At 43.3% G+C, this 101,470-nt stretch overlaps 4 protein-coding genes across 8 annotated transcripts; 2 read left to right on the top strand and 2 right to left on the bottom strand.

Annotated features, from left to right (window-relative positions):
* Positions 1-14,204: 14,204 nt before the first annotated feature.
* On the bottom strand, positions 14,205-26,204 carry ATPAF1 (ATP synthase mitochondrial F1 complex assembly factor 1). Of its 2 annotated transcripts, XM_084852598.1 has the most exons (9): positions 25,686-25,951; positions 24,945-25,053; positions 23,361-23,396; positions 22,465-22,527; positions 21,509-21,559; positions 20,325-20,372; positions 18,200-18,295; positions 16,940-17,047; positions 14,205-15,928 (listed from the first exon to the last, which is right to left on the bottom strand). In XM_084852598.1, the coding sequence occupies exons 1-9, from the start codon at positions 25,925-25,927 to the stop codon at positions 15,728-15,730; spliced, it is 954 nt and encodes a 317-aa protein (XP_084708724.1). In that variant the 5' UTR covers positions 25,928-25,951; the 3' UTR covers positions 14,205-15,727. The 2 variants fall into 2 exon arrangements, with proteins under 2 accessions (XP_084708724.1, XP_084708723.1); XM_084852597.1 differs by lacking the exon at positions 24,945-25,053 and having other exon boundaries at positions 25,686-26,204.
* Positions 26,205-28,359: 2,155 nt separating this feature from the next.
* TEX38 (testis expressed 38) lies at positions 28,360-30,742 on the top strand. The gene is made up of 2 exons (XM_084852600.1): positions 28,360-28,375; positions 29,426-30,742. Exons 1-2 carry the CDS (start codon positions 28,360-28,362, stop codon positions 29,926-29,928), a joined length of 519 nt encoding a protein of 172 aa, XP_084708726.1. The 3' UTR covers positions 29,929-30,742.
* A 6,756-nt stretch (positions 30,743-37,498) lies between these two features.
* On the bottom strand, positions 37,499-62,141 carry EFCAB14 (EF-hand calcium binding domain 14). 4 transcript variants are annotated; one of them, XM_084852595.1, is made up of 12 exons: positions 61,673-62,141; positions 58,737-58,885; positions 53,723-53,868; positions 49,656-49,754; positions 47,977-48,087; positions 47,134-47,235; positions 45,785-45,976; positions 44,559-44,639; positions 41,368-41,476; positions 39,927-40,055; positions 38,286-38,328; positions 37,499-37,757 (listed from the first exon to the last, which is right to left on the bottom strand). In XM_084852595.1, the coding sequence occupies exons 1-11, from the start codon at positions 61,903-61,905 to the stop codon at positions 38,300-38,302; spliced, it is 1,380 nt and encodes a 459-aa protein (XP_084708721.1). In that variant the 5' UTR covers positions 61,906-62,141; the 3' UTR covers positions 37,499-37,757; positions 38,286-38,299. The 4 variants fall into 4 exon arrangements, with proteins under 4 accessions (XP_084708721.1, XP_084708719.1, XP_084708722.1 ...); XM_084852593.1 differs by lacking the exon at positions 38,286-38,328; XM_084852596.1 differs by lacking the exon at positions 44,559-44,639.
* A 5,312-nt stretch (positions 62,142-67,453) lies between these two features.
* LOC146348207 (cytochrome P450 4B1-like) lies at positions 67,454-100,890 on the top strand (the record flags this gene model as incomplete). The annotated part of the gene is made up of 10 exons (XM_084851646.1): positions 67,454-67,792; positions 70,864-71,008; positions 79,632-79,676; positions 80,144-80,271; positions 80,761-80,885; positions 81,546-81,697; positions 84,546-84,652; positions 85,666-85,856; positions 96,442-96,575; positions 100,747-100,890. Coding segments are annotated over 10 exons (1,437 nt in total), but the record flags the coding sequence as incomplete, so codon positions are not given.
* Between the last annotated feature and the right edge of the window lie 580 nt (positions 100,891-101,470).

Genomic DNA, 101,470 nt, shown 5'->3' with positions numbered 1-101,470 from the left:
CTTAAACCTGTTATGGGTTGCCTTTCAGCCAATCTCATGGATGAACCTATAGTGAAATAAATACACATTTGATATCAGCACAGGCTTTAAATGTCTGTGTAGCAGCGATGTCTTCTCATTTTTACTCTAGATGTCTCCCTGTGACATCGAGATGAGGTGAGGCTGTGCAAGTCCTGGATCAGTTCCTAGACTCAGTGACGGGCTGGATGAGGGCCAATAAGCTGAATCCTCACAAGATGGAAGCCCTGTGAGTGGTTCCCGAGTCCAGGAGATAGGCTCATTGCCTGTTCTGGATGGGGTTGCACTCCCTCTGAAAGATCAGGTTCAGAGTCTGGGGGTACTTCTAAATCCATCATTGTCGCTGGAGGCCCAAGTGGTTGCAGCAGCTCGGAGTGCCTTTTACCAGCTTTGGCTGGTTCGCCAGCTATGGCCTCCCATGGACAGGGATAGCTTGGCCACAGTGGTACAGGTGCTAGTAACCTCAAGACTGGATTAATGCAATGCACTCTATGTGGGGCTGCCCTTAAGGCTGGTCCGGAGGTTGGAGCTAGTGCAGAATGCTGCATGCAGCAGCTCAGCTGTTGTCAGGAGCTGCTCCTTTTCAGCATGCAAGTCCTTTACTGAAGGAACTGCACTGGCTGCCTATTTGCTACCAGGCCAGGTTTAAAGTTTTGGTACTAGTGTACAAAGCCCTAAACAACTTGGGACCAGGATGCCTGAGAGAGCGCCTTCTCCTTATCAACCTGCCTGGTCACTAGATGGCACACTTCTGGTGGTTCCGCATGGACCTACAACCTAATTGGAACCCACCTGGAGAAGAGCCTTTAGTGTGGTGGCCCCCTTTCTGTGGAACTCTCTGCCTCTGGAGGTCAGGCAGGTGCCAACATTGTGTTGTTTTTGGCATCTCCTGAAAACATCTTTATTTCAAGAAGCCTTCCTTGATTGACCAGCCATGGTTTTTATTGGTACCCTGTTTTTAAAAAACAGAGAGTTTAATACAGTGGTTTTTTATCTTTTTATTTTGTATTGTTCAACTGCTTCGGAATCTGTCTAGTGTGGAGCAGTATATACGTCAGGATTGATTCTGAGTGTATCGAGATAGTTAGCAGTTCAGTTTCAGAAGGGGAACAGCCAGAACCGGGGGAGGCATCTTCCTGAGTGAGTTCAGATAGGCGTACTTCTCAGGATGCTAACACCCAGATGGCTGGGCCTGAGGTCCTTGAGAACCCAGGAAGAGGAGGAGGAGGAGGAGAGCGCAGGGTGTGACATGAGGGATGCTAAACTGCGGTGCAGAGTAAAGCGGGAAAAGTTAGAGGTGGAGCTCAGATGGTCGACCTGGTTGGTGATGCGTGAGGGTTGACATAGGGAACGTGCCAATATAAATGCTATAAATAAATAAATAAATAAATAGGGTTGGCACAGGAGGCCTAATCCAGGTCTTTAAAAGTCCTCCTATCCCACATGCTAGAGAACCCATTTGGATCAGGAGCCCTGTGCCTTCTCTAGAGTAAAAATGGGGGTGCAGAAGACATAGTTGCTAGACACACATTTAAAGTAGTGTTTATTTTGGCCCACAGTATAGCGACGGCTATACAGTATTTGCTGACGGCTCTTCAGCAAAGGAGATCGTTACCTTGTCATGGTGCTGGAGCTTGAGCACCTCAATGACGTCATGAGTAGGGATGGACGAAAGGGACTTACCTTGTCCCGCAGCTTGCTTCGCGGTGGGGGGGAGGCGCTTCGGTTCTCCCCCCGAAGTTCAGGCGAGGGGGGGAGGCGCCTCGCCTCGCCCGGCCGAAATTCAGGCCGGGGGGGGAGGCGCCCCATCCCTCGCCGGCGAAATTCAGGCCGGGGAGGAGCACCCCGTCTCCCCGGCCGCAAAAAAAAAAAGTAAAAACACACACACACACACACCCGTGATAGGCTACGTAACGATTTGCGTAGCCTATCACGGCTAGATTTCCAAAGTCAGCCGTGATAGGCTACGTAAATCGTCATTTGGCCTATCACGGGTGACTTTGGGAAAAAAAAAAAAGCGCGTATGCAAATGGCGGCGACCCATGGGCGCCGCCATTTGCGTTCCTTATTTTGGTATGTCTAGTCTACATAAAGATTTACGTAGACTACGGCGAAAATAAGGGCAACGCAAATAGCATTCCCTTATTTTCGCCGTAGTCTATGTAAATCTTTACGTAGACTACCCCTGTCCAAATAAGGAACGCAAATGGCAGCTGCCATTTGTGTACGCGCTTCCCCCCCCCCAAAGTCACCCGTGATAGGCTACGTGACGATTTACGTAGCCTATCATGGCTGACTTTGGAAATCTAGCCGTGATAGGCTACGTAAATCGTCACATAGCCTATCACGGGCATGTTTGTTTTTTTTTTTACTGTACTTTTTTATTTTGTAATGGTGGTGGCGGCAGCCGGTCGGGAGACCGGCTGCCACCCCCGCCCCTGCCGAAATGCCGCCGAAACGCCGCCGGGAACCACCACTGAGAGAGACATTCGCCGAAGGTAAGTCCCATCCCGGGGGGGGGCAGGGGGCCGGCAGAGAATTTCCCCAACACTTTCGGGGGGCCGAATGCGTCGGCACTCGGCCTCCCGAAGATTCGTGGAGAAATTCTCCGCCATCCCTAGCATGAGCTAAACCGTGAGGGGACACCCAAGATGGGAAGTTCATGGCAGAGAGGTTAGACTAAATACGATCCCTGGGGAAGGAAACGGCAACCCACACCAGTATTCTTGCCATGAAAACTAAATGGATCAGTACAACCAGAGGTATGTCAGTATACCATCGGAAGATGGGACTCCCAGGTCAGAAGACGGTCGAAATGCTACTGGGGAGGAACAGAGGATAAGTTCAACTAGCCCCAGATGTGATGACGCAGCTAGCTCAAAGCTGAAAGGACAGCTAGCAGCCAATGGTGCTGGTGGTGAAGATCAACACACCATAGGAACCTGGAATGTAAGATCTATGAGCCAGGGAAAATTGGATGTGGTTATTGGGGAGATGTCAAGATTAAATATAGACATTTTGGGTGTCAGTGAACTGAAATGGACTGGAATGGGCCACTTCACATCAGATGACCACCAGATCTACTACTGTGGACAAGAGGACCACAGAAGAAATGGAGTAGCCTTCATAATTCATAATAAAGTGGCTAAAGCAGTGCTTGGATACAATCCAGAAAATGACAGAATGATCCCAATTCGAATTCAGGGTAAGCCATTTAACATCACAGTGATCCAAATATACGCCCCAACCACAGATGCTGAAGAAGCAGAATTAGATCAGTTCTATGAGGATCTGCAGCACCTACTGGATAGTACGCCAAAAAAAGATGTTATTTTCATTACAGGAGACTGGAATGCTAAGGTGGGTAATCAAACGACACCTGGAATTACAGGCAAGCATGGTCTGGGAGAACAAAATGAAGCAGGACATAGGCTGATAGAATTTTGCCAAGACAACTCACTGTGCATAACAAGCACTCTCTTCCAACAACCGAAGAGACGACTTTATACATGGACTTCAGCAGACGGTAGACACCGAAATCAGATTGACTATATCCTTTGTAGCCAAAGGTGGCGGACATCTATGCAGTCGGTAAAAAACAAGACCTGGAGCTGATGGTAGTTCAGATCACAAACTTCTTATTGCACAATTTAGAATCAGACTAAAGAGAATAGGGAAGACCCATAGATCAGTTAGATATGAGCTCACTAATATTCCTCATGAATATGCAGTGGAGGTGAAGAATAGATTTAAGGGACTAGATTTAGTAGATAGGGTCCCAGAAGAACTATGGACAGAAGTTTGCAACATTGTTCAGGAGGCGGCAACAAAAAACATCCCAAAGAAAAAGAAAACCAAGAAGGCAAGATGGCTGTCTGCTGAGACACCGGAAGCAGCCCAAGAAAGAAGGAAAGCAAAAGGCAACAGTGATAGGGGGAGATATGCCCAATTAAATGCAAAATTCCAGAGGTTAGCCAGAAGAGATAGGGAATTATTTTTAAACAAGCAATGTGTGGAAGCGGAAGAAGATAACAGAATAGGAAGGACAAGAGACCTCTTCCAGAAAATTAGAAACATCGGAGGTAAATTCCAGGCAAAAATGGGTATGATCAAAAACAAAGATGGCAAGGACCTAACAGAAGCAGAAGAGATCAAGAAAAGGTGGCAAGAATATACGGAAGATCTGTATAGGAAGGATAATAATATTGGGGATAGATTTGATGGTGTGGTCAGTGAGCTAGAGCCAGACATCCTGAAGAGTGAGATTGAATGGGCCTTAAGAAGCATTGCTAATAACAAGGCAGCAGGAGATGACGGTATCCCAGCTGAACTGTTTAAAATCTTGCAAGATGATGGTGTCAAGGTGATGCATGCCATATGCCAGCAAATTTGGAAAACACAAGAATGGCCAACAGATTGGAAAAAATCAACCTATATCCCCATACCAAAAAAGGGAAGCACCAAAGAATGTTCAAACTATCGAACAGTGGCACTTATTTCACATGCCAGTAAGGTAATGCTCAAGATCTCGCAAGGTAGACTCCAGCAATTCATGGAACGAGAATTGCCAGATGTACAAGCTGGGTTTAGAAAAGGCAGAGGAACTAGAGAACAAATTGCCAATATCTGCTGGATAATGTGGAGAAAGCCAGGGAGTTTCAGAAAAAATCTATTTCTGTTTTATTGACTATTCTAAAGCCTTTGACTGTGTGGATCATAACAAACTGTGGAAAGTTCTTGGTGGTATGGGGATACCAAGTCATCTTGTCTGCCTCCTGAGGAATCTGTATAATGACCAAGTAGCAACAGTAAGAACAGACCACGGAACAATGGACTGGTTTAAGACTGGGAAAGGAGTACGGCAGGGTTGTATACTCTCACCCTACCTATTCAACCTGTACGCAGAACACATCATTTGACGTGCTGGGCTTGATGAAGCCAAGGCTGGAGTTAAAATCTCTGGAAGAAACATTAATGATCTCCGATATGCAGATGATACCACTTTGATGGCTGAAAGTGAGGATGAGCAGAGGAACCTCATGACGAAGGTGAAAGAAGAAAGTGCAAAAGCTGGGTTGCAGTTAAACCTCAAAAAAACCAAGATTATGGCAACCAGCTTGATTGATAACTGGCAAATAGAGGGAGAAAACGTGAAGGCAGTGACAGGCTTTGTCTTTCTAGGCGCAAAGATTACTGCAGACGCTGACTGCAGTCAGGAAATCAGAAGACGTTTACTTCTTGGGAGGACAGCAATGACAAATCTTGATAAAATAGTGAAGAGCAGAGACATCACACTGACAACAAAGGTCCGCATAGTTAAAGCAATGGTATTCCCCGTAGTCACCTATGGCTGTGAGAGCTGGACCATAAGGAAGGCTGAGCGAAGGAAGATCGATGCTTTTGAACTGTGGTGTTGGAGGAAAATTCTGAGAGTGCCTTGGACTGCAAGAAGATCAAACCAGTCCATACTCCAGGAAAGAAAGCCAGACTGCTCACTTGAGGGAATGATAATAAAGGCAAAACTGAAGTACTTTGGCCATAAGAAGACAGGATACCCTGGAGAAGATGCTGATGCTAGGTAAAGTGGAAGGCCAAAGGAACAGGGGCCGACCAAGGGCAAGGTGGATGGATGATATTCTGGAGGTGACGGACTCGACCTTGGGGGAGCTGGGGGTGGCAATGGCCGACAGGAAGCTCTGGCGTGGGCTGGTCCATGAAGTCACAAAGAGTCGGAAGCAACTGACCGAATAAACAACAGTAGCGACGGCACAGCATAACTGCATGAATGAGATTTGATAGTCCATTTGCCTGTGCTGGGTAGGAGGTTAGCTGCAGTTTCTCCAGCTTCAATGTAATTCTGTCTCTGCCACATGTTTGGACGGGCCCACTGAAGGACCTCAAAGTGGAGACTTCCAATCACTCTGACTCCAGGAGAGTGTGTACATCATGACAGTCTGCCCCGGAGGCTCCTGGAAAAGTTTCTGCTTGCTACACAAGCTGCCGGGAGCAAGATTTGTAAAGCCACTCAATCTCTGTTAATGACATTGCTCTCACACTTGGCACAGATTGAGCAAATAGTGAGAATTACTCATAGGTTCCTGTAACAAGATGCTTCTGGGAAATACTACAGAAGACAGCAGTGAAGCTTAAAAAAGACCTGAGAGTAAAGCCCACCAGGTTTGCCTGGATTTTAGAAATAAAATACCTGGATTCAAAGCAGGAAAAGTTGGACTGCTTCCATCCTTTTGGTCATGTGAACGTGAGGTGCATTATAATGATTTATTTTCCATCACTCAAACTGTGGGAATTTTCTGAAGGAGGGGGGAAGGGGTGAAGCTGCACAGTAGTATGTGATAGTGATTCATGTGCATAGTACATGCTGCAACAGCGCCCCTGTGGCACTTTCTTGTGCGCGCGCTTGATTGTGTAGAGCCACATTCTCTAAAATAAGTGAGAAGGGAGGAAGGGGGCTGCCCAAACCCCCTGCCATGCTGCCCAAACTCCCTGCACTTTTGAGGTCCTCAGCACAGACTTTCCTCTCAAATAAACCTGTATGTCTATGGAACTAACACATTCAGTCTGAAAGAAGGAAACAGGAATGTGCTGACAAAATACACAAAAGGCATCAAGGACATTATGCTGAATTAACTCAACATTCTTGTGGCCTGGAGTATATTCAGTTTCTACAGTCACTTCAGTTGCTATTCTTGGAAGTTGCTCCTACTTGAATTTAGCCAGAGCCTACTTCGTAGGAAGTAAACCCCATTGAATTCATCAGAAGCACGTTTCTGAGAAAACATGCAGAGGGTTGGACTGTTGGGTTAGCATTTATCTTCCTCAAGGCTGGTCACATTTGTGGCTTCTAGTCATCTTGTGGTTGATCCAAACCCTCCTCTCTCTTTCCTTGTAGCTTTGTAATTTCTTGGAGAACAATGCTTATTGGTTTCCAAGGGGGTGTGATCTTGTGTAACTTAAGATCTATTTTATATAGAGAGGTGGCCAGAAGAGCTGGGTCTGGATGGTCACCCACAAAATGGCCAGAGAGATAATAAAATTGTATTCCAAAAATAAAGGTTGATCCTATACACAGGGCAAAATTATACAAGTTATATGACAACAAACAAGAGTATATAAATGATTAGGCCTTGATTTGCACCAGGGCCTAGAATTTGCTTTCAATACCAATGCTAAAACCTTTTTTTTCAATTTTTTCAATTGTGAATTTTAACAAAGCAAAACAAACTGAAAACATAACAATCCCCCCTCAAAAATACAACAACATATTCTAAAATCCTCAGTTTCAAATATTACAATATTCGAGAAGAAAAAAAAGGGGGGGAAAGGTTACACAGAAACTTCAGTAAAAGCAGACCAGTTATCCACATATAAGTCCATTTGCAAGTTACGCCTACATACCACTGTTTCAAATGTTGCTAGTGTTGTTAAGTCATCAATCCATTGCATTATAGGCAGTGAGCTTTTATCCTTCCAGTATCGTAGTATCAGTCTTTTAACAACCAAAAGGGCACGAAAAATCCATTTACACTGACCATGTGTTACATTCCAAGAAGCAGGTAAGTAATTTAAAAGAACATTTACATCAGCAAATATTAAAGAGGTTTCTAATACAAAATTTATCCATATAATAACTTCCTCCCAAAAGGAGGCAACCATTGGGCATTTCCAAAACATATGAATAAGAGAAGCATTGACTGCATTACACCTCCAACAATTAGCCGAATTTGACAAACCTTTATTAAAAAGACGTTGTGGTGTCCAACAGACTTGAAATAAAGTTTTTGCTGAATAAGGTGTAACCGAAGATCTATTGAAATGTCCGATACAGATGCCAAAATGGCAGTCCATTGAGTAAACAAAATAAGATGTTCCAATTCCCTGTTCCATTCCTGCTGTAAACCACTTCTATCAGAGATGCTCCAGGCAAGAAGATTCCAACACTGACCAAGGTGGAAAATCTAATCTGAGTGGAAAAGACCAAAATTTAGTAGAGGTCAGCAAATAGGCCCGATGGTACATAGCTAGATCCGGAAAACCGAACCCGCCTTCATTAACTGGAAGTTGCATCCTCTTCAAAGATATTCTTGGTGGAAAGGAACCCCAAAAGAATTTACGAAACAAAGCATTACGTTTTTGGAAATATTTGCCAGGTATAAGTACAGGGGTCCCACGTATAACATAAATAATTCGAGGTATGGTATTCATCTTAAGGGTATTCACCTTACACCATAAACTCAATTTTAAAGATGCCCATCTATCCAGATCTCGTGAAATATCATTAATCAACTTGTTTAAATTTAACCTAATCATTTGAGATATATCTCTAGAGATAGTTATTCCCAAGTAATGAACTCTGGGCACCGTCAAAATTGCCAGTTGGCTAATATACTAGAGTGTACCCTATCTCCAATCGGCATTATTTCCAACTTTGACCAATTAATTGAATAGCTGGACTATTCATCAAAGGTATTAATTAATTTCATCAAGGCTGGGACCGACGACTGGGGTCTCGAGATAAAAGACAAAAGATCATACCAGTGCTAAGACTTGGAATAAGTAAAGCAGGGTTGGGCAACCTTTTTTTCTCTTGAGCCTCACATTTCCTGTGGGTAATCTGTCAGGGGCCACATGTCAGCAGTGGACAGGCCAAAAGTGCGGTTACATCTCTCCTGTTTGGTAAACCCCTGGCAATGCAGACAGGAATTGACAATGTGTCCCTCACCCAGGCAGGATCATCAAAGGGAGCAACCGTCCGTAGGTGGCAACTTAATACCCTAGTCCATACGCTTAAGAAACAGGGCCTGAACAGCAGCTGGGGAGAACACTGTGCCAGAAGGAGAGCACATGAGGAAAATTAAAACACCAAATGAAAGGGAAGAATGTAACAAAATTAAAGAGGAAAGATGGGGAAGAAAAAATAAGAACTCAGCTCAATCTCCTCAGAAAAGGAGATAACAGTGAAGAAAGCTCTCTATGATGCTGTGGTTGAAGCGAAACTGAGGCGAACAGCGGGAGCCTCACTCTCTCAGCATGCATAGGAGGGGGCGGAGGGGGGGGCTTTCCCACCTAAACTACTCAGCTCTAGAACATTTCCAGATGAAGGCTCTGTGCAGGCACAGCGCATGTGATGCACAGGGACCAAAAAGGAGGGACAGATCACCCTTGCCAACAGTCTGAACTGATCACACGGAGAAGCCTTTTGAAACGAAGCTGTAGGGTTGCCCACCCCAAAGTAATATGACAAGTGCATCTGAGTTTGCTCCCCTTCCAGAATAACATTTCTAAGATTGTAAAAGAAAGAGCCTTTTGTAGCCTCCCTCATCCATCACCGATTCATTCCCATCGTTCATGTACTTGAGTCCAAAAAGCAGTGGTGCAATTCACTCATTTCACCCAGTTGTAACACAGATTTGCTGGAACCTCGTTCTCCCAAGCAACAAAGGAGATGATCCTCCTGGTTCTATGTTGCACCACCTCAGCCTGCAGACAGAGGTTCATATGCCTGAGTGCCCCACACAGAAAAGCAAAGGCAAACAAACAAAAAAATCCCCGCACATAGCAAACTAGATGTCAGGCAGAAAAGATTCTAGCCTAGCTCTCACACTGGCCATGCTCGTTTTTTTTAAAAAAAATATTTATGTGCAGGGAATGTTTTGTGCGGAGGAGCAAGCATGCGAGCCCCCACCAGAAACATGTTTACAACCTCCTCAGCTGTTTAGGGGGAAGGAGGCCTGCTGAAAGATCAGCTTTGCATTGAAGCAGAAGGGGGGTTCCTGTTTAATGAGAGGTTGTGGGATTCGGTGGGGGGGGTAAAATGGTTACTTGCGAATCATCAAAAAAAAAAGAAGACATTCATCACCAAAAAAAGAAGACATTCATCACCAAAAAAAGAACAAAAAGGACACCAATTTGCATAAAGTTTGCATATGCTACTTTATATGTAAAATGCAAATTTAGAAAGAATTATTTAATTTAAACAGAAATACATCTGTGGAAGATAGTGACCAGCTGACCCGCATGCCTTGCTCCGTCTGCTAAGTGTTCTTGATGGGCAACTTCAAGGCCCAACTCTTCCATCGGATGGTTCTTCATCTTCATAGTGGACTTGGGCTGGACACCCATTCAAATAAAGCCTTCAGAACAGTCTTCCAGCAGCCTCTCAAACAGAGGACTGTCCTCTGTAAAAGAGGACACGCAACCACTCCAGTCTGACGTGGGGTGGGGGATATCTTGGAAATTGGATGTGTTTATATAAGGAGGGAAAGATTTGTAATCCATGTTTGCTCTTTTAACTAACACATTTGTTAGTTCCAGGTTTCAGTAACACACATGAACTGGCTGGATTAGAAAGATGTAGGGCTGGACTCTGGAATCCACATGCCCAACCCCAAGACAATTTGGTCTGCTTGAAAACCCAAATGTGGTGGCTTTTAATGACTTAGTCCCACAGGTCTCACCACTGCAAGATTAAGCCCATTTGCTTTTTTTTTTTTTTGGCTTCAATAGGATCACGTTGCCCTTTGAGAACCATCAAAGTGAGTGAGCCTCTTTCATCTGGCAGCATTTTCTTTCAGTTCTGAAATTAGCCAAGACTTTGCTCCATTCATTTCCATCCAAATGAGAAGACTGTTTTATTTATTTGCTTGCCCCAGGGAGGAAGAAACATGTCATCTCTTCAGTTCAGTACAGTGAGCCGAGTCAAGAATTGTGACCAGGAAAGCTGATGGAAAACGAAAGCTACTGGATGTGATATCAGTTGGGATATTTTTAATCCCCCTAAATATTTTCAGCATTAACATGGAGCAAAATGTAGTACTTGATTTCTCCAGAAATTCTAAGCCATTTTGCCATACGGACATGGTGGCTTGCAAACAATTGAAGATAAATCATCACATTTCATAAGAACATCATCCCATTATACACATTAAGATAAAATAAATTAAACGTTGAATGATTAAAAAAAAAAGCTTAGCTAGTTCAGAAAAGGACTTGCCAGCCGTCTTCACTCAACCAATGGAAAAATGTTGAAGGTTGTTAGATAAATATGGTTATCGCATCACAAATTTTCATAGTTCTTCTGAGTCTTCTACCCTGCAATGAGATGTGATTTCCATATACCTGCCTAGCTTACACATATCTCAGCACAGAGCAGGATGTGAAAATCATTATGCTATCGAGGTACCAATTGCCCTACAATGTTTATTGTGATGCCAAGCAGGAAACTGAGGCACCAACTTCTGTGTATCTTACAGGGTGGTCCTCATTGCATCTCTTGTCCCTTTTTATTCCAAAGCTGATGTATGTGTATTTGCAGTGGAAAATAAAGTAGCACTAGAACATAATAAAAGACAGGGAACAACTTCAAGTCAGAACAAAAAGGGAATTGCAGTGGGCAATTCTGCCCTCTAGTGGCTGTTCCTGTGTTGTGCATTTGTTTGACATTTCTACTTCCAAAGGATTACAATGGAGGATATGCATTTTCCAATATGGCTGAACCACGGCTAGAGAACACAAGTTTCTTATTCAGTAATTAACCCTACTGTGAAAAGTTATTGAAGTCTGACCTTAAAGTCATGAGAGCAGCTTAAAATTATGCACACAGAAATGGGAAAGTGGGATCCTTCGTTGTTGTTGTTTTTAATGTTAATCACTGAATCATACAGACTGAAGCTGATCAGGAGAAATCTAGTATTAACCAGAAATGAAAACTAAAGTTTGCAATAATGTAAGAATTTTAAGTTGCAGGCTATATATTCTTAACCACTTGCTTTTAGCTGCTTAGACATTTTATAACAAGAGCAACTAATTGCCATAACCCTGGGAGGTGGGGATGGATTTATTAGCATTGTTGAATATAATTTAAATACCCTACAACTTCAATCTACTAGGATGCTCAGAGCAGTTCACAGTATAAATGCAATAAAAGCATCACCACCAAACACTAAGACATAGTGAGCAGTATGGTGCCCTCCAGAAGTTTTAGACTCCCATCAGACCCTGCCAGCATGGCTAATGGTCAGGAATGCAGGCAGCTGTAGTCCAAAGCATTGGGAGGGCCCAGGTTGGGGAAAGCTGGCATAGGGTAAAAATACAATTAAAAGCTAAAAAGCCTTGAAAAATAGAAAGGGTTTCACTTGGTGCAGAAAAGGTATCAGGCTCAGCACCAGGTGAATCTGCCCAGGAAGATAATTCCAAATTCAAGGTGCCACCACTGGAAAGGCCCAATTTCTGGTCACCACCTGCCTCACTTCTGAAGGTAGCAGAACCCAGAAAAGGGCCTCTGAAGATCTCAGTTCAAAGGCACGCTCATCTGGGAGATGGCCCAAGGACATGTATAATGAGAACTGGTATCATGTAGTGGTTAAGAATGTGAGTTGTGGTCACCAATTCAAACCTTGTCTCAGCCACGAACTCAGCCAACCAGCTCTCTCTGAGCCTTGTCTGCAATCTGAGGATAAAATGCCAACCTATTTGACAGCATTGTTTTAAGGCAGCCTACCCCAACCTGGTTCCCTCCAGATGCTTTAGACTTCTGGAGGGCACCAGGTTAAGGAAGGCTGTTTTAAGGACTACCAAAATAATGTGTGTGAAGTGCTATGAACACTTGAAAGTACTAAAACAGAAGTGGGGAACTTGCAGGCATCCAGATGTTCTTGGACTGCAACTCTCATCAGTCATGACCACTGGTTGTGCTGGCTGGGGCATATGAGAATTGGAGTCTGGCAACATCTGGAGGGGCACAGGTTCCCCACCCCTGCAATAAAAAGTGCTAACTGGTATAATTACAAGCCTCAGATGCCACCACCGCAGTTTATGTCCTCAGCCCTACATAAACCATTCACCGAGTATGAAGACTGGTCTGTACACTAAGCACTAAAAAAACTTGAAAAGCAAAACAAGGTCATTAGATTATCAATTTAACTAAACTATTTAAAGGGGTTGTTTTAAATATAAGATGGTAGTTCTTTCATAGTTTAAAGGCTGGTGAACAGCCTGTAGCAAACTACTTGTAAGAACTGTGCTTCCCACATCCAATCCAGCGCCACTCTGAGTAAAGAAAAGGTGAAGGAAGGAAGGTAAAAGCTGCCCACCCACAGGGTGTTACTTGTGTTTTCCACTCAGCTGGTCTAGGCCACTCCAAAGCACTGAGATTCACTGTTCCCATGACAACATGTGGAGCAACAGAACTGGGGAAGAGGAATGGGAGCAGCCGAATACACAAGATCTAACACTCTTCCTCGCGAGTGCCTGATTTTCTCACACCTCCAGTGGAGCCAAAGCCAGGAAAGCCTAGTGAGACATTCCGGTCTGTGCACAAGCTACTCAAAATAACAGCTCCTCAGCCTCTTGTCCAGACCGAGAGCAAAAGCAAAACGTCAGTTCAGAGGATAACATGAGATCTGAATTATGTATGTGTATAAATGGCAGAGAATCAGTATCTTACAGATCCAGATATTTGTGGAAATGTGTACTGGTAAAGTTTTGGAAACAAGAGTGACCCTTGCTCTTCTGTGTTTCTGTGGATGAAGGATACCCTAAAACCTTGGCTTGGATTCTGAGTTCTTGCTCCTGCTGGTGGAAGGCAGAACAAGGCAATTTTTGAAGGTTTGCCTTTCCCATACCGGCCCCTGTACCACACAAAAATCTTTCCCAGAGGATTGATGGACTCTCCAGAACACTGTGGAAGGTAGAAATGGAGGCAGCAGGAGGAAATCAGCCAACATTCTCTCCCCCTTCTCCCAGCAAGAGCTGGATTGGAGTTCCTCCTATTCATGGAAGGGCAATTCAGGATCCAAGAAAGACCCTGTCTCTAGGGTTGCAATGTTTAGGGCACAGTCATATGCATTTTAGACAGGGAAAAGTCCTAACACAGGAAGGAATGCATTCTGCTGGGAGCTGTAGGCCTTTTCTCTGTCTAAACATGCATAGGATTGCACCCTTAGTCAAGTAGTTGGATTCATCTTTTTTGGTCAATTAAAAGGATAGCCCTTGTTAATTGGGCAGATTAAAAAAAAACATTAATTGTCTTTAATACTTTCATAAACTACCAGTGGCAGGTGCCACTGGAAGAGGCATCTCCCCATATTGTTAACACAGGAAGGAATGCTTCTTTCTCAAGATGGCAGCCATTGTGAAACATGTGCATCATATAAAGACAAAGGAAGTTTGCTGTTTCTTCAGAACAACTGCTTTTTATTCATATGCAAATGAATACAGATTTAAAAACCAAACACCACACATGATCAATCAACCCATTTCTTTAAGTGGCAACCGTACTCGCCTCCTTCCTTTCTTGCCCCCTTCCCATCCCAGGTTTTATCAAGGTATTGTAATATTTTGGTTTTCAGAGAAGGAGGCATTATGCAAGTCAGCACAGTGGATGCAAGGATCATGTTTTCAATCACTTCGCTTGAGCAGAAAATAAAATCTGGGATTTTCCTTGGCAGAGTATGCACAACACAACGCATAAAGACAGGCTTGGACATGGAGCATGTGATTCAAATTCATTTCTCTTTTGGGAAATATTGTCAATATTGCAAGGTCTCTCCCTGCTCCCTTTATCATAATAACTGGTACTTCCCCATTTCTGTAGACCGAAGGGACGGATAGTCATTCCTAAATCCCACCTGAGGAAGGAAGCAATAGGCCCCTATACATTGTCAGCTGCCTTCCTTCCTGCTCTTTATGGATAGAAAATAATGTCTGGCCTATGGAATTCAAGGTTATCTGTAGCTGGGATATCAGATTCAGAAATAAACACATAGGCCTAAGGAGAAGGATTTGAGTCATTACACAAAAGCAGCAAGGGAGGTAGAAAGTGAGATAACAGAAAGGTATCTCTAGTTTTGAAAATGAATGACTGAAGATTGTGCAGGATCCAGTTCTAATGTCTGTGGAGCAAAGGATATTTTATGATCCTTCTTGTTTCTAAAATAATAATAATAATGATAGTATCTCCATCTTTAGAGAATAAAGGCAACATCTGCCAGCTATATGACAGACTAGTAAGTTGGTGAAATTACCATACCAAGAACGGCACACAAACTGCCAGCAACATTCTGGTGAACACTGAGCACCCTTTTATGGAGGGCAGCCTGAACCCAATAGATTTTTTTTTAAAGACCAGCTCATGTTTGGGGATTTACATGTAAGATAGCGTTACGCTGGGTCGTGCTTAAGAGATTTCCAAAGATGTGCCTTCTGTGCTTGTTCTCTTAAAATTTTCAATGTTTAGGCTCCATGGGGTAGGAGTCTCTATGACTCATGGTGGAAAAGCTTCATGTGCACTGATGATGCACAGTTCAAAAAATATTTAGTCTCAGAACTCACCACACGCACCGATAGGCTCTTGGCTCACCCCTTTCATTCTCTTTCCTTGCTGAATGAACAAGAGGTACTTAGAATCTTCCTAAATGTTAATGTTCTATGAGCTGTGTGTAAATCCGAAGGGCCACGTGGCAAACATGGATGCTTATTCTTTCCTCATTTCCTCTATCATTCAGAAAGAAATGAGATTGTGCAAGTGCCTCCATGCGACCACAGTGGCCACCTTTGTAAGCTGTTCTTCCCCCCATCAGATTCTCATGTTACTCTTTTCCATCAGGATTATCTCTGTAGGAAGCAGCAAGTCTGGCACCAAGGGAAGGTTGCTTTCCACGTCTGCTGTCTCTGCTCGAGGCTGCTGCGCCGCTCAAGCAGTAGGTGATGGCGGGTCCTGCTGAGGCCTCAGGTCTTCCCCGAGTCTGTTCACTTCAAGCTCACTTACTACGGACATGTACTTAAACTCATCTGGACGATGGTTGAAGGCTTCCACTAAACGGAACGTCTCCTTGCGGTCTGTGGCATAAAAAAGCTGCACCTGGCTGGCTAGGCACTGAGCTTCCGCCACACTCTGTGAAATTAAAACACACACACACACACAATGCGAGTTGTCAGGAGAGTTACAGACCTTCTGCAGTTCTAATATGATCCTGTTTGCATCAAGTGTCTTAAAATCTAAGCTCAGGAATGTGCTACAGATCTGTTTCAGGTTTCTGTTTGTGTTTGACAGACTACTGATCCAGCTGTGTGAAAATCAAAGTCTTGTTAATCAGGTTCCTGCCCCACCACAGCATCAGTCATGAAACTTAAATGTCCACTGCTGTGATACAGCTCTCCTAACACTGTAACACAGCTTTCCCCAACCTGGTGGGTAATAGAGTTGTAGTACAATGCATGTGAAGGGTACCAAGTTGGGGGATGCTGCTCTAACACCAGAATGCATTCATGACTGAATGTTCCATCTTAAAACAACAACAGCCAATTCCTGGCATACAGAAAACTACTGTCAGGGTCAAGGGTTCCAACCTCTAAGCTGCAGATAAAACACTTTGGAATGGAATTCTTACCATATATTGCCCGCTCGCCTATCCATCCATCCATCCATCTATCCTTGTGAGATCCGATGGCCTTGTAGGCCCCTTCCAACCCTACTATTCTATGATCTATCTATCTATGGAAGGGGCAAGAACATACATACTGAGTAATGTGAGGCGCAAGGGCTTAACTGCAGCATATGAACTGCACCCATTTGGCACTAACTCTTTGTCTCGTTCACATGCCACAACAACCCAGGGTTCTTATATACAGGGTTTTGTGAACAAGTGGGCATACTGGTGCACGCTGCCTGATTGCTCCTGCTGCATGAGTTATTTCTCTGTGGGTTATTTCTCTGGCTTGTCAGAGGAGAGACAAGCCAGAGTTCCTGGTTCAAATGCACGACAAACAACCTAGGGGCAGAACATCCTTGGGTTGTCCTTCTTGCAGTGGCTAAACAACTCACAAACAGTTACAAGAACTACTTCATTAGTACCACTTGTGGCAAAAAGAAAGAAAGTATCCTTTCTCACTAAGCTTCCCTTACCAGAAATTCAGAATCCATTTCTGCTGTCATCAGTACAATTCCCTTTTCCTCTTGAAGCTCAGGATAATGATACAAGATCAGCTGGCTGGGAGCAGCTTCAGCTTTAGTCTGCAGCAAACAGAAATGACATTATTTATCAGTATACACAGTGTGGTCCCTCAATGAAGATCAAAAGCTTGAATTTTAAATTAATGAACCAATCATTTCAAGGCTTTAGTCAATGTACAGACACAAAGAGGCACCCACAAAATATAAGAAATAAAAAGACAAATAACCCTAAGAAGTGGATCCTGCAACAAAATGTTGCAGCACAGAATGCTCCCTGCTTAGGATCTGAGGCACTCCATTCCATTCCTCCTTCCTCGCCTCAGTTTTCCATCCCTCTCAAAAGAAAGGGAGTCAGCATTCTGTGCCCACTGAGCTTGCTCAGTCATCACTGGGCTATTTTAGAGGTTTCTCTCCCTCAGAGTTTTTCTCTAAGGAAATCTCGGGCTTCCCCACTCCAAGTCTGCTGATACCTCCATCTTGTGTGTAAGTGGTGCTGTTTTGCCTATGTAAGGAATGGCACTCAGAGAATTGAGATGCTTTCTTTCTTTATGCCGCCCCAAACAAAGTTTTTTATTTTGTTAAATACAAAATAAAACATAAAGCCATACAATTAAAAGCACATACGACAGCATGTGCCTCTCTTGAGACAAGACTGGAGGACTGACAGCTTTAGAAGTGTGATGGTAAGGGCAAATGTATGATCTGATCAGTAAATAAAATGCAACTTTTGCTTTGCCTTAGCAACCATCTTAGAGGAATGTAGCTACTTGAAGTCCTGCACCACAAATAATATTGCATTATCGGTGTCCACACAAACAATGAATTGTCATGTGTTTTATGGAATGATTTAAAACAGCCACAAACCTAACATGAAGAACACCCCTAGTCTGTCCTCCCAACCCCAACCCTGGGTAGTCAAATTTCCCTACAGGTCTCTTAGGAAACGTTTCTCCTGTGCAAGCACTGGGTCATTACTGACTCCTAGAGGGACGCCGCTTGCGCTGGCGTTTTCATGGCAGACTATAGCGGGGTGGTTTGCCATTGCCTTCCCCAGTCGTGACAACTTTTCCCCCAGCAAGCTGGGTACTCATTTTACCGACCTCGGAAGGATGGAGGGCTGAGTCGACCTGAGCCGGCTACCTGAGACCCGACTTCTGCTGGGATCGAACTCAGGTCATGGGGAGAGTTTCGGTTGCAATACTGCCGCCTTACCTGAATGTTTATCAGAGAAGTGAAGTGGAGTTCTGCTCCTGACCACTGTCCCACAAAAAACTCGTAGCCTTCCCTCCTTGGCAACGCATATAGAAACTGGGGGGAGGGGGTTGAAATCAATTAGGTTTATTTAGTCCCAGCTCAGGATGAAATCAGAAAAACACAGCCAGAGGAAGACAAATTTGCAGCCACAATAACTGAGTGAGATGGAATCGATTAAATTACAGAGACCGATTCTTTGTGTCTTTCAGAGTGGATCTCTCTGTCCCAAATGGCTTCATCTGAGACCAGTTTTGCCCATGGCCTTTACTGCAAAGGCATTGCCGTTAGGACAGGAAAAACCTAACATCAGAATTCCAAGGTTTTAAAAGCAGTCATTTGGCTTTATGTCTCACTGAAACTTCTGAACTGCACCTTATATAGCTTGTCCTATTGTCATTTAAAGGCTTAAGATTTTCTGGATGTATTCAGAGATTTATAGCATGGGTACTTAGGCCAAGGAGCTCAGGAAGATGTACATGCTGGTACCCTCCCAAACAGCCCTATTAGGTGAGTTAGGCTAAAACATAGTGTCTGGCCCATAGCTTCATGGCCCAGTGGTACTTTATGGGGTCCTAATCCAAAACCAATATATTACACACAATACCAAGCATGGGGAACCTCCCAAGCCAGATACAGCCTACAAGGATTCCCCATCTGGCCTGCCAGCTTCTTTCCCCAGTCCCCGCCCCAGGAGAGAAAAGTTCTCATCTTTGATCAGCAGCTGATTGGAGGTTAAGAGTTTTTCTCTGTTGCGTAGTGGGAAAGGGACTCCCTTTGTCACCCTGCAGCAGGGAAACACAGCAAACTCACCCTGGAGGAAGAGAGCAATTATACCATACTGGCAAATCGGTGTGGGTGGGAAGCATGAGCTGCTAGATGAAAAGTTCAAAAATTCAAGCATGCTTACTTTGGGTATCCTAATAAGGGGTTGCAAGGTAAATATAACACAACAGAGAAAAATGAAGATTTTTGTCCCATGTTGACATACCTCCATTACCTTTGCGCTCAAGATTAGTTTTATCTAGTCAAGGTCAGGTTCTTCAACATTTCTCCTCCTGCCACTCACAACCCCCCGTTCCCCCACAAGACAATTTTTTAAAGTAAGTATTTTCCCTCATACCATTTCCCAGGTTAACCCCCTCCCCTGCTGCTACTGGCCCTGCAAGCAAAACATACAGAAACATATAATTAAAAGGGTTAAACTCTCCTTGGGACAGCAGTACTGGATAATCTGCTGTATTGGATAATTGCCACTGTGGGAGCAGAATGCTGATAGGCCTTTGGTCTGATCCTGCATGGCTCTGCTTGTGTTCTTAATCCAACATCACGACATTCCTTGGCTATTAACTTTTTTAAAAATCATGGGAGATTCTATTCATGGATCTCCCACCTCCAGAAACATCTCAATGAAGGGATAACTTTCATTAAACTGCGCAGCTAAAAGCTTCTCCCACGGGGTTCTGTTTTCTGCCCAGATTCCCCAAAAACAATCAAGAGAGCCCTGTAAATAATTACATGCCATGCTGCAGTAATCAAGTGGCAAGCATTCCAATATAGCAACTGGAGGAAGGAGGCAATCACACCAGATTTTTGGAGAGCAACTGTCCATAGCCATCCACCAGTGCCGTTAATCTCACACAGGATCAAGCAGAACAGAATTATGTGGATTTTATCCAGGCCATTATTCTGCCTCTTAATTGTTGCCTAGAAAAGTTGCCTTCACAAGTGTAGTTTTCTCAACATTGGTTTACAGCTGTGGGAAACCTAATCTGTTCTTGACGAATTTCTCCTAGATTGTTCTATGCAACAGTTAAGTGTGCATGAACCTGTCCCAGAAAGGATCTATTCCCTGGAGTGCTATGTGCTGAGCTGAAGTATTCTTAATATAAAAGTATAAAAATGCTTGATTTGCAAGTATAGTAGCAGAATTTCGTAACTGTTACATTCAGGTCAAAGTATTTTATGGACAGTTCACCCAAACTCCAACACAATTTGCACACTAAACTATCAACAGGCAAATTTCTACAGTTAGAAGAGTACAAGAAACAAAACAGATGCAACAAGATACATGCACCATACTTACAGATGGGCAGTCCTGAACTCGCTTCCACATCAAATCAAAAGTCTTTCCCTTTGGAAAGAAAGTGGGGAGGGGGGAAGGTTTATTTATTTAGCATTATTTTTTGGTCATCCTCAAGGGATGAACCCACAAGGCTTAAGTATCTGTCCTCACTGGGATATAAAGGCTAGAATCTTGGGGTTTGCCTTTCCAATCACTTGTGCTGGCTTCCAAAACTATACATCAAAATGGTTACACTTCTGAAAATCCAATATAAAAATGGAACAGACAATAAATCACATTCTCAATCCACATCAATATCAGAAGAGAGCCAGCAACAAACATCCTAGGTTGGATCCAAACTTGGTCATTCTTAGAATAGACCAGCTGAAATCAATGGGACTTTCGACCATGTGGATCCAACCTCCTTGTTTTAACTTCTGAAGGTCCATAAAATCAAATACGACTGATTTGGGGGGCACAAACATTCAGCAAGAAAAGTATCATGCCATACTTCTTCCAGAAGGCAATTCCAGAGCCTACTTGACAAGGCTCAATTTTTCTAAAGTTTAATATCTATCCATAGGAAGGCCTTAAATGCTCATGTATGAATAACTACATGCTGCTTACCTATCTATACCAGAGGTGGGGGTGTCTCTAAATTGTATAAATGTAACATTTACCTATTTTACAATTAATATAATATAAAGTAAGAGAGAGTGAGATAGAATCTCCCTCATACACACCCACACATCTGGAATATATACCTGTATATGTAAACTTATACTGGGTGTCGCGTATATATGAAGACACTATTCACTGAATTTGAGGGATCTAGGTCATAAATATATGTATGCCTGTGAGAGTACACCCACACAGATTAGATCCTTCCGCTGGAGTGAATGGCAAAGCTCTGGCACCCATAGTAACTAACAGGGGTTAAGTTTTGCCTTTGAATACAATACTGAAGAAACAAAGAACTTGTTGCCTGATTGTAGGACATTGCATATTGAGCTACGCCCGTTTCTTCCCAATTTAGATCACTCCTATTATCAGTTTCACTTAAAGAACTAAGAGCAAGAAGAACCGTGCTTAGCAGACTTTCATGCCTCAATTACAACAGCACTCGCACTATTGTAAATTAATAACTCTTACTCGGAAGCTCAGCCAAACAATGCCCCTCCCTCTTGTGTATTAATTGTACTTACAGGAATAACTGCATAAACTGTGTCTTCACCAGAAAAATACTGCTTCCATATCTGGAAGAAAGAAGTGACTATACTGACCTTATACATAATCACTGAAATTTAAAGTAACCTCAAATAAAGGCAATAATCATACATTCACAACATTACAAATAGGACTAGTGAGCAGTAATGATTATTCAAGCAAGAAAACGTGACCTTGGTCTATGTATCCTGCAGCCTGATGGTTTCCATATGCCAGTCACTTTGTAAAATTGAGGGTCACATCATACATTATTTTATTGCATTTATTAAGTGAATTTCTATCCTTTCAGCAGCACTCTCAGGGGAGCAAACAATAACACTAAAGCAACAACACACTACAAACACAATAAAAGTAAATGACAATAAAACAGATGAAACAGCATAGTAGGAGGATAACACATACCAAAGCATATTAAAATTGCATCAAGAGATGCCTTAAAGGTCCTACGGAAACAAAAAGGACTTCACCTGGTACCAAAAAGATATCAAGGTGAGCCCAGTTTCCACTTTGATCTCTCTACAGTCACCAGGCATCTCACTTCAGAAGGCAGGGGCATCCAAACGCCCTGTGATGAAGATCTCAATCCACAGACACAAGGTATATGTGGGAACAGACTTCTATCAATTACTGTTTCTCCCATGGAAATAATAATTATGAGTCAATCATCATGCATGAAGTGTGATGCAAGTGTTTGTTTCAGACAATTATACAGATTAGACAATATGTAGAGCACAAAAGACTTTACACATGCCATTAAACTCCTATTTTTATTTGTGGTGAGTATCTCCATGTAAGAAACAGTAATGCATGAAATGTAGCATATTAACTTTATGAAGCTTTGGCCATATAAGCTTTCACAAGTGTATGCAGAACAACAGGCTCTATACAGTTAAGGATTTACAAACTATACAGAAGTCATTTCTGTTTTTGTCACCTGTTTTATTTCTTCAGGCTTCTTCCGTTTCATCATCTCAACATTCAGTATAGAATCAAGTGTCTGAAACAAATTACAAACAATAAAGCTTGTATGTTAGACCACTGTAAAAGGAAAAGAAATAAAACAAAAGTCTGAATTCTTGCATGTGTAAACAAACATATACATGAACTTTAACAGGAAACAATAAGTTCACCAATCTCCACTAATAAAGTCAGCAAGATTTCTGTCAAGACCAATGAGCTGGGTATGAGGCAGAGGAAACTGAGTGCAAATACTGACAGCTCACAGGGGGCAGTTTGGCTGTGCCAGTTCTTCACATGACTTTCAGTAGTGGATCGCATGAAAAAACACCTCTCTGGCTGCATCCTAACAGGTGCTTCTCTGAAGACCACATCAAAGTCAATGGATCTGTTTGCACATAACAGTGGAGTTCAGTGGCAAACTGTGGGTTAATTAACTAACCCACAATTTGTGGGGATGTGTGCTGTGAGAAAGCCACTTTCAGTTGGCCTAAGAACAAACCATGGGCTAACTTCGAGTTGTTTAATCCACAAACCAACCAAGCGTTCAGGTTCAGATGTCACATTAACAACCTAAGAACTAGCAGATCATAGGTTGCTGTTTGAAAGCAAAGTGGTGAGCATGCAGGAGTTAGCACACCTACGCTCTCCCATTTGTGCACGACAACCCATGGGTTGTTTAAACCATGGGGTGTCGTTACAGGCAAACCAGGTCATTGGTCAAAAATGAACTGAAATTCATGTCCCTCAGATTCAGTGCCAATAGTCTATTAATTGGACCATGCTGGCTCCCATAGCATCTCATAAGCAAACTAGGATAAAGAAGAGTAAAGAAAAAAACAGAATAGCTGTTTAATGAAAATTCCATCTTACCTTATTTTTTGTGAATACGTGTTTTGTTCCTTTGGCCTAAAATTAAACATTAAAAGATTAATTTTTAAATTGTTATCCTCTATGTTGCCACAAACCTACCTGGTAACAAAACTGTCAAGCTATTTGTCCTGTGTCTGAAAGATAAAAAGTCATATATAGATACATACCTAGTCAGAAACAACTTGCAAGCCATGGAATTATGTGAAACACTACAAGTTCACCTAAATGCATGCCATCAGCAGAACTTAGCATAGAAGCTGGTTCTTTCTCAGTAGAAAGCAAGGCTGGGCTTTTGTTGGAACTTACTGGCTGAGATTTATATTCTTAGAAGATACTTCTAATTTCTTATATGTAGTGAATGAAGATTCTTATAGCAGTAACTGGAACAATTTTCTGGAAAACAAATGTTTGTACTTATGGTTTATCAGCGCCTTATTTTTTTCCCTTAGGCTACAGCAAGGCAAAATCAGTTTTATTCCAGTGGGCCAATGACACTGGGCCAAAGATATTGATTTATCAGAGCTCTGTAACATCTGCCATAAAGATTTGTTTTCCATTATATTTGGGGTGGCTATGGTTCCACAAGGAGGCTGTGCTAATTATTTGAGGTTATTATTTGTCCCAAATATAGGAAAGCGTTTACACTAATTTGCTTTAGAGTTATGCCCTCAGGCTGTGTGTGTGTGGGGTGTGTGTGTGTGTAGGGAAGAGTTAGAAACTGTATTATAAGTGTTACTATTGTGTACATTTTATAGAGATGAAAGAAATAGATTTGTCCTTTGATTGTTCCCTTCCTAGGAAGGCCTTTAGAGTGGTATACAGCCTTCATCTTCATGGATACACAATCTTATGTAACTGAATCAGTTGCAAACTTTGTATTCGAAGCTAAAGATTCATAGGTAACTTCTGCAGAAATGTTAAGGGTACTATTTTTCTGTCTAAACATGCGTAGGATTGTGCCCTTAATCTATCAAAAACCATACTGATTAATTTGCTAGCAGTTTTTTTAAAATGTTAATTGTTAAACAAGCACTTACAAAAACTCCAAGTGTCTGCTATAATACATTTGCACATCATCAGAAAACAAGAAAAGTATACATTTTTCTTTCAGAAATAACAACTTAGTCCATGCAATGTATGTAGATTTATCCACGTGTGTCAACTGATATACAAGACAGCAAGAAGCTGTCAACCTGCACAAGTTATATTTGTATTCACGTAAAAAGTGTATACATGCAAAAACCTAGTGAGCAAAATAGCTCTGAAATATCTTTGGTGTTCCTGAATCTCAGCCTGATAACTGATCCTCAGTGTAAAACAAAACCACCTTTTGGGAACTACTGTTTTAAACAAACTGGGACACAGGCGACGGTGGTCACAAATACTTCTACTACATACAAAAAACTATTTAGCATAAAAACAAACAACTGGACAGGAAACTACCTTTTCATAGCTTAAACATACACAAACACATTGTAAAAACAACAGCCAGGATGTTTTCCATCCACTAGACAGCATTTTCTAACCCAGACTTCTAATGGTTAATAAAATATCAAACAAATTAGGTTTGAACATTGGCCTTGCCTTTTCCTCCACGCATCTGACAAACTCTGCTTGCTTCGAGTATCCCACTGGCTGCTTTTTCACATCATTCCTTTGTTCCATTCGGGATTCAAAAATATCTGGATTGGATCTGATTCAAAGTTAGAACAGTTTATAGCTACTAGACAACCAGTGTAATTTATTTCCACCCTATTCCAAAAGTTCATGGCTGGCTATAATAGGATCTTACTACAGTTTAACTTTAGAACTCATACTGGAAAGCAGCTTAGGATAATAAAGCAGGTTAGGATAATAAAACAGCGATCTTATCTTGTTTATCTAGTAAGCACATAGTCAACAGTTAACCGTAGAAGTCTTGCAAGAGCAAAACTACAACAAACACTTTTCTTATTTGTGGCAGTGCTCAAATCATGCAAATACATTTTGAGCTGTGGATTAACAGTCATATGTGGAAGTATGACAAAACTAAGTTGTAAAATGCGTGGGGCAGCCCAATCCTATGCATGTTTACTCAGAAGCAAATCCCATTGAGTTCAATGGCGCTTATTCTTTGTAAAGGCTCACAGAATTGCAGCCCTAGCCCCGTTAGACTGCAAAGCGAGAGCTTGCCCAATTACAGGGGGCGGGGGAGGAGAGAGGTCATTACTTTATAAGATCTTATATTTTAAGGTTACTGTCAAATCCTAGAAACGACTTAACTAGAACAAACGGGCAGATTCACCTGCTCCCTGCCCCTTTGTGCAGGGATTCCCTCCATGTTACCTGCGAAGTTCTTGGATCTTGCTTTGGTATTTCTCGAAGAAGGGATTTGCTTCCAGGCCCCCTTCGTCTCCAGCCCCGCGAGCCGCCAACACCAGCGGCCGAGGCTGCGGAGGGAGCAACAGGCCAAGAGGCCGAAGAGCGGCGAAGCGACCCACCAGCGCTCCTCGGGACAGCCCGAGCCCCGCCGCTCCCCACAGCTGCTGCAGATACCCCGTTGCCATCCTGTCCCTTTCTGTCCGCATCGACCGAGAGCAACACGTAACACCGCCCTCCCTCTCTGCGAGGCCCAGCACAAGGGTTCCGGCCCCTAAATAAATAAACAAACCAACCCGGGGGGAAGTGAGGAGTCAATGCCTTACAGCGACGTACAGCAGCCGAAGTTCCACAGACGCTATGCGTAATAATCGGGGGCCCACGGGAAGTGTAACGAGCACCCAAGAAGTCCAGTAATTTCAGAGGATGTGAAATATTCCACCCAATGCTGCACCGTTTGATCCTATGCATGTTTAATACGGAAGGAAGGTCCAATGCAAATTAACGGCAATCCCAAATGAGGCTGCAATCCTATGCACGGGCTGAAATCCTATGCACACTTACCTGGGAGAAAATCCCATTTAACGGAGCGGGCTTACTTGTATGGAGACATACGTAGGATTAATTCTGAGCAAAAATGCATAGGATTGGCGCTATAATCTAAATCTAAATCTAGGAAAGTATAATGGCTCCCACTAGGCAGTGGAAGCTGGTGGCTCCGATGTCACTGGGGCGGTGCATCCGCTCCAGGTTTCAGTAGAAACAGCAGTCAGAACTCTAAAGGAGCTATCTAAGGTGCAAAACCTCAGAACTGCCTCTTAGAAGCCATTATGCCATTTTGGGCATACATTTATATTATAGCGTCAATCTATGCATTTCTACCCAGGAATAATAGTGCAATCCTTTGCATTTCTACTCAGAAGCAATCCTACTCTTCGCACCTTGGATAGCTCCTTTAGAGTTCTGACTGCTTCTGAATGAAACCCGAAGAGGATTCACCACGACACCCCACTGACAACAGAGCTACCAGCCTCCACAGCTAATAGGAAGGCACGTACATCACTTGAAATGCCATTAAAATGAGATATGGTTAGGATTGATTAGGTTTTCTTTTATGTAGAATCCCAGCTGTTTATAGAGTAAACCATTCCAGCAGGCTGTACGGAGGTTGCTGAGAGAGGGAAGCAGGGCCATGCTGAAAGACTTTTCCCCCTCTTCCACCCCCACTCGATTCTTTTTTCCTTGTGAGTTGTGTCTTTTTAGACTGTAAGCCTGCAGGCAGGGACTGTCTTGCTTTACTGATTATATTTAAGCCACTCTGGGAGATGCTTTGGCTGAGGAGCCAGATAAAAAATACTTTACATAAATAATAAGATTATAGTATAGGCTAAAACCATTCAAATCCAAAACAATGATCAGCAAACACAAGGAGAACAGCCTAGAGCAACCCTCCTTGGGCATCCCTACACGCTGCCCTAGACAATTCTAAGCGGATAGGCTTTCATGTAATTGGGGTCAAACTTTGCAGAAATGCCCTATGCAATGACAGAAATGTCTGTATCGGGCTACAGCTTGCCTGACTTCTGATTTTTGATTTATTTTTTAAAAAAATTAGATTGTTTCTGTCTCTGTTTTTCTCAACTGCCACCAGTATCCTGTTCATCTTGAAAGTTCACAGGTTCTTGTCAGCCCGTTTTTGGTTTGTTTGTTTTTAAAAACAATTTTTCTTACGAATGTAGATACATCTCATTGCCTAGGCTAGTGCTTTTTATTGGTATTGAAGTGCACTGATAACTCTTGGGGTACATTACACATTCCTTATACCACTCCTCTAGTGTTATTTCCTGCCTTTTATTCCATTTTGTCCAAAATACTGCAACAGATATCATTGTGTGCACTACAAGGTATAAATGCGTGAAAGGGATATAGTGTCACCATGATGGGATTATATCGATATGGCACGAGGTGTAGATCAGGCCCTAGAGAAGGTCATCAACTATGTAGAAACTGCTATATTGGTTTTGGGTGACTTTGCTTCTTTTTTATACCGATAGGCACTTGACCATCTGAGATTGCTATTAAAAGGAATGATGACACCTGGGTAGACTATGGTCAGGGGAAAGTCTGTGTTCTGTTTACAGCTCCATCCCACAGAAAAACAAAGGATTATACAGAGACAGACAGACAGACAGAGGCAGACAGACAGACAGACAGACAGACAGAGAGAACGAAGTCTGAGCTTTTCCAGTTGAATGTGAAATAAAGTCTTTGATTTTTTAGACTGCCAAGAATGGCAACGGTACCTAGGAAAATTCCCTCCCTTGAGTATTTTGCTGGCTGCAAAGACTTGTCTGCTGTGAACTTGGTTACCCATTCTTGTACAAGAGAGCTTTCAGTCAGGTGCTGAAGGCAGTGCATTTCAGGGGGGAGTGTTGTGTTCTCGAGCCTTCAAGGAGTGGTATCCTAGCTGCCATTATCTCATTGTAAGCTTTGGAATGTTCATCTCTTTGCCATTCTGTCCCTAACTGTGAAGTGAGACTAAGTTTGACCATCTGCTGTTTTCCTTCAGCTTTCCTTTCCTCCCTAGAAGAGGCCTAAGATACAGATCTGACACATTCCAAAGGGTTTGTGTGTATAAATAATGATTATATCGAGTGGTAAGTAGCATAGTCTCCTCTGAATTATTAGCAAGTGTTTATTATTTGAAAGGTTTCTTTAGATGTTTTAACAAGTTGATGTGTGAGTGACGTCATGTGGGTTATATGAATGGGGATATATGTGGGCTATACTTTCATTTGGGAGTAATAATCTTAAACACGTCCTAAGTGAAACTACAGTCCACAGCTAGGAGCATTTACGAAGGGAGATAGCATGCCTCAAGGCCATTTCATCTTTTGTACAGTAGTATTCCACACAATTGGATTCAGTCCCAATGCCACAATATCCCACCCCCTCTAATATATGTTTGATGCATAGTTTAGAATACTATTATAACTTAAGGATAAGAAGATTTGGGGTTGGGGGAGCAGGCAGTCTCTCCAGTCCTCAGGGAAGATAGCAAAAAGGACAACGTTGTTGAAGTCCTGAGCCATTGCCTGGATGCTGTGGTGGACTGAGACTTACTCCAGACAAGAGAGTGATTCAGCTGATTAGTAAACAAGCTAATCCAGGACTAGGAGTACAGTCTGTTCTGGATGGGTTGCACTCCCACAGTTTTACAGTTTGGGAGTATTTCTTAAGCCAATGTTGCTCCTGGGAAGTTAGATGTCTGTGGATGCAAGGAACACTTTTGCCCATCTTTGGCTGGTGCACCAATTATGCCCTTTCCTGGTGAAGGATGATCTGGCCACAGTGATCCTTGCCTTAATCACTCCCATTTAGATCATTACAACACACTCTGCATGAGACTGCCCCTGAAAAGTGTTTGACAACTGCAGCTAGTGCAAAATGTAGTGGGCACATTGCTTTCTGGCCCTTTAAACTTGCAAGCACACACACTTCTTTTCCAAGTTAAAAAAATGATTGAGTCCCTCAATCAAAATAGAAGTCAAGTATATTAGAGCACATTAAAATATTACATAACAGAATTAGAACAAATTTCAGACCCAAATGCTTATGTGTTGGTAGTCTTTTTACTCGACTGAAATATGTAACAGATACAGCCCTTCTGCTGAAGCATTACTCTTACTATCTGACCTTATTTGCAGGTTTGTTGCCCGTCTATTTTGGAAGTCTAGGATTTTGTTACATCTTGGTATTCAGTTGTATGCTATTCCTTCAATGGAGGAAACGAATCCACCAGAAGCAGCGTGCAAGAGCCTGGGTGAAACAGATGAAAACGGAATCGTATTTCCAGTGTGCTTTGGCTCAGAGGGCTGATAAGGAAGCCGAGTCTGGATCTAAAGCAGAAGTCTGTAGTCCCGAGTTCGATAGCATCGCAAAGCAACAAGGCAGCTTCTTGTCCAGTGAGATTACTAATAACAGCCAGGGTGACTCCATCCCTTCATTTCCAGATTCAGATCCATTCAAACCAGTGTTTCAGGAAATACCTTGTGTGTGTGCTCTCGCTCACTTGCCACCACTGCTTGAGCACTCAGCTTCTTACCCTTGCTCTAGTATTCCAGCCAAAAGCATGCCGTTCAACTCACCTCTGAAATCCGCCATGTCAAAGAATGAGTCATACAATATTGGTAGCAGCATCTCTGCTTAGCAATAAATTTAATGGATAGGGCAAGTCTAAGTGATTTTAATTGCACTCTAATTAAAAGCTAGTTTCAAAATGCTTTCAAAATTCCTTATGTTTTATTTTCATTATAGGGAGGACAGAGGGTCTACACCAAGTATAAATTAAAAATTGAATTCTCAACTTGAATTGCATATAACATCTAACTGAAGCACACATGCATTCTCCAAGAGACTTACAAAGTATTTGACCTGCATTTCATTTCATTCCATTTGGCAGAAGGTCGAAAATATCACATAATCATAATTTATGGCGCACATGGAATACTAGAAGTATCACCTTTCATTTTAAAGTCTAGTCCTGGTTGCAAAGTAAAGGTTGACTTTTATATGAGCAGTGTCATCTAATGGTTGAAGCAAGAAAGCAGCTTTAAAATCCACAGAACTTGTGTGGTCCCGAGTAGCTTGCTCCTAGGCACCTACCCTCCTGGCTCTAGTACTTGTCTGATTATCTCCATCACCACCCTAATCCCTACTACCAATTTCCAGGTTTTACAAGAATACACTGGGAAAAATTGTATTTAGATATCATTTGTTCCCTCATTCATTTAGAGTCCAGAGAACAGACATCTAGATTTCCCTAATTATAATGTTTTATTCCTATGTACAGACCTAGAGCAAAAGGTGGCAAGACAGGCAAGGAAAGTAGCCTAACACTCTCATCTAGATATGGATCACATCCCAGGATGATTAAGATTATACAAACTGGAGTCTGGCTGACCTCTAACTTTTTTGCTGAAACCTACTTAAAAAAACTTTTTAAAAATAGAAATGTATTATAACATCACAAAAATAGAAAATCAAATAAGAAACAAATTCCTTCTGAAATAAACCCAATATATAATTTAATATTAATGAAAAGAGAATGGACAAACATCTTTAAAACAAAAACAATATTCTGGTTCAGACCCCGATATCATATGAAGATTTTGTCCAAGCTTTAACAAGCTAGGCAGGTGGGATAACAATTTTAAACATTTAACTTTGGGATATTTGTCCTATATATTCTCTTAAAAACACATTGCTTCATGAAGAGAGAAAGCAATTTCTGTGTCCATTGTCTCAAATGGTTAATGTTTCACTCTGTAGAACAATGATAAACAAGAACCAGTACTCTCAATACATTTTTGAGGTGGTGGTATGACTGTGAATATACACATTCTCATGCTGCAATTCTTATTTTCTCCTTGCGTGATCTGGCATTATCTGTGGTGTTTTGTTGGTCACTGTGAATTTGTATGCATGATTAACATGTGCATCATGTTACATGTGATTTGTCTGCCCAGCAATCAAGTTCTTGTTATAGATGGCAATGTCTGCTCATCCAGCAGCATCTAAAACATTTTAAATAATGTTAATTAGCAATATGTATTTAACATGCTAATACACTACTGTTCTACAAAATATCCACACTGGCTTACAAATAGTCATTAAAACAAGTACAGTGTAATAACAAAATAAAATTAAATTAAATTAAAGCAGCGGATACACACAAACCACTCAGCAAAGAAAGTTATTTAACCTGATGTCTAAATGACACCAATATTGGTGTCTCTTTGATCTACCTTGGAAGAATATTCCTTGGAAACACCACCACTGAAGTGGTCCTCTCCCCTGTCACCAGCTATCTGATTTCCAAAAGGAGGAGAACCCAAAGAGAGACGATGAAGCAGATCATTTGAGACTGGGCAGATTCATATGGGAGAAGGTAGTCCATGGTTCCATGCCATTGAGGGCTTTAAAGATCAACACTCTCACCTTGAATTGTGCAGACACACACTTGTAATCAGTGATGTTCTGACACTGTTGAAATGTTCCAGTTAGTGAAACATGCATTAAATGCTCTGATTCTGAACCAACTAAAGTTTCCAAAGTCTTCAAGGACAGCCCCACATATATTGCATTGTGGTAGTTTAATCTGGATATTATGAGACCGTGAGCTGTAGCAACTCTTATCTATTTTGCATCTATATTCGACACAGCCCAACCATGTACATCTTTACTCAAAACTAAGTCTCACCAATTTCAGTAAGACTTTCTGGATAGGGGAAGAGGAGGGACATGGGGACACGGACACACACACACACACAGAGTGTGCGTGTGAAGCTATGCATTATGGACCAAAGCCTGTCTATAAGGGAGAATCAGCAGGTGGAATGGGATTATTTTAAGTCATTCCTTAGCTTCCAGAGACCCTTCCCATCACTCAGGCTGATCTTCAGTCAAAATGATCTTTATTTTCCTCACCTCCAGGCCTGACTAGGAAGATGAGATTGTCCTTGAAGTGTAGAATATGCAGGAAAAGATTAAGTTATGCATCCTTACTCAAGATTGACAGCACAATCTTATACATATCCACTCAAAAGTAAGTCCCATTGAGTTCAGTGGGAATGACTCCCAGGCAAATGGCTAAGGATTACAGCCTAATATGGGCAAAAAGGGGAGCACTTCAATCCACACCACAGGCCACTGCACATCAAATCAATATGCCACTTAATGAAGAAAATACAGAGTAACTACATAACCAAAGCTATGATTACGAAATAGGACCATCAGGCCTAATTTAACAGGGAAAACAGTAGAGTAGGATTAAAGTTGTAGTAGGTACACTTTCCACTCTAGCTGGATACACCCCTGGATATGTCAGAGAGCTTTCCCATGTCTCCCATAAAGCGGTACACTAATATGAGTAATTAGCAAGCAGGGAATATGGGATGCACTTATACAGAAGTGTATTGGCAATAGGGGCCAAGAGTGCAGGTGGCCTCCACCTCTACTGGCTGAAAATTTGGCTTCTACTGGACTACACTGAATTATCATTGTTGATTCTCGGCTAGCTTTGAAATTCATCAAGGCTCAGGAAGTTGCTTTTGTAGCCCCTCCTTCAGTTGAATGATGCCTGCCAGAAAGAAAAACACACTCACCAGACAAGAATGTGCATTTTTATCCATGAAGGTCAACACTCAATACATTGAGAGTCTATTACTTAAAAGAGACTGTTTTGGACCAATCCATTTTTTTCTACTACAAGAAGAAATTTAGGAATGAAAGCCGTTCTTGCAAGTCAATTCATCATGTGCTGCTTTGCCCAATGATGTGTGCGATAGGATCATGAAAACATATGTGAAGTTTGTGAACTGAACTAGTTGCAAGTTTTGACCAGCAGGATAAAATTTTTTTAGCTTGTAAACCATTTTCTAACTATAAAACCCATTCTAAAATAAATGGCAGCTACACCCAAAACAAAGTATTTTATTTAAATTTGGCATTCACAATGCATGATAGGTGCAAAATTCAGTAGCTAAAACCAGCTTTAGTTCACTTCATACAAGCTTTTGTACATTTCTAGAAGAGGTCCAATTTGTTTGTTTTTTTTAAGGTTTGTAATTCAGAGATGATATATTGAAGGTCAGCTTAAAGAAAATGTATACAATGTACAACTAAATAACTTTTAGTGCAGTAGTTTTTAACACAAATTATAAGGAATAAATATAATAGATCAAAACTATGATTCACAGCAGATAATTCTGTCTTAAAACCTGATTGGCTATCCCTAGGCCATGGAACTAGTTCAGTACTACTGTGGAACAGCTTCTCCTTAAACAAAGTAGTCACAACTTTTGCTCTTGGGATGTAAATGCAGAGTAGCTCAACTTTTTCTACATATTTTGTTGCAGAACAAGGTCCTTTCAGCTACTACAGCACAAAGGGCAGTATCACCATAAGTGCAGCCAACACCCCCAAGCAAAAGAAACAGGTTTAAATACCTCAAAACCCATTAAGAATGTGCTCTTTCATGATGTTTCATGGCTCTTCATAGAGAAAAATAAGCTCCTTCTAGCTCTTAGTTCAGTACAGTCTTTATTATATCTGTTATATGATTAGTCTGAACAAAAAAGTGCATTCAAGACACTTGCTTTGTAAACGCACATCATTTTCACTTGTTCTACCAACCAGCAACCGAATCAAAGCCACCATAGTTGCTTTTGAGTACCCACATAGCATGGAGCCTCCCTATGTATTTGATGCAATGTGTAGTTTGACCCTTAATGCTACGTTGCTCCTGTTCAGGGCTCAATGTGCTGCATGACCTATCTCAAACCTCAGCGCTCTAGTGATTATGCTACAAAACATATGTTTTATTACAGGTCCCCATTTCTGTATTTTGTAAAACCCAAACAGTACACTGTGAGCAATCTGCCCTGAAACTGTAGCTCCCCTAGAGTGCATAACTTAGGCCAGCTTAATGCATTATGGGCAGTTATTGGTTGCTGTATGGTCCCGTGTCTGTTCCTGGTAACATGTGCACTTTCTGCCCTAACCACACGTAGGTATGTACAACCTAGCAAGCACATCCCAGAAGAGCAGAAATGAGATGGTGGAAATCACATCACTCCCAGTAGTGTGAACTGGGCCTAAGGAAGACCACATTAAATGCTATACATACTGAGGCTATCAATTACATACTTTGCAACTGAACATCTGATATATGTCCCATATGACTGTACCATTTCAGGTTTTTACATGGGAGCCACTGGTCTGAGAGGCCTCCCCAAGTGAAAAGCATGCCCCACATTGTAAGTTGCCATTGGTTAACTATGTTTGGCCCAGCTCATGTTACTACAGTGGCGTTGGGACCTCTTTTCTATGGGCTAGTTCGATAACACCCCAGTAACATTAGCAGGTTTGACCCATGTGGCTCTGCTGATTGATGTGGTTCTTTCCTGGGTGCAAGTCAAACACTCCAGAGGCGCTGGAGAAATACTTGTGTGGGAAGGAACCTTATAATTTAACCAGCCCATAAGATTCTTTACAGCTCCCTTGCTGCTCCAGTAACATATGAATTGGGCTAAGGTAAACCTTCTCCATAGGGGGTATGCTTTGATTAGGAATGGTTTTAAAACTATTGTTTCTCCTCCATGACAACTGAGATGGTCAACTTTTAGGACTATGACCTCTGTAGCTGAGCTTCTAAATTAGTCATGAGCCATCACAATTTTTAATGAGATTCTCTATTGTGGAAGACATAGATCTCAAAAGTGCTGAGACTTTAGCTTAATAGTGGGATTAGAAATGAGCTCCCTTCCATATTAACTAATCTTACACGCCAACCACCCAAAAATATATTTAATATTTTGACATACGTTCATATTACATAGGTACAAATACTGGTATAGTTATTTTTATTGCTTCATTTGGTCAACAGTTTGATAGAGAAAGCATATAAAAGTAACTGATGCTTATCTGAAAGAGCACTGTTTTCACTTATCTTGAAATATTTTGTTTTTCAACTTCATTGGGCAAAAATAACATATGTAAGTCAGGAAACTAGTAAAACAACAACTAGACAGCTTATGAAAAGAATTTAGTTTTTCAATACTTTTCATCGTCACTATCATCACAGTTTTGGAGGATTCTATCTATTCCAGAGTAACACTCTACATTATATCAGACTTCCTGGAACCCTAGTTTCTGACAATGAGTGTTGTCCCATGGCACCCATATTCAAAAAGTCTGCCTTTTTTGTGGACAGTGTTATTTGCTGAGAACTTAATCTATCGGACTAAAAGCTCTGAGAAGGTTAAGATCTTCGCAAAAATGTTCTAGAATGCTTTGGATATCACTTCAAATTTAGATTCACAATATTTATAGCATATTAGAAGACATTGCTGGGATTTGTTCTATAGTCAGTATCTACAGATCAAGCAGCTTTATTTGCCATTTACTTAAATTCTTACCCTTCATCTGTCCCTGCCTGTTTTTTCCAGTGGCAAAACCACACAGTAGCTTAAAACGTCAAGAACTCCAAATTTACAACAGCAAGGGAGTTATAGAAAGTGCCAAGCCACACATTTTATTAAATGTGTTTTTACATTTGACATGCATGTGTTTTTAAAAACATAACTATGGGGGCCCCAATCTTCACTGTAGGGGATCACAGTGCAATTGGAGGGAGATTATCTCTTTCTTCCATGCCATGGTTCTGATGAAAATCTCCCCCCTCCCCCAGGGGGTTTCCATTGAGGCCACAGCACAGGGGGAACGGGGTTAACCTCCCTTCCTTTACTGCACTGTGGTCTCCTTTATTGCACTGTGGTCTCCCCCCATTACTGCACAGGGAATGGGTTTTAAAAAATGTTTTTAACTACTTTTAAAAATCATGTTTTTAAAATATAGCTTTACCTCAGAACTATTGCAGAAGTGAAAGGGTTAACCTTTCCTCCACCTATGCCACAATCCCAACCTGGATCAGGGCCATTATAACTGCTATTGTGACTGCTATTTAAAAAAAAATCACACCAGTGTACAAATGTTACAAATTACAACTTGTTACATGTAATTTGGCCCGTCACCCCATCCTGCTGCTGACACAAACAAACACTAAAATAACAGTAATTATAGCGGATGTTTTTAACACCACTTTTGATCCTATGAGATGTGTAATGAAGTGGGGAAGATTAATTCAATTAAGTGACAGCCAAATAAGGAGAAAAACTGCATGGAATACTTAGTTTACATTGCAGTGTGCCCAGTAACTGCCCTTCTCCCTAAATTATAATATCAGACAGAAGCTGTATTAAATTTAAAAGCGAAAGGAAATAATTATTCCTACATTCTGGTATTCAGGGTACTAAAAGAAATTCAAATTCATTTTATCACAACTTTTAAGAATGAAAGTCTTCATTAGAGTCTGGCATAAGCAGGTCTTGAACATCTGCAAGCTATGCATGGATTCCCAGACAACTCTGACAATACCATGTCCTGAAAGTAGAATTTATAGTAGAAATGTACGTCTTCTCAGCCTCCAACCTTCACATGATGCAGATTGGGATGTTCATTACCTTCACTGCCAAGTCCCAAATGTGTATAATTTATCCTATTTTAAATATTTACAAGCAGAAGAGATCTACCCCGTAAAGACAGATTTTCATATTTTTATTCTAAAGTGCAGCTAATTTAAGGCAAATTCGAAATATAAAATACATGTTTTGTCAATATATACACACATATTCTAATTTGAAGACAAGAGCTTCCCTTATAAGGGAAATAAAAACTTTGAGCTAAAATTCTTAGCGTAGTTTAAGGTGCAATTACCCTATAGTTCCCACAGTTATTCAATTCAGCGGCAGGATGTCATCCTTTGGCTCTTATCTAGAGAAACTTAGATGCACTTATGTCAATGCCAACAAGTTATTTGCAACTAATGTGCCCCACTTGTGTGAACAGGACTTAAGCATGACTAATGATCTCTGGATTACAGCCTCAGAGCTGAAAATCAGGAGTTAACAACTCTTAAATCAGCGGTGGGCAGAAGGTAAATCTCCAGAAGTTTGGGATTTCTACTCCCAGAAGCCCCTGGTAGGATGGCCAATGGTCAGGAATGCTGGAGATCCACTTTATGCCCATCTCTGCCTTAAATTACAGATAACAGTATCAAAGCTTTTCAACATTTTCCAAAGAGCACAAAATTTTAAAGGTGTCAACATGTACACTAAGTTAGCTGCAAAGATTAGTATATCACTGGGAAAAGTGCTGGATGTAGCTTTCACTTATCAGGTTGTTTGTTTTTTTTTGTAGTAGCTACTGTAGTCCTTCAATACTGTTTTTATAAGCAGAGGTATTATACACCCAAAGCTACTCTCAGTTCTGGCAGGGAATACATTTCATCCCCATCTGCATCAAATTCCTTAAAGTTCTGTGAATCATGTACTGTAGACCTAACCAGATTTTGCAGGTCTTCATATGATAGCTTGCCATCAGTGCCATGGTTGGTAGTCCTGAATAAATCCTGAAGATCTGCAAGAAAAAACAGCTTCAGAAAGCACACAAAAAAATCCTTCCTGATTTTTAGCATTTCATCCACAGCAGCTTGTTACAGCAGGCATACAACATACACTATAGGATCTGCAATAAACACTTGGGTAGATAAGGGCCAGTTCATACATAATAATCTGTTTAATAAACTATGGTATATTATGAGTAGAATTACTGTCATACTCCCAACTCTCTTTCCTTATATGCCAGCACTGACACTTCTATTGTGGCTTGTTTAAACCACAATTGCCTGTGTGTGACTAGGCATTGCATTTTGTGTATTACATTTGATTTTATGTGTTATCATGAATGTATCAGCATTTATATATCTATAGTTCATGTTAGATTTTAGGTGAATGGGTTCCTGTAGTATGAATGATGTTGGGCTCCAGCAAGGGCCATGAGCTATGGCATATTAGTGATCGCAGAAATCATGCCATAAGCACTTCTGAAAACTGGGTGAAGAGGCCCTTATAGCGTGAGATCAGCAACTGCCGTGTCAGCACTTACAGCATCCTGTAGAACTACAGCTCGAAATAGCCATTGTAACATCCTGTGGAAGAACAAGTAGGCATGTGATCAACTCACCCCACAGCACTGCACCCTCAGCAATTAGACAGTCTCTTGGCTTGTGAGTCAAAGGCTAAATGTTTGTGAAATAATACAGCAACTATGAGCCAATGGCCAAACAGTTGGTGAAGTAATGCAGTGACTGTGGACTAATGAACATAAAAGTAGGCATGGGAAGAGGGCAGATCTGAGTTACCATAACATCAAGGAGGTGCACACCTGGAGCCCCCATAATCTCTGGAGCAAAGCTGCACTGAGCAGGGTTGGCCTACCACTGTAGTGAGTGATGAATATGATTGGATAGGGACCAATTTTCATTTATATATGATATCCAGTATCTGTGATTTGAAGTGCAACTTCTGTATATGCTATTAGTACAATCAGTAAAGCAATATAAAGGTAGAAGAGCTCTTGTGTGTAGCCTTATTACTCCAATTCTTTTTAGATCCCAGGTCTGATTGGAACTGGTCACCCTATACAGTATCAGACAGATTTAGTCGCACCTGTTACATCCGAACTAGAAACTGTAGTTTCCTTTTATCTTACTAACCAGAAACAGATCCTGTTTCATATCCAGGTTAGTAAGCAGCGATTAAACCCATTTCCTAGTTCAAATGCAACAGGAAACTGATTTAACAAACCATCATTTAAGTGCCAATGCTGCACAGAAGGGACGGAGGGGACGGGTGAGAATGAGGCACAATACTCATTCTCAACATTTGAACTGCCCCAAAGGCAATAATAATCTGTGGACATTCAACAAACAAAAACAGCATTACAAATGTGGGGATGTTTATTGCTAAATGTCAGTAAAACATATCCCAACAAACTGAACCAGCGACCACTGATTGTTTGCTTCAAAGTATGCACAGTTAACTGTGATTTTGCCAAATATATCCACTCTCTATTGCTTTTACAAAGATTCACCCATGTTTAGATTCTTAGTTCCCCTTCTTCTGAACACTTAGGACCAGACAACATATGATGATAGACACAATACTTGCAGTGGCACGAATCTAAATAGCAGCTGCTGGGTGTGTGTGTACGTACTGATCAAGAATGGCACAGGGGGGTTAATTTTTTTTTCTGCCTGTGCCACCTTTCAGATGAGAATTCCACTCCATCTGAAAACTACTATTTGTCATGGAATGGAATCCCTCCCAAAGCTACTATTTGTCATGGAATGGAATCCCTCCCAAAGCTACTATTTGTCATGGAATGGAATCCCTCCCATGACAAATAGTAGCTGGGGGGGGGGTGTGTCAGGACCATGGTGTAGGAGGATTAAATGTATCTCTCGACGGTCCCAATTCTGTTGGGTCCAACCCCACGCAGCAGCTGCTATTTATACTGTTTGTTTTTTTTAACATCTGCACAACTACAAGTGTCACATGCACTTAAGCGTTCATTCCCATCGTCAATTTGTCCTTCCGAACTTCATTTGCTGGACTTTTGTTTGTAAAGATAAACAGCTGACACTTATTAACTCAACTGTGTTAGGTTCCTAATTGGGCGAACTGTTATTTCTATTATATTAGAAAAAAGAGTTTATTCATTTCCAACAAAAGCAAATGGAGTTACCTTCTATGTTGGATATTCCAGGTAACGACAAGCCTCTTGGGTGTCTACTCCCCTCAAAACCGTTGCCAACTGATCTTGAAGAAAGCCTTGGAAGTTTTGTAGGCTTCGATGTGATGCTCTGGAGTTTTCCTACCATCAAATAATTTTACAGTAGTTATAGCTTTCTCTATTGTTAGTATTAAAATGGCTGGAAAATGTATGCTTGAAAGGGGACTACATTTAGATGGTATACAGCCGAACAGGGTACTTTTAATACAGTAACAAGCCAGAGATCTCATTAATGGAAAATTGTGTGCATGCATGTTAGTCGGACACGACTGAACAACATCAACAAAATGTTTTAACACTTTCATATATAGTAACTTTGAAGAATTTTGTGGCTTTCCCCTTTTGAATATGGGAAAGTAAAGGCCTAATTTTTCTGTACTTGCTGCTTTTTGTGTAAAGGAAAAAGCACAGTTTGTGCATATCCCTCCTTAACCGATATAGTATGCATGTATCCATGCCACAGTACAACCTCAAATTAAAATATATATTTAAACTGACAATTTGTTGGTGGCTTAAAAGAGACCAAAGCTACCAATTGTTTTTTCCATCAGATAAAAATGTAAAAATCAGCTCCAAATTAACAAATGGCCCAGTGTTGGAATATCAACAATTTTCATTTGAACAGCTTTGACATTCAAATAAGCCAGCTGTCCCCAACCTGGTACCCTGCAGATGTTTGGAATACACCTTCCAGGATTCCTGACCACTGGCCATGCTGGCTGGGGCCAATGGAAGTTGAAATCCAAAGCATCCGGAGGGTGATAGCTGGCTTATTTGAACATTCAAAGCTGTTCAAATGAATATTGACAAATGGCCCCATGTTACAATATAAACAATTTGGAACTGATTTTTACAAGTTCAAATTGCTTCTGTTAAGAATATATCTCTAATAATAAAGTCTTGTCCTTCTTGGGTATGCACTTACGTTTGCAGGCTCCTTGACTGTTACGTCTCTCCATGAAGGATGAACCCTAAAAGGCTTAGGTCAGAACCTCTAAACTAAAGCCAGCTGCCAAACATGTTCTCATGCCTTCTGGCAGCACATTTGCCAAAAAAGGGTAATTATAGTGCAAACAATTCAGTGTTTAAGTTAATAGCTAAAAAGTAATGTAGCAAAAGTGAAAGTATCACAGGGCAGTATCCAATGCTGTTGCTCCAGTTACACAATTGATGTAGTGCTAGCGTAAGAAACCTCTAGTACAACACCAATCGTGTGAGCTGGTACAACAGGTTTCTCCAGAAAACCCATCATGCCAACTTACACTATTGGCATAGCACTAGAGGTCCCTTACGCTAGCGCTACATCAACTGCATAAGCGGAGTGACAGTGTTAAGATACTGCCCACAGTAATCTAGTATAGCAAGTGAAACTACAGTTTTATGGAATACTCACCTTTCTTCGGTGCTTCAGATCGGTCACTTTCTGGCTTGCCTGACAGAGCATTGATCAGTTGTAGTTTCTCTCTTAGTTTGGATACCTGAGACTCTCCATTTTCTGTTTTCTGTACAACACCAACAGACAAAAGTCACTAAAGAAGCTCTACTTCTTTCACTCTAAGTTGCAGTGATAAACACTTAAGATACTAAGGGAGCAATCCTATGGCCGCTAGACAGTGGCTAGACGGCCATAGGATATGGTGTTTTCTGGGAACCGACCTCAGAACCTGAACTCCAAGGTCGGTTCCTGAAGAACTGACCTCCCTGCACTTCTGTGCAGCCCTGGAAGCAGCACGGAACAGCCCTGTCCTCTGCACTCACAAGAGGAGTGTGGAGCGGACGGAAAGGGGCATGGGTGTTCTGGGGCGGGGACAGCGTAGCTGCCTGCACAACACGTCGAAAAAGCAGGGCAGAAGGAGGGCAGGATCCCCTCCATGCTTCTCCTGCCCTGCTTTGGATAGGCGGTCAACTCCGAGTTTGGAGGCGGCCGCCTATCTTGATAGGATTGCGCCCTAAATTTCAAAAACCCAAACTCAAACTAGATAGGCTCATCTTATCTCCCAGATATTACTCATTTAATGTTTCTTGTCCTACAGGAATACTGTGATTACTAGGAGTTTGGCCGGTTATAGTGGATACTATACACTAATCTACTGTATAGATTAACTATACATAAAGGAGATCTCACCAGAAAACCGAAGAAGCGTCAAAATCCACTACAACTTAAGATTTCCTTTGAGAAGATACTTTTGTTTCAGGTACCTACACACAGAGTTCTACTTTGGTTTAAGTGTTGAATAGACTGCATGAAAGCTATTACCTGCAGTACTTTTGGTATTACACATGTCTCTGAGCTAAGTTTATCAGTCCATAAGTGGTATAACTGCATATAAATGCCTATTTGATTTTGTTGCAAGGTATTTTCCTACATTCCTCAAGACTAGAGTATATTTTCTTTCTTCACAGGTTCTGTTAACAAATTCTAGTGTTTTCCTAGTCTCTCCAAACAAGTGTTTTCCTATTAATATACAGATTGGGGGATTAACTGGATTACACTTATGGTTAAAACCTGCTTTAATTCCCAATATTACCTGAGGGTACTTTGGAAGGCAACGTATGAACTGCAGTATTTCTGCATCATGAGAAAAAATATTTTCCTCAGGTATGGAAAGCTGACATGTTTAAAGAAATCTTTCAAGGACATTTTGGTTTGTAAACGTCCCTCCTTTAGGGTACAATCCTAGGCAGATAGGCGCCCGCCTCCGAACTCGGAGGCGACTGCCTATCCCATGCAGGGCAGTAGAAGCACAGAGGGGATCCTTCCCTCCACACTTCTCCTGCCCTGCATTTGTGGCTAGACAGCCGATTTCATCCGTCTAGCTGCGGGAGAAGGATGTGTCGTACTGGCATGTCTGTCCTCCCCGCCCCGGAATGCCCTGTTTTGGCTGCTCTGCACTCCTCTTGTGAGAGTGGAGCATGGGGCTGTTCTGCGCCGCCAGGGGGAAGGTCAGTTCCTGGAAAACCAGATATCCTATGGCCATCTAGCCGCTGACTAGCAGCCATAGGATTGCTCCCTCCAGGGCTTTTTCTTCAAGATATTACAGTTATAATAGATTGTGTCTAAGATGTATAAAATCAGATGCAAGCTGAAGTGATGTTTTAAATGTCTTACCATAAATTTGATGTTTTATAGTATGTTTAATGTATTAATAAAAACATTAATCACAGCACAGAGACTTTCAAGCCTAGACAGTATCATCCGGGCTCAATTCAACCAACTTTATTTAGCATGCCTTCCATATCAATCATCTATTTTGACTTGTCTCAATATTAAAAATTATGAGAGGCTTAACTGATGCTGGAAATGCAAAAATGCTTTAATTTCCCAAAGGCAGAGAGAGAAGTCATTGCATCATACTTTAAGTGTGCCCACCAGAACCCAAGGTGGATGAAGGGGCAAGACTATACAGATCAGGGCAGGCTTGATTCCTAAGTTGCTTGGGTCACCATTGGAGCAGGGTTAGCACCTGCTACAATTGAGACTCCAAGGTTCTTCTTAATTTTCTCTCATGTAAGTGAGGAGTGGCATTTCACTCCTATGGAAAAAAAATGAAGCGGTAACCTTAGGCATACTGCTGTGCAAAAGCAAAACCTATCCAGTATCCACTGAGATGGGGTAACTTAGTCTTTGCTGACGGGGATCCGGTGAAGGGTGTGTGCGTGCGCACATAGACACAGACATGTAAAATGTGTCTTTTATAAGATCACTGCAACATACAATTCATCCTTATATACACACACCTTCCTTTCATACTGAAAGACATTTATTAGTTTTAATCAATAGCTAACGAGAGGCCTATGCTGCTCTGTACTGCTTTATTAAGACCCTGGTACCACCTCCTTCACTGATTAAATGCTATATAGTGCAAAGGATATTAGTAATACAAAACACAGTCAGATTCACTGTAGCATAAGTTTTCATGGACTGGAGTCATCTCAAGAATTGGCAGATCATATCTACCAATTAAGAACACCACTTATCTATTAGCCTTAAAGATTATAGAATACTTTTTCCTACAACAGACAAGTAGGCGTAAAACAAAACAGTTATTACTTGCCTATTAAATGCCTCTATAATAACTTGTAAACATGAGCATATTCAAATAGGAGCAGTTTTTTAATGTAGCATTTGCTACACTGATAGAGAACTGTGAAAAGGTACTTTCTACTCCAACCAACTCCATTCAGGTAGTACTTAGTAGGAACATTTTAAACTGTCATTGCCTTTTATTATCAATTTATATACATTGTCCTAAGGATACCCTTAACAAATCCTTATCATTAGCTAGGAATTTCTCTCTAGAGCGCCCCATGTAACTTGCTTCCACGGGCAAGCTTGTGGGATTTCCAGTACATGCAGCTATTCTGAAAAGTTGCATATAGATTATATTCTATAGAAATGTGAATCCAACTGTTCTGTGTATCTCCCCAGATGAGTTTGTTATCTTGGCCCCTATCCTTTGAGGGTAAATTAGGAAAAGCACATTAAAAAAATGGAGAGCAGTCAGCATAGTGACCAAAACATTGTAGAACTTTTCAAGGGTGTTTGTTTTTTAAAAACACCAATTCTGGTTTCCCTAGAATTACCTCCATATTTTGTACTTTTTCAGTAGTAGTTTCATTCCTTTGTTTGTTTTCTACATTTGCTGAGGTAGTTAAGTTACCCACCTGCAAGAGACAGAACAGAGTGCAGTGCACGTTCGTGGTTTCTGAAATATTGTTTGCTGTTTCAAAGGTAACACACATCTGAGAGAAACCCTATTAAGACTGATCACATAGACATTAACATGCAGTTATATGCACCACCAGAAAGTTGTGGGGATCCAGTATGCTTTAGTCTCAGGATCCAAGTCTTTATTATGTTGATGCCAATGATTCAATCTTGCCAATAAGACAAGAGCTTTTACTAGCCTGCCTACTACATATGCCATCTTAGTTACTTGTGGCACATGAGCTATTGAAATAAAGAGAACCAATACTTTAAATTTACAAAGCCTCTTTGTGTTGCCTCCTTGAAGCAATACATTCTCTTAGCTATCCCCACCTCTCCTGATCTTCAAGCGACGAAGGAAAGCTCATCACCTATGTAAGAGAGCAATGAACCACTCTCCAAGGTAAGAGTGATAAGTGGAAATGTGAACTGTTGATGATGCAGCAGCCTTGCTGAAGTTGTGGTCAGTGCATAGATGGGATACCTCCTGGGAACCGAACAGAAGAATTGTGCGATACACATGGGTTACATAGTAGATATTCAGTTATTCATATAGGCAAAATTATATCCAACTTCGTTAGTTGAGATTTCTAATGCTCTAAATATTTAGAGGATATGGTAAACTAGCATGCTCAAGACATGTCCTGTTTCTCTGCTCTTCTCCAAAGACAAGCTCTCCATTAAATTTCTCCACAGTTTAATTTTTTTTTAGAAAAAAATTATCCTTATGCCTAGTGGGCAAACAAGTTATCACAGTCCACAAAAACTGTACTAGCCAATGAAAAATCCAAGATGGATGAGAACCACGGTGAAATAGGAAATATCACTGAAGCAACAATATATCCAGTGACAGATCGAATTGTTGTAGAAGTTCATTAATTGAATGCAAAGGTTGTGATAGAATAACTCAGGTAACAAGAGAATGGCCTCTTTCATTATATATTTTTACTGTATAGAATTTTACACACCACAACAGATTCAGCTTGGCCATCTTTTTGAAACTGTGACTTTTCTTTATGTCAGTTCACCCACTATCTAAAATGCACCAGATATGCTTTGCAAAGATTCATTTCTAAAACACGCACAGTTGCTGAATACTTACCACACCGAGGGTCAGGTTCTCCCTCTTTTCCAGTTTATTCACAACCATCATATGATTTTCTAATGAAGTAACTCTCCAGCTTAGATTGCTGACTGTGGAATCCATACTGAAAAGTTTTAAATCATTCAGTTTCTGGTACAACATTAGGGTAGAGTTTACCTCTTCTATAGAGGTATGCAGATACTGGTTATCCTGTTTAACACACAAACAACTTAATTATATTACTCGACTATGGAAGAGTGAAACAGTAATAACTAAGAATTAGCACAGACACTTAGTGCAACTATCTTTATGTTTTTATTATTCTACGTACATTTCACTACCTTGATGGTTGTATTCAGAGTTCAGTCCCTCTGAATTCAATACAACATACTGCCATGTGTCATGAAACTGCAACCTCAGTAATACTTAGAATTACCTGACTTCTTAAAGAAGGCTCATGTTAACTACTTTGATACCTGAAAGTGAGGTTTCAACAATTACACTAATCCAGTTTGCGCGTTTTAACAACCCATGGGTTCAAACTCTGGGTTATTCATCTGCCAACAACTCTGAGCTCCAGGTTCGGATGTCATGATAAACAACCCAGGAACAAAGCATCCCTGGGTTGTTTATCACAGTGAGAACAGGTGGGCAGCGGGACCAGCACTCACATTCCCGGTCATCTTCTCAACAACTGATTGTTAGCCATGGGTTGTTACGAAGAGCAAACTGGACCATTCTTTCAAAAGTAGATGGGTGATAATCACAGGCAAATCACATACACAGCTCTTTCAGCACAAGCCACTTTCAGAAAAATTCCAAGGCTAGGAAATTATTAGGTGGTTTGAATGCCATTATATTTTTCTGGATTGGATTGCTACTTCTGTGCTGCCCTGGGAAAATACTTTTCTGAAGTATGGCGTATACATTTAATAAATAAATTGCATGTATCTATGTGTCAGAAGGCAGTTTGACAAGGGTGTGTGGCCACTTACTACCCTTTAATGAATTTACTCAACCAGGTGGAGTGGTTAGCTAAGAAGTCAGGAGAACTATTTCAAGAACTGCCATGTACTTGGCTGTTTTAATATAAAAGACTTATTTCAAGAAATGGCATGTTTCCTTATTTAAATTTCAAAATGATTCCTGACTCTCCTTCCCTTATTGCTGCATCTACTCTGATACTACAGGTTGAACACATTAAAAGCAGTATTTAGCCTGAAGCTAAATTACGAAGCAGGACACTACAAAAATCTTCTGCATTTATGCTTCATTAACTAAGAAGGACAAGACTGTAAAGCATTCTTAGTTCAGATGTATACTGAAATACTGATATGCGAAGCCTCTCACAAGCAAACAAGACGCACCTGTTTACAACTATCCATCAGATTCTTCTCACTGCTTTGAGGAATAGGAGAGGAGGAAAAGGAAGGTGGTTGCTTTCCACTAACATCTTCTACGTGTTCACTCTGACCAGTTACAAATTAAGAATTCATAAAATATTAAAACTAGGAAGATAATTACAGTCAAACAGAATTTGAGATACACAAGCACTTTGATTCTTCATGTCAGGTTATTTAAATGCCTCAAATAAGTTAAAGCACAAGAATGGAGCGGTAGCTCAGAAGAAAGCGCTGCCATGAAACACCGGAAACATGTGGTGCTCCTTCAGCATGCACTTACATGCTTGTTACAATGAAGGTGAAATCTCCTTGCCTTGTTTGATTTTAGTACTAGCATTAAAAGCTTCCTTGTACATAACAAAGGGAGCATATGAAAGAGAAAGCAGATCAGAAAACTCCCAAATGTCTGGACATACAATTGCCTAAAAACTGGATGTTAAGATTAATAATTCTCCACCCCCCACCCCCATGACTGATATCTATACATTTGGTAATAGTGTCTAAGAATGCTTTCCCAGACATGGCAATGTTTGACAAATATTAAAGAGTTCTGAACAGTTTCCAGTTTAAAAATAAACTACAAAATATCAATTTTCATAAAACTCTCCATTTAAACGCTCCATTCATTTTTGTGAACCGCTCAGAGAGCTTCAACTATTGGGTGGTATAGAAATGAAGTAAATAAATAAAATTGAAAGGACTGAAAATCAGGCCATTCTTATTTTCATATTGTACAGCAAATGTGCAATTCATGCTGCTTGGACTTCCCAAACAATGCACTACTGTCAAATCTGTATGCATCCTTACCATCTCACTTTGGAGTGTTTCTATAGTTTTCTTATGTTCTTCAATTGCTGTCTGCATAGTCTCAACATCATGGTGAACACTGGTTACAGTGCTACCTATAGTAGCAACACTCTGGAAAAAATAATTGATAATAATCTTGTAGTATTGTACACACATTGGTAAATTAAAAACTTGACAGTCAATTGTGTTTATTCCAAAGAGTAGCTATTTTGCTGTAGTGAAACACTAACTAGCACTGTGGCATCTTAAATTTATTGTGGCAAGGGCTTCTGTAGGCAATAGTCTATTTTATCAGATGTGCTGTTAACCAGTGCTAGGCACCCATGAGAGTTGATGAATACAAAGACAGTCAGATCTGCAGAATACGAGATCCACAAGTCACCCAGGACTGCTTCAAGTGGCATTTTTCCTACAAAGATATCACTTTAGTGTAAGCAAACAGCACATACGCTACACACCCACAATCATATAACAAGCCTACACGTGAATTATTTTGCCACACAACTAAGTTGGGAAACCACAGCCAATTATATCTTCATTCTACATGCAAGAGGAGATGTGCTGAGTTAAACAGATTTCCTACATGCAAGAGACATCCTGATGGCCACATAAGAAGTAGCTTTTAGTGATGCAAACTTCCCAATGACATCAACTCAACTAGGAAAATAGGTAGACACTTTGTAGACTGGATTATAAGCCCTCCTCATCTGATTTTGCTCCATTTCCTTCAATACCATTAAAAATACAGTTCCAAGAAGAGCAAGTTACGGGCTGTAGATGTTTACAGCAATTTTACCCAAAGAAAATAGCATGAAAGGCTTTTTAACTGAGAAAGCAAAATATACTGAGACGACCTTCCTAGAAACATTTCAGATAACATTTTAAGGAATAAAAATAGAACTACTAAACTCCTAGAAACAGGGCTTCTCCATACTTGTGTACTGCAAGCAGAATGAAAAGCTGGTTTCCAAGCAGACCAGCATAATGCCACCTTGGTTGTAGTCCTACTTCCACTGCCATGTAACCTCATGTAATGAGGGGGAGAATGATATCAAATACATCAAACATGTGTACTTTAGCTACCAAATTCCGACACTGTGAAATGTGATTGACCCCAGAACTACTGACCTCAACCTACATACATCCCACAAGTGATTTATGCCACTGGTGGAAGGAAACATTTTTCAAGGTCTATTCCTATTAAATGGAAAACAGGGAGTGCTATCCTATTCTGCCTGTGTCGTCACAGGAGCAACTGGTTGGGCAAAGCAGCTTTTGTGCTTCTAAAAATAACACCAGAAATGGGCGGAAACATTTGTTTCTGGATTGGGACAGGTCAGCGGAGCTCAAAGAATGGAGCTCCGTTGACCTGCCCCAATCCAGAAAGAAGTGTTATCATTCATTTCTAGGGTTATTTTTAGAAGCAAGAAAGTGCTGTTGCACAAGCGGCCGCTCCTGCAAGCGCAATGAAACAATTGTGGTGGTGTGGCCCCACTGGATACTGCCCAGGATTTCAAGTTTTAGCAATTACATACTTATAAATTTCTCAGTATGTTTTGGAATAAGGCTGAAGAGAAGGGTAAAAATGCTTTAAATAAAATAAATGAATCACTTCAGTAACATATAGCACACAAAATTATAACTGTACATGAATAAAAGATGCTAAACGTAGTACATACTTTCTGAAGCTCTTCTACTGTAACAGGAAGATTAATCAAATCAGAAGCAGATTTAATGTTTGCTTTGAGATGATTTACCGCCAACATCAACAAAGATATCTGAAAACACAAAGGAAACAAGTGTGTTAACGGAAAGATGACTTATTTTATTCTCTCTCTCAGCAGAGATTTCAGATAACTAATTTAAACATATATGAGACAGCATCTACAGTCAGGGCCAGAAATACTGGAACAAGGATAACTGTTTTGGCAGTTGGCCTCTGTACATCACCACATTGAAGTTGAAAGGAAACACACCCAGATGGGAGCAAAGTCAGGACTTCCAGCTGTAATTCAAGGGGTTTGACAAAAGTGTGGCACTAACCATTCAGGAAGGACAGCGACTGGCATACACACACACCCATTGTTGTTGGCTCATAAGAAATGGAACAAACCAACATCATTTCAAATTTAAGGATCGCCTTTAATACCTGGATGAAAATCCTTTGCTGTCAATGACTGCCTGAAGCCTGGAACCCATGGACATGACCAAATGCTGAGTTTCCTCCCTCAAGATGCTTTGCCAGGCCTTTACTGCAGCTGCCCTCAGCTGCTGCTTGCTTGTGGGTCTTTCTTGCCTTCAGTCTTGTCTTCAGTAAGTGAAAAGCATGCCTATTGGGTTGAGATCAGGTGACTGACTTGGCCATTGAAAAACATCCCACTTCTTTGCCTGGAGAAACTCTTGGATAGCCTTTGCTGTATGTTTTGGGTCATTATCCATCTGCAATATGAAGCGGCGTCCTATCAGTTTGGCAGCATTCGGCTGAATCTGAGGAGAAAGTATAGCCCTATACACTTCAGAATTCATCCTGCTGCTTTTATCAGCAGCCAGGTCATCAGTACACACCAGTGACCCGGTTCCATTGGCAGCCATACATGCCCATGCCATAACACTGCCTCTACCATGTTTGACAGGTGAGGTGGTATGCTTTGGATCATGAGCTGTTCCTTTCCTTCTCCATACTTTTCTCTTCCCATCATTCTGGCACAAGTTAGTCTTGGTTTCATCAGTCCAAAGAATCTTATTCCAGAACTGGGCAGGCTTTTTTAGGTGTTTGCTGGCAAAGGCTAATCTGGCCTTTCGGTTCTTGAGTGTTACCAGTGGTTTGCACCTTGTTGTGAAGCCTCTGTATTTACATTCATAAAGCCGTCTCTTGACTGTAGATATTGACAATGACATGCCTACCTCCGCAAGAGCGTTCTTGACCTGGCTAGATGTTGTGAAAGGGTTCCTCTTCACCATGAGCAGAATTCTGCTTATCCTTGTTCCAATATTTCTGGCCCTGAGTGTAATAGCGAAGAGACTCTAGAAGAAACACCAGTTAAGCATCCTTACTCTGACTGTTCCAAGTATGTTTCTTCCTTGTGAAATGTTTACCAACTGATCATACAGCTATGACAGTAAATTGCTCAGTCTACTGGTGCATCAGTAGTCAGATTATATCAATCAATTGCTACCAGTGAAGCCTCCCAACTCTTTTAAATTAAGGATCATTAACAGCTCTATCACTGTGGAAATGGGGGAAACAAGGTAATATTTTCAAACCATGGAAATGCATTAAACAGGCGAAAATTCAACAGGTGCGCTCCCCTCCCCAATGTGCTGTTTTTAGTGACACTGAACTTCTTAAGAATGTGGGCAACCCTAACATGTTCACTTCTGATACCTTTCCTTCTGACCTCAGCAAGCAAGAAGGGAACTACAAGCACCATTGAAAAGCTTTGCTGCAGTAGATATTTAAGGGTCAAATGGCATGCTTCCTCAGAGACAAGTCATTACAGTTGCCTAAACTGCAATTTGTTAGGGATGCAAGATGTAGTCGGTTTCTTCTGCACCAAAGAGGATTTCCTGCCAATTTAACAGAAAAGCTGAGAACAGAGCGGAGCCTCTTTGATGTGCATATCACTATGCGGGCTAGCAGATTAGCAGCCATCCTTCAATTTGCCAAAAATGTAATTTCAGTGGCCTTTCTCTGGGTACCCCACTGAATGAGGTCAGGCAGGTGGCTACTAAGGATGGGTTTCTCAGTGGTTTCACCCTGGTTGTGGAATGCCCTCCCTAGAGAGGCTTGCCTGATGCCTACGTTTTAGTCTTTTCAGTGCCAGGAGAAGGCCTTTTCATTTTCCCAGGCTTTTTAGTCCTTCAGTTTTAAAAATTAGTGCATTGTTAGATCTTTGTACTGCTGTGGCTCTTGCTCTGGTTTTACTCTGCTTTAAACTTAAGCTTTTTATGTTATGTTTTATTATGTTATTGTATTCTATAGTTTTGGAGTTTTGTTTTGTGAGCTGCCCAGAGAACTTCGGCTATTGGGAGGTATAGAAATGTAATAAATAAATTAAAAATGGCTTTTGCTTCCAATTTGTACCAAAGCCAGAAAAACTTACTATAGCTCTCTTAACAATATGAACCACAGGTACCTGATACTGATAGTGTCCGACTAACATCATCTGCACAGTACACTCAGTATATATGGTAACTGAGACATATGTTACATTGGGTTCAATGGGGTCTACTCCCAGGTAAGTGGGTATAGGTCATAAGCTTCAGTCTTTTAAACCTAGGCATTCTACACTATAGATGCAATTTGAATTTGCCTACGCTTAAGCCATTTGGCCTCTGCTTGATATTATTTATTTCGTCATTACGAAAAAATATTCAAGATGAACTTCCTTCTACCACAGGGGTAACATGCAGACCCACATGCATCTCCCCTGCCTTATGTGCAGCCCATGCTGCCACTGAATATGCTTCTGTGACAGTGGCAAAACCATTGATGGTTTGCTGCTGAATTTTGGCAGCAAACCACAACAGTGCCCTAAAAAGGGCAAATCTAGCTTTAAAGGTTTGGTTTATTTGGCCTTCTTAGAATACTGCTGAGCTTTGCCTCTGAAATTCAATGGCAAGCCACTGACTGTTTTGATGCTGTAGCCAAAATTTGGCAGGGGGCTGAAATTGGTCCCCTGAGCCTCTGAAATTGCCCACCCCTTCTACAAGAATGTAGCTTGCTTGTTAATTGGAAATTTGTTCTTAAAAGCACAGTACAATATCCTCAAAAAACACCTTCACTGAAAATTTGCAATAAGCAAATATTTACATCTAATCAATTGCTCTTTTAAATGTCAGACTCAATGAAAATAAAACAGTTGACAAACCTATTGTTTATGCAAGTTACTTAGTTACCATTTAATAAAATAAACACCTGCCAGCAATCACATCTTGAGATAACATTTTTAGGAGGAATACACTGTTGTTACTTAAGAAAGCAGTATTAGGTCCTTACATCTGGTGTCTGATGTAATAGCACTAAAACCTGCCAGTTTGCTATCACAGAAAACATGTCCAGTTTCATAAGCTGCTGAAAGGCAGTCATACTAATTTTACAGCTACCTACTCCAGATGAACTGGTTTGATAAGGATACAGGAGGACTATTAAGGCAATCTTCTGAATTGTTTTAATTAGTTATTTGCAAGCCCAATTCACTGGAATGATATTGCAGAACCTCTTTCAGCACATTCTGGTAGAAAAGGTTGACATTTATCTGGAATCAATGAGTACTACAGGTTCCACATATTAATGTAAGCACAAAGAGATAGATGAGAAAGGAAGCACTTCCACATCCCATTTACTCATCTTGTAGTCCTAGACTACAGTAATACAAACAACCCTGGGGAAGCATCAAGCTTGTGTGGAGATAGGGCCAAGTGCATTGCTTCACCTTGCACTCTTCCTTCAGAAAGCCCAATCTGGGATGGAAGCATCAAGAAAAGAAAGATACTGACTATTCTGTGGGGACAGGTGCACTCACTGGAATGTGACACATGGACTAAGAGTATGGTTAACTGCAATTGCACAGTGCTTTTAGTATTAGGTCTTAAAATGCCAATTAGTAAAATGCCAATTAGGGTCTTCTGTTCTTCAGCAGAATACATGCTGTTAATATTAATAGCAACTGACTGAACTATTACAGTACATATCTAAAGTGGTTTCTAGTACAACATTCCTTGAACAGATGCTCATTTGCTTTACCTGTTTGCTTATTTCAGTGATGTTTACCCATATTTTGTTTAACCCCATATCTCCATTCTCTATCTTTTCCAATTCCTTTTGTTTATTAAGCAGATCTTCAGTCAATCTGGGGATTTCTTGGAATGAGATTTTTTGATTAGACTCCACTACAACACAAAAACAAAAGCAACAGTTATCTACTAATACTAAGATCTGGAAACACATGTAGAACCTCTTTCACACACAGGTGCATCTATACTATTTTTATGACTTGAACCTGAATTACATGAAAGTTCCACTGACTTTAACTGAATTTCCATACTATGCATTTAGGAATTAGCAGTAGATTAGATAAAGTTTCACATGACAGAATGTCTTAAAATTGCAGATAGCAATTCAGAATAAGCTGCATTAAATACGCAGCTTACTCATTTCAAGGAAATACAAGTAATCTAATGACCTCATAATCATCAGAATTATTTTATTGAACAGACTACAAGATACTAAGGTTGACGTTAGTAATCTGTGTGGAATTTAATCTTTGCTCAATCATTGTTATGTCCTTATGACTTCAACTATGTCATATGCCCGAGTTATAAAACAAGGAGATAAAGAATATCTAAGCTAATTGCACATGTACATTAAATGTATACCGTTCTATGTCATAAACAATAAGGAAATAGCAAATTCACCACTTTCAAGGATATCTAACAAACAAGTCAAGTCATCTAGATTTCCAGTGAGAATGGATGTTACTGAACAAAATCTAAACATCAAGGGTAGTGTCCAACAGGGGCCTGTACACACACGGCCAGCCCCGATCTGCGCATGGCCACGATATAACGCTTCTAAGGGCAAGCCCAACACAAACAAGAACGCTGGTTTCTGGAAGGGGCAGATTGTGCCCCTTCCAGAAATGAATGTTTTTGTTCTTGTTGGGGCTTGCATCTGGAAGCACTATATCGTGGCCACACCTGGACTGGCCTGCATGCATGGACTGGGGACTGATGGGGCTGGGTGCGTGCACACAGCCCCTATTAGATACCCCAAGTATAATAAAACTGCTATCACAATCAAGAGTACAAGAAACATGGTAAGATTTTCCCTCCAAGTTTCAAATACGTTTCCCAGTGGTCTCTCATATTTACTCTTCATACCACATGACTCAGTAGCAGTGCCATTAAACCTACATTCTCCTAACCCACAATTGTTTACGTTAAGATAACTGGCTCTGCATTTAACAGACATTTAGGAACTAGAAATTTAGTTTTATTTTAAAAGTATGTTTATGGTATATAATGAAATAAATTTGAATTCTAAATGTCCGCCAAGCTTTATAAGATGGGTATTTTTTAAAACTCCTGAAGTATATGAAAGCTCTTTTAAATGCATTTCTACATTTTTCTATTTTATTACATTCACTTTTCAGTTCCATGGCTTCCTTGTCTCCAATACTGACAAAAATAGCCCAGGAATGCAGCAGTAGCTCAGATTAACATTGAAGGAAATAGTTTTTCATGTAAAGACAGCTCATTAGCAGGCATTAAAGTAATCTATTTGAACAGTGAATAGTGCTCTGAAGATTAAGCTCTACTATCACAGCTGATAGGTGACCTGAAAGTGTCATAATCAAAACAAAACATTATTTCAACTAGTGCACAGGTTTAGTGATTCCCCACCCCCAAAGTATATGACACCAATTAACTGTGAAATCCTCTCTTAGAGAGAGCTGGTTCAGCAATCAGCAGCACAAATGCTTCACTATATGTCTTCCTCAATTCTAAAAACAAGGCATCAGGACCAATGATGGCACAAGTATAAAACAATATAAAGTACATGATATCAAAAAGGCAAATAATAACTGTGATTATGATCAAGAATGGATTGGATCCAAAGATGGACAGAGTGGAACTCTACAAACAGGATGATCTTATGGGCAGAAGGGGAAAGGTGATTTGACGATTGCCCCTCGCTACTGCAACACCTGAAAATCTGCTCTGGAAGCTGAGGGGCTCTCCAGAACAATGTGTGAAGTGGCACTGGGGGCTGCAGAGGGGAGGAGGCGGCATTGGTAAAGATTGCCATTCCACCCGTTCTTCACACAGGTTCCCCTCTGCCAATGGAAGGAGGTTTCCCTCCATTTACAGAGGGAAACTCTGAATCCAACAATATTTACATGTATGCCATCGCTGATAACACATTGCAAACAAGTTGCCAGAAGTGTGTTTTGCAGTTGATCACCAAGAAAACCTTGGTTACATCTGAGCCTGTCTCAAGTTTCCTAACTATAAAACTGAATTGGGACTTTGCTTCTATCTTTCATAGCCATAATTTGTTTCAAAACCTTTGAGGAAAGCCTGTTCCTCCTAAGGATTTCCCCTCACTTTAGCCTCCCTTGGAATTTCTACGTAACAATTTATTTAGGAAGCAATCCTATGGTTCCAGGAACCGTAGGAAATTTTGTGCGTCCCCCGCCCACCCACCCCAAAGCCATAGACACTGCTACAACTTTGGGAGGGGGACTCTAAAATCCAATCCTTTCCTCCCTGCGGTGCCTGCTTTCTGAGGTTGTAAAAGCAGTGTCGGAGGACCTCATGGAAGTCAAAAAGGGGGTGTTCCGGTGGGTGGGAGGGGAGAGGCCAGGATAACAAAAATCCTATGGCCTCTCCAGCCCCAGCACTGCCCTTGGCAGCACATCTCCTCTAGACAGGCTCAGAGGCCTTTCTACAGGAAAAAGAAAAAAGGAGGATGAAGAGGCAAACGTCACTCCTTCCATTCTGCTGGCAGCAGCACAGCAGGACACTGTATACTTGGAAGCCTCGAAGTTCAGAAATGTCCTTCTAAGGGAGCACAACCCATTTTATTTATTAATTTATTAAATGTCTTAATCACCTATCTGGCCAGTCACCTGGCCACTCCGGGCGATATACAACAATATAACAGTTTAAAACAATAAAATTTCACATTAAAACATCGTATTTCTAAAAATACCTTAGAAATGCCTGCCTGAACAACTACGTTTTTAATGTGTAGTGGAAGCTCATTAAAGAGGGGGCATGGCGGAGTTCTCTAGGGAGGGAGTTCCACACAGTGGGGGCCACCACAGAAAAGGCCCTTTCCCTCGTCCTCACCAACCTAGCTGTCCTGGCTGATGGGACAGAGAGAAGGCCATCCGAGGCTGATCTTGTTGAGTGGCCTGTCTGGTGTTGCTGGAGGCGCTCCTTGAGATAGGCTGGGCCAGAACCATATAGGCTTTTAAAGGTCAAAACCAACACCTTGAATTTGGCCCAGAAAACAACTGCTAACTAGTGCAACTCCTTCAGCACCGGAGCGATGTGATCACGTCGGCAGCTGCCTTTAATCAGGCGAGCCGCTGCGTTCTGTACCAGCTGCAGCTTCCGAACCGTCTTCAAGGGTAACCCCACATAGAGCGCATTACAGTAGTCTAGATGAGAGGAGACCAGGGCATGTACTACCGATGGGAGCAGATGGTCGGGAAGGAAGGGGCGCAGCTGCCATATCAGATGGAGTTGGTACAGTGCTGTCCAGCTCACAGCTGACACCTGAGCCTCCATGGACAGCTGGGAGTCCAAAATGACCCCCGGGCTGCGGACCTGGTCTTTCAAGGGAAGCCGTACCCCATTCAACATCAGGTCAACATCCCCCAAGTTCCTCTTGTCTCCCACCAAAAGTATCTCGGTCTTGTCAGGGTTCAGCTTATTCCTCCCCATCCAGCCACTCAGCGTCTCCAGACATTTGGACAGGGACTCTACGGCCAACCTTGGTGAAGATTTGAACAAGAGGTAGAGCTGCGTGTCATCCGCATATTGATGATACCGCACCCCAAGCCTCCTGATGATAGCCCCCAGCAGCTTCACATAGATGTTAAATAGCATTGGGGAGAGGATGGAACCCTGTGGCACCCCATAAGTGAGTGGCCACAGGTCCGAAACCTCCTCTCCCAGTGCTACCTTCCGGTACCTGCCGGAGAGGAAGAACCGGAACCACTGTAATATGGAGTCTCCAATGCCCAACCCCTCCAGGTGGTCCAGGAGGATACCGTGGTCAATGGTATCAAAAGCCGTTGGGAGATCAGGGAGGAAGGAGCATTCACCCCTATCCAAAGCCCTCCTCATATCATCCACTAAGGCGACCAAGGCCGTTTCATAGGATTGTGCCCCTAATTTATTATGTAAGTTTGTATTCCGTCCTTCAATTACAGTTATTAGGTCAACAAACCAACATGGATCTTTGCATGTTCATCAAATGAGAGAGGGAGATAAAGAATTAAAATATGCAGTACTGATTATACATACATGACCATGAACTGGTTCAACAGTGATGTCCACAAATGGAATTTTCAGGATACTTTAGCAACTGATTTTTTCCAAAATATTCCTGACTGCTTGGAAAACTTCAAAACATTTACTAATGCCTGCAGAAATCATATTACCCCATATATATCCCAAAAGCTTCCTCCTTTTAAAAATGACTTGTTTTTCTTATGGTCATGCATTTCAAGCTATTTGTTTATAGTAGAGGAGAACACATCAGTTAGATGTGAAATAACTGTAGCCTTAGCTCATCTACAGATGACCATTTGTCATCATGTTTTCTTCTAAAACTGTATTCCTTGCTTACAAAAGATGTATAAGATCCCAAACATTAGAGGTCATGAACTTGTGACTTCGCACTGCAGCTCATGCTAGTTAAAGACAAGTTTCAGTATATACCATTTTTAAATCATTATAAATATATTCTATATTTCCACAGTGTCTCCACTAGCTGTTTCGCTAGTGGAATGTACCGCTAGCGCAACAGGAACTAGCAGTTCTTCAAATCAACACAGAAAGTAGCATAAACACTTATTTCCAGATGGGGCAGGTCTGTGGAGCTCCCTTCTATAAGTGTTGCTGCTTATTTCCAGTTTTTTCAGGAACTGCTAGTTCCTGTTGTGCTAGTGGTCAATTTTGCTAGCATGGGGGCAGGATAGGATACTTCACAAAGAGTGCAAATACTTGAGATCAGTACTTACTGGTTCGAAACCTTTCTTTTAATCCATCCAGGTCTTCCTTGAGAGCAACCTGCATCCACACCAAGCCAACACACGCTACCACACAAGCAGCCAGAATGACAAAAGCACATAATGGGTAGCAAAGCTTGCAGCATCGCAGGTAATCACCCCTAAATTAAAAAAAAAAAATGATTCTCTTTTTGCCGAGTTACATCTTAAGTATCACACTAAACTGGCACTTAAATACTGAATGCAATATATTATGCTCTTGCCGTAACACATGCATTTGCAAAATGAATCTTGGAAATATTTCACAACTGTACTTAATGCACAACGGCTAAACAAATAAAATACATGTCACTGTATGTATTCAACCATTAGTATTAACCTAAATCCTTTAAACACTTGGGACTACCAAAAAATGCAATAATCAAATCATGTAAACAAGTGAAAATACCTCAAGTAGTTTTTAAAAATAATGTTCATCAAAAACACATTGACCATCTTATTACATGTTAAACCACCATGAACAGGTAACAAAAACTCAACCATGTTGGCAACATCATTTTTAGCTTTCCAACTGTCAACAAAATATTTCTCAGAAAAGTAATTTTTACTTTATTATGTCATTTTCTAAAAAGGCGTTTAACAACTTTACACTACCACAGGTTTCTATTATTAATCCTTAACTGCAGGAATTCTATTAATTATTCAGCATCTAACATTCAGAATTTTTACTGAAATACTAATTACTGAATTTTTTAAAAAAACAGCAGCTATGAAATACTTCCTCGAGCATCTCAAACAACATTGAGAAGATCACTGCCTGATAATATAGGGATTATCGCCTTGATCCCAGAAGGGCAATGTGTTTGCAGAAGAAGGGAAGAGAGTATGTTTATAGCAAAGCACTGAATCATGATATCCCGCACTCAGGGTTGCATTCAGAGTTCTCAATGCTGGATTGGGCATTATAGGTGCAAGATCCATCTTATTCCAGTGTTTCTCATGGAAGAATGTGTATTTTGCATTAGAATTCAAGCTCTCTAAGACGACAAGAGGAAATATTGAAATTATTCAATTGGACTCGATGGCCTTGTTGGGGTTGGACTCGATGGCCTTGTAGGCCCCTTCCAACTCTACTATTCTATGATATATTTCTACATTAAGCCATTTATTCTTTTCAAAGCATTTCAAATTTAGGACACCCAATTCTCTACGGTTTATGCTCTTGCTAACTTTTTTTAAACGGTCCCAGTTCTTTTCATATCCCATGTAAAATTAAGGAATAATTTCTTCAAGGTTTTAAGTGTTTATGGAGTGATTTCGGTCAGTAGCATTTGCAATAATAAAATTCTGGCTAGCTCATTTGTTTAACAAGTAACATCCATTCAACCCAGGGAAGATTTAACTTTCCAGTTCTGAATTCATTTCTATACCTTTGATTAATAGACAACAGTAATGCACTACTAGATCTTAACCCTTAGTCCATCGACCCTTGATCCAAATAAAACATCTTCAAATGTTGTCTCCCCAGATCTAAGAGGGTTGACTGGCCAACATGGAAGAACTTGGTATGGTCTATAACTCACCTTCAATGCTACCCAACATTAAATATTTCAAAGACTTGCTTCAAAGAAAAACAGCATTGCTAATGTTATATCTAAACGCCTTTGATTCACTGCCAACTAGAAATCAGCCTAGGAACATCAATACTATAAATTTGCATCCATCAATGGCATGATGTGTCTAATGCCAGGACAGCAACATCTTATTTAGATGACTTCCATGGCTTATCTACTAATTATATGTCATATTACAGTCTTAGCTCTTTGTTAATATCAACAATTCACAACAGGGATATGTACATAAAACCAATTATGCTTGAAATATTCGAACTATTTTGGTTTTTAAGCATGGAAAAATGTCTCTTCCCCCCACTTCCCAGTTATTAGGTCTGTGTTCTTTGTTTTTTTACAAAAATGGAAGGGAAAAACCTTATTCCATAATTACTCATACTTACAAAACTAAATTTAGGAACCAATCTCATCAGGTATTCCTACTTCTAGAAACTAGCATGACCAGAATTTAGGGAGTTAGGTTTCACAACAAACTGCCTTTAAGGCATGTTAATGGCAATTTGACATGCCATTAAACAGAAAGTATACAAAAGAACACAGGAAAAGAATTAACCAGCTATGCAGGTATAAATGCCAATTAAAACCAGAATAAGACATATGCACAGTTACATGCACCTGCACAAGAAGTTATATTCCAAAGATTAAGTTTAGCATCGGTCCCTACCAAATGACAATATCCAGCTAGAAAGAATGGCATCAACACCTGCACTTGCATACTTAAGCTTAGTGCAAGAGCAACAGCAGGACAAGTTATACCAGAAACACACCCAATTTATTCATCTGGCAGAGAAGACTGACCTTCCCAGAACAAAACCCCACATTTGCATTACAAATCCGGACCCATTTCTCAGCACTGTCAACTCAACTCTAGCACCCACATGCTTTGAGTTTTCCATTTCCATCCCCAGTCACTAAATTTATTTAAATCCTCAAACCTGCCCTGGCCGTATCAATCTCACATCCACCCCAAACCCCACTTTCCTCCCAGCATCCATTCCTTTAGTCTCTTCTAAACCCATAGTCTTATATAAGCCATTCCGCATACAATTCGGATTCATCCCTTTATATCCCCCTAAGGGACATCCAACCTGGGGTTCCAACTCCCGCTTGGAACAAACTTCCAGCCCCACTCCTAAAACATCGTATTAAAACGAACTGTGCACCCAGGGCCCTACCAGCCTCCGCTCTACAGATCCTGTCGCTCTCAGCCTACCAGCCTCCGCGTCACCCCATGGACCACGCTCAGAGCCCCTTCCCCACCCATCCCCACCCCACCCCGAACCCCCAGCTCCCCCTCCCCTCTTCCCCGGGCCTCACTTAGAAAAGCGGGAGCGGGTGATCGGAAGCCCGAAGCCGTCCCCATAATCCGGGTCTGAAGAGGTGCTGCTGCTACTCTCGGCGGACTCGGTGCGGAGGAGCCGGTGGCCCGAGGCGGAGCCTTTCCTCGGGTGCCTCTTCTTGCGCCCGCCGCCTCCGCCGCTCCCACTTCCCCGGTCGCCGTTCCCGCCGCCCAGTCCGATGAGTGCGTTGAGCTCCTTGCGCTTCTTCATCCTCTTCTGCTGGGCCGGGGCAAGGCTCGGGGCAGCCGAGCTGCGCAACCCGGGAGGGGCTCCTAACTCCGGCCCCCGGCTCGCCAGCTTCAGCGACTCGGGGCTTCGCCGTCTGCCGTGGAGTCTCAGCGGCGTCGGCGCGGAACTCTCAGACGCCGCTGGAGCTGCTTCCTACCGGACGCTGCTCCCGCCATGGCAGCCGAGGGAACATCGCTTCCTCCTGCCCCTCAGCATCCGCCAGTCAATATGGGCCGCTGTCATTGGCTGGCAGCGCTAAGGCAGCTGGTTGGGCGGCTTTGCTCTTGCGTTTACGCCTAAGAGTATGAACCGCTCCTACTGGATAAGAGAACACTCCGCTCTCATTCATAGATTCATAGCCTTTCTCACTGGATAGCCAGGGGCTGGTGCGTCAGGGGACCCGACCATTCCAGTCCGCAGCGAGGACGTAGTTAAAGGGCCAGTATTCCAGTCAGAGAAATAGAATAAAATAGAGCGTTCCGCATCCCTAACTCCCGGTAAAGAAAACAAAGCAAGCCAGTGAGATTCATCATTAGAAACTCGTCGTTACATCTATTTTGAATTGGAAGTTAGAGTGCAAAACCAGCTCAACTAGACCGAAAGTGCCAATGAAGACCGAGATAATGTGACTCTAAACCGTTTCTGTCCCTACGGATTGAGCAAACCCTGGAACGGCTGTGAACAAATCAAGACTGAGCTACACTGAGCCTAAATTAGCTCGCTGGCGGACTACCTCGCCATCGGAGGTACTGAGGCCTTGGAACGGAATGGGCCGGAACCGCCATTTTATATTAAAAAAGCATGCCAAAAATAATGGCATGTGTTAGAAACGCTTGAGAACGATATTTTACGGCTAAACCCCTTACAATAGTGTGTTATTATTAACTCCATCAAGCCCAGAACACATCAGGAGCAGAACGGAATGGCCAGAACGGACACTTCCAAATGAGCGAAATCAACCAGACTCCCCAGTCACACATAACTCCACGTTGTTGTTCAGTCGTTCAGTCGTGTCCGACTCTTCGTGACCTCATGGACCAGTCCACGCCAGAGCTTCCTGTCGGCCGTCGCCACCCCCAGCTCCCCCAAGGTCGAGTCCGTCGCCTCCAGAATATCCTCCATCCATCTGGCCCTTGGTCGGCCCCTCTTCCTTTTGCCTTCCACTTTCCCCAGCATCAGTATCTTCTCCAGGGTATCCTGTCTTCTCATTATGCGGCCAAAGTACTTCAGTTTTGCCTTTAATATCCTTCCCTCAAGTAAGCAGTCTGGCTTTCTTTCCTGGAGGATGGACTGGTTTCATCTTCTTGCAGTCCAAGGCACTCTCAGAATTTTCCTCCAACACCACAGTTCAGAAGCATCTATCTTCCTTCGCTCAGCCTTCTTTGTGCAATAAGCCACACAACATCCACAGAAACCATGTTCGGATACCCATTAAGGCCAATAGTCCATATTGAAGAAAAATGGCCCAGAACAGCAACTTCCGAGTGAGCCAAATCAACCAAACTTGCCAGTCACACCAGACTAGATGGGACTGACTTAATAAGCTCCCAAACTTCCACAGACACCACGTTTCAATAGCCATTCCAGCCCATAGTCCATATTGCACAAAACAGGCTGGAACAGCAAGTCCCGAGTGAACCAAATCAACCAAACTCACCAGTCGCACCAGTTGTTGATCTAGGGCATCTCTACACCAGCCTAAAGTCCTGCATTTAAAACGGGGATTTCTGCTTCTGTTTTAAATACAGGATCACAACTGACTCCCTTTACACACGCTCTGTTTCCCCCCTCCTTCTCCCCATATCTGAGTCTTCCGTTATCTTTCATTGATCTCTTCTTGCTGCTTTTCCTCTTTTCAAAAAAGCGAAACACAACGGAAAAGCGAAACATAACGGGGTAATTTGATAGCTCATTTTCTGCAATCTACAGTCAGGGCCAGAAATATTGGAACAAGGATAACTGTTTTGGCAGTTGGCCTCTGTACACCACCACATTGAAGTTGAAAGGAAACACACCCAGATGGGAGCGAAGTCAGGACTTTCTGCTGTAATTCAAGGGGTTTGACAAAAGTGGGGCACTAACCATTCAGGAAGTACAGCCAGTGGCATACACACACCCCCATCATTGGTGGCTCATAAGTAATGGAAAGAATGGCTGACAAGCAGCTGCATGGCCAGGTGTGGTCTGTTCCCTAGGCACCCCATGACCAGTCAAGCAGATAAAAGGCCTGGAGGTGGTTCTGAGTGTTACAGTTGCATTTGGTAGCTGTTCTCTGGTACTCCCAGCATGAGGCCCAAAGAGGTGTCCATGCGAGTGAAGGAGGCCATCATTAGGCTAAGGAAACAAAATAAGCCCATCAGAGAGATAGTAAAAACAGTGGGAATGGCCAACACAACAATTTAGAACATCCTGAATAAGAAGGAATTAACTGGCAAGCTCAGCAACAGCAAAAGGCCTGGCAGACCACGGAAGACAAAGTGGATGACCACCGAATTCTGCTCATGGTGAAGAGGAACCCTTTCACAACATCTAGCCAGGTCAAGAATGCTCTTGAGGAGGTAGGCATGTCATTGTCAATATCTACAGTCAAGAGACGGCTTTATGAATGTAAATACAGAGGCTTCACAACAAGGTGCAAACCACTGGTAACACTCAAGAACCGAAAGGCCAGATTAGCCTTTGGCAGCAAACACCTAAAAAGCCCACCCAGTTCTGGAATAAGATTCTTTGGACTGATGAAACCAAGATTAACTTGTGCCAGAATGATGGGAAGAGAAGAGTATGGGGAAGGAAAGGAACAGCTCATGATCCAAAGCATACCATATCATCTGTCAAACATGGTGGAGGCAGTGTTATGGCATGGGCATGTATGGCTGCCAATGGAACTGGGTCACTGGTGTTTATTGATGACCTGCTGATAAAAGCAGCAAGGTGAATTCTGAAGTGTATAGGGCTATACTTTCTGCTCAGATTCAGCCGAATGCTGCCAAACTGATAGGACGCCGCTTCATATTGCAAATGGATAATGACCCAAAACATACAGCAAAAGCTACCCAAGAGTTTCTCCAGGCGAAGAAGTGGGATGTTTTTCAATGGCCAAGTCAGTCACCTGATCTCAACCCAATAGGTATGCTTTTCACTTACTGAAGACAAGACTGAAGGCAGAAAGACCCACAAACAAGCAGCAGCTGAAGGCAGCTGCAGTAAAGGCCTGGCAAAGCATCTCGATGGAGGAAACTCAGCATTGGGTCATGTCATGGGTTCCAGACTTGAGGCAGTCATTGATGGCAAAGGATTTTCATCCAGGTATTAAAGGCGATCCTTAAGTTTGAAATGATGTTGGTTTGTTCCATTACTTATGAGCCACCACCGATGGGTGTGTGTGTATGCCACTGGCTGTCTTTCCTGAACGGTTAGTGCCCCACTTTTGTCAAACCCCTTGAATTACAGCTGAAAGTCCTGACTTTGCTCCCATCTGGGTGTGTTTCCTTTCAACTTCATTGCGGTGGTGTACAGAGGCCAACTGCCAAAACAGTTATCCTTGTTCCAATATTTCTGGCCCTGCCTGTATTTAAAAACAGAGCAAGGGGCATTTAGTGCAGGAGATGCCTTGGATGATCACGGCGTCATGTAAAGAGCCTGCAAACTTCTGTGAAGGAGCAATCTCAATCGCAGGATAAAAGCATGTGTGAAGACAGCCCTAGTCGTTTAAACTCTGAAAGAACCAACCAGGCACTAGGTTCTTTCAGAGTTTAAACCCTTTAGAGTTTATTAGCAACCTTCCTTCAAAGGAAGCTTTCCGATTTCCAAAGACAAGGGCCCTGCCAGGTATTCTGACTCATGTGCAGTAAATTAATCAGCCACTGTCCTCTAGCTCTAATTCAATCACTATCTCTAGCCCTAATTCAGTCACTACAGCCTTTTGTCTGCATGACTCTTGGCACCTTAGCAGCACGTTCCCATGCTAACAATGCAAGTGGCATTTTTCCATTTCACCCGGAACGGCTATTGGTTGATTTGGCTCTCTCGGAAGTTGCCGTTCCAGGCCATTTTTCTTCAATATGGACTATTGCCTGGAACAGGCATTAGAACATGGTTTCTGTGGATGCTTTATGGCTTATTGCATCCTTGCCACGGAGTTATGTGTGACTAGTGAGTTTGGTTGATTTCACTCATTTGGAAGTGTCCGTTCTGGGCCATTCCATTCTGTTCCGGATGTGTTCTGGGCATTATGGGGTTAATAATACTACAATATTGCAAGGGTTTTAGTCCTAAAATATTGTTCTCAAGTGTTTCTAACACATGCCATTATTTTTGGCATGCTTTTTAAAATATAAGTGGCCATTCTGGCCCATTCCGTTCTGGCTTTTACACCCCACCCCACCCCACCCCACCCCATGTATTGCTAGTTTGCTGTCCGGAGTGCTTACCTTGCGGGACAAGCAGAACCATACATCTAATAGCAGACAGTTATTGTTATTATGGTGCATGGAAGAAGATTTCCATGGCCCAATCTGTTGACATACATGTAATTGCCCTATATGTTGCCCTGGATATATGTATGTATTTAGCAAGTAGAGATTTATACCACCCTTCAAATATCTCCCAGGTGCTTTACAATGTTACAGTGCAACATAGGAAAAGAAGTCAGACAAACTGGAGAGGGTTCAGAGGAGGGCAACAAAGATGATCAGGGGACTGGAAACAAAGCCATATGAAGAGAGACTGAAGGAACTGGGCATGTTTAGCCTTGAGGAGACTGAGGGGAGATATGATAGTACTGTTCAAGTACTTGAAAGGTTGTCACACAGAGGAAGGCCAGGATCTCTTCTCAATCATCCCTTGTAGGCCCCTTCCAACCCTACTATTCTATGATTCTAAGTCTCAAGGGATGGGCTGAAGGCGCACGTGGCAGCCACCCTGCTGAAGTAAAGTAGGCCTGAATCTTGTCATTGTTTGGATGGGAGACTGCCTGGGAATCCCATGTAGCCACCTTGAGTTCTACAACAGAAGAAAGGTGAGATATATATGTAATAATAAAATATACTACAATCGGTAGTCAGAAGCAGCATAAAACAGAAAATTTAAAAAGCCAGAGAGAATAAAGAAGTGTTTCCTGGCACCAAAAAGATAATGCTGTGGGTGTCAGGCAAAGCCCCTTGGAGAGAGAGGTCCATGACTATGTGGGATGCCAGAACTACGGGAGGAGACATTCTTCCCCGTACTTGGTTCCCAAGCCATTTCGTACATCACCATTCCTCCGTCTGTGGTCTGTTCCCTCTCTTCCTTCCCCTCCCTTCCCCTTCTGCACCACCCTTTCACCATCTGCCGCTGCCACGTTCGGCGAGGCAGGGCTCGCTCCTGCTGCGCGGGCCCCAGCCGAAAGGCCGTGGGGCGGAGAGCGGGGAGGCGCTGGGCAGTGCCTTTTCCGCGGTTATTGTCCCTGCAAGGGCGGAGTCTGCAACCTGCCTCGGAAGGTGCGCGTGGCGTGAGCGGGGAGAAGAAGACGCTCTAAACCGCTCGCCCTTTCTGTGCTGAAAAGCCGCTCTCCCTGCACGCCGGTGCCGGCCTCGGCTGCCTCTCCTGCTCGGCCCTTCGGCCGGCGAAAGGTTTGGGGGGCGCGTGCCTGCCCTTTGCCCCAGCGAGGGCGCTGTCCACCCGAGCGCCGACGCCTCCTCTCTCTCCCGGGCGCCTTGCGCCTCGCCCAGCCCTGGATCTCTCGCGGGTTTGGCACCTGGCGGCGGTCTTTTGCTTGACCTGCGTGCTGATCAAAGTCATCCAGCTGCATCGCCGGAGGCGGGAGCTGCTGAAAGCCCTGAGCGCTTTCCCCGGGCCCCCCCCGCACTGGCTGTACGGTCATATATTTGAGGTAGGTGCAGAGCAAGAGAGCCGCGGCGTGTGCCTTCGGGGTCAAGCAGAGGCTTGTGGCTCGCACGCTCAGGCACGGCCCTTGCGCGCAAAGCATCCTCCCGCTGGTGCTCGCAGCGCCCCCTGGTAAGCCTTGTTCTCCGCATAGGCCGCCCTGAGAACAAGCCACCATAGCACCATTCAGTCGCTAGCCCACCCACTCTCTGCGCCTGTCCCGGGCGCTTTTGCGACACATCTCCTCTGTACTCCTGCTCTGATGAGATCCCCCCCCCCCATTCGTGCCTTGCGAAGCACCTGCATTAACGCACATATGCCATGTCTTGGTCTGGTGGGGCTTATCTTATTGTTTAGGATGAGGCGTCGGAGGGTTATATTTATTTTCTTTCTTTAACGCTTAAAAAAAAAAAAAGCCTCTTTGGCTGCTCCTCACTGGACATTCCTCTTCCTAGCCCAGCTATGCACAATTGACTTACCTCTTATAACAACAACAATAACAATTGTTATTATTGAAATAACAATTCAGGACCATGGCGTTTGGGAGGGGGGATTTAAGCTTTCCCTCTTCCCATTTTCATGCCAAAATTCCCTCCCCGTCCATAGGGGAATGGTTAAAACAACATTTCTTGTTTTAACCATTCCCTCTGTGTCTGTGTGTGTGTGATTTCAGCAGGAAAACAAAAGGGGGAAAAGCTTGAATCCCTCCCTCCTGAATTGCCATGGTCCCGAGTTGGCGGGGGGGGGGGTGCATGCTTACCCAGAGGTAAGTCAATCACGCATGCATGCATTGCTGAGCAAACTTGGCTCACAAGGGGATAAAGCCAGGTTGCTGTCAAATGGAGCTGGAGAAGGAAGCTGGAGGAGGAGGGGTGGAGGGCACTGAGGAGAGGTCAGATTTTTCACTGCTCTTGCCAAGTGCCCTTGTACTAAACAAGCTCTGGCAGGTTCAGACATTACGACAAGCCACTCTGAAAACAAGCCACCCTGAAGAGCCCACCAACAAGTCATGGGTTCCAAGGGTGGCTTGTTCATGAAAAATAAGCCACCCTGTGGAAATCGTGCTGGGTTCAGACATCACAACAAGCCCCTATGGGTGATAACCATGATGGGTTGTCATGCCATGAAAACCAGGGCATTGTCTGACAAGGCTGATGCAGCTTTGCAAAACAAAAATACAAGAAGCTGGAGCATATCCTGTGCCAGCCTTTCCCAACCTGGTGCCATCCAGGTGTTTAGGAGGGCACCATTGGCTGCCCTCCTGTTGGGTGTCATCAGTATGCTGATGACACTAACTCTACTTTTCCTTTCCATCTAATTCCAAGGAAGCTGCTGCAGTGCTAAACTGGTGTCTGTCAGCAGTAATGGGCTGGATGAGGGCAAACAAATGGAAGCTTAATCCAGACAAGACAGAGGAGCCCCTGGTCAGTTGACAGGTAGATCAGGGAATAGGGATTCAGCTTGTGCTGGATGGGGTTACACTCCCCCTGAAGACACAGGTTCGCAGCTTGGGTGTACTTCTGGATTCAGCCCTGAGCCTGGATGCTCAGGTTTCAGCGGTGGCCAGGAGTGCATTTGCACAGTTAAAGCTAGTGCACCAGTTGCGTCTGTTCCCTGAGATGTCTGAGCTGGCCACAGTGACACATGCCTTAGTTACATCCCATTTGGATTACTGTAATGCACTCTACGTGGGGCTGCCTCTGAAGAGTGTTCAGAAATTTCAGGTGGTTCAAAGAGCTGCTGCCAGACTGTTCACTGGGGCCAGCTACAGGGAGCATACAACTCCCCTGCTAAAACAGCTTCACCGGCTCCCAGTCTGTTTCCAGGCACAATTCAAAGTGCTGGTCATGACCTATAATGCCCTATATGGCTCAGGTCCAGCTTATCTAAAAGACTGTATTCTCTCCTATGAGCCTGCTCGTGCCCTGAGATCTTCAGGAGAGGCCCTTCTCACCATCCTGCCACCATCACAGGCTCGCCTGGTGGGAATGCGGGAGAGGGCCTTCTCGGTGGCTGCCCCAAAGCTCTGGAACTCCCTTCCCAGGAAGGCGAGAGTGGCACCCCCCTTGGTTTGTTTCCACAGGCAGGCAAAAACGTTTTTGTTCTGGAAGGCTTTTGGGGATAGTCTGGACCTGGGAGAATATGATGGATTGATACTATTGTTTATATTGTTGTTGTCTTTTTAAATTCTGGTATTTTATACAATTTTAATATTATTGATGATTTATTATATTTTTAACTTTTGTATATTTCTATTTATATGTTTTAACTGTACAAATTTTTAATGTTGTAAAGCTGTCTGGAGTCCCAGTATTGGGAAAAAGGCAGGATATAAAGAAATAATAATAATAATAATAATAGAATCATTTTCCATGCTGGCTGGGGCTAATGGTAGTTGTAGTCCAAAAAATTTGGAGGGAACCAGGTTGGGGGAGGCTGCTGTATGCTAATTAAAGATTATAAATTGTTAGCTGTAGCCAACTGAGAGATGTTAAATTCAGGAAACCTTCAGAAACAAAGCAGTGAATGGTAAGATAAAGCTACCCTCATTTTGTTTGCATGGAGTATCCAAAAAGATCAGATTCAACCTAAGAAAATTCTCAGTTTTCATGACTTCCAGGTTTGGGGCCCCCCTCTGAAGGTGCCTTGCCTGATGGTAGGGATGGTGCAAGTGCCCGATTCCGTCCAGGAATCCGGTGAAAAGTCCCTTCAGATGCTTCATATGGCAATACAGGACCAGGACAATGTGGAGCATCTTTGCTGGTCCCAGGCACTCCATCCTCCCAATCTGGATTTGGGACTGAAAGACCCAGCAAAAGTGTGGGTGCATGGAGGATAAGTTGTAAGCAAGCACAATTTGTGACATTGCACAACATCATGACTGATCACGGGGCACGACAGAACAGATAAGGCATCAGCCTTAGCTTCCAATTTCCTGGCTTTGTGGAGTTTGGACCAATGTGAGATAGCCTCACCTTCTGGTCTTTTAAACTGGCAGATTTTTTAATGTTTGAAAATACTTATACACACACACACACACTAATCATCACTTTCACCCTCCTTCATGTATTGTTGCAGCTTTCACCCTTATCGACAGTTTTCAAAAAGACAGAGCACTGGAGTCATCTGTATCCATTTGCCTTTCCTGTGTGGTTTGGGAACTTCTCTGCATGTGTAACCATCACACACCCTGATTATGCAAAAACAATACTTGCTAGAACAGGTAAGAGACAAAATAGTCTTAATCTACCAGCTATGTGTCTGTGTGTGTTGTTGCTGTTGTTGACATCCTAGTGATTCTGGTACAGTTGCGAAATACAAATGCCAAGGATAATTTCCAGTTATCCTCCAGTAGCACAGAGGAAAGCTATAGATTTGATATTATCCTCAGATTTCCATGATGTTTCATGAACAGAGTTTGAATGACCTATTGTCTTATTTTATATAATTATTTTATATTGTAAGGCATTATTAATATATACGATAAACTGATAGTGACAGTCATGCATAGCATTGGAGAAAAGTGGCATGGCCAGGAATTGCTGCTTTGTTTGGGGCACTGCTATGATGATGCTGTGGCTGGGCAGAATGGCCTAGGGGCACTGCTTTCTTGGAACTTTTCTACATGAGCATTTATTGTGCAGTTAGCATTCCCTACTCATGGTTGTTTACGGGTTCTTTAGATGACATCGTGACCCTCCAGTTTTGCTTCTGTTTGTAAACAGCACTTTCAGCAATTTTTTTTTAGAGCAGGGAAAATGGGATATAAGTCTGATGGCAAAAGAAGCTGTCGTTTCTATAGTGAGCTAGATCTACACTACTGCTGTTTATTGGTTTTGAAGTGCACTGATAACTGTTGGGGCACATTACACATTCCATAATGTTTTTCTAGTGTTATTTCCTGCTTTTTATTCTGTATTATCCAAAATGCTGCAACAAATGTCATTGTGTGCGCTACAAGGTATAAATGAGAAAGAGGGATATAACATTATCATGATGGTTCATATCGATATGACACGAGGTGCAAATCTAGTCTCACTATAGAATGGTGAGATGAAAAGGGCTTTTGACATGATTACTCCCAAGTATTCTCTCCTGTGTTGAAGAGCCCAGCCACCTTCTGGTTTACCACAGAGCTGGGGTCAATGAAACAATTGGGATGATAACTAGAACACAGTCTCATAGTGACTACGACTGAACACACGTTCAGCACATTATCATGCCTACTATGTGGCAGGGAAGCTGCAAAATACTCCCATTTCTCCAGGGAGGTGGGTTTGCACTGTATGTGAAAAATACATATCTCTGCACAGAAATACAGGAGGATGAGCTTGGTAGCCCCATCGAGAGCATCTGGATCAAAATAAATGGAGCAAAGAATAAAAGGAACCTGGTGGTCAGAGTCTACTACTACCCACCCAATCAAGGAGAAGACAGTGATGAAACTTTTGAAAGGAAAATAGCCAATGTTTTAAGGAAGCATGATGTAGTAGTAATAAAGGTAAAGGTGTCCCCAACCAGTCGTGTCCGACTCTAGGGTGTGGTGCTCATCTCCATTTCTAAGCCGAAGAGCCAGCGCTGTCCGAAGACGCTTCCATGGTCATGTGGCCGGCATGACTGAACACCGAGGTGCACAGAACGCTGTTACCTTTCCAACCGAAGCGGTGCCTATTTATCTACTTGCAATTTCTTGCTTTCGAACTGCTAGGTTGGCAGAAGCTGGGACTGAAGACAGGAGCTCACTCCGTCACGCAGCACTCGGGTCTCGAACTGCTGTCCTGCCGACCTTCCGGTCTGCAGTTCAGCGTCTTAACCACTAAGCCACCACAGCCATGCCATGTTATTTGTTGGGAGACAAATTCTGCAAAACATGGCCCCTCCAGGAAATTCCTGACTTGTGTGGCGGATAACTTCTTCCTTCAGAAAGTAGAGGAAGGAACTAGAGGATCAGCTATCCTTGACTTGATCCTAACCAACTGAGATGACTTAGTGGATCAAGTAGCAGTTACAGGAACTCTGGGGAAAGTGACCATGTTGTACTTGAGTTCTTGGTTCTAAGGGAAGCAAAAGCCGAGTGTAGTCAAACGCGTACACTGGATTTTAGGAACGCTGATTTTAATAAATTCAGAACAATGATCAGTAAGGTCCCATGGCAAGCGGCTCTAACAAGAAAAGGAGTCCAAGATGGCTGGGAGCTTTTAAAAAAGGAAATTCTCAAGGCACAATTACAAACCATTCCAACAAGAAAAAAAGGAAGAAGACAACAGAAGAAGCCAATGTGGCTTCACAAAAAGCTTAGGGATGACCTGAAAACGAAAAAGGACACATATAGGAAGTGGAAAGAAGGCCAAGTAACAAAGGAAGAGTACAGGCAGGTAGCCCAGAATTGCAGGGATGCCGTCAGGAAGGATAAAGCTGAGAACGAGCTGAGGTTAGCGAGGGATGCTAAAAACAACAAAAAGGCTTTCTTCAGCTACATGCATAGTCAGAGGAAAGAAATGGTTGTTCGCTATTAAATAAGGATGGCAAAATGATAACAGATGACAAAGAAAAGGCAGAGGTGCTTAATTCCTACTTTGGCTCAGTCTTCTCCCAAAAGAGGGTCTATGACCCCCCTGGCAAAGATGAAGTACAGGCAGAAGGGGCAGGATTGCAGCTTGAGATCAATAGGCATATGGTCAAGGAACACCTAATTACTTTGAATGAGTTCAAATCTCCAGGGCCAGATGAACTGGAACCCAGGGTAATAAAGGAACTGGCAGAAGAACTCTCAGAACCGCTGTCTATTCTCTTTGAGAAATCATGGAGGACAGGTGAAGTGGCAGATGACTGGAGGAGGGCTAATGTTGTTCCTATCTTCAAAAAGGGTAAAAAGGAGGAACCTGGGAACTACAGACCAATCATTCTGACATCGATCCCTGGGAAATTTCTGGAGCAGATGATAAAGCAATCCATCTGTAAGCACCTTGAAAACAATGCAGTGATTACTTGAAGCCAACATGGATTTGTAAAAAACAAGTTCTGCCAGATGAATCTGATCTCATGTTTTGATCAGGTAACCTCCCTTGTAGACCGTGGGAATGCTGCAGAGATAATATACCTCGACTTCAGCAAAGCTTTTGACAAAGTGCCCCATGGTATCCTGATGAGCAAACTAGCTCAAAGTAGGCTAGATGAAACAATGATCCGGTGGATCCACAGTTGGCTACAGAATCGGACTGAAAGAGTGCTTATCAATGGGACCTTCTCAACTGGGGAGAGGTAATGAGTGTGGTACTGCAGGGCTCAGTCCTGGGCCCAGTGCTCTTCAACATTGTTATTAATGACTTGGAGGAGGAGGTGCAGGGAATGCTGATCAGATTTGCAGATAACACAAAATTGGGCAGGATAGCTAATACTTTGGAAGACAGAAACAGAATTCAAAGTGATCTTGATAGACTGGAGTGCTGGGCAGAAAACAACAAAATGACATTTAATAGGGATAAATGCCAAGTTCTGCACATAGGAAAAAGAAACCAAATGCACAGTTACAAGATGGGGGATACGTGGCTCAACAACTCTACAAGCGAGAAGGATCTTGGAACTGTTGTCGATCTCAAGCTGAATATGAGCCAACAATGTGATGTGCCTGCAAAAAAGGCAAATGCTATTTTGGGCTGCATTAATAGAAGCATAGTTTCCAAATCCTGTGAAGTGCTAGTTCCCCTCTACTCAGCGCTGGTTAGGCCTCATCTGGAGTACTGTGTGCAGTTCTGGGCGCCACACTTGAAGAAGGACGCAGACAAACTGGAGAGGGTTCAGAGGAGGGCAACAAAGATGATCAGGGGACTGGAAACAAAGCCCTATGAGGAGAGACTGAAAGAACTGGGCATGTTTAGCCTGGAGAAGAAATGACTGAGGGGAGATATGATAGTGCTCTTCAAGTACTTGAAAGGTTGTCACAGAGAGGAAGGCCAGTATCTCTTCTTGATCATCCCAGAGTGCAGGACACGGAATAATGGGTTCAAGTTACAGGAAGCCAGATTCTGGCTGAACATCAGGAAAAACTTTCTGACTGTTAGCGCAATATGAAAATGGAACCAATTCCCTAGGGAGGTAGTGGGCTCTCCCACACTGGACGCATTCAAGATGAGGCTGGACAGCCATTTGTCAGGGATGCTCTGACTTGGATTCCTGCATTGAGCAGGGGGTTGGACTCGATGGCCTTGTAGGCCCCTTCCAATCCTACTATTCTATGTTTCTATGACCTCCATTGCATCGTTGGGTAGCTGTCCAGCAGAGCTTTTTCAAGTGGTGCAGGGTCTGTTACATCTGGACCCTCAGAATGATATGTTGGAACCCTTGAAGGCCTACTGTGAGAAGTTTGCTAGGCACTTTGAAGATAAAGTTACTTGTATTTGGTCTGACCTAGCTGCCATCCTTGATGCAGTTGCAGACCACCATCTGGTCTGGTTTTATGGAATCAGTTGTAGTTGTTGTGGTCTGAGGATGTGGACAAGTCCAACGAACCACCTTTATTCTTGACCCTTGTCAATCTTGGCTTCTTACATCAAGCCAAATGGGATTGACCAGGCGGTTATTAATGCCTCATTGAAAGAGGGAGTGGTCCAGGCTATCTTGAAGCAGGCCGTTTAGAGATCACTTCTGAAGAAAACTTCCCTGAACCTGGAAGACTGCAACAAGTGTCACCCAGTCACAAATATGAGGGTGGTGCTGCACCAGATTCAGCCACTTTGGGGGAACTCTTTGATCTACCATTGTCACTAGAGACCCAAGTGGCCTTGGTGGCTCAGTGCACCTTCTACCAGCTTCAGCTGGTTTGTCCATGATGGCCTTTCCTGGATAGCAATAGTCTGGCCACAGTACTCCATGATCTGGCAATCTTCAGGTTGGATTACTGTAATGCGTTATATATTGAGCTGCCTTTGCAAATGGCTTGGAAGCTTAAACTCATGGAGAATTCAGCAGCTAGAATTCTGGCTACTTTACCTAGATGGAGCAATATCACATTGGCTCCCTATTCACTACTGACCCCAATTCAAGGTGCTAGCTATCACCTAAATGGCTTGGAACCCAAATATCTGAAGGGACACCTACTCCCATATCATTCTGCCCATGCATCTTCAGAGGAGGCACTTCTCCAGGTCCTATCAATGGGAGAAATACATTATGCATTTCCAAAAGACAGGCCTTCTCTGTGGTGGCACCCCAACTTTTCAATGCCCTCCCAATATCCATATGATTGGTGGTGACCTTGCTTGGGGGGGGGAGGGGTTGTGCCCAAGTATAGTAAATTTAAATCTTGAATTGATTTGTTTATTTGCTGGTTGAAAATTTCTTTATGCCTCATATTTTATAATTTTATCATTCTTAGTATATTTTATTTGGTTTTGTTTGTTAGTTTTTAAAAATGTTAGGTATTTATGTATCCTGGGATTCCTTGTGCATGAAGGGCAGTATATAAAGTTTTGTTTTGTTTTTAATCATGAAATTTTATTTTATTTTGAAACAAGGTTAACCAAATAAAGGCAACAAAAAGAAGGAGAATGTGCATAATAATAAATCACAATCACTAAAGAAACAAAGGAATTCACTGAGTAGGAGCTGAATTTCTAATGAAAGTAAAAATGCAAGTTCTACAACATATCATAGAATAGTAGGGTTGGAAGGGGCCTACAAGACCATCAAGTCCAACCCCCTGCTCAATGCTTATGAAAGGAACGTGTGCCGGTGCATGCCATTTTGTGTGTTTGTGCATAGTAATCAGAAAAAATATAGGCAATTGTATTTTGTTGGAACTTTATCAAAAGTTTGAAGTGCCTCAGCCTAGGAAATGAATGGAAACTATTGTGTCATAATATCATTCTTCACATTAGAATTAGTTGCTCACTTCACTTGCTGAGTAAGTTTATACGTACTCATATGTAGGCCCCCGGGCCTGTAAGCAAGTTAACAGTAGTTCTAGAAACAGTTAGGGATCCATAATGGTTTCTGCTTTTGCTTATTAATTGCGTTTTCCTGAAGTTGGGCCTCTGGGCTCATAAGATGAGTCAAAGGCCAGTGTAGTGCCCCCTCAGCACATTCCAGAACTAATGAGCTCTGGTACCGTTTATCTTATCAGAGCCTAGGATGTGCCTGAGGGTAAAGCTAAGCCACAGGTGTCTGTGCTGAGACAATTCTGACAAGTCTTGCTTCTGCCAAATATGTTACCAAGCGCTGCTAAGAGGGCTTTGGCTATTGGGCGGTATAGAAATGAAATAAATAAAATAAAAAATGCTAGGAAAGTTGTAGATGAACTTTAATTAATGTTTGCACCTGTCATATTACCTCACTGCTATGCCTGAATAACATGTATGATATAAAAGTAATCTTGTAGCACAGCATTTTGCTCAGAGTTTCTGCCTGATCCATCCATTGGGTATGCCTGTGTGCTGTAAGTACTCTATAAAAAATCTCCTTGTAAACAAACCTGGATTTGACTTATCACTTTCTCAGCACCTCTAAATCTTGGAAGCCCACAGCCAGGGCATGCATCATAGTCCCCCAAATTTTATTAATCCACCGCTCTTTGGTTGCTTGGTTTGGAGACTTCCAGTTACAAGCTATACATAACTTTGCAGCTGTATACAATGCCTAAGAAGGACTTTATGCAGGAATCCAGGATCACTGAGTTCAAAAAGATGAAGCAGCACTGCTTTAGAAGCTACCTATTGTCTAACATGAAGAAATTTCTGACAGTAATCAGCAACCATGTTCCAAAATTCCTGCACTGTAGAACATTCTCACCGAAGATGAAAGTATGAGCCAATATGAGCACACCCCTTCCAACAATATTGACTGTAATTTGCATGTATTAGGTGAAGCCTGGCAGGAGTAATGTACCACCTACTCAGAACTTGTGCTAATGATTAATAAAGATGAAAAAGAAGTCCAGATACACTGCCAATCATCTTCTTCCAAAGACTCACCTAAGTAGGCTGACCATATTTCGTTGAGACAAAAACGGGACATTAGGATGACAAAAACGGACCATGGTTATGTAATCTGCTGTAATAAAAAAATAGCTAACAGCCTGTTGAAACGAAATATGAGTCCGAAAAGTCCGAATCAAACTGAATGTAGGGCAGAAAGAATCTCTGTGGGCGGAATGATGGTAGAAATAACAGTAAGACTCCCCCTCCTGGCTCCCACACGCTGAATGGGGCTTAGTGACCGCCTCTTGAATTCCCCACCACTGCAGACAAGCAAGGGGGCGGCGTCTGATCGTTGCTAGCTCAAGAAGCCTGGCCCTGACTGGATAAAGTAAATGGAACTTCCTCTTCCGTCACACTAGTAGTTTACTGCATGCATTGATTAGCATAGAGCCTTATGATAAACGCGTTCAGTTTTTTTACAAAAAATTAAAAACAGGACAAAATTGACATTTATATTAAAACGATGGGACGGTCGGGAAATATGAAAAAAATGGTACGTATGGTCAGCCTACACCTAAGCCAGTCTCCCATGCCCACATGTAAGATAGCTTGTCATCCAGTAATGGCGTTTGAAGGGTTTTATAAATAGATGATATCAAACCTTTATTTGAAGTAACAGCAGCTCCTGTAAAAGATTCAGAAGAAATAAGTTGATGCTTTGCTGCCTTCTTAATGTGATTCAGGCTAAGACAGTGATGCAGTTGCAGATACTGATAAAAGGGTGGTACAGTTGGTTCAGTTCTTTTCACAATATCTGTGTAGGAGAGGGGTTCCCCTTTATCAAATAAATTGCTGCTAACCAAGCACAAAAACCTTGGGGATTGTTATGTGCTGCAAATTCTGGATGATGCAACAGCAACACTGACATTAGTGGAGAGAGATCAGGAGCCAGTTTTTTCCGCTCCCAGGTAAGTATAGCATCTCTAATCCCTGGATGCTCAAAGATGCACTTAGGCCTATCACAATGCCTGACCCATATCAAGGCATCAAGAGGGTAGTTGCCCACTATTTGTTCTATGAGTGTCCACTGGTGCTCTGAGGACTGTTCTATGGTTGTTCACTGGTGCATCCATTCTACAAGAAATCTCAGTTGAGCAGCAGCATAATATAATTCCAGATTTGGCACTGCAAGACCACCTTTTGTTTGGGGTCTGCTAAGAGTGCTTGCTTCAACTATGGCTTCTATCCAGACCAGATAAAATCTGACAATAGTTTGTTCCATTTGGCCAGAGTTGGAATAGTTAGATGAAGTGGAATTGTTTAAGAAAAGAAGTCTAGGCAAGAGATTCATTCTTGTAGCTATTTTAGTATTCATGATAACTTATCCTTACCCCATTTTTGAATATCAGAGTGAATTTGTGTATACAATAGCTGATAGTTAAATTTATGGAGATCATACAATGAGAGAGAGGTATGAACCCCCAAACGCCACCAAAGTTTAGTAATCCACACAAAAGGAAATTTCTTTTCTAGGCTGGCTTGTGTAACTGCAGATAGATTGACATTAATCATCTCTGACTTATGATAGTTTGCTTTGTACTCAGAAGCTTGCCTCAAATCATCAAGCAGTGAGATTATTTCTGGTATTGGCTATTGGATTTGTTATATAGAGGGTCATATTATTTGCAAACAAGCCCACTTTATGTTCTGCATGACCAACATGTATACCTTGAATACACCGATTAGCACGAAAAGCAATGGCAAGAGGTTCAGCAGCTAAGGGATACAGTAAAGGAGACAATGGGCAACCTTGCCTTGTACCCCTCTGTAAATGAAAAGTCCTTGGAGTGTGATTATTAACAGACAAAAAATATAACATTTAAAAATAAACAAATAGTAACTGAGTGATTTCTTCTTTTCTCTTGCTTACAGACCCAAAGGACAATTATGCTTATCAGAACATAATTCCATGGATTGGTATGTATAGTCAAAGCATATATCATGAAGTATAGTTGAAGTCAGTAAGGAATGGGCCATAAATAATTAGCATAACAAGAATTATAGAAGTCTACATTTTAGGTCTGTTGGCATAAGTACTCCGTATCTAGAAAGCCTTCCTAAAGGTAGGTCATCCTTTAGCTGCATTCTTTTCCTTTTATGTAAACCACCCTGTGAAGTTCTACTGAAAAGTGATATAGAAATTTAATAAAATAAAATCCTCCACAATTGGATCCAGATACTAGTTAGGTTAAATGGCTTTCTCATTTTTGTGCTTATATCAAGTACTTATAGCTTCAGTTACTTGGGGGAAATGAGCTAGATATAGCAAAGAAATGCCATTGCTGCAGAAAACTCTGATGACTACAGGAAATGTTCTGTCTGAATATATCAAGTCTATGTGTTTGTAGTGTCTTAAGTGATAGGAAATGTCTGTGTGCTACCAGGAAAAGGCTTGCTGGTCTTACATGGACCAAAGTGGTCACAGCATCGAAAGCTACTGACTCCAGCTTTCCACTATACCATTTTGAAACCATATGTAACACTGATGGCAGAGTCTACAAAAGTGATGTTGGTAAGTGCTTTTATAGGAAACCTGCTATCACATTGGTTTTGTAAAGGTGTCCTGTTGTTAAAAGCATTTCAATTAATGCTTAACAGGCAGCTAAGATACTATATTTCAAAATACCTTTTAGAATAATAAAAAGTATTTATCCTTCCATGGGATACAATTCCAGAGCCTTGGGACAATGGTTGAGAAAGCCTTATCCCATGTTTAGGGGCAGAAGGATTTGCAGAACTCTAAAACTGTGAGCTGGAATGTATGTATTTGTATAATCAACTAGGCATTAGTTCATACAATTAATATGTAAATATCTTATAAAACAGAGAGGTGGACTGTCCAAATGTGCTATGAACATAGAATAAGTAACCAAACTTTGTCATGCTCTGCAGAGAAAGGCAGCTGTAATAGGACTACCAACCGAGTGGCACCGAGTTTCCATTCACAATGGCATTTTTAAAAGCACCACAGCCTTGGATTAATTTCCATCTGTTGATTTAGGATAAATGGGAGCAGATGGTCACACAGGATAAATCTGTGGAGCTCTTTGAACATGTGAGCTTGATGACGCTTGATAGCATCATGAAATGTGCCTTCAGTTATAACAGCAACTGTCAAATGGACAGGTTAGTATTGGTATACCTTTAACTCTGATGGAAGAGCTCCTCTTATTGGCTGGGAGTTAACTGAGCAGTGATTTAAAAGGATCCAACTAGCTATCCTGAATGTATGTTCCACATTCTACGGTTCACTGCTGTGAAATACACAGCTGATGCATCCTCTGCCTGTTTAAATTACCACACGTGGCAGCAGTGTAAGATTGAAAACCTCAATAACTGCCCCAAATAACAAAACATTTGCCTCATTGCTCATAAATATCACACATCAATGCAGTCAAACATTTGTAAAATGATGTTAAATTCATATAGTAATGTTTCTGCTTCAAAAAAATAAAAATAAAACAAATCCTTTGTTAATGTCTAAGAGTTGGTGGCAGGATAGTAGTAAAACTCGATATGTTTATACTGTTAGCAGGTCAGAGTGCCTTTTAAAAAACATTTTAAAATATTCACCTATTCCTGTGCTTTAATGGCATATAGCTACTCCCATTGTTGTTTCATAGTGCAATCCTGTGCGTGTCTAGTTAGAAGTAGGCCTTATGAGTTCAATAGGACTTACTGTAAGGTAAGTGTATATAGGATTACAGCCCTAAGGCTGCTTTAGGACTATATAGTAGTAACAATGTTCATGAGTAAGATAATTTCATTTTCTTATTTGACCCTTAGGGAGAATTCCTATGTCCAAGCCGTATTTGAACTTTGCTCCTTGTTATTTGCCAGAGTGCACAACATTCTGGCCCACAATGATCTGATTTACAGGTTCAGCCCCCATGGATATCAGTTTCGGAAGGCCTGCCAGATTGCCCACCTTCATACAGGTATTTTTCCTGATTCCATGTTAATTTAGGCTTAGATCTGGAGTTTTAGTAGTCACTTTAAGCCAACTGACTACTAAGTCAGTGGGCAACTTGTGGACCTCCAGATGTTTTGGCCTAGAACTCTCATCATCCCTCACCATGGGCTATGTTGGTTAGTGCTGATGGGAGTTGTATGCCAAAACATCTGGAGGGCCACAAATTTCCCACCCCTAGTTAAAGCAATGCTAGGCTGCTATCAACCCCAAATGATAAAAAAGTGACCACACCCATTTTAGGAAAATGGAAAGGAGGGTAGGAATAAACGTGGCCAGAAAAACAAAAAAAGAAGCAAACCTTAAAACAGCTCTGTGAAGAATTAAATGGTATGAATTAGGGATGTTAGAGAATTCCGCCACGGATCTTGGTGAGATCCGAAACCCCGAAATCTGTGGCGGAACGGCCTGCCACCCCCCTGCCCCCCCGCGGATCCCCCCCCGGGATGAGACTTACCTGGGGCGGATGTTCCGGACGGTGGCGGCTCCAGCGGCGGCTTCGGCGGTAACTGGTCTTCCGACCGGCCGCCACCGCCGCCATTTGCCAAGTACAGGAGCAGACGGGTTGGGAGAATTCCTCTGCCTGTTGTTATAAATATTCACTGAGTGCAGGAGTGGGAATGCGTATCTCCCCATCTGCACACCTTCAAATATGAATGGGGCAGGTTCTCTCCTTTCTCCTTTTTAATTTCTTAGCCATTTGCAATCTGGTCGTTTGTTTGTTTTTTACCCAGACGTGATAGGCTACATAAAGACTTACGTAGCCTATCACATCTGGGTAAAAAAAAAACGGCGTACGCAAATGGTGGCGGCTACGGCGGCCGCCATTTGCGTTCCTTATTTTTCGCCTTTTTAGTCTACGTAAATATTTACGTAGACTATTACGGCGAAAATAAAGGGGAACGCAAATAGCATAGTGGGCGCTATTTGCGTTCCTTTTTGATTCGCCATTTTAGGCTACGTAAATATTTACGTAGACCAAAAAGGCAAAAAATAAGGAACGCAAATGGCGGCTGCCGTAGCCACCATTTGCGTACGTGTTTTTTGTTTTGTTGTTTTTACCCGACATGATAGGCTACGTAAGTCTTTACGTAGCCTATCACAGTGAAATACAGGGATGCAAACGTCAGTGGCTACGGCAGCTGCCATTTGCGTCCCTGCTGCCCAGCGGCCGGTTGTCCGGCTGCGGGCGGAGCCGGCCGGTGGCTCCACGGAATCCCCACAGAGTGGAGCCAGCCAGGCAGGACTCCGGGGGGAGGGACGGAGCACCTCCCCCCCCCCGTCAAGGATTCCGGGGGGAGGGACGGAGCCCCTCCCCCCCATGAAGCAGATCCGCAAAACGGTAAGTGACTTTCGTACATCCCTAGATTTTATGAAAATCTGGATATAACCAGAAAGTGCTTCTCATACCGTTTCCATGTAGATTGGGCCTCAGTTATCCATCAGATTGCACTCTACTCTGAATTTTGTTACATTTTATTATTTATTTATTTACAACGTTTGTGTGCTACTCCACATCTAAATAGATTCCAGAGTGGTGAACAACAAGAGATAAAATGATCAGAAGATAAAAAGAATGAAACATAATATTAAAATTATTCTTTAAAAAACAGAGTGCCAATAAAACCAAGGCTGGTCAACGAAGGAAAGCTTCCTGGAAAAGAGCTGTTATTTTAGGGGAGTACACAAAGCAAAATGGGTTTAAGAGAACTTATGAAGTGCAAGATTAGGATGAAGCTACCATTAAATACATTTAATAAAATTAGATAAAATAACAAATCTGTAAAACAAAATGTAAAAAGTAGTTATAAAATTTTAATTATATAACAAACCATATAAAATTGTACCAAAATGGAAAATTGACAGTCCCAAAACTTATTTAACATTTCTGATTCGAAATAATCATATAGTAGGTTATAATAATACACATCAACCTGGCCCAGATGCATTTCAACCCCAAAGGTCTTCATCAGTGGGATAAAAAGTGTCACCATAACTATAACCCCAAAACATTCAGTTTTGTTAAATTAATTTTTAAAATCGAGCCAGGAAATCACTCTTGTGTAACTTGTCTGTTTCGCCTACTTCGGTCGGTTACTGGATACGACAGGAAAAGAAGGGAGGACACCACTCCCTTCTATCTCATAACCAATGGCTTGCATATGCTGAACTGAAGCATGAATGAAGCATAAAATCCTGCACGTGAAAAGGTTTGGTATCCTCAGGTTTGGTATTGAACATCTTGTGGTTGAACACCTATAAAACTGACACAGACTAGAAGTATACTCACCTGTTTATCCCTAGTACAAATATATTGCCCAACACATATTGACAAAATGTTCTCCTCGGAGATGATAGTTGCAGGTTCTTGTACTTTTAAAGGTGCTTCCTCAGAATGTTAGTTATAACAGGACATTGTGAAAAATTGTGAAGGAAATAAGACACAGAAAATATTAGATCTAACAATATATTAGAAGATATTCAAGAAGTACCATAGTACAAAAATAGACATTAGTAATGTTAACACAGAATCATACAAAGCAAATATATTTGTATCTGCTGAATATCCCTAATTTATATAAATCCAAAGTTCAAAACCATTTTGTGGAACCAAATGTGGTTAATTGTTGTTATGATTCTGGACCCAATAAAATGTTATAAAATGTCATGATAATCTTCTGTATGAATGCTTTCTGATAAATTAGTACACATTTTATTCTATAAAGCCTCATATGTTTTCTGTTTTATATTTGCTATGCAAAATATGGTATATATTTATATTACTCTTATTTTATGTGTATTAAACATGGTTATAGATATGATAATCAAGGAGAGAAAGAAATCTCTGGGGGATGAGGAAGAACTCCAGAAGATCCAGAAGAAGAGACACTTAGATTTTCTTGACATCCTTCTCTGTGCCAAAGTGAGTATGGGGGGGGGGGGGCGGGGGCATAAGTCCATGGCTGAATCTATTACACTGAATATGACTGTGATTTCCAATATGACTGTGATTTCCAAAGGACCTGTAGAACCTTAAAAATCAAATAAGGACCTTGCAACTTTTATTCTTGCTTCTGTAACTGTGAGGCTAGATATTGTAATCCACTACATGTGAGGTTTTGTTTTTGTGTCTGGAAGCTTCAAGTGATACAGAAAGAAGTTGCTTACCTAATTTTTTGGGGAGGGGAGAGAGCACAATATGATCACAGAAAACATTGCAGCCATACTTCAATATCGGTATTAGCTTCCTTTTGTCTTCAAGGAAGACAAAATGATACGGTATTTATTTATTTTATTATTGTGCATTGGAGGAACCTCCCATTCAAGTTGCTTTTGTTCTGTAGTCTCCTGTTTGGCACAGGAGGCATCCAGCAGTGCAATAGGAGGAGTGAAGCCATTGTTAGATGCCGCCGTCTGCCAAACAGGAAGGAACCGTCACGATAAATACCAATATCCCATTTCTGTGCTAAGAAAATCCACATTCTGTGAAAAGGAATGTGCAAATCATGCAGTGTTGCAGGTACTTGCTTCACTATGATTATGTGATGCAGCAATAAGATTCAGGGCCAGTTCACAAGATCAGAACACCCCATCGTGGGTTGTTTAAGCCATGGTGCATGCTTTTGAATGGGCAACCCCCACTTAGGGGTTGCCATGTCATCTGAACCTGGCCATCATGGGTTATGCGAAAATTAAACAACCCTTGCATAACCTTACAACAGACCATGGGTTTTTTAACCCTCACCTAACTCATAATGGCTGGGTTCGGACAACATGACAACCCCCAAGCATATTCAAAATGCTGGCCAGCGTGCACCATGGCTCACCGTGGCTTAAATAACCCATGGTGGGCTGTTTGGATCGCGTGAACTAGATCACAGAAACAGTGGATTCCTGGACAAAATCTTACCACTAGTGAAGTTTATCTGTGTTTAGGATGAAAATGGCATTGGTCTACCTGATGAAGACCTGCGCGCTGAGGTGGACACTTTCATGTTTGAAGGTCATGACACCACAGCCAGTGGGATCTCCTGGCTGCTATATTGCCTTGCACAGAACCTGGAGCATCAGCAGAGATGCAGGGAGGAGATAAAGGCCATTTTGGGGGACCGTGGCACCATTCAATGGTGAGGTTTCATGTTTATTGGATCATTTCTCTGTCACACTATGAATTTAAGGGAAAACTTGCATTTTCCCGAGGATATGCCCAAGGAAACAAAGGGTACAGTGCAGGACGACACTACACTGGCAAAAGATATTCACCAGCCCATCTCAGGCCTCCAGGGCATGCCTCAGTGTCAGAGATTGCCTGAACAGTTGGCTGATCCTTAATCCCAAAGTGGGCAGCGAGTCTCCAGTAGCATTACCTACTGCTGGCTTTTACCAGTTTCCACTGCTTTGCTGCCACTGCTCACCACTATACCCCTGCTGCCCGCCACTAGGTTGTGTGTGTGTTGAGGAGGGAGCGGGACAGGCAAAGGAACAAATCCCTTTCCTCCCCCTGCTCCATCCTTTGCTCAAATTTCAACTTTAAGACTATTTGAGAATGGTTTGTTAAATCCTAGTTATAAAGGAGTGCCAAGGTTTTTACTATAAAAATATGTGTGTAATTCTTTCCCTTTATTATTTTAAAAATTGAGTTTCCCTAAATGTAATGAAGGAAACACACACACACAGGTTGCTTGGCATTTCTCACTCTTACCCACTATTGAAAGGCAGACAGCTTTAATGAAAAGGCGAGAGCAAAACCATACGATCTCACAACATATTTTGCTTACGGAAGAAACACTGCAAAAGAAAAACACACATGTGCACACTTGTCCTTAAAAGCTGAGATGAAGGCCTGGTGAGTGTCCTTGGTGAGCATCCTTGTGTATCAGGAAGAGACCAGGGAAAATAAGCCGTCAGGCCCAGTCAGGAAGCACATAGGTACAACCCAGCCATGATGCATAGTGGAAGGGCTCAGGCCTCCCATGGCAACTGCCTACATATGTCTTGCTTACACTGAGGGAACCGCTAAGCAGTCAGGTTATTTTGCTAAGGAAATGTGAATACGGAGATGGGAGTATAGATTACAATCCAGATGATGCGCCTGCTGAAAATGGCAGTGTTACGTCAACCTATCACTTTCCATAATGTATAGCACAATGTGCCTCATGTTCTGGAGTTATTATGCAGAACATTTCCCCTCCTTCTATGGAGCAGGCAAAACAGTAATCATAATGCAGAGGTAAGTTCCAGCAGACATTATGGAAAGGGAGCTATTTTGGGGGGCAGCAGCCTCGTCTTTTTGGTAATAAGTGGTTCTGCTCTCAGAGCAAGCTAGGTTTTTTGGACATATTTTTATTGTAATACATTACAAGCTAAAGTTCTGAGGTTTGATATCCCTCATTAGGTTTCCTATTTCATATTACAGTGTGTCCATAAAACTAAAGGATGTTGCATCTTCATATGCGGAAAGCATAAAGGGAACTGCTGTTCCTCATTCCAGAGTGTGAGAGTTGAGATCCATCTATAACAGAGAAATTCTATCCCTGAATGATGTCCTCTAGGCAGGACATGATCACTACACAATTCCCTCGTGGCAGCAGAGCAAAATAATGTGTTGGCATAGAGAATATGGTATTGACCACTGAATCAACTACTTCTGGCTAAACCTTCTTGCAGCAGGATATACCAGTGCAATGGAGAAAATGGGCAGTGGTGGGTGGAAGAGTGTTGAGGAAAGAGCAGAGTTTATTTGGAACCTGGGGCATGTTTCCATGCTATCGGCTTCGCTTTGTTTGCAACTTTGTTGTGATGGTCGCATCTTCTCCTTTTCATGTTTCCACAGTCCTTAAAGACTGGGCTTATCATAGCTGTAGCCTGGGGCTCTGTGCTGTTTCCACTGAGCTGTAATCAAATTATTTTCTTCATGGCTGGGTGAAGTCTGAGTGGAGTCTGGGTTGGGTCTGATTACCTCATCAGTATCCCCACCTCCTCCTCTTGCCGATTCCACCCTCCCTCACCCCCTTCTGATCCGCTCCAGTTTCCTGCTCTGGCAAGTCTCCTCCCTGCCTTCCGAGCCCTTCTGCTTTTTCCTTTAAGCAAAGTCATGTGTGCAGCCTCCCCCCCCTTTTAAGCCCCCTTTCCTCCTTAAAATGGGGACTTAAAGTGCAATTTCACTTTAATGAAGGAGTGAAAAAGCAAAGTTGTGTGTGCAGCATCCCCATCCCTGTAAGGTAGGCTAGGAGAAAAGATAGCAGCTGGTTCTCTCCCTCTCCCCACCACTGTTGTTGCTCTTCTCCCTTATTCCAGCTTCCCAACAACCCTGCAAAGTGGGCTAGAAGTAGGGATGTAGGAGTCACTTGGCTGTTCGCGGATTATGTTGATGGTGGGGGGGAGGCATTCCGTCCCTCCCCCCGGAATCCTCGCTGGGGGGGGGAGGCGCTCTGTGCCTCCCCCCCGGAATCCTGGCCGGCCAGCTCCGCTCCGCAGGGATTCTGCGGAGCTGCCAGCTGGCTCCGCCAGCAGCCGGACATCTGGCCGCTGGCTAGCAGGGATGCAAATGGCGGCAGCCGTAGCCGCCACCATTTGCGTCCCTGCAGTCAGCCGTGATAGGCTACGTAATTGTTTACATAGCCTATCGCATCTGACTTAAAAAAACAACAACGTGCGTATGCAAATGGCGGCGGCCAAGGCCGCCGCCATTTGCGTTCCTTATTTTGGCACATCTTAGTCTACGTCAAGATTTATGTAGACTAAGACGGTGAAAATAAGGGGAACGCAAATAGCGTAGTGGACGCTACGCTATTTGCATTCCCCTTATTTTCGCCGTCTTAGTCTACGTAAATCTTGACGTAGACTAAGACGTGCCAAAATAAGGAACGCAAATGGTGGCGGCTGTAGCCGCCGCCATTTGCGTACACATGGTTTTGTTTTTTTAAAGTCAGACGTGATAGGCTACATAAACATTTACGTAGCCTGTCACGGTTTGTTTGTTTTTTTTAAACCTAGCCGTGATAGGCTACATAAATCTTTACGTAGCCTATCATGTCTTTTTTTAAAAAAAAACAACTGGAAATGGCGGCGGCCGGTCAAAAGACCAGCCGCCGCAGTCGCCAGAGCCGCTGCTGGAGCCACCACCACCCGGAAGATCCGCCCCAGGTAAGTCTTGTCCCAGGGAGGGCAGGGGGGTGGCAGGCCATTCTGCCACCGATTTCAGGGGGCCGAATGCACTGGCATTCGGCCTCCCCGAGACCCGTGGCGGAATTCTCTGACATCCCTAGCTAGAAGAAGAGGTAGTGGCTGGCTGGCTTCCCAGTTGAAGGCACTTTTAATACCCACTGAAATCCTAACTGTCAAGCCTTTCTCCTGTGTGGCTGAGAAGGCAGACTTCCCCATCACCTGGGAGGAAAAAAGCCATCAAACTGGTGAGCAAAAGGGAGAAGAAGCAGTCAGTGAAGTCAATGGGAGGGGGAAGTTCCAAGTAAATGCATTGAAGGGGATGGGAGACCTTAAGACTGTTATAGTAAGTAGACTTTTATTTATTATTATTAAATTTTATTTATTAAATTTATTAACCGCCCATCTGGCTGGTCACTCAGCCACTCTGTGCGATGTACAACGTATAATAAAACAGTTTAAAACAATAAAATTCTACAATAAAAACATTTTCTAAAATACCCTAACCCACCCCAAATGCCTGCCTGAACAACCAAGTTTTTAATGCACGGTGGAAGCTCATTAAAGAGGGGGCATAACGGAGTTCCTTAGGGAGGGAGTTCCACAGAGTGGGGGCCACCACAGAAAAGGCCCTCTCCCTCATCCCCACCAGTCTAGATGTCCTGGCTGATGGGACAGAGAGAAAGCCGTCCAAGGCTGATCTTGTTGAGCGGCCTGTCTGGTGCTGCTGGAGGCGCTCCTTAAGATAGGCTGCGCCAGAACCATATAGGGTTTTAAAGGTCAAAACCAACACCTTGAATTTGGCCTGGAAAACAACTGGTAACCAGTGCAACTCCTTCAGCACTGGAGTGATATGATCTCACCGGCGGCTGCCTTTAATCAGGCGAGCCGCCGTGTTCTGTACCAGCTGCAGTTTCTGAACCATCTTCAAGGGTAACCCCACGTAGAGCGCATTACAGTAGTCTAAATGAGAGGCGACCAGGGCATGTACTACCAATGGGAGCAGATGGTCGGGAAGGAAGGGGCGCAGCCGCCGTATCAGATGGAGTTGATACAGCACTGTCCGGCTCACAGCTGACACCTGAGCCTCCATGGACAGCTGGGAGTCCAAAATGACCCCCGGGCTGCGGACCTGGTCTTTCAAGGGAAGCCGTACCCCATTCAACACCAGGTCAACATGCCCCAGCCTCCTGTTGTCTCCCACCAAAAGTACCTCGGTCTTGTCAGGGTTCAGCTTATTCCTCCCCATCCAGCCACTCACCGTCTCCAGACATTTGGACAGGGATTCTACGGCCAACCTTGGTGAAGATTTGAATGAGAGGTAGAGCTGTGTGTCATCCGCATACTGATGACACCACACCCCAAACCTCCTGATGATAGCCCCCAGTGGCTTCACATAGATGTTAAATAGCATTGGGGAGAGGATGGAACCCTGTGGCACCCCACAAGTGAGTGGCCACGGGTCCGAAACCTCCTCTCCCAATGCTACCCCTGGTACCTGCTGGAGAGGAAGGACCGGAACCACCGCAATACGGTGTCTCCAATGCCCAGCCCCTCCAGGCGGTCCAGGAGGATACCATGGTCAACGGTATCAAAAGCCGCTGAGAGGTCGAGGAGAACAAGGAAGGAGCATTCACCCCTATCCAGAGCCCTCCTCATATCATCCACCAAGGCGACCAAGGCCATTTCTGTCCCATGCCCAAGCCTGAAGCCCGACTGAAATGGGTCTAGATAATCGGTTTCTTCCAAGTGTGCCTTCAACTGCATCGCCACCACCCGCTCAATCACCTTGCCCAAAAATGGCAGATTTGAGACTGGGCAAAAGTTGTTCAGAACTTGGGGATCCAAGGAGGGCTTCTTTAAGAGCGGTCTTATCACTGCCTCCTTGAGGGCTGATGGCATCACTCCCTCCTCAAGGGAGGCATTCACCACTGCCCTGATCTCCTCAGCTAGTCTCTCTCTGCAGCCCATAATGAGCCAAGATGGGCATAGGTATGTATGAAAGTCATTTACCTTTCCACGGATTATGTTCATGGTGGGGGGGGGGGAGGCGTTCCGTCCCTCCCCCTGGAATCCTCAACGGGGGGGGGAGGCGATCCGGTCCTCCCCCCCGGAATTCTCAATGGCCGGCTGTGCTCCGTGGTGGCTCCGTGGAGCAGCCGGCCAGGGCCGTCTGCAGCCAGATTTCCGGCTGCGGAGGGCTCTGGGTAAAAAAAAAAAAAAACCCGTACGCAAATGGCGGCGGCTACGGCCATCGCCATTTGCATTCCTTATTTTTCGCCATCTTAGTCTACGTAAATATTTATGTAGACTATTACGGCGAAAATAAAGGCAAATAGTGTAGTGGGCGCTATTTGCGTCCCTTTTTGAGTCGCCGTTTTAGTCTACGTAAATATTTTGTTGTCGTTCATTCGTGTCCGACTCCTCGTGACCCCATGGACGATAGCACGCCAGGCCTTCCTACGTAAATATTTACGTAGACTAAGACGGCGAAAAATAAGAAACGCAAATGGCGGCGGCCGTAGCTGCCGCCTTTTGCGTACGCCGTTTTGTTTTTTGTTTTAACTGGGATGCAATAGGCTACGTAAGTCTTTACGTAGCCTATCACGTCTCTGTAAAAAAAAAAAAAGCAGGCGACCGGACTGTAAATGGTGGCAGCGGCAGCCAGTCGGAAAACCAGCCGCCGCCGCCCGGAACATCTGCCCCAGGTAAGTCTTGTCCCGGGGGGATCCGCGGGGGGGCAAGGGTGTGGCAGGCTGTTCTGCCACAGATTTCAGGGGACCGAATGCACTGGCATTCGGCCTCACCAAGATATGTGGCAGAATTCTCGTCCATCCCTAGATGGGCAAGGATCAAGTAAGCAGGTGGTCGGCCTTACAGATGAAAGCACCTTGTCCACTTCATCAGAAGGAAGAAGCTGGAACCGATCCCACAAAAGCGGTTTGCCACAGGCCACCTCTTGCTCACTAACTGTATCCACAGCGTGTGGAGTAACACTCCTAATCTGATCAATTTTATCTGCAAAGTGCCTTGCCAAGGCCTCACAGGAGGACTTAGAATGCTCCAGTGGTTCCGGAGCCACAGGACCGACCAGGCTCTGGACCACTTGGAACAGCCTCCTGGGACAGCACTCTGCAGACGCGATGGAGGCAGCATAATATTCCTTTTTTGCTGCCTTCACCGCCACGCGATAGGCTGAAGATACAGCTCTAGCCTGTGTCTGATCATCTTTGGAGTGAGACTTCCGCCACCGGCGCTCCAGCCGTCTCACCTCCTGCTTCAGGGCTCATAACCGCGGATTGAACCATGGTGCAGCCTGAGCCCTGTTCAGGGGGAGAGGGCGTTTCGGAGCCACCCAATCTAATGCCTCAGTGATTGCGGCATTCCAGCCACCCACCAGGGTTTCAACCGAGAGGCCATTGGCATGCTCCAGAGAATCCCCAAGCGCATTCAGGAATCCATTCAGATCCATAAGACGCCTGGGGCGGACCATTTTAATGGGTCCTCCACCCCTGCGGAGGGGTTGTGGATCCGAGAAGTCTAACATCACCAGATAGTGATCTGACCATGACAAGGGGGTGGTAGATATACCCCCGACTTCCAGATCACTCCCCGCTTCTCCAGAAACAAACACAAGGTCTAGTGCATGACTGGCTACATGGGTGGGCCCAGTTAGAATATGGTGCAGCTCCCAGGAAGCCATGGTCTCCATGAAGTCCCGAGGCGCTCCTGTGAGGATGGCCTCCAAATGTACGTTGAAGTCCCCCAACACCAGTAAGTTAGGGGACTGTACACGCACATCAGAGACCACCTCAAGCACCTCGGCCAGGGAGTCAGTCGTGCAGCAGGGTGGACGGTACACAAGCAGAATCCCCAGATTGCCCTTCGGGCCCAACCTCCAGTACATGCACTCAGCAAGCTTGGTCTCCCAGACAGGGGGTCTGGTGAAGACCAAGGACTCTCCGAAGATAACAGCCGCTCCCCCTCCCCAATCCCCAGCCCTCGGCTGCTGTGCATATGAAAATCCAGCTGGACACATGGCTGCAAGAGTTGGAGCAGCAGCCTTGGCCAGCCAGGTCTCTGTAATACATGCCAGGTCTGCACCCTCATCCAGGATCATGTCATGGAAGAAGGAGGTTTTCTGGGTAACAGACCTGGCATTACAGAGCAGCAAACGAAGGCCAGAAGATGGAGTCACGCCTCCCCCAGCCATCCTTTCGCTCTGAACAGGCCCGGAGCAGGAGACAGATACTACACATCTCTCCCTTGTTCCCCTTACCTGGCATGGCCTGTCCCTAGCACTTCACCAGCACCTGCCACCCAGCCTCGGTATGTTCTGGCCCACAACACTCCCCCCACTGCCTCCATCAGGTGGACACATGCCCCCTCACTCCCACCTATCAGGCATGCTACCCACCCCTAAAAACACAACGGAATCCCCCAGAAATTAAACGACAACTAAAAAATCCCCTTAAAAATAATGCTAGGCAGAGGTCCGCAGGGAAGGCCTGGTGGCGGTGGCGGTGGCAGCAGGCCCGCCTCTTCTCCGGTGGTGGTGGCGGCGGCGGCTTCTCCTGCAGGCCTTGGCTCTCCCAGGCCACCTCAGCCAGCCAGCTTATGTAACCCCTCCAGGGAAGGGCAGGTGGAAGCAGCACAGCTGGCTCAGTACCTGGGGGCCTGGTCCTGCAGGGACTGGCAGTCTGCCAGGCAGAAGACCGTGGGGAAGGCCTGGTGGTGGTGGTGGTGGCAGCAGCAGCAGGCCCAGCAGCAGCAGGCACGCCTCTTCCCCGGTGGTGGTGCTGGCTTCTTCTGCAGGCACTGGCTCTCCCTGACTTACAATGCTTGCCTACTCAGAAGCAAGCCACACAGATTTCAATGGCATTTACTCCCAGGAAAGGAAACCTTTCCAGCCAATGGGTTTACTCAGAAGTAACATCCCCTAGCACATGCCCACACAAAGCAGGACAAAGCGCTAAAGGGGAAATACACAGGGAGCAAATGGCGAGGAGAGCCAGTGGATGATATACTAGTTGTGCATCTCTTCGTCTCTGCCCCCTTCGCCCCCCTCTTCTCTGCTCCATTTTCCCACTCTGGCCAGTCTCCTCCCTGCCTCCCAAGCCCTTTTGTTTTTTCCTTTAAAGTGAGTTCTAAAGTGGAATTTTGCTTTAACAAAGGAGCAAAAAAGCAAAGTTGTGTGTGTGCAGCATCCCCCCCTTTTACCCCCCCCCCCCAAGTGTGGAGTTAAAGTGCAATTTTGTCTTAACAAAGAGGAACATAAAAGCAAAGTCATGTGTGCAGCATCCCCCCCCCTTTAAAATCCTTTATTCCCCTAAACTGGGGACACGCCTTAATGACTTAACGACTCTCTGTGAAGCCCTCCTTGCAGCTCTCCTGATTTCCCTGCCACCACCTTGACGGGGAACTTCATATGGATACCCAGGGTGGACGGATACTGCGCTGGGATGTTTATTTATTTATTGCATTTCTATACCACCCCATAGCCGAAGCACTCTGGGCGGTTTACAGAAGTTAAAGCATTAAATATAATATAAAAAGTTTAAAAGCCATGTACAAAAAAGCACATAAAAGCACACAAACAATATACACAAATATGCCAGGGGTGCTTCTTTGTGCATCTCTTCATCTCGGCCTGACTGACTGCTCCCTCCAGTATCATCTCCCCCTCTCCTTCACACGCTGCTTGGTGAGGTCATGGGCAGGTGAGCGACACACCCACAAGGGCCAGGCTACACACCCCAGGGGCAGGACTATGATACCGAACCCAGTGCGGTTGTGGAAACAGGTCAGTAATGGAGCTGAAGTAAGCAGGAAAAGTTGGACTATAAGCAGTCTCAGAAGAAGTGGTTTTTCCGCAGTAAAATGCGGGGTTGGGGCTGAATGGCTATGACGTTATGGAAGCACAGAGACCTCACCACGCAGGCGGGTTGGAGTAAATTGCTGGTGGAAACATGGCCCTGGGACTCACTCAGAAGTTGTTTCTGCCCCCGGTACCAGCAGCCGCTGTCCTCAGCAATTTTGGATCATCTGCAAACTTGGCTGCTTGCCTGCTTCACTGCTCACACATAATTCCAGATCATTTATGGACAGGTTAAAGAGTGCCAAACCCAATACAGATCCTTGCAGGACTTCCTGCTTTCTTCCCTCCATCCTGAGAGCCATCAGTTTATTCCTACCCTTTGTTTTCTAATATAAAGACGTAGGAAGAGCTGTGCTGGATCACACCAAAGGGTTATCTAATACAGCATTCTGTGGATTGACATTCTGCAACCTGTTCTTGTCCAATATTCTATTCCCACAGTGGTCAAAGATGCCTGTGCGAAGCCACAAGGAGGACATGAGTGCAATCACATTATTCTGCTAGTGTTCCCAGAAACTGGTATAAAAGGCATACTGGCTCTGATACCAGAGGTAATATATAGCCATCATGCTGAGGAGCCATTTCTGTTTTTTAATTGGTTGCTAATCCATAAAACAATCATGCCTCTTATCCCATGTCTGCTGGGCTTACTCAGGTAATTTTGGTGAGGGACTTTGTCACACAATTTTGGTAGTCCAAGTTGTAGGGCCCCAGGCCTGAACCAAGCTATTAATAGTTTTAGAGGGGCTTAGCTCTCTGACTTTAGCCAGTTGGCTGCTGCTTTCCCTAACAGGCCTCTTGATTTACCATGATGAGTCAAAGGTCCACAGCAGCGGCCTTGGCACATTCCATACTAATAAGCTAGAACGGCTTATCAGGATGGGCCTGGGAAGTGAAGTTTGTTTGTCTTAAAGCTGCAGGTGGCTGGGCTGAGAAACAAGCACTGCTAGTCTATGATGGGAAAGTGGTAGATGAATGCTAATTAATGCTTGCTGTTGTCATGCTACCTCACTGCTGACATACATGCTATAAAACCCATGTTACCCCTTGGCTCCTGGTTCAGAGAAGCTGTCTGATCTTTGGGTACACCTGTATGCTGATTGTACTCAATAAAGTATCGCCTTGTAAGTAAACCTGGATCAGATTTACCACTATCTTGGCACCTCTAACCTAAGAGTTCAAAGCCCACAGCTGGGGCAGTACACAAGTATATAATGTCTAGCAAATCACCCCTATTTACAAGGACTCCAGAAGCTCTGCATTGGGAGGTGGGTGTTGTTTACTTGGCAGTTTACTTGTGTCTGGTGCCTTGGAGAAAGTGGTTTTGTGATCATTTTTTTCTGCCATAATTACATGTTGATTGGTGCCCTCCATAAATGGGTTATGCCAGTGAGTGATGGGATTGGTGGGTGGTGACCAAGTGGCTGTTGATGGTGTTATATTAGCTTTTGGTTCTACTGCAGTGATTGTGCTCTTGCTGTTTGGAGAGTGTAGCGCCTCAACAATATGCAGGGGCAAGCACTGGCATAACAGCTACTGGCATTGTGGGACCATAGGATTAGCCTGCCTAATCCTGCCTAATTAGGTACTTGCACCCAACACATGATCTAGGCTGCCTGGATGGAAATTTCACCTATTTATTGACTCACCCTGCCTTTGATCTTTTCCAGGGATGATCTTAGCAAGATGACCTACTGTACATTATGCATTAAAGAGAGCCTCCGCCTTTACCCTCCAGTACCAGGAGTGGCTCGAGAGCTCAGCAACCCTATTACATTTTTTGATGGACGGACTTTACCTGAAGGTTTGCTTCATTTTATTCTATCCTCATAGCCAGAATTTGTTTGTATATGTTCTATAAACCTATATGCAACCCATCCTCTTTGTTAGAGCTCACACATACGTAAAATAGTGTCTTAGCTTTAAGTAGGTTAATTACTTTTTATTTACTTGAAAATAATTGCCCCTTCCTGTTCTGTGCTACAGTACCCAGGGTATGCTAACAAAAATGAAAACAAATTGCCTATAAAACAATGTGAACCGGGCAGTCAGGGCCCTGCTTGCTTCAGTCCTGTGAGCATCGCCACCACCTCCCCCTTTCTTGGCCTGATGGTCCAATAACTTACCTTGGTGCACAGAAAAGAGTAGACAAAGGGCATCTCTACACCAGCTTAAAATCCTGAATTTAAAATGGGGCTTTCTGCTTCCATTTTAAATGCAGGATCACAACCAGGGCTGTGCACCACCTCGTAATGAAGTCCGAATAATGAGGCGAAGTGGGCTTATTCGGAGCAAAATCCTTGTGATACGAGGCAGATCAGAGCAGTACCGAGGCGCACCCCCCCCCGAAGCGCCTCCTCCACCTTGTATATTCAGAGCTCTATTGAATGCCTGAGCAGTCCAGACAGGCTGTCTCCAAAATGTATCAACTTCTGAACACTCACGTGGAGGGGCATGAGGAGGAGGAGGAGGAAGGAGGGAGGGAGGTGGAAGGCGAGCAGAAGCAGGAAGAGGAGGGAAGGCAAGTGCAGAAGGAGGAGGGAGCGCAAATAGGAACTCTCAGCCAGAACTGACGCCAGCAGTCTCCAATCACAGGGAGAGTGGTGGAGGAAGGGGGTATATATACTTTGGCGAAAGGCTGCATTTGGTTATGGTGCTAGCTGTGTCTTTGGGAGAGGGCTGGTGTGGGTAAATGATCGTGTATGTGTGCGTGTGCGCGTGCGCGCATTCCTAGGAGTTGTTCCTTCAATTTATTTGATTTTTATCACCATTAGGCTTTCCTCAAAATTTAAATAAAAGAAAACAGCTTCATTGTAGTGGGATCCTTTCCTTGCTCGTCCAGCCTGTTTGGGACAGTGTCTTTTGCAGCACCTCTTCCAGCTGCCTTCTCATATTTCTGCTACCTCCGACTCGTTTGTTATTTGTATTTCATTAGATTCATCTCTCCTTTCCATATTTTTTCAAACTAACATAGCTTTTCCTCGCTCGTTGCTGCTACTCTCCCCCCTCCCTTGCCATTCCTGTTTATTTATGTCACTTGTGGACTCTCCGGAAAAGGCTGCATTTGTTGTTTAAGGTTGACCCCCACTTCTGCTTTCTCCATTCTATTTCCTTGTCATTTTTGTCAGTCCACTCTGTCTTTTTTAGATTTTTAAAAACCCAGTCTTACTTCTGTTTTTTAAAGCAAACATTGACTTCTGGGCATGTTCCCTCGCCCTTCTTTTTAAGTCATATTCAAGCATTTAGTTTTTTCTTTCTTTCTTTCTAAATTCTTAAAGAAATGCATAGCAGCCTATGTGTGTAGTGTCCCCCCCACCCCCCGCCTGGGTGCTGAAATGAACCGTCTGTGTCTTCTCTGTGTTGATCTTCCCAAAGTAGAAAAGGTTTTTTTAAATTGTTGTTTGATTTGGCTCTTATCACCTGCGCCGTCGTCCTGTATTTCTTGAAGTTACCGTGCCTTCCATAAAAGAACATGAAATATAAAACAGTAAATTAAAGACACCTGTCATTTGCTTAGGTAGTTATGCCTTTCTTTAGCTCGTGTGTGTGTGTGCGTACGCGCGCACGCATGCTAGGTTGTTATTCCACTACACTATAAGTCCAAATTTCAAGAGAGTGTGGAAAAAGCATGGGGCACATAGTATTTATATTAATTACCTTCTTATTCCAATAACACTCCGCTGTGTGGCAAAGCAATTCAGCGCTATATGAGGCATCTTCGGAGTGTTGGCGAGGTGCTGATGTCACTACCAGCACCGTTAGGCAAGCCCAGGGAGTGCGTCCCGGTGCAGTAGGGCAGCAGAGCGCGGAGGCCAGTTGCGGTGCGTCTGGTGTAGGGATGGACGAAAGGGACTTACCTTGTCCTGCAGCTTGCTTCGCGGTGGGGGGGAGGCGCTTCAGTTCTCCCCCCGAAGTTCAGGCGCGGGGAGGCGCCCCGCCTCACCCGGCCGAAATTCAGGCCGGGGAGGAGCGCCCCGTCTCCCCGGCCACGGAAAAAAAAAGTACAATAAAAAAACCCCACACACCCGTGATAGGCTACGTGACGATTTACGTAGCCTATCACGGCTAGATTTCCAAAGTCAGCCGTCATAGGCTACGTAAATCGTCACGTAGCCTATCACGGGTGACTTTGGAAAAAAAAAAAGCGCATACGCAAATGGCGGCGCCCCATGAGCGCCACCATTTGCATTCCTTATTTGGACAGGGGTAGTCTACGTAAAGATTTACGTACACTACGGCAAAAATAAGGGCAACGCAAATAGCCCTGTCCAATCCCTGTCCAAATAAGGAACACAGATGGCGGCGCCCATGGGGCGCCGCCATTTGCGTACGCGCTTTTTTTTTTTCAAAGTCACCCGTGATAGGCTACGTGACATTTTACGTAGCCTATCACGGCTGACTTTGGAAATCTAGCCGTGATAGGCTACGTAAATCGTCACATAGCCTATCACGGGTGTGTGTGTGTTTTTTTTTACTGTACTTTTTTTTTTGTAATGGCCACAGCGACAGCTGGTCAGGAGACTGGCTGCCGACCCCGCCGAACCGCCGCCGGGACCCGCCACCGAGAGGGACATTCGCCGAAGGTAAGTCCCATCCCAGGGGGGGGCGGGGGGCTGGCGGAGAATTTCCCCACCAATTTCGGGGGGCCGAATGCGTCGGCACTCGGCCTCCCGAAGATTCATGGAGAAATTCTCCGCCATCCCTGGTCCGGAGGTCACTGTTCGAGGAGGCTGTCATGGGCAGGTGCAGTAGTCGCACTCTTGCCCAAGGCGGAGCAGCATCTCCTTCTGCAGTGGAAGAGGGGAGCCCACTGATGCACATCAGGTCAGAGGTGTCTGACATTCTCAGCATGGTGCAGGGTGGAGAGGAGGAAATCCTCCAAGGTGTGTTGGAGGAGGAGCAGCAGGTGGAAGCTCCAGCACCCGACCCCTCTTCCATTGTTCCTCCAGCTCGTGTGGTGCCCCCCCAGACTCAAGGCAGGCAGTCTACATCTCCTGCTCCCCCAAAACATCAGGGCAGCATTGTGTGGGACCACTTTGAGTTGGGAGCAGATCCCAGCACTGCCGTGTGCTACCACTGCACGGCGTCTCTCAGCAGGAGGAAACAGCCAGGGCACTACAGCACCAGCAGCCTGCTCCTGCACTTAAGGAGGCAGCACCAATCGGGCTTTCTGGGGGAAGAGGCCCCCACGTCCCAGCAGGCCGGCAGCAGGGGCACGCAGAAGGCTGATAGTGGAAGGCCGCTGGAACTCCTGCAAGCTCTCCATCGCTCATCCCCAGGAGGCTTAGGCAGGCCACCATGGAGGAGATGGGCTGGAGGAAGTGTGGGTCCACCGGGAGGAGGTTTCCAGCATTCAAAAAACAGCGGCCCTTCTGGGCCAGGCACTGACTGTGTTCATTCAAGATACATTCAAAATACTCACTTAGTGTGTGCTAGAAATAAACAAAAGCAGATAAAAAAAATAACCTCTTCCAGCCTGCCTGCCAGATAACGTGTGTATTCAGCCATAGAGGGCTAGCCGAGGGGGTATGACTGGGTGGGTCCAGGGAGTGATAAATGCTTCCCTACGGGAAGGGGTGGTCCCTGCTGTCCTTAAGGAGGCAGTAGTGTGGCCACTCCTGAAGAAGCCCACTCTGGACCCAATGGTATTAGACAACTACCACCCAGTCGCAAATACCCCTTTTCTAGGGAAGGTACTTGAGAAGGTCATGGTGGACCAACTGCAGGCACTCTTGGAGGATACTGATTATCGAGACCCATTTCAATCTGGGTTTCGTCCTGGTTATGGGACTGAATCAGCCTTGGTCACCCTGATGGATGATCTTTATCGAGAGAGGAACAAGGGGAGTGCAACCATGTTAATTCTGCTCGATCTCTCATTGGCTTTTGATACCATCGACCATGGTATCCTCCTGGATTGACTCCATGGGATGGGTATTGGAGTTGACTCCTTTTCCATGTTGATTGCTTCTCAGGTTCTTGGGTTGCAATAAGCATTCATCTCATCCACAAGAACCCCAGCATATGGAATGATCCAGAGGTATGATCTTTTGACATTCTAACTACTTTTCTGTAGGGATGTACGAAAGTCACTTACCTTTTCACGAAATTTGATTTGAGGTGGGGAGGGAGGCGCTCCATCCCTCCCACCGAAATTCTGGCCAGGGGGAGAGGCACTCCGTCCCTCCCCCCCCGAATCCTGGCCGGCCGGGTCCACAAATGGCGGCGGCCATAGCCGCCGCCGTTTGCGTCCCTGCAATCAGCCGTGATAGGCTACATAAATGTTTACGTAGCCTATCATGGCTGAGTAAAAACAAAAAACGCGCGTACGCAAATGGCGGCATAGACGTTACGCTATTTGCGTTCCCCTTATTTTTGCCATAGTCTACGTAAATGTTTATGTAGACTAGACGTGCCAAAATAAGGAACACAAATGGCAGCGCCCATGGGTGCCGCCATTTGCGTACGCGTGTTTTTTTGCTCAGCTGTGATAGGCTACATAAACAGTCACGTAGCCTATCACGGTATTTTTTAAAAATCTAGCCGTGATAGGCTACATAAATCTTTACGTAGCCTATCACGTTTTTGGGGGGTTTTTTTTACTGGAAATGGCAGCGGCGGCGGCAGCTGGTTGGAAGACCGGCCGCTGCCGAGCCGCCGCCGTCAGGAAGATTCGCCCAAGGTAAGTCCCGTCCCGGG

Source organism: Heloderma suspectum, chromosome 4 (genome assembly GCF_057233095.1).
Source record: "Heloderma suspectum isolate Gila_16-S chromosome 4, 16-S_ref, whole genome shotgun sequence".
In the NCBI taxonomy this organism is placed as follows: Eukaryota; Metazoa; Chordata; class Lepidosauria; order Squamata; family Helodermatidae; genus Heloderma; species Heloderma suspectum.
The sequence above is the reverse complement of the archived record's forward strand: the minus strand, read 5'-3'. Positions and strand labels throughout refer to the sequence as shown.

Excerpts from the sequence above, each read along its gene's own strand:
- ATPAF1 (XM_084852597.1), bottom strand. The coding sequence starts at position 26,189 with ATGCATAGGATCAAACGGTGCAGCATTGGGTGGAATATTTCACATCCT. Across the intron at positions 22,528-23,360 it reads ACGTATTCACAAAAAATAAG|ACACTTGATTCTATACTGAA; the intron begins GTAAGATGGAAT and ends AATTTGTTTCAG. Across the intron at positions 15,929-16,939 it reads AAATGGATTCTGAATTTCTG|AGTGTGGCGGAAGCTCAGTG; the intron begins GTAAGGGAAGCT and ends TTAATTTCACAG.
- EFCAB14 (XM_084852593.1), bottom strand. The coding sequence starts at position 61,905 with ATGAAGAAGCGCAAGGAGCTCAACGCACTCATCGGACTGGGCGGCGGG. Across the intron at positions 44,640-45,784 it reads AGAACCTGACCCTCGGTGTG|GTGGGTAACTTAACTACCTC; the intron begins GTAAGTATTCAG and ends TGTCTCTTGCAG. Across the intron at positions 37,758-39,926 it reads TGGAATATCCAACATAGAAG|ATCTTCAGGATTTATTCAGG; the intron begins GTAACTCCATTT and ends TTTTTCTTGCAG.